Genomic DNA, 144,179 nt, shown 5'->3' on the forward strand with positions numbered 1-144,179 from the left:
GTCCTTCAGCATCGTTTACAAACACACTCTTCTGTGAGAGGCATTACAGTAAGGACTGATGCAGCTGGAGGTTTTATTGGAATTGACGTAGATTTTATTTGAACCTTAGGGGGCACATTCAAGGGAGGTTGTGGGAGGTTCGTCCCTCTGGGAAAGCATCAAACACTTTATTTTCTGCATTTTAGTCAATCTTTGAGTCAGTCTTTCACTTTACTGAATCAGTTTTTAGTGGAAATATCTTCTATTGAATTTAGATTTATATGCAAATTACCCAGATCCTGTTCTGACATCTAGACAAAAATAGAGGTGATCAAGCCTCCTTGGTGGCAGCTCTTTATCTTTGAAATAGTTTTAAACTGAAAACTACTTACTTGCTGCTAAAGACACTGTTCTTATCTTCAACACTCTGACTTCACCTCTTATTGTGTTGTTGTTTTTCTTCACATTATTACTCTGCCAAGGACCATGGCGGAATGATGTGATGATCAGCGTACATTTGTCTGTCTGTCTGTCTGTCTGTTAGCAACATTACTCAAAAACAGACCAATGGATTTCAATGAAATTCTCAGGGAAGGTCAGAAATGACACAAGGACCGAGTGATTAGATTTTGGCAGTGATGCAGCTCACAGTCTGGATCCATGGGTTTGTAAAAGATTTCTATATCACTGAGACAGCAGCACAGTATCACTATAACTATGACATGTGAACACTACGTCAGCTCCTTGCTGATGATCACATGATTGCGTTCCTACTACAAATCAACCGCTGTGGGCCACAAATTTTTTCAAGATTTCATCTATCCAATATCACACAACTGAGCACCCTTGGCAGAGTACTGGGCTCTCTGAGTGCTTTTCTTTCTTTTTTTAATTATGTTTTCATCCAGGTTTACTGGATTGCTATTTTTAATTGTACAGAAATTTGGTTCAGCGCTTACATTTTTAAATGTGCTGGATAAATACTTTTTATTTGAAATAAATTCAGCTTGTCTATGTAAAGAAAAACACAAACTTCGGGTGCGAGGTGACTATTAAAAAATTTAAATATAACATAGTCAGGGTGTTTTTTGGGGAGGAAATAACATCTTTATGTGTGCATGTGGCGTCTATTTACTTCAGTGATGAAGAGAAGATTAGTTTGTTTCAGTTAATTTAATAACCTCTGGACTTTAATAGCTTATATGTGTATCAGCAAAAAATCTGCTTATGACAAAACTTTGTGTTCATTCAGAGCATCCTACCAAAATCTATGTCTGATACACTGACAAGAAAAGAAAAACCTGTATGAGGCATTGTTGCATCCATGAGGAGGGAAACAAATGCAAATGTTCCAAATACTGAGGAGGACTAATCCCCTGAAGGCCCTCTGAAATCTACATGTCTCCTATGATACAATTGTGCCGTAACATGTTATGCTTGCTATGCTCACCTAGTGTTGTGTTAAAATATTCTCTTTATTCAATAAGTGAATTTTCAGCCATAAACCTGAACAAAACTTGATAAAATGCTACCAATTGCACCTCAGCAGTGGTGCATAATGAAGTAGGTGGAAAATTGTGTTATGAGGTTGCAGAGCCACATAAAAATCACAAGACTGGCTCATATTTACACTGTGGCAGAGTCCAAACACTGGCTTTAGTCAGTCCAATGAGTCCTGGTGGTTGATGATTGGTGAAAAAAAATGCTTAATATGTTTTCCCACCCAAACGATGCCCCTTAGCACATGAGAATTCCTCCAATTTTGTGCTTCATAATTCAACACTGCTGACATGAAATACTCACCTTCGAAAATATTATCTTTTCGAAGTTTTACAAGCTTAAGTGAGATTATGGTGGTCTTTATTAGTGGAAAGTTTTATTCTGTTTGTTTGACTCCATCCGTGCCATCGTCACGTTGTGTTTTCCATATGGCTGACAGATGGACGTGTGGGTGCTGCTGCTGCAACACAAATGAACAAGATGTGGCAGGGCAGGGAAACACTGGGACCTGAAATGGGCCACAACCCACACTGGTCCTAAATAAGCAACATGTGGATATCCTTCACCACGGCCTGTGACAAAGTTGTCGCAATACCTTCAAGATGCATTCACAAGCATTCCTGAAGAAAATAACTTTAAAACCTACTTTCCCAAGGCTGCCTGTGTGCTGCCGAGGCCCCAGTGAGCTGGTGATGATGGTCCTCTAAGCTTGAGGACATCTGATCAGAAGGCAGTTTTAGATTTCAGACTTGGCTGATTGGGGCAGGCAGCTGTTGATATTAAACAGTTTGAGGTTTATGCTGTTGCAAGCTTACTGTATGTTTACTCACCCTCACAGGAAGAAAATTACAGCACATCCACCTGCACATTTCTTCCCAGGCGAGGCGTCGGTGTAGTTCCCCACTCAGCTCAACTGCTTTCATTTACATCCTCTCTGCCTCGCCTCTGTCCCTCTGATTTCCTGTTGCACCACATTGTTTCCTCCAGCAGAACTGGATGTGGCACACAGACCAAAACGTGTTTGTGAACTCGTGAGATACATCCCTGCATCCCAGGGCTTTTTTTTCTTGGCAGGTTTTCTTCTTAAACAGCCTCTTTAGAGGGTGGTTCACATTACACTGCCTGCACAATTACTAGTTATTTGACTGTTTCTAATCCTATTATTATTTCGAGGCACAGTTTCCAGCTCCAAGCCAAACAAGCTTGAATGCTTAATGGATTTATTAATATGCAGGTGACGTGTGTTTGACGACAATATTATAGGCTCTCGACCTTAATGTTTCAATTAGTTCAGTAAATTTGTAACATTGAATTTATTTCTCTTTAGGACAGCATTGTGGGTCAGTCTCTGTGTCAAATATGTAAGACAATCTATCAACAACAACATTAAAACCACTGACAGATGAAATGAAGAGCACTCATCATCTTGTTACAATGCAATATTCTGATGGGAAACTTTGAGTCATGTCATTCATGTAGATGTTACTTCAACACTCACCATTTACTCAAATATTGTTGCAGGCCGAGCATGTTGAATCCACCACATCTCAAAAACTGCTCAGGAACGGCTCAAGGAAGATGACAAAGAGCTCATGGAGTTAACTCGGCCTCCAAATTCCCAACATTCAAATTAGCATCCACAGATTTCGATAGAACTCATCCGATCCCTACAGACCCCACTCTACAACCCACAGCATTCAGAGAATCTGTGTCTCAGTGCCAGACACTGCAGAGCACCCAGAGGTCCTGCGTTCATATCCCAAAGGTTCAGGTCTGATTTTGACAGCTCATGGGGAACCAATATTAGGCAGGTGGTTGTAATGTTGTGGCTGGTCAGTGTAAGTAATGGTACTTGACCTGGATAACGAGGGAGGGTTTCATCCTTAAGTAACACCATCCATCCATCCATTACCTACACATCCATTATCTATACACCGCTTAGTCCTCATTAGGGTTTTGGGGGAGCTGGAGTCTATCCCAACTGACTTAGGGTGAAGGCAGGGGACACCCTGGACAGGTCACCAGTCTATCACAGGGCTACATATACAGCTAAACAATCACACTCACATTCACACCTACAACGCAGAACAATCAATTAACCTCAGCATGACAAGGCCTGCACAGTGGCTTGGTGTTTAATAGTTTGGCTTTACAGCTGGAAGATCCCTGTTTCACGTCCTGACCTTCCTGGCATCTCTCTGCATGAAGATTGCATGTCCATGCCTTGGTTTTCAAGAGGTGGTCCAGCTTCCTTCCACAGTCCAAAAACAAGCTCAGGTTAACTGGTGACTAAATTGTCCACAGGTGTAAATGTGAGTATGCTTGTTTGTTTCTATGTGTCGTCCTGTGATAGGTCTGGTGAGCTGTCCAGGGTGTCTCCTGCCTTCACCATAAGTCAGCTGGGATAGACTTCAGCCCCCCGCGACCTTAATGAGGATTAAGAGGTGTATAGATAATGGATGGATGGATGTTTTTGGACTATGGGAGGAAGCCAGAGAACCCAGAGAAACCCACGGATGCACAGGGAGAACATGGAAACTCCACATAGAAAGAGCCCAGGCCCAGGCTGGGACGCGAACCGATAATCTTCTAACTGCGAGGCAACAGTGAGCCAGGCTACCACATCAAAACAAAGTTCACTTTTACTTTGGCAAACATTCAGCTTTTGGGTGAAATAAAATTTTTGATTGACGGAGAGTATTGTACATGTTAAACAATAAAAATATTCCTGGTTCCAGATGATCAAAGAGTTTAATCTGGATCAGAAGGATGGATTTGATAATCCCATGTTTTGCTGACCAGGATCAGATGATTCCAAGGAATGTGGCGGAGTGATGTGACGATCGCTGTATGCTTGTCTGTTTGTCTGTCTGTTTGTCTGTCTGTCTGTTAGCAATATTGCTCAAAAATGGACAAACGGATTTGGATGAAATTTTCAGGAAGGTTCAAGTGATTAGATTTTGGCAGTGTTGTGGCTTATGGTCTGGATCCACGAATTTGTTAAAGTGTTCCGTATCATTACGAGATAGCGGCACAACATCACTGTAACTATGACAACAAGTGAACACTATGTCAGCTGCCTGCTGACATTCACAAGATTGTGATCCTACTACAAACTGACCACTGCAGACTTATCTGGACTTATCTGTTAGAAATCATATAACGACTGAGCAGCCTTGGTGGAGTACAGTGCTCTCTGAGTGCTTTTCTTGTTTATTTTGTGGAGGCTTTTCAAAGCAACACTGAACTGGATCACCTTGATCCAGAAACAGGCTTGTCAAGATGCTTTAAATTACTAAATTATTGTGTTGAAGTCTGGGGTAATTGTTATAAAACCAATTTACTTCCTCTAATTGCATTACAAAAGAGGGCAATAAGAGTTGTGCATGGTGTACAGTATTATGACCACACTAATCCTCTTTTTCTAAAATCATCTGATCTGAAAGTATATGATTTGGTCGATTTTAAAACAGCACAAATAACATTTAAGGCATCAAGAAACTCTCTTCCTGCAAATATACAAAGTCTTTTTCGTGATAGAAATATCCATCATTCTTATTATTTGAGAGGAACTAATATGCTTTATCAACCAAAAGTGAGAAGTACTTTAAAATCAATGTGTATTTCTGTTCGTGGAGTTCAATTATGGAATAAACTTACAGAAGATGATAGAGCTTGCAAAAATATTAATCAGTTTAAAAAAGCATTTAAAAGGAATGTTATGTTGAAATATTTGCAACAGAGAGACTGATGCCTTCGGCTGTGTGGATGTGTGCGGGCACTGGAAAAGTGCTTACACACACTCAATGGTGATGATGAGGATGATGATGGTGATGATGATGTTGATGATGAGTTGGGTGGGGGTTAGAGTCAGAGAAGGTGGGCCCGTCTGTCTTTGAATGTTGTCTCTGTAGTTTGTTTTTTTTCTTGTATTGTTATATTGTAATGTTTTTGTGATGGTGAGTGGGGGGTTGGAAATTTAAAAGCTTTTGCTTCATCCATCCCCTTTTCAAACCAAGATATATTTTTATGTCTGTTGTCAAAAGAGCTGTGTGCAGGTTTGAAATAAATTTACTGAACTGAACTGAACTAAATATCACAATGTAGCTACTAGTTATAAAAGAAGAACAGAATAAACAATCAGCATGAAGTCACTTTAAGAGTTTTAATTTGATAAAAATATGATAAAAACAGCACAACAAAACAATACAAACTTCTTTCATTTTATATTTCTGCTTTAAATGGTCAGATCTCATCTGTTCCACGACAAATAAATTCACAAACACACGTATGTTTTAAGTCTTAAAAAGGCAAAACATAAATAATAATTATAATAAAGTCCAGTAGTTAACAAAATCAGTGACGGCCCGTGACCAAAATTACCGAGGAAGCCAGTGTGAACAACAAATTAGAGTCGGTGTTTTAACTGTTATTTTCATGAAAACAAATCAGTCTACTGTAACAGTACCTTTATTCTACCGACTTCTCATTCATTTCAGTGAAAAAAAGAGGTTAAAGGTATTCGAGGAGATTTAATTTCCTACGACTATGAACGTAGCATGCGCATGCGCACATACAACCTCTCCCTCACCCCTCTCTAACCTCCCCCCTCTTAAAATTTACGAAGAAACGCCCCCCTCCAGAAGCTTGCGTAGGACTCGTGAAGTTGTCTTTTACGGCTGGGTCCCCCTGGATCTTTATCTGCCATTATGTAAAAAAAGATGAGCAAAACAAGTCACCAGCTAACTACGAAGCTATACCAAAGCAACACATAAAGAAAACACGTAAGTCCAAGGCGTACGTAATCTACGTAACTAGGCCTGAGCCGGAAGATTTTTGATTGACAGGAAAGGGAGCAAACCAAACGCCTCGGTCTGAGCGCTTTGATTGGCTGATGTTTTTCAGGTCCTGCCATGTCCACAGTTATTTTTTTTAATTTTTGATTTTTTTAGAAACCATACATACAAGTCCACTAAAGGTCAGTATATTCATTTTATGTGAATCAGACAAATTAAACAAAAAAAAACCATCCTCCATAATGCCTTTAAGTGCTCCAGGGGTTGTTCAGGGAGCCGGTAGACCGGTCAAATAGGAGACATGGCCAGCAGAAAAGCTGGTTAAGCTTGGCACTTCCCGTTAGCCACTCGTTTCTGGCATAGTTAGCTTCACAAAAAGAGCGAGCTTTTCCATTAGCTCTACACTTCGTTAGATTGAGCTTTGGAGTTGGCCTACCGTCCCTTTTGACTTGTAGTTGAACTTCAAAAGGAAGTTTTGTGAAGTCATTTTTTTACAAGAAACTCAAGGTCCCTGTCACTATCCATTCTCTGGCTAGCTTGATGGCTATACTTGCTGTGTGGGCTTGCTGGCGCCTGGCGGGACAGCTGCATTAGTGTGGGTATTGTTCATCACAGTTTGTGATTGGTTGGAAGCCAGATTTGATCTGGCCTCTCTTATGTTTTTTTTTAATGATGCATCGACCATTAAGCGATGAGCCTTGCTTCAGTCTGATTGGCTAATACGGGCTGTTTTTTTCTCTAAGGGAGGCAAGGTGAAGCTGGCCTCTGAACAGACAGACAGCGCAGAGGGCATGAGAGACGTAGTGTAATGCACAAAAAGAGCTTGACAAGAGGGGCGCTGTTTTGCTCCTCACAAAGCAGAAATGCGTGATGTAGTGTTTTGACAACAAGGAATGACAAAAAACATAAAATACATAGTGGTGAAGATTATTTATATTTTTTCTTTCTTGCATATTTTTTGGGGAAGCCAGGCTTCCACTGGCCTCCGTGAAAAACCGCCACTGAACAAAATAAAGAAAGTTCAAAGTTTTTAATTTATGCAGAGACCAGCTTTCGGAAATTGTGATTTTAGTAAACACAACCCTGGAGATTACAATTTTTAGGACCTTTATCTAAGTATGTGTATTTCTCCATTTCTCAAATAGAGTTAGTGTTTCTTCTGATATGTAAAAGCAAAACAGGACAAATCAGAAATTCAATAAAAAGCCTCTTCAACCAGAATAAAAATTGAATGGCATATGCAAGTTTTAGGCAAAAAAAAGCCTAGCTGATAAAATCACTGTAGAAAGCTGTTCTGTGTTTTCCTTGTGTTTTTTCTTCAGGGTTAATTATCTCATGAGATACTACTCACTGTAACTCTGTGGGTCATAAAGCATAACTGTGTAGAGATTGTTTAGTCATGATGAAATTCAGAGGGCACACATCAAGATACTGAAAATAAATCGTCAAGCTTTTTGCATCCAAGTTACTCGGAAGTGTGTTGGGTAGTTGGTCACACGTTTAATAAAAACGTGTTCTAAATTATTATCTTGTAACCTTTTATCTTTGTGCATATTATCTGTAATTAAAAACAAATCAGATGTAGTTTTATGGCACCTAGTAACTATAACAGGTTTTCCTTCCTTATGAGCCATGGGGCTGCTGCATGCTGTTTCTGCTAAGCTAATCATTAAGGATAATAAAAAGGAAGGTTATATCACCCAGAGTCATTTAAATGCCAGTCAAACTGTCCACGGAGTTTGGGTCTGGACGGACAGCGATGGGGACACAGGGAGCTGACATGGATGAGGCGCCCAACAGACCAACATGGAGCAGGCAGATAGAGTTCACGCTGGCCGGGATCGGCTGTGCTGTGGGTCTCGGCAACGTTTGGAGGTTCCCTTATCTGTGCTACAGGAGTGGAGGAGGTGAGAAACCAAGCTGACACTTCATGCTCAGGCAGACTTATGAACCTAGACCGACCACCCTCTGATCTAACACTGCATATACACAGGCCTCCACACTGGGTGCAAAGGTTAACAAAGTATGTTTGTGAGAGTTAATCTGTTTGCTCTGCAGTGACACCGGTTGTGCTGAAAAATGTTGGAATCGTTACCAAATTCCTTCAAATGCATTCCATGTGCTGCAGACTCAAACTGCACTCTCAGCTCTGCATAGCATTGAAAGAATCTTTGGCTTACAGTAATAAAAGGTGAACATTTTTTATTTAAGGATACCACACATGAACAATGTAAGGGGGAATTTAAGATGTAATTAAAATGTTGCACAGCAGTTTAAGATTAGAGGAGGCCATAAAACTAGCGCAGTCATAACCTCATTTGTCAGCAATATGACTGTTGACTCATTATAACTTTCTGCCAGGTGCCTTTCTGGTGCCGTACCTGTTGATGCTGTTTGTGTTGGGCATCCCTCTGCTCTACATGGAGCTGGCTGTTGGGCAGTACACAAGGAGAGGACCTGTTCATGCTCTGGCTAGTGTGTGTCCGCTGCTGAAAGGTACTAAAATTGTCCATTCAGTAAAAGCACACTAACAAATGGACATTTGTCGGACAGTGAAGCAAGAAAACCTCTGACATTATTGTTGTCTGATCTCAGGAGTGGGCATAGCGTCAGTGGCCATCTCCTTCATCATGTGCATCTACTACAATGTGGTCATCACCTGGGCCCTCTATTATCTATTCAGCTCCTTCCAGTCACCGCTGCCATGGCAAAACTGCAACAACACCTGGAACACACCAAACTGCACCACTCACGCCATCAACGGCAGCAACTTCTCCTCCACAGCTAGCCAGGAGTTCTTCAAGTATGTTTACTGTGTGGGACAAACCAGTGCTGCTTGTGAAAACTTTAAACCGAAATTAAGTCAGGACATAAAATGCGACTGAAAACACAACCTATCAGAGGCACGTGAGGGATATCAGGCAAAGGGAAGGTCAGAGATAACAGGTTAGCAGATAAAAGACCTCAATGAAGTGTAGGAAAGTCAGTTTCAACTTTAACTTTGAAATGCTGATTTATAGATATTGCTTTGTAGTTGCTATAAAAACATACAGTGGTTTATTGGACTTTAATGCTGATAGTATAGGATTTTCAGTTCTTACAGATATCTTCCTTTTTTGTAGGGGAAAGCTGAGTGTTTATACAGTAGAGTGAAGTGTCACATTTACACAGTTACTCATTAACTTGTGTAACCAGTGGGTAAATGTAGGACCTCAGTGTGAGTTAAAGAACTCTGTGGCTTGTGGCGAACAGGTTATTCAAGCAGTTTGTTAAAAAATGTTGAATCATGTGGTGGCAAATGCCAAAACCAAATGGTAAACATAATTCAGGGAGGACGGCTCTTTTGTCTGGCTGCTACCAGGCAACAGGCGCGTTCAGGTTCCTGCTCACACCTGACTTAAAGTAGAAAAAGTCATGCCTAGAAATGCAAAATCTTTTTTGCTGCAAAAACATTAGTGGTGACCAGATCAGCCAGAGGATGCAGCTCAACACTTCAAGAGATAAAAGTTCAGTTACAAAATGAGTCTAATCGTGGAATAACGGTTTCTGACAACATGTATTAAAAAGGTGAGCTGTATATGTTAGTGATGCATTTCCAAACTAAATATTCCATCCGATAGTTGTGGAGACATTTCTGTAAAAGGTGAATATCATTTTTATGGTGGCATTGGAGGAGAAATCTTTGAGTGTTTTGAAAAGCCCTATGTAAGTATTACATATAAGTAGTAGTATAATTAAATCAACATTCACATTGACGGCATTTGTATTCGTTATCTGAGGACACTGACTGTCCATACAGACTTTCATAGTAATCCATGTAGATGATAAGGACCTGAGGACAAAGTATTGGAGAAGCCTGAACCCTTCACCTCTACAGTGAGGGGATGCGGTGACTGTTGTGCTGCAGGGGCATTTTGTTCACATATTTGGGTCCACTTGTCTGCTTAGAGGGAAGAGATACTGCAAAGAAATACAAAGATGTTCTGAATGATCATTTTTATCCTGTAATGAAACACATCTATCCTCCTGGGAGTCAATGAGTGGTGTTCTTGCTAGCACGTGGCGGCTCGACATTTTACTAAGAGATTTTATGTTGGCTTTTCCTTTCATTTCTCAGCCATCTGTCTTTCAGTAAATATTCACATCCATAAAATCAAATCCATATTCAGACCCTTGTTTTATCTTTGAGAATTTCCAATATGAAGCTACAATATCATGCTGTGGTGGAGAGACTACCGGCCACCAGATCTGAATGGGCATATTGTGGTAGATAAATGCTGAACAGAGACTAAAATAGGAGTCGCTTGGGTGAATGGTCAATAAATTTTAAACATTAAAAGGCCTGAACAGTGAGGAATACCACTTAGTAATGATTTCCTGCCATGTGATTGCAATGATTAATTTATTAAAACAGGAAACATGATCTGTTTGCTGACGGCTGCACTGAGCTCAGCTTTGAAGGAAGATTTCTCTAATAACGTCAAATCTCAGAGCATTCATAATCTTCCACCTGCCTCCCCTTTTATTTCCCATATTTGAAGCTATAGGATGCTGGAGCAGACTGATGGAGTACATGAAGCAGGAACGCTTCGATGGCAGCTTTTCCTGATCCTCATCCTGGCTTGGATCCTCATTTACCTTTGCATCTTTAAGGGGGTGAAATCAACAGGCAAGGTGAGTGAAAAGAGAGAAAAACTGAGGCAAAGACATGGAAATGGAATGATGGAAAGACAATAAATACTTTTCCTTTCATGTGTGTGTGTTTGTGTGTGTTTGTGTGTAGGTGGTGTACTTCACTGCCCTGTTCCCGTATGTTATTCTGATTGCGCTGCTGATCAATAACGTGCAGCTTCCTGGAGCAACAAAAGGGATAACCTACTTCATCGTGCCAGTATGGGAGAAGCTGCTCTCGGTGGACGTAAGAAAGAAGCAATAGGATGAGGGCACAGAGAGAGAAAATATTATTTAAAAATGCAAAAAGCTGTGAAAACCTTGCAGTAAAGGTGCCTGAAAAAATAGGTTTAAAAATCGCTGGAATACTGTAACATTTAAAAACTATTAAAATGATTTTTAAAAAGAAGAAATAGTGTAAAATATCATAATATGTGATATATGAAATAAGGTGCTGATTTAAGTACAGCAAAACAGTGTACTGTTATGGTGATGAATTCTTAAACAATTAATTATTATTTGTAAAAATACAGACTTTTGACGTAGACATTATTTACAGTTTTATGCCATTTTAAAAGCCAATATAGACTGTTAGATTAAGTGTAATCTAACAGAGATCTAACAGAGAAAATCTGTAAAATTACATTTAAAAACAGATGCACCATTTTTCTTAACCTTTAATATGCATTGTATATGCAATTTTTTTTTATCAAGTAATGGCAAATATGTTTATTATGTACAGTTCTGGCCTGTTTTTTTAGGACTGTCAATTGAAATTTTTATATAATTAAGTTAATATTTTTTTCTGGGATTTTACTACATGTAATTGAACAACACAGAGAAAATCTGTAAAATAACATTTAAGATGACAAAACATTTGAATTAATGATTATGCATTATTTTCCTTTAAGATACCAGAAAAAATATCTACATTATGCAGTTTTTTTATGGTTGACATGTAAATGAATACTCTTTACTGTGATTTTGCTAGATATTATGTGTAATTTAACGAAACAGGGAAAATCTGTAAAAGAACTTTCAGGATGATGTAGCATTTTAATTCTAGCCTAGCCGTGCTAGACAACCCACAATTCTCTGCCAGGGTGGGTCTAGTTACCCTCCATAAGGCTCGAGGTTGGATGCTCCTAAAACCGGCGTGTTTTAGGAGGAGAAAAAAATCACCATGAAGTGTAGAGTCAGAAGGCGGGCGTAACTAAGTGACGACAGAGGCGCGACGATTCTGACAGAAACAACCGGAAACAACTAGCATAGCCGTGCTAGACAACCCACGGCAACGAATTTAATTCTCTGCCAGGGTCGACAACAAAAACGACAACAGTCGTTGAGCTCCATTAGCACCGACTCTGAATAATCTTTCTGTTAACATGTCTGTAATATACTTGAGCTTCACCCATTGACTGTATAAATAAGGCTTCACTGAACTCCCGCATCCTCTGATTTCCGGCGCTCTAGGAGCCTATTCGTTGCGCTGATTGGTTGTATACCTACCCAATTGCTGCAGAGTGATTTGATAGACAACCTTTTAGCCCGCCTCCCTCCCTGTCGAGCGTGCCTAGACCCTTGCGTCTTCAGAGCATGGGTCTAGCGTGGCTAGGCTATTTTAATTCATGATTTTGCATTATTTTTCCTTAAAATACCTTCATTATTAACATCTTTATTCTTCACAGTTTTTTCCTGGTTTTCTGTGGTTGACATGTAAATTAATACTCTCCACTGTGATTTTACTAGATATTATCTGCAAAAGAGGGACAATCTGTAAAATAATACTGAATTGTTTTTACAGTGCATGTCTGATATTTCATCTGTACTGATGATATTGATGAGATCCTCGGTGTTGCAGGTGTGGGTCAACGCTGCCGCTCAGATATTTAACTCCATCGGGATTGGTTTTGGCTCCCTCCTGGCCATGTCCAGCTACAACTCCTTCAACAACAACATCCTGAAGTAATCAGCTCTAAAATCATTTTTGCATTTCTTGTCTCCATCTGTGCTGACAATAATGATCTCTGAGTAGTGAGGAAGTGATCTAAAGCAGATCTTTTTGCCCCCAGGGACACACTCACCATATCCATCATCAACTCCCTCACCAGCATTCTGGCAGGCTTCGTCATTTTCTCTGCCTTCGGCTACATGTCTTATCTGCAGGGCATTGAAATCGATGACCTGGCTGTGGATGGTAAGTAAACAAACCAAGCGATAACAACGAGGTAATTACTGTGCTTTTGGTGTTTTAAGTTATTTTATTGTAATAAAAGAAAATAGGTTATTTGACCTGTGCGAGGATTTGTAAGTTTATAAATCAGTATTCTAGCAAGACACTGCCTCTGGCTGTGACACGTTTCAGATAATTTTATGAATTCATTCAATAATTCTGACTATGTGTAAGTGGAATCAAGATATAATGCAATAAAATATGAGTCATGATAGTGACGTAAAGGCATGGTAAATGTGAAACTCAAGCTATAAATATCAGAGGAAAGCCTCCAGCCTTTAATAATTACATTGGCTCTGTCTGAAATCACCCTCCTGTCCACTGATTCACCAACCCTGACCAGTTCACTCTTAGTCCAGATGATAGGAGAAAACAATGTTCACTTTTTCATGAACACATGGAACTTGGTATACGATCATGCCCATTTTCAGAGCTGAAGCATCACAAAAATGCTTTGTGGTGGTAATGGTAGTCTTTTTCCATCAAAACCATACTGTGTATTTTGCACACAGACAGAATAATGTCCACTCAGGGGTTGGGAATAAAATGCTGCCAAATGCAACATCATAAACTGTTCAGGGCAAAAGTAAATGGGGAATTCAGAGACATTGTGATAAAGAAATGACATTTTCTGGGTCTCTAGGCTTCACCTCATAACATCATGTCTATTGCATGCATGCAGAGTTTTTAAAGCTTAATCCTGGAAATGTGTAGTCTGAGAGTCAACACTCAGTTCACAGTAAAAATAAAATGCAGAGATGAATGTATGAATGTAGGCCTAATGTACAACATCGTAAACATGAAATTATTCTGGACATACCACAGCTGACAAATTTATCTGTTGCTATTACAGAGACAGTTCTGACTTACTGAAGTGCAGGTTATGCAGCTAATGTTCATAGAAAGGAGCAATCTACATTATCTGCTTAACCTAGCATGAAAAGTTCAACAATTATAGTAAATGGACAACAAACAAGTGAAATATTTAATAAATCATTAAGTGACATTGTTGCATAAATAGTTAAAACTGACAGTAATAATTTATTGGTATCCTGAAGATACCCAGCACCAGCACCTTCAGCTAAAGCTAGCTTCAAGGTAGCTAAGCTAATGCAGTACACTAAAGGAAAGTATGTTCTGGCAAATCTTGCAACTCTGCAGACATTTTGGTAACAACCCAAGGAAGTTAGAGCCATCCATTTCTTTCTCCTTACCCGGGGTCGAGTCATGGTGGCAACAGGATCAGCAGGTCACTCCAGATGTTCCTCTCTTCAGCAGCACTTTCGAGTTCCTTCTGGAGGATTCCATCATCGCAGGCCAGATGAGATATGTAGTGCCCTCAATGAGTGCTCTACTCTGGGGTCTCCTTCCAGCTGCCTGAAAAACATGCAGGTGTTCTAATCAGATGCTGAGCACCTTAACCAAATCCTTTAAACACAAAGGTGGCTTTACTCCGAGTTCCCTCTAGACTTCCATTCTCCTCACCCTGTCTCTACGGCTCAGCCCACGCACCCTACAGAGGAAACTCATTCTGACAGCTTGTGTTCAGGATCTCATTCCTTCAGTCACTACCCATAGTTACCCATAGGTGAGGGCTGGAACACAGATCTAACTGGTAAATCCAAAGGTTTGTCTTCCACCTCAGCTCTGTCTTCACCATGATAGTCCAGTGTAACATTATTACTACATCATTGCTGTCCATATCATGGTTGATTTTCCCACCACTTGTGATAGAGATCCTTCACTTGGAGCAGTGGCTCACAAGTCAGAGGGTTTAGACAGTTATTTTGGGTCAACCAGGCAAGATCCTAAGAATGTGGAGACAGCCATAACTGCGATATCAAACTGTCATTAGTACATAGTAAACTGTATGCACAGACTCATCAGCCAGTTATGGTAAAAACAAACAAACAAACAAACAATATTGAGTGACAAAATAAGCTATATAAAGTATTTGTCCCCAAAAGTTAAACACAGCATCTGAGTCAGTGTCAGCTGTTATAAAGCTGGCTATTGGCTTTTTCAGGGAAGGTAAAGGATACAACCGCCAACTTTGATGTTAAGGAATTCTCCCTCAGATTTCTATCCAGGAGTTTGTAAGAGGTAATTCTTCTACTTACAACACCTCTGAACAGTGAGTGTAATGTTAATTATCCAGTTGGTATTTATACACTTCAAACCCTTAAACAGTAGTTAAAATATTTTAGCCAACTAGGTAAATAAAGAATTGTTAAGTGGTTAAAAAAAAAACTTCATCACAATATCTTCATCTGCAAAAGCATGTTTTTGTAATTAAGGAGCAAATCGATGGGGAAAAACTGTGTTTGGATTTCGTGTGTCATCGTTGGCATTTTGTAGATATGTGTCTCTTTTCAAGTCAAGTAAACTAGACTAACACTTTTGTTAAGTTTTGCATTTCCACAAAAAGGGCTTCACATACCTGCAGTGCAAAAATATATGTTTAAAACAGCGCGAGACTTAAAATGTTTCAGTCTTTCATGCATCCTCTTTCCCATTACTACTCTAACATGTCGAGTTCTACACACACAACTCACATTTCAAAGATACCTGTTGATTTTGACCTTTACACGTGTGCAGTCATGTCTCAGTGTGCTTCAGAAGACCCTTGCATTGCTTGTTCAGTCATGTCATGCTCATACTTTGTGCGTTTGTGTTTTTAGGTCCAGGACTGGTTTATATTGTTTACCCACAAGCCTTTGCCAACATGCCAGTAGCTCAGCTCTGGGCTGTGTTGTTCTTCTTCATGCTGCTTTGCCTCGGACTGGACAGTGAGGTAGTTAACTGGGAACTTCAGTGACAATCCACTGTGGGGAAAACACTCAATATTAGCACTGTGTTTCTGTATAATTCAGGAATTCTTAGTTTCTCTCTTCATTTTTTACCAGTTTGCAATGGTTGAAGTGATGGTGACCAGCCTCATGGACGAATTCCATCGAGATCTGATGAAGATTTTCAGGCGGAAGGAGTTCTTCGTTCTTGCAATTTGTGGGGTGGCGTGCCTTTTAGGAATCCCTTGTGTCATGCAGGTACAGACTGTAACACACTGTAGAAACTTTCACCAATTTAGAACGAAACTGTAACATCCTCAGCTGCCGTCCTAAAGGGTGTGTTTCTATCCAGGTGGGAATCTATGTCTTCCAGCTGATGGATCATTACACTGCCATTGTGTCCATCATGTTCCTTGCATTCTTTGAGGTCATTGCCATCTGTTGGAGTTATGGTGAGAAAAAGCACATCTAGTCCGTGACCCACTTAATTTGATGAAGATGTATTGTACTGCAGAACATCGTAACACATTTACAGTTGTGTGCAGCGTCATTGTAATTGCCACAATGCTGCAAAAGTGTGTCAGAATCCATTGAAAATGTGAGCAGCTGTTCATTGACAGGCAAAGGTTGACCTAAAGTACTTTTCACATTCAGGTGTGACTCGACTTTCAGCCAACGTTAAAGAGATGAACGGCTCAAGACCCAACATCTTCTTCAGAGTGTGCTGGCTAATAGTCGCTCCTGTGCTGATCACTGCAAGTCAACAGGCTTTTTTTGGTTTAATAAATAAATATTTAGATGACATTTCAATATGATTCACATTTTATTTTTTTAACCTGACAAAAAATTGAGATTCATCCAAAGATGTCTTGACTGAATGTAACATTTTTTGTGGCAGGTCATCCTGGTTTTCTCCATCGTCCAGTTCAAACCAGCCCGCTATGAGGAATATGTCTTCCCTCCCTGGGCTCAAGGAGTCGGTTGGTGCATTGCCTTGGCCTCCATCATATGGATTCCTTTGGGTGCCATTCACACACTGTGGCTGCTGCCTGGTACATTACTGCAGGTAGCGTGTATTTACCATTTGCTCCTGAGAACCGAGGGGGAAAAAAGTATCTTTCAATCTAACTTTTTTTGTAATTTCCTGCCTATTTGGAGCTAAAACAACAACTCACAATTTAGAATTTTATCAAAAATATTTTAATTTTAGAGACAACAGAACAATTTTACCATAAAAAAACAAAACAAAACAGCTACACTTTAAAATCAACATAGGCCGACAAGAAAACGAGAATGCCAATCCATTTTCTAACGAAACTTTAAGAAACTAAATTAAATAACAATAGTGTAAAAAAAATTAAGGGGTTGAATGAAACAGTGATAAACAACTATTTATTACATTAATTGCTTTACATTCAATGCGTTTTTAGCCCACAAAGAAATGTGTTTTGGGGCAAAAATTTGAATGTAAACAAATAACTAGCCAGCTAGTTAGCTATTAGTTCTCTGTTAAGCACATCAGGATTTAGTGGAGTCTATCCCAGCTGATTAAAGGTGAAGACAAGAAGACAGGGGACAGCCTGGACAGGTCACCAGTCTATCACAGGGCTACATATAGAGACAAACAATCACACTCACATTCACACCTACAGACAACTTAGAATCTAGGATCTAGAATCTAACCTCAGCATGTTTTTAGACTGTAGGAGGAAGCTGGAGTACTTGGAGAAAATCCACACTTGCACAGGCGGAACGTGCAAACTCCATGCAGAAAGATCCCCCCTAAAAAATGAAAAAGAAAAACAAAAAAACGAAAGGCAAGCGTTTCAGATTTGTCACATGAGCTTGTGTGACAGCTCAGACAGTGAAAAGGACATTGCATAATGTCAGCCCTTGCTTTCTGTTGGGAACATAACAGCTGGTCAGATGAGACCAAGATTAATCTGTACAGCTCAGATGAGTTCCAGCATGTTGACCAGGGCTACCACAGTGAATGCACAGTCCTGAGAGTGAAGCACGAGGTCAGAATGTGATGATAGGTGGCTCGGTGGTGAGTTTTGTTGCCTCACAGCTAGAAAATCCCCAGTTTGCATCCCCGTCTGGCCCTGACATCGATCCTAACGAGGATTAAGCATTGTATAGATAATAAAAAAGTGTTCTATGAGGTGACATTTATAGATGCACCGTAGATGTTGGTGGATATACCATAATACTAGCTGACGGGATGACTCCTAGTGTGCAGAGCCTTGACAGTAGAAGAATGCTTCAGTATGATAACGATCCAATGCACTGCTAGAATCAGCCAAGAATGTCTGAAAAAGAACATCGTGAAACTTTGACCTGAATCCAAAAGAACACCTTGTAAGTACTTGAAGCGCTAAAAAAGAGTGAAAGATTTTAATCTATATTGTTAAAACAGTAACTCTAAATTGTTAGTTTAAATTTTAAATACGAGCAAATACCGTATGGCTCAACTTAACAGTGATTATTGAGGTAATACAGCTTTGAATAACTTGACTTTTAAGTATTATTTCACAGTTGTGTTCCTGCTTCTGCTTAGTAGTGTACAATCAAAGTTTGTGTTTTATTATCTGTACATTTCTCCCACAGAAACTGAAGCTGTCCATCACGCCATTCGCACTGAATGGAAAATCAAAGATGCCATATTATGAGAGGGGAGGACCAGACGGACAACCAGGGATCGCTGTCATCAGCAGCAACACAGAGCTACCTGAAAAACCTCTAAGTCAGACAAAGCTCTGACACCTCAACGTTTTGCACAATGCCAGCCTCGCCAACAACAATGGCAGGTCATTACTATGCTAAAATTAATCGAAAGTAAAGCTTGCAATCAGACTTTAATCTTACGTAAACTTCTGGTCAGAAGATTAAACAGAAGCTTGTTACAGAAATTATTTTCCTGATTGTGAAAGTGTTGCTGTGTACGTGCCATTCAGATAAACTAAGATGGCCGTTTTTGCAAATCTGTGAATTTAATTGGTAAGATTTTTTTTGAACTTCTGCTACCTTTTTTGCTCGTGTCTAGTAAAACAAGATGTATTGGAGGACAGAGTTTTAAGCGTTCCACTGCTCTCCTTTACTTTGCCAAGAGTGCCATCTTTTGGTCATGTCTGTTTAAACATCAGGTAGCATACTTACATTTAATATGAAAATATCAAAGCAATGCCACTGTTTAAGATTTACAGTTCACAGCTGTACTTTTGTATTTAACCACTCCTCTTAAAAACACAAAGAACTGTCCATTTATTGTTGCTGACTCATTTATTAGGTCAAAGGCAACAGAGCACTGTCGATAAAAATGAAAAAGCTAATAGTCAACAGATCCTGGGTCATGCAAACTGTATGTAATGTCAAGGCGTAATAAAAAGCTGCAAAGTCCACTGTGTCTTCTTTCTGCAGTGACAAGCTGACCAAAAACATGCTGTTACACATAACACAAACACAACTCACTTCTGGGCAAGTTTTTATTTACTCATTTAATAAGAAATCTCCAACAGAAGGGTACATGTCTTCAGGGTATACATGTGCATGTCGAGTTAGTTTGATCCCCTACATAAGTTGCCAGCGTTTCCTTCTTGTAACTCCTCACGAAAGAATCCAAAGTGCAGAACAACGGAAATTACACAGGCAAGGAGGTGGGTTGTGGAAACCCATGTGCTTAACAGACGAGGGATGTCTCTGTACTTTCCCTGACCCCTCATAGGGGGTTTATACGTAGATCCAAACAAGGCTAGCTGAATATGCTTGTGAAATGATAGTGAGTAAAGGCAGCAGGATGGACAGACTGCTAATGGTTACTTACAGTTGGTGTTGTCTAGGGTTAGTTAATATGAGACCACATCTATCTATAATCAAAAGCTAAAATCTTTATTTAAAAAATTTAAACAAAAAAAGTTGTCATTCTTATAAACAGCAATTACTCTTTCAATTTAATTTCAAAAAGATATGTCATATGACCTACAAAAACAAAACAAAAGAAAAAACATGTGCAATCAATGGCATACTCTTCCCTCTGAAGTGACGGCCGTGCAGATGACCACACAGCACAGCAGCAGCTCTCGCTTTATTTGATCCTACTGTGGTTTAGAGTCGGCTCAGCACAGGACTGAGCCCAACGATTCACAAAATGCCAGCTCGCTGCATTCAGTAGTATGTTTGTAGTGGTTTACAAAGTCCACGCCCTTCATTTCCTCACACAGCCTCCTTAAGGCTCCAGCCCTCCTTGGCTACGTCCAGCAGACCCAACACAGCTGTAGTCGATTTGTTTTACCCCCCCACCCCCTTTGCCCAGCAGAGGTCGCCAAGGAGCCACCATGGCTGCTGCCTGTCTGCTCCTCCTGCAGCTTCACCTTCCACTGCTATGACACCTGCTCCACTGGCCTCATCTGCACGTCTCCAATCTGACCACAGGAGAAAGGCAGATCGGTACAGAAAGCAACCACTATTAAATTCCTGATGCACTTGAAAGCAACAGAGGCACAGAAAGAGAGACATACCTGGACATGAGGAGGTGCACTGAGGACAAATGTGACTGCACTGGCTATGTCTTCTGCTTTCAAACACTGAAAGATGGAGGAAAGAGGTTTAATTGATGCTGGAGCACAGTGTGAAACACATTTACAGACTCAGTCAAATGCACAGGCTTACTTTGATACTCTCGTACACTGCAGCTGCTTTCTCTGGATCACTGTTGTGGTGCCGGAAGGCGAACTCAGTCTCCACTATTCCAGGAGATATACACTGCAGGGTGGGACAATGCACGAGACGTTCACTGCTTAGTGTTTACACACACTGAGATGTGCATACATAAAACACTTTCCTCTGGGCTTTTTCCTCTATGAGCTGAAACATATTTCCTCAAATAATGACTGGGCGTATATTTAGATTAACTGCAGAGGGTGACAGGCCATTTTTGGATGGAAACTTATAATGAATCCTTTTATATAGTGAGCAGAATTTATCATAGTTTAATCATAAAACCTGTTTTAATTTGCTCCTGGTTGCTTTATTAAAATTATTCCAATACACTATTCATGTTATACATGCAAAAAACTATGACTTTTAAGAGACCAGTGGATAAATTTAGGTTTCTCAGTACAAGTCTTTAACTTTATATACACCTGTGTCTGCTATCAAGAAGATCCTGATCAACCCACTGCAGTCATGGTGTCACAGCTGCTAATCTAACAGGAACATAAATAAAACACAGCGAGACAGAACAACATCCAAAAGCGTTGCTACTGCAAACACAGAACTTCCCCAACACGCCCCTTCAGGACACTACAGTCTCTGGGATGCAACTGTTCCAGAATCGAAGTCCCAACATTTCAGTGGACAAAAGCCTCTTTTCTTAACATGACTTTTATTGTTGCATAGATGCTCATTTCATTTCACTCATTTCAGCGTCCTCGTCTCCTCTGTTCTCCGTCCTCCTGCTGTGACGTGGAAATCAATGCTGTGTGCCATAACAAAGGATGTCTAAGTTTCTAAAAAGCATCTGGAGGAGAGAGGATTGAGAAAGCTCTGCATGAGGACGCACGCGTATAACCTCACTGTAGTCTTTTTGCATCCGCGACAAAAAAGAAGTGTGGCTCTTAGCTGGGATGTGCTACGTATGCAAAGTTCATGACCGGCAACACTGTGTACATAGTATATATTAGTCAGTCATTATATATGGCGCTCTTTATTACTCCACCAAGGAACGTGGTGGAATTATGTGACGATCAGTGTATGATTGTCTGTCTTTTTGCAACATTACTCAGAAACGTACGAACGGATTTGGATGAAATTTTCAGGACACCAGGACCAGTTGATTAGATTTTAGCAGTGATACGGCTTTTAGTCTTAATCCACAGATTTGTTTAAGATTTCTGGATCATTGCAAGATAGCGGCACAGCATCACTGTAACTATGACAACAAATGACTGCTGTGGACTTATTGGGACTTGTCTGTTGGAAATCATACAAGGAACAATTAAATTGTGGAGGTGTTTCAGAGTCCCACCAGTTTCCACCGCCTGCTACATATTTAGGTCACGTGATTCGGTTATCCGTACATAACGTACACATGCATAACACTCGCCTGTGTTCAGTGCAAGCTCATTTTCTTATTAAAGATTTCATCCATAGGAAATTATACAACTGAGCAGTTTTGGTGTAGTACTGCGCTCTCTGAATGTTTTTCTTGTTTGTGTAGAACTCTTGTGTGTTATGGCTCTTTTATACTTCACCAAACACTTTAAATAAAAAATAAAAATGTGGGACTTTCACTAAATCTTGTCATATTGCGAGTTGAATTTTCAGTAAATAAAAACTGCATGTTCTCATGAATGTTGTTCTGGTCATCTGATAGAGATCATAAAATACAGTTGTTGGCTTTACCAAAGCAATGTTCAGGTGTTACAGCTGAGCTACATGCTGTGTTTAATTGACGTTGCTTTAATGTATCAGTGCTAAGGCGTGGATGTGTCGTTCTGTTAAATGGCTGTGGCCTTTTAACCTGGCAATAGCCAGATTAATAATTGTGTAGTACTTGATAGTACTCCACAATATCAATCTGGGACCGTTCCATGTAAATCCGTTCGGAGGAAAGAGGCACGGATTGGACAATGCAACAGTATGTCCCGCCTCTGACAGGTTTGTTTTTAGCCAATCGCCGGATCTTCACAACGAGCGGAGCCAATTGGTAGATTAAATTCTTACCAAAACCTGTAGGTAAAAAAGCACAAACATCTTTACCATCCAGAAATGCGCAAAGCGCCTCTCGTTGTTCTTCCTTCAAAGAAGCGATACGAGATTCAGCTAAAACTGACTTAATAGCAGCATCTACACGATCATTGTCCTCCGTTGCCGTGTTTGTTTTGATCTACTGGCGCTTGGTGTCGTCTTCACACCCGGATATCCCGCCCCACACACGAATACTGCTGCGTGATTGGCCCGTGCCAACTTGGCTCTGTACGAACAGTGAATGCGGGAGCGGAGCAAGATGGTTTGTTGAGAGATTTGTGAACTCACAAATATCGCGAGAAATCAACTTGCTGGCAAGGTTAGTGGCCTTTCCTCCTTTGCCAACATCTCCAAGGACAAGGACATGTGGAGAGAAGTCGAGGAAAAGAATTGAGGATGTACAAACTGGAAAACGAGATCCAGAGAGTTGGGATGGAGGGGGAAGTGTGTTCCTGGAACTTTCTGTACAAACAGAACTGCTGAAAAGTGTCGCCATTTTTTTGTCCCCAGGCTGTGTGTTTGTGTCAGCTATCCCCCCTACCATTATCAAAATCTGGCTTTTAATTGACTCCAGCTTTTTCATTTGAGGAAATATGGTAAATGTTCTGCTAACTGAAGGACTTCATGTGATCTCATTTGCTACCAACGCCACAAACCAAAGAAGGACGTTGACAGCTCACTCACTGTGGCTCTGATGTGGGTGTTTGCTTCTCGAAGCTCCTGCCGTATCCCCTCAGTCAGAGCAGTTACAGCGTATTTAGTGGCACAGTAGAAATGCTCATCAGCACTAGGAACCATTCGGTGTCCTCCCATACTGTAACAAACAAGACAAAGACGTTCGAGATAAGTGAACTGGTATTTTTTTTTTTTTTTTAGCTCAACATTGGTTCAAGTCCAAATTAGTCCGATAAATTACTAATTCTTATATTCTCTAATTTACCTCTTGTGCTGTTTTGAACGCCTCAATCTGCTTACTATTAAAGCATATTTATCATAAAACAAGTCTATTTGTATTGTGTAATATCATACTTGGGCTAACTTAGGCTAACACAAGCAAAAGCTGACATTTATATCAAATGAATGAATGAATATCTTATGGTAATGTCTGCTCATTTACTTTAAAAAAAACAAACATTCAAGCATGTTAACCATCATCATCTAACCACAGCATCATCCAGACAGGAGCTAAATGTACATACAGTCCTCTAAACCCAAGATATAATACGCAAATCAAGACAAGACCAATACTACATTTGTAGCCATACATTTGATGCAGGGCATAATCAAAAGTCAATAATCCATCTTGACAACATCTATCTATCATATGCTACCTTTGTCCTCCTTTCCTGTGCTTTAGAAAGATATTCAGAAAATGTAAAAACACAGCCAAAATGATAATGACGATGGTTACGATTTCACTTTTAAATCAATGTAGCACTGCTTTTACTTTCATGTTATGCTACATTCCTGTTAATACTCAAATCCCTGCATTTTAACAAGACTTAAAACAAGGTTCTTAATCTGAATATAGCGCATCTTACAAGCAAAAAATAAATTAAACCGTATCCAAAACAGGGCTGCACAGTGAGTCGGTGGTTAGCAGTGTTGCCTCACAGCTAGAAGATTCCTGGTTCATGTCCTGGCCTTCCTGGGATCTTTCTGCATGGAGTTTGCATGTTCTCCCTGTACATGTGTGAACTGTCTCTGGGTACTCTAGTTTCCCCAGACAGTCCAAGAACATGCTCAGGTTAACTGGTGATTCTAAATTGTCTGTAGGTGTGAATGTGATTGTTTGTCTTCATGTGTAGCCCTGTGATAGACTGGTGATCTGTCCAGGGCGTCCTCGGTCTTCTCTCTGTGACATCTGGGACAGACTCCAGGCCCCCTATGACCCTAATGAGGATTAAGTGGTTCATAGATGATCGATGGATATATCCAAAACTCCTCAGCTGTTAAACATCAAATATAAAATTTACCAGTGTTCCCTAAACACCTCACATGCAGCTACAGTAGACGCTAGCAATGCATGTGCACAGAGAAGCCTCAGTTACTGCAGTACAGCATCTCAGACAGGTGTGTGAGCAGAAACTACTTTGAAATCGCATTCTAAAGTCATATTTACATAACTTGAAAATGAGCAACTGAACCCACGCTGGCTGTTTTCTATCAATGGAGCTTCATAAATGCACATATAACAGCCGATAATGTTCATTGAATTGTGGCAGACCAGATCATGATTGATATCACTGGTCAACAACAAAAAAATTGTCTGAGGTTTTAAAGCTGTTTTAAGATGATTTTGGGGTGCAGAATTCAAATATAACATTAGTTTTGCTCTATCAGGTCAACTTTTTTAACTATGACCATTTGTTGTTTTTCACCTTTTCTTTACATATATGCGTATGATTGCTTTATTGTTTACGCATCTACAACTTACAATCACTATATTTTTGGTGTATATCTCTATCGTATATTGTTTTGGATGATACCCAGTTTTTGTTTCTTGAAATATCTTCAGTAAATTACTTATTTTTATTCTGTGCACATAGGTGAATACCATGGCTTCTCGCAGAAGAGCTTGCAAAAATCAACCTGATGTATTCTGCTACATCTGTGGTGAATACACATTGGCACCTAACAGGAACTCTGTTACAAGCTTCATAAAGTGTGCCTATAATGCCTATTTTGGTATAAAGCTTGGTGACCAGGATAAAGCCTGGGCCCCACATACGGTGTGCAAAACATGTACTGAGTATCTGCGTCAATGGACAAAGGGCAAGAAGAGTTGTCTAAAGTTTGGAGTTCCCATGGTTTGGAGAGAACCAGCAAACCATGTCACTGACTGCTACTTCTGTGCTGTAGATGTAACTGGGATTAACAGAAAGAACAGGGGCAGCCTTACATATCCTGATCTTCAATCAGCACGTCATCCTGTAGCTCACTGTGATGAAATCCCAGTACCTGTCTTTGGAGAGCTTCCAGATATTAGTGAGGGAGATTCCTCTAGTGACCATGAAGATCAAGAGGATCAGATGTTTCTTGATGATGATGCTCCACATCCTTTCACACAAATAGAGCTAAATGATCTAGTTCGTGATCTAAGCTTGTCCAAGTCCTCTGCTGAGCTTTTGGCTTCCCGACTGAAGGAAAAGAACCTTCTTTGCAGACAGTACTCGCATAACATTTTACAGAAACAGACACCAGGAATACCTCTGTTTTTTCTCTGAGGAGAATGATTTGGCGCATTGTTCAGACATTGCGGGTCTCCTGCACAAGCTAGGGGTGCCAAAGTACGACCCCACAGATTGGAGACTGTTCATTGATAGCAGTAAGCGATCCCTCAAATGTGTATTTTGTAATAATAAAGCATTCTTAGATAAGAAGCATTGGCATAACTCAGCCGTTAATTCCACAGAGGTGTATTTGATTTGGGCAAAACATTTGATTTTCAACCAATCTGTAAAGCTTCAAAACCTGACCTGATAGAGTAAAACGGATGTCATTTTCGGATTAAGCGCTGCTTAATCCCCCTAAATCAGTTAAAAAACTCTAGACAATTTTTCAAAAACTTTTTTTGTTACCCAGTGTATTCGATTGATACCTTAATCAAGCGGATTTCATTCCCACCTTATTTAGCACATCATATTCAGAGGTTATTTCTTCTTCAGTCACCCCTCTGTATCTTCCTGCTTCAATATGCAGCAGTAATACAATGCTCTCTTGTGTGCAGTGATCTCTGACTTTTAACCCTAACCCTAACATACTTTTCACATTTAAATTATCTATTATATTTTAAGTTCTCACTTTAGATAATTTACCGGCCCAATATTCAACATTCTGTATTTAATAGGTTCTAAGATGATCAATAAAAAACAAAGAAATAAGTCTACACAGCTTTTAGTTTATTATCTGTTCTTTGCATTGTTCCACATCCAGCAGGAGTTAGGGGGGGCTCACAAATGGCTTTATGTAAAGCCTGCAGGATTAAAATCAGCTTGAACAAAGATGACACTTAGATCTGTAAATCTGAGTACCGTATTTTCACAACTATAAGGCGCACATAAAAGTCTTAGATTTTCTTCAAATTGTGCGGCGCGCCCTATGGTGCAGTGCGTCCTGTGTGTGTTGTTGTTGTTGTAAGGCGGACGTAGACCAGGTGGTTTTTTCCACGCATCACCATCGCTGTTGATCTGTGACTCTATGCGTGCCCATCTCACAGCCGATGTGAAAAAACAAGTGAAGCAAATGAACTCTGAGCTTGCTGTCATTCCGGGAGGCCTGACAAAGGAACTCCAACCGCTGGACATCGGTGTGAACCGGACGTTCAAAGTAAGGCTGCGAGCGGCGTGGGAGCGATGGATGACCGATGGAGACCACAGTTTCACTAAGAGTGGAAGGCAGCGCCGGGCGAGTTACGCCACAATTTGCCAATGGATTGTAGATGCTTGGGCTAACGTGTCTGCTGGCACTGTTGTTCGAGCTTTCGCAAAAGCCGGCATCATTTCCGAGGCGCCGCACGGCACGGAAAGCGACTCTGACAGTGAAGAAAGTGAACCTGGCATGTTTGATGGAGGTTTAGCGCAGCTGTTCAATTCAGAAACGGAGGATGAGGACTTCCATGGGTTTGATTGATGACGATTACCGGTAAAAAAAAATGTAAATACCAAACTCAGTTTTGCTCCCGCTCTATTTTTAAATACGCACACTTGTGTGCTTGTTTAATCCGTGTGTTTTACCATGCCCGCGACTATTGATGATTAAAAAAATGTTAGTACTTTGTAATCAATACTTCAATAAAGCACAACCAAACTCAGTTTTGCTCCCGCTCTATTTTTAAATACGCACACTTGTATGCTTGTGTGTGTGTTGTTGTTGTAAGGCCGACGTAGTAGAGGACACCATGAGAACGTGAAAGGGGGAAGTGTGGGCATGGATTGTATATAAAACCCTCGCCTTATAATCAGGTGCGCCTTATGTGTGTATTAAATACAGTAATGGCACACATAACTGAGACTGCGCCTTTTGGTACAGTGCGCCTTTTGGTCGTGAAAATACGGTACTAACAATACTTAGATGCTGTAAGTTGCCTGTATAACGTACCTGTTAATATTGATGATGTGGCCATCATCCACGTCCCTCTCCTTCATGGATTTGTAAGCCTCACGGGTGCAGATAGACAAGGCTAAGACATTCACCTGGAGAGGAGGTAAAGACAGCAACCTTCTTTAACTGTTTATCAGTTATAAGTTTGAATAAAGCAGCCAAAGCCAAATAGTGGGGGGAAAAAAACTAATGGGTAAGTTTATATCTTTGTGTAGGACCAGCTTCTATTTTACTGCTGAGTCACATTTAGGAATGCCTGTGATGAAACAGTGTCATTTCAGCTGACTGATGTTCACCAGGTCAATGTGCCAAACCATCTGAACCTTCTGCTCCTGTCCAGCTTGTGGCCTCTAAGCTGCTCCTGTAGTGACACTGATAGACAGCAGGTTAACGCCAGCATGGTAGCAAGACAGGGGGAGGTGACCAAACAAGGTCAGCGCACAGATTAAACACTGGCTAAAAATACTCTGCTGTACACATTCATGTGGGCTGCCATGACAACAGATGGGCGAGCGTTACGAATGCTGGACCCTGGAGACAGAGACTTTGGAGCAGGGGGGTCTTCAGTGGTCAAGAGCTCAATGAATCAGAATGTAAAGTCCCAACAAGAGAAATAGTACTGGCTTTCATTAGCAGGCCTCGGCTGTGCCAGAGCTTCTCCTCAGAGCCAATGAAGCAGCCTCTGTGAGGGGAGGGAAGCAGTGAGTGTGTGTGCAGAGACATGTTTCTGCTTTAACTCTGATTCCTTGAATAACAGAAGCTCCACAAACACAAGACAACCACTCACACTAGGCAACCATTTAAGTTCCTCCCTTCTGCTGTTCTGTTTGAGGAGAGTAATCATAAAATCAATACAACATAAGGGAGGTATCACTGGCATTCCCTTTTATAAATAAACGCCAAACGTCCCTCCAGATTGTGTCAGCTTTAGCATTTGTATTTGTGCATCTGTGATCCGCTCACATCGATCATGTTCCTCCAGCCTTCTGTCTTTCCGCTGAGCAGAGGTTCATTGTGGGCCAGGCCAGCGTTGTTGATGCAGACGTCCACGCCCTTATGCAGCGTCTTGATGGCTGAGAACATGGACAGGATCTCCTCCTCGTTGGACAGGTCACATTTATATGGGATCAGGGTACCGCTGTAGCCCGCACTCTGACATTCTGCTGCCAGTTTCTGAAAAACACAAATCATGTCCAATTTAAAAACAGACAGAGGACATAAACACGGACATTTAACCCTCCTGTTGTCCTCATTTACGGGCACCGAAAAATATTGTTTCTTTGTCTGAAAAAAATCTAAAAATTCTGCCAAAAAAAAAAAAAAAAATCCTACATTTCTGAAAATTTGCAAAATCTTCAGGAAGAAAATTCCAATAATTCCTTTAAAATTTCCCTTAAAAGTTTTATTTAAAAAAAAAGAAAGAAAAGAAAATGTTTGTAAATATTTTCAAAAAATGAGTAAAAATCTTCCCAAAAAATGCTAAAAAAATATATAAAACATTCACCAAAAAAATCAACCAAAATCCAGCGAAATTCGCTGGATTTTGGTTGATTTTTTGGTGAATGTTCTTAAGAAAGATTTTTAACATGTATTTTTTTTCCACCAAAAAAATGTTCAAAGTTTTCTCAAAAATGTTTAAAATGTGGACATCAGAAGTTTCACTGTGGAAATATTTTTTTTCTCCACATTTTTAAACTTTAAAAGGAGGTTAATTTTGACCGGTAGGACAACACGAGGGTTAAACACTATAAATGTCCATGCATCAATCCTTAGGACTGAGACGGTGTTGGATAAGAGCTAGAAATTATTAACTTTCATTTCCATAATTAAGATGGAGTCAAATGATAAACACCCTACCCACTCAGGCAGTGAGAACCTGCAGCCATAAAATCAACCCCACATCAGTAGATGGCCAAGTGCAACCTGCCAGCACCAGTACGGACAAAACCACTCCACTGACTATGACATTATTTTCCCTGATAACAACAATAATTAAATGGAATTTTCCATTCTGTCAAAATGTACAACATCCTGAGCCCGTATGTGAATCTCCGCAGGGATGTGATGCCTCTGATGGATACAGCTGAGCTCTGGGTCGAGCCGGCTGCTCTCCAACCAGGTCAGCCGGCTTCCACCACTGTGGGGTCTGATACAAACTGACACAGATGCCCCTGCCAGGCACAGCTGCACCAGTCACCTGATGTCTCGCTCTGGGTGCCGTCAGAGAGGAGGCAGCGTGGGTGATGAGGGCGGGGCTGCTGGAGCACAGAGATGGTGCACAGCGCTGTAACGGTGTCAGTGTGAGCGTCTGTGCTGCCAAAAGGATTAAAAGTGCAGCAAATTGACCACGGACACACATGAAAGCAAAAACCGACTATTGAATGTTTCCAGCAGAGGGACATGGGAGCCTGATTGCATTTTTTCAGTGATCTGAACCACCAGTTTCCAGCTTTCTTGCTTCTGATGGACGCCCAAAGTCTAAACTTGGAGTGGAAGAAATAGGACAATTTAGACCCAATATTTTATTCATTAGTTTTAGCAGTTCTTCTTCTTTTTTGCCTTTTTTTATAGCTATTTAGTAATTTACAGTTGTGCTCATGAGTTTACATACCCTGGCAGAATTTGTAAAATGTGCTCCATTCTTTAATGAAAACATGAATGATCAGAACACATACAACTGCATGACAATAAATGGCTTTGTCTGAACACCAGCCCTAAATGAAAGAAAAATGTTTCCATTAACAAACATGTTTGCTAAAAAAAACATAAAGGACAATATTTCACAAATTTGGCCAGGGTATGTAAACTTATGAGCACAACTGTATCTGTTACTTTTAACTACCCATTTTAAATATTTATTAATTACTTTCACAGTCTTAACTGCTCATTCATTACTTTTTCCTATTTCTCCACTTATTTAATATTTTTAGCCATTTCAGCTGTTTACATGCCACGTAAACTATGCTAATCATTTCACTTAACTACTTTATTTGTTCCATTATTACTTCAAGTTAATTTAACTGTTCTTTAACTACATTAGCTAAATAATTCAGTTTATTCGCTACTTTTAGCTAGCTGTTTATTTTGGATTGCTTTGACATAATTTAAATCTTTATTTACAACTACTAGCTATCTAAAATATTTCTACTCTTTATTCATTACTTTAAATTACCTAGTGATACATATTTCAGGACTGTAACCTCATTTAACAGTTTAAAACTTTAAGAAAAGCATTTGTTTTATCTATTTATTATTTCATGACTGTAACCGAATTTAACTGTTTATTACTTTTAGCTATTTATTTTCCATATTCTTTTTTACTATTTTATTCATTGCTTTTAGCTCTTTTTTCATTACTACTATCTAATTTAACTATTTTATGTATTACTTTTAGCTAACTATCTGCATATTTATTACTTTTATCTGATTTAAGGGTTTATTGATAAGCTAAGTATTTATTTCTCATTATGTTTATCTAATTATCATTAGCGATAATTATAAGTGGTAGCTACTTAGTTATGTATGCCTACTGTCTAGTTTGTAATCTACTTGTTAGTTTATTTTCCTCATTAACACAAAGAGGTGGATCTGTTTTTTTGTCTTTTTGTCTTTTTTAAACTAATTATGAAAAACACTAGTTATAAATAAAAGCTGAGTTTTGTTGAGTTGATTAGTTGAGCTAGCTGAGCAACCACCTTTCAATCATTATCTAAAATATAAATAATAAATATTAATTTTTGGTCTTAATCCCACATAAAGAAAACAAAAGGTTTATTTCCAGATCAATCTCTTTGTGCTGTTGTCCAACCATGCAAGAAGAAACAAAGGACAGACAGAGCAACTTCTGCACCAGATCAACGACAACAGATTACAATTTCCAACATGCTGAGGGCGTGGCCGGGAATATTTTCAAATCACAACCATAACTCTTGTGCCCACAGTACACGTGGATGAAAGCAACAACACCTTTCCCAAAAAGCACAATGAGTAATGAAGGAAATCACAACCTGAGAAAAATAGAGCTTTGAGAGAATTGCAATTCACCCTTAGTCATCATTTGTCCAAAACACGATAAAGACATAATCACAGCTCCGTTTAGTTCATCTCATTTTGACCCTTGCTTTACAGGCGCAGTGAGTCATGCTGTAAAGATAGGAGGCCTGTATTTATGGTTCACAATGTCAACAGCACTTTTTGTGATACAATTAATGACAAAGAAGAGGAAGTATGGTCGGATGCTCCACGGACACCTGAACGTTTATAACAGCTATCAGGAAGATTGTAAATAATAAAAGCAGCAGCTTGTGTAACAGGGTGGGTAAATGTGACAATGTTGTCAGGTTTTCTGTTAAATGTTTGACACCTGGACACAAAAACGACAGCACAAACATGACATCTACTGCAGCCGCTCCCAAAGGAAACTCAGTATACTCGTGAAGCCTTCCTTTTATAATCAGGACAAAATAGGATTGAAGGATCATTTTGGCTTTTTTTTCTAACAAAACACACAATAGAGGGACTGCACCCTATCTCACACTTGGAGTGAGCAGATTTTGCTGCTCTTCCTCTAAGCTGTTTAACTGGGATTATCCAGAGAGAGGAGGCATTACCCGAACAAAGCTGTGAAAATGCTAAAACACTGAAAACACTTGTCTCCTCTGTAAAGATGACACCAAACTCTTTGCTTGTGTTGTAGACAGGTGAGCCATTAGCTTCAGTCCATTAGCTAAGATGTGAAGCTGTGGTCACTGGTCTGCCCAGCTGCAATAATTCCTCTCAAGTTTTTGAACAGCCTTTTGACCAACACTATTTACTTCCCACTAGCCTGAATCCCTGTAGGGACCAGCTCTCAGGCTGACAGCTTGGTGGAGAGCCTCTTCTTTATTCAGAAAGGAGGTTAATGTAAAGGGGAAGCCGGGCCAGTCTTTTGTTCGAGAGGAGGAATTTGCTGCATTGCCGAGGTTGAAGTGGGAGCAGCAGAGCAAACCGGCTGTGATCTCGGTCCAGCTACAGGAAGTCTCAGGCTGTGAATCTGTGTGCGTTTGTGTATGTGGGTGTGTTCTGGCATTGGCCACAGTGCCGTGGTCAGTACCAGCCCTCATACAGACCACACCCACAGCCAGAGCTCTACAGCATGCCGGCCCACAGATAAGCAACCTGGCCTGGAAATATGACAGCAGCAGAGTTGGCAAATGCATGATTCATTCATCACAATCCAAAATAAAAGTGGATATTTGGCATCAGAATTAATTTAAAACATCCACAAAACATATCTCAGACAGACAGAAGTGATGTTGAATAGGGCAGCAACTAAAGACTATTTTTCACTGTTGCTACATTTTTTGAACATGAGCATATTCTCGATTAGGGCTGCACACTGACTCCGTGGTTAGCACTGTCGCCTTACAGCTAGAAGATCCCCGGTTCACGTCCCGGCATTCCTGGGATCTTTCTGCATGGAGTTTGCATGTTCTCCCTGTGCATGCGTGGGTTTTCTCCGGGCATCCAGCTTCCTCCCACAGTTCAAAAACATGCTGAGGTTAACTCGTCACTCTAAACTGTCTGTGGGTGTGAATGTTAGTCTGTATATGTAGCCCTGCGATAGACTAGTGGCCTGTCCAGGGTGTCGCGTCTCTTCACCCTAAATCAGCTGGGACAGATCCTAATGAGGATTAAGCGGTGTATAGATAATGGACGGATGGATGTTGTCGACAAATCAATCGGTCATATGGTCGAGAAAATGTCAGAAAAAGCTCGAAAATGTTGACCAGAGCTTCTCAAGCTCTGAGATGACATCATCAAATATCTTGCTTTGCCCTCAAACCAAACATATTTACTGTCATAGAGGGGAAAAGATAAATCTTCAGTTTTAGAAAGCTGATTTAGAGAATGAATATTCTGGTTTGATGGCAGGGTGTCCTAGTGATGACCAGAGATGTGCCCACAAATCAAACAAATGCAGTGAGACTCAACAACTTATTGTCCTTACTGAGAAGTGGTTCACTTACCTATAAGGCTGTAGCTAACAGGCGTGCTTTCACGCCTGTGGCTAACGCTAGCTAACTGGCTCAGTCTTTTCGATTACTGATAATCAGCATCAGAGCATTGGTCCACCCCAACATACAGCAAATGAATCCAATAAATCCTTATTGTCTATAAATGCAGCATTCAAGCTGCATGGAGTACTAGCTGTATTTCTCCATCTTGTTTGCTTTGTCTTTGGACAATATTGACATTTTTAAAAATGCTTTACATGAACAAACTAGGGCTGAGCAATTAATTGATTTTAAATGAAAATCATGATTTACAGTGCCACAATTGGGATAATAAAGACTGCAATTTAGACACCCAGGTTTGAACTGTCATGTCAATAGTTTTACAAATGTTTGCTGCCCTCCATGTGCGAGTTGTGTTTTTGATGGTTTATCATGTGCTTGTGTTCAGTCGAATGTTTTACATATTTTACACAGCTAAACTAAAGCTTGACTTAATTATATCCTGAATCAAATCGCAATATCCGTCTTTCCTGAATTGTTCGGCCCAAGAACAAAGTTATTTTTATATCACCTGTACTATCAGCCACTTTCATATTGTTTTGTTCCTGGGTGGTTATGGAAGACTACAGATTGCACATACAAGTTCAAATAAATGAATGCTTGCATTTACCCAGACAGCCTAGATAAGAGTAATGTTAAAAGATTAAATTCTTGGAATTCAAAAGATAAATAATGTTAAAACAGATCATAAAGTCTTTACAGGTTACAGTAATGGGTGTACAAAGACCTTTGCAGTACTCCCAGATACATGTCTTCATGCCCACATAGTCACATTCATGGCCTGGAACCCTGCAGGGGGCTGTTATATAACGTTCACAATGCGAGGGACATTATTGTTCCGCGCCACGTTTATCAATCATTCACATATCATCATGTAAAGCGCTTTGGATAAAAGCGCTATATAAATACAACCATTTACCATTTATTTACCATTCACCCGCTCACGTGGATCTGTTGTAAATGGACCAGCAAAACAACTCACTAGAGAAGGGAAAAGAGATAAAAATAAAGATGCCGAAGCGCTGAAGGCAGACAAGCTTTAAGTGGTGAGCCCGATCAATAGCACAAGGCAGCAGCCATGAGCAGAGAGGGCTCAGAAATTAGATTTGTCTCACATTGACTCAGGAGTTCTCCCATACAAAAGGGGGATTGTGTTATAAGGCCTCCTCTTATTCTCAGGACTGAGACTGGTAGGTGGTTAAAAAAAAATCAGAAGATGTAATGCAGCCATAGTTTAGCCAGTAAAGCCTTCCCCTCTTCATCCTTCCTGTCCCAAGTACCTGTGACACACAAAACAATTTAGCCTGTCATAATGCATTTTCATCCTCATTACTGAGACTGCTGTCCAGTGATCACAAAAAGTGTGCAGAGGGAGGGAGGACGGAGGAGGGCTGGCAGCCAAAGAGTAAAACAGAAGGAGAGCGAGAGAAACACAAAGCACATCCTGAAGCGGACTAAATAAAAGCTTATCAAAGCACATTCAGGTTTCAGTATGCTTTATTTATACAAAAGCAGCAGAACAGTAGCAAAACTGTACGAGCACAGCTTCAAAGAAATTAAAAAAACAAACAAACACCCCATCACTAAAATTTCTTCTCACTTCACCCACAAAGCAAAGAGCCAAAACAGTGTTTGGATACGTCATAAAATTTCACTTGCAGCCACACCTTAAAAAATGTGTGAAGTTCATCCTTCATACACACATCCAGTTGAGACAGCTAATTCCACTAAGCCCTATCACTCATTATCCAGCTCAACTGCCATTTCATGACGTAAAAATAGTCTCTTTCAAGTTTAGGTGGCTGCTGTCGTTCAGGCAGTGGGATCAAAGGTGACAGCCGGCTGTATAATAGGATTGCAGCAGAGTAGAAGGGATGGTTGGGCGATTATCTCTTGTTCACAGTAAAACATGCCACTAAAAGGTCTAAAGGTTGAACCGGCTGGTTTTATAGTGCTTCCTTTAGGACAGTCTAATCAAGACAAGGAGATAAGAGAAATAATTACACCCTTTGTTAGTAACTACATTCACTAAAAGACTGGGGAGTTCCCAGTAATGAATGGCCATGGGGCAATTTAAGGAGCCGCATAGTTTTAAAATATCACAGTGAGCAGAGATAACTTTCAATTCAAACGTACTACAGTGCTGGGTGATGAGTAAATGAAAGAAAACATTGCATTGCATGACATCTAATGTTTGGTATGTGAATCTGGCTCAAATGAAAAGGCTTTTATAACCCTGACATGCTAAAGACAGAGCAGGCAGCCGGGTGTTGTGTAACAAGACTGGTGCAACCTGTGTGGTTGGATTTTATTTTCCCAAACAAAGTGACCAAAACCCCATTTCAACGCAAATGATGAACTTCATTCCAAACAAGAGAAAACAGTGCAAAGATGGAGCTTCCGTCAGCATTGCTTCGATAGTAGAAAGCTACAAACTGCAGCCTTTATTCATATGTTCACATGGGTATCATATGATCAAAAAAATGTTCTCCGGTCTCTTTGTTTGTAGTTGAAACATGCTGAGGGGCTTTTTCTAGTGAACCAGCATGAACCACCTTCCTCCTGCATCTCGTGATGGGCTGTTTGTGCACCTGATTTAACCCATCGTTACGACAACTCGGCTCTCACCACTGCCCTGATATCAGCCAGGAGCCACATCATTATGTACGCTAGATTTACGAAGGTTTGTGCCCAGAGAAGACAACAAAAGCCCAGAGAGGACAACAAACGCAGGCAGAGGAGAGTCTCATGGAGACGGTGTTGATCCGACGCAGTCCAAAACCAAAACCGTTCAAAGTGGGCCAGCCTGATCCGTCTGTTCAATGTGTGAGCTCTGAGCAGCCATAAAATGCTTCCAATATAGACAAACGAAGTTACGAAGTTGGCTTATGAAGCAAAAACAATCCAGTTTGCATCTTGTCAACCCCCTGTGAACTTCAGTGTTTTTGTTACAGATACATAAAACTCCTTTTCATCTCAGTGCATTCTTTCTCATTAGCCTCTCTCTGCTACAAATATACGTTCAGTTACAAGTGCCGACCTGCTGCTGCAACCACACGAAAACATTCACGCCATTTTCCTCCCTTTTACATCAGGTCTCCTCATGCAAATGCATACACAGTCTCACACTTTCTACAGCAAGTCTTCAACAAGACAGGACAGGACAGGATAGGAAGCGCTCCACCTATCATAGCAGGAGGCCCGCGGAGGGAATGTCAATGCCAGTCAAGCTTACACCTCGAAAACTGATAAGCAGAGAGAGGACAGCGCAGTGGTGGTGCAGGGAGAACAGCTCACAGGGCTCACTGAGCTGTCTAGGTCAATCACACCGTTAACTAGACAAGACACAGGTGATCCACAATAACAAGCAGTTAAATCACTCCAGATAAGATCATTCAATAATTTAAGCACAACTGTGAGTAGAAATGAAACTTATAAATGTTTTTGTTTTGCTTTAATTGCTATTAATCGCATTGTTCTGCAGAAAATTAAAAAAAGAATTCAAAAGTAGTGTATTCTGCACTTATTTTAAAAGTACTGCTCTATGAACAACAATGCAATCACATCTGGTTTGCAAACACTTTAAACAAAAAAAGTGCTTTTTCACAGCAGTATTCTCTGCATATGCTAGCAGTGAAAAGATTTCTTGTAAATCTCAACCTAAACATGAATGTAATCAAATCAAACCAGTTTGCTGCTGTCACATTTTTACTGCAGTGTAGCCATAAATCCTAAAGATTAAAAAACCTGAGATTAACATTTTTAACACTTTTCAAGTGCCGAAAAAAAAAAAAAAAAATCAACCTACGATGGATAAGCTACTTCTATTAATTCTGTTTTTAATTAGTTTCCATGTATACACAGCCTGCAGTTCAGTCTAACTCAGCAGAAGTCCCTAAATTTTTGCTACAACTATCTTCTTGGATACAAGGAGCATGGAATTTTTCCTTTTTTTTTTTTTTACAGAATTGTTATTACTCTGTCAAGGAACACAACGGACTTATGTGACGATCGGCGTACATGTGTCAGTCTGATTGTTAGCAACACTACTCAAAAATGGACTAACGGGTTTGGAGGAAATATTCAGTGAAGGTCAGAAATGACTGAAGAACCAGGTGATTAGATTTTGGCAGTGATGCAGCTAATAGTCTTGATCCACGGATTTGTTAAAGATTTCTGTGCCACTGAACTAGTGGCACGGCATCACTGTAACCATGACAACAAGTGAACACTACATCAGCTGCCTGCTGATGACCACATGATTGCGATCCTACTACAAATTGACTGCTGCAGACTTATTTGTCTGAAATGATACAAGGAACAATTGATTTAATGGTGGGGGTGTTTCCAGTCCCATCAATTGTCGTCGCCCGCTACACATTTAGGTGTAACCCACACCCTGTGCTCAGCGGAACGTCATTTTGTTTGTGGGTACATCTATATTAAATGGCCACATTCTATATTATTGTAATTGGCGATTGTCAACTAATAAACAAATGCTGCATTTCTGACTATGCCATATGGGGCTATGAAGCCTTGGAGGAGTGCTGTGCTCCAAGTGGTTTTCTAGTTTGTCATTGCAAATGGTATATTTTGTCAAACTTTCACTGACACATGTAGAATAAAGTGATTTTGATGACATATCTCTGTTTTAAGCTTAGATGCAGTTGTGTAACATCACAGAAACTGAAAGATACACAATTTCCAGCTGCCAGCATGTTTTAGGGTTCAGATGGTTAATGGCGTATTTTTTCCGACAGTCGGAACTTCATTTTGAATGTATCCACTGTAATCACGGTTTTTATCAGGGTACATGGGCACATAATACTTTTAATGTTAACACAACAACATAAAGCACGTAAACAAGTCAAATAAAAATGAAAAAGATAAAAGAGTGATCTCACCTTAATGCATGTTAAATAAATTGAGTGAAGTTAGCTTTGACTTGTGACACATCAATGTGATGCAATAAATAAACAAATGCTAAAGAAGTTCCTGAACCGAAATAACACTAAGGAAATGTCACAAAATGTTTGCAATGTAAAAGTTACACACAGGGCACACAGGGTCGTCCAACTGAGGCCCAGACCGGGGAGTGTTTTTGACCACAAGGTCCTCTCACAATTGCAGGGTCTGGCGGCCTAAGCAGGAATAGTGGTTGTACTACAGTATTGCAGTAAAAATGTACTGCAGAAATATAGGTCTGGCAGAACCTTTAAAAAAACAAAACAAAAAAAGAGTACTATTATGCTGGCTATTTCTGTTATGCATAATCTTCTCAGGCGCATATTCCTTGCACGCACTTCAAAAAAGTCTGTCGATATGGAAAAAGTAAGAGCAGTTTGAAAACTAATTTCAAGTTAGACGGAGTTCAGTAGAGGTAGTACACTTGGGACCACTACAAAGATGAAACAGACTGATTTCTTATCTGCTTCAGAAGAACTGATCTAGGAGGAAATGCTGTTCTTTATTGTTTTGGTGCAAATGGTGCTTCTCTTGGGGATTGAATCAATTGAAACTTGAAGGATTATTTGTAAGGTACACTGAATACAGAAAGTTTTCAGACACTTAACTTTTCCACTTAATATGCTTCACAATCATCGACACATACAACACTCTACAGTGGCAAAGCAAAGAGATTTTTATATATATATATAATGTTTTGTTAATCTTTTAAATACAAAAGACTGAAATATTCAATTTACTAAAGTATTCAGGCCTTTTCTTTTGAGATTGTCAGTTGAGCTCTGGAGGATCCTATTTCTATCAATGGTCCATGAGATGCTTCTGCAACTTCACTTGAGTCCATCTGTGCCTCAATGGCATTCAGTTGACATGATTATAAAACACACACGCCTATTTCTACAAGTTTGTCCATACATTTCTGAGACAGGATTGTGTCAAGGCAAGGATCTTTGGAATTACACAAGAACATTTCTGCAGCACTGAAACCACCAAAGAGGTCGTCAGCCTCCATAATTTTCAAACAGAAGATTTGAATGACCAAAAGCATTGTTTTTTTGGATCTAGCTGCCAAGAAAGACGGAGTACTTGGACGTAGAGTCTCAGTCATGTAACCATGAATCCAATGGTCACTGTGATTGAGATCCTTTGTTGATATGAAGAATCTTCCTAAAGGACAACCGTCACCGCACCAGTACTAACGGTGTGTGGAGAAAACCAGGTGCTGAACATCACCTCAGTAATACAATCTCTAGTGCTGTGGCAGCAGCATCATTCTGTGAAGATGTAACACCCCTAAAATGTTAAATGATTTCAGGCCTGTATCTTTGCGAGTCTTTAGTTATGAAGTCATTTGAGAAGCATGTCAAGAATGAGGTCTTAATGCATGTCAAGTAACAACTAGATCCTTTATGTTTTCCTGACAGGCCTGGTGGAAGTGTGGAGGATGCTGTCCTCATGACTCATATCAGAACTTTATTTATTGATTTCTCTTTGGCATTTAATAGTATCCAGCCATTCCTTCTCGCAGAGAAGCTCATTTGCCATTTTAAACTAGATCCTAATCTCATTTGTGGCATAATGGACTTTAAACTGATAGATCGCAATGTGTGAGAGTTAATGGTGTTCTGTCAGGCAAGCTCTACTCATCCACTGGTTCGACTCAAAGATACTGTCTCTTTCTGCTTCTGTACATCGAACACACTATATGTGTAACGTGAACTCTTCCTGCAGAACAAATTTCCCTATAAAGACAATTTTGAATCTCATTCTCCTGCAACAGAGACTGAGATACAAGCCCTGATAGAGGGAAAGATGGATGGAGTAAAACATAATGCAATATTGAGAGAAAACCCTCTCTAGAATTTTCTGGATCTTAGTCTGAAGGGAAGGTTTACATTTCAAAACAACAACCCGACACAAACCACCAAGAAAACTTGGGAGGAACCTCTGAAAATCCTGGGAGTGGCAGAGCCACAATGAAGCATCTCTAGAGGAACCTAGAAACGGCTGTGCAATGATGCTCTTCATACATTCTGGTTAAGGAATGGAAGAAAATTCTGAAAGAAAGGTGTGCCAAGCTTGCAGGACCTTACAAGATCTAACCATGTACTAATTCCCATATCTGTGTTTCATGCAGCACAGGATCAGCAAAGTCTGCATTTTACTCAAACGTGCCGACATTATTCCCTGATATGATATTATTAGGCTGTCACATAAAAACTGTTGAGCTTGCTGACAGACAGCAAAATATCCCTGACTGGATGCTGCCATGTCATCCATCTCATCATCCTTCAGAAATTTAGATTTTCTGATATATTCAAGTTTATGCTTTCTCTGAATGTGCTTCTATCATGTAAACATTGTCTAAAAGATATCAAAGAAAGGTAAAGAGAAAACAGATCACCTTAAAAAAACAGAAAGATCACAACACCAACTTGCACATGCTATTACCATCACAGGACCTCTTTGATTGGTGAAAGTAGCAGATAATCTGCGGCAGAATTTTCACGTTGCGAATTACAGACAGAGCAGATTTGCATGGATTTAGATCACAGATAACCTCCACACTTATTACAAATTACTAGAGGTGAGGTGCCCTCATAATACTAGCCCCGCACCAACAGGGTTCAAGAGGAGCTTAGAATATAACAAAATGTGGAGATCCTGAAGGGAAAAGTCTGAAAACTTTCCATATGCACCGTGTATGCCTTTGTCAGCTCACAGCTCAAGTTGAAAGCGTGCAGTCAGTGGAAAAGCTTTCTGCATGAGTAAGACAAAAGCTTGTGAGCCGAAGAAGCTGTGAAGTAACTCGATGAGCTCAGGAGAAAATTGACACGGGAAATACTGTGGAGGTGAAGACAGCAGAGCAGTAATTTTTCATACAGCTGATGACAAGTGACACAATGCTAAAAAATATTAGACTATTTATAGTCAAATGATACAGGGGACTTGGGAAAAGGCTTGAGCAGCCATCTAACTACATTACTCACACATCAGCATTGCTAAGATTTGAAGAACAAGAAATAAATATACAAAGAAGAATCAGGACAAAGAATAAAAGAGAGAGAGGAATCTAAAGTGAGGCAGAGGGTACGAGACAAAGGGAGTAAAGCTGTCTGACCTGACCCACTTCAAATCCTTTCTGGAGTGAAATCTATTCACTGTTAAACAACAGGACAGACTGTCCAGACAAAGCGTACAGGAGGTGGCTGAGAAAGCTTCAGATGTGCAGACAGACTGACACTGACAGGCCTTTGCTGTGCCACCTCAGCTTTAGAAGCATGACTGAGCACCTTTTACCACTTTTAGAATCAGCATCAAGTCGAAGCAGGTCAGCCAAGGTCTGAAATCAACCTTCTGTCTCACCTGCCAAGAGCTTTAAGACTGATTTCACGATTTACTCACGCAAATAAAAGATGCTCAGGCTAGTTAAAGAAGCAATGGACAAAAAGTCTGCAGAAACGTAGAGACAACTGTTTTGTACAGAGCTGCAGAACAGCCCACTGGAATAAAGTGTTGGTTTGTACTGACACAGCATTAAAACAGGCAAGGACCAGAAGCATAAAGAATGTAACCAATGTAATGAAATGTATATCAGTGAGGACACTCCAGAAACTGAATTTCACATATCTGCCTGTCCCTTACACTCCTCTTAGTCTCAGTATTTTGATCCAACATTGTTTTTCTTTATTGCTGAGCTCAATAATTTCATACAGATTATCTTCTTTAGGCCTACTTCATGCACAATCTCTTCCCAATCTCCTTGCTGACACAGACGGTCCACAAATCTGTTTAGACACAAATTATATTTTCTAAAATTATCCGATCCAAAATTGCAACAGCCAAAGCTTTGAATTTTGACATATGCCTCTATTGTTCAGAGCTTCAAAAGCACCTCAGATATGTCAGTTACAAATGGACTTAAAATAAATAGATGTATTTCTCATGCAGACGGTGACGCTCTTTCTGACTCTTGACTCCGAGAACAAAGAATTCTCCCACGTAACAAAAAGGGGCACATTTTAAATACACATCAGTGTAAAACACTGCATCCTATTGTGAAGAGATATGTTATATAAAAACCGTATTCCGACCCCACCCTGTCTCTCCTCCCCCCGAGCAACTGTAGCACCCTTACTAATCTCCTCTACAGTAAACTATAAGAGACCAGCTGATAGGGCTGCAACTAACCATTACGTTCATTGTCAATTAACCTGTCGAGGGCTTTCTCAACTAATCGGTTAGTCGTCTGGGTGTTTAAAATGATGCTGAAGTTAATGTACTTAAATGTTCTATTTTGCCCACATCCCAATGATATTCAGTTTATTGCCATAAGCCATGTTTTCATATAACTGCCAAGCAAAACTGCAGTGAAATTTTAAAATGTCGCAATTTTAAAAAAAAAACAACAAAAAAAATGTGAATTTGGCTTTTTTCCAAAGAACTGCTCTGGTGCAAATAAACTAAACTGCATAGTATTGACATAAAGTGGCGATATAGGCCACGTTACATTAAGTCAGAGAAAAAAAATGTTGCTTGCCAACCAGGAAGAAATAAATTTTGTCCATTTATGTGAGAAAATTTGTGAAACATTTTCAGGAATGGCTGTCAATCAGGAAAACTGTATTTGCTCTTTTATGTCTGCTGGAAGTGGAGAAAGCTGATACGTTACGAGCGTTAAGTATTCACTACATTTTTTTTTTCCAAAAAGTCAAAAACTTCTGATTGCACCTTAGAACATGATAAGGAAACATGGCTATAGAAGAGTGAATATTTAATTTTAAGAAAAGGGAAATAAGTTGCATTGGCTTTGTTTTCTTAAAGAAACTAGTCAATTGATTATTATTTGTTGATGTTAAATCACATAACAGTTGAACAGTAATCAATCAACTGATTATTCCTTGTAGCTCTGCCTGCATATAATGCAAAAACTTAAAAATGTAACTGGCTATCGTAGATTCAAAAGGTATAGACACAGCCTTAAAGGACACTCCTCATAGCAAATAGGAATAAAACTGTAAATACATTTCCATATGTGACAACTCGGTCACTCGGTTTATTTCTGCATCAAATTTAGCGAATAAAAATTAAGTCGCTTCAATATGAAAACTTATCACAGGATTATTATGATGAGTCGCTGCCAAATGTGGGTGAAAGAAAATAACTGAATATTAGAGCTAAATCTTATGCATGATCTGCAGCAGAGTTCAACCTCCCATAACTGTGTTTTTATCAGCGCTTCACAATGTGCAAGGCAAGCAGATAAAACACAGACATATGGGCTATGTGGGTGAGAGTTCTAAGAAAAAATGCCTATTCAATCAGTGACTAGCTGTCCTCTTCTTCTGCTGCTGCAGATATGAGCTCATCTAATACGGCAGAACACATTTGTTTTTTGCTGCTTCTGTTTGATTATGCCCCTCCTCACCGCTGAGCTCAGATGCTGCAGTGCTCGACAGTAATGAGAACGTGCATACACACTGTGTGGCTCTCATTGACACGCTTTTGGACCGCACCGAGGCCACTTGTAACACTTCGCAACTTCAAAGAACACGTTGTGGGCACCGTGCACAGGTTTCTTCTTCCAGCGAAATAAAACCTTGATGCGTTGGTCTTAAAGGGTTTCGCTGGAGTTAATGAGAAGCTGTGTTTCTGCTGCTTGGATGCGGCCCTGGCGTCTCCATTCCTGCACAGAGCCCATGGTGACCACACGTCTTCCTCCAGCTCACTGCTCCCCCACTGCCTACTCTATAGTCTCGCAGACAACAAAACAATACCGCTGCCAGAACTCTCCACTCCACTTTCTCAGAGTTTTGTTTACACAGAAAACAGAAGCCTATAATGTTCCAATGCGTTTCCTCATTCTTTCAATCAGGTCTACTGTGTGGGAGAATATTGCTGGTGGAAAAGAATGACTAAAAGAGCTTTATTTTCCCAAGCAAAACAATAAAAAAACAGAAGGGAAGTCAAGAACAATTGCCTGGTGATGCATCGACACTTGGATTCCCAACTAGCAGCATGTCAGGTTTGGCACAACAACAGCAAGAACCCAGTTTACATAGCAGGGAGGGTACAATGCTGGCTTTGTCCCGCAACTCACAGAGACATCTCTCTAAGGTCTTGTACAAATGATGAAATCCAACATGGAGCGAGAGACGGAAACTATTCCCTCTGCACAACCAATTACTTGTCACTTGTTAGCTGAATCTGAATAAGTTTTGTCTCCGTGTATTGTAACCCATAATAAAAAACCTGTAATGCAGTCAGCTCTTTAACACTAACTGATGTCCATATCTAAAACACCATATAGATTTGAAATGTTGTGACCTTGTTTTGGTCTTGCAGAAGTCACAAACACGGGCTCAAACCAGCTGCTGCAGTTAACTATTGACAGGAGGAGACATGTGACCAGAGTATGAATGGAGGGAGGCTATCTGTTGCACAATTCTCCCTCACTGCATGCTGCTGGGTGTGTGTGTGTGGTCAAGGTGTGGGGGGGGGGGGGGAAATGCCTGCATGTCATAAAACTAACTAACCTAACTTAAAATAACCACACAAAAAAAAAATAGCCTACATATCTGCTTGCAATCATTCCTTTTACAGAGTGCTGCCACAATGGCTGGACAGAGAAGAGTGAGGAAAAAGGAAAGAAAACATTTTAAAGCACTAAGGGACATTTAACTTTAATTTGGCTTTATTGAAGGACTTATCTGGAATCCCTCTCTAGACATTATTTAAACTCCTAAAAATTAATCTCTGTGTATTAAAATTACACATTAAGAAGTTTTATCCCTTAAAACGGCTTAGATGTAACTACTCCCGCTCCACCACTCGTTGCTGCTTGAGCACACCAGCTCACCTACGCTTCTGCTCAAACACTGTAAAGCTACTCTGGTGACGGGTTTAGTTCAGGCAACTGGACTTATTCTTGTGAATTATTATTATTATTAACAATAATGACATAGAAAGCTCCACCCGACAAGTTGACATGACTGATTGCACACGTTTGTTACTTTACGGTGGAGTTGTATGACAATTGGCATTAGTTTGTCTGTTTGCAACATCACTCAAAAACGGATTTGGATGAAATTTCAGGGAAGGCTAGAAATGACACAAGCACCAATCGATTAGATTTTGGCAGTGATGTGGCTTATAGTCTGGATTAACGGATTTATTAATGATTTCTGTAGCACTGCGAGAGCAGCACGACGTCACTGTAACTATGACAACAAGTGAAAGCTTCGTCAGCTGCCTGCTGACGATCACATGATTGCGATTCTACTACAAATCGACTGCTGCAGATCACAAATTGTTTTAAAGATTTCATCCATCAGATATACAACAACTGAGCAGCCTCAGTGGAGTACTGCCTCTGAAAGTCTGAATCAGTGTATTTACAACTGTTATCAGTACACTGCAGTTTCTCAATGGAAAGCTCAGCCATGGCTATTATTGATCATTTAGGTTACATAAGAAACCCCATATGGACATGTTAACAAGTAACAAACTTGATTTTCATTGCAGGGAATCTTGAAATTCATGTTCTGTTTAACTGGTTGAGTATTTACACTACCGTTCAAAAGTTTGGGGTCACTTAGAAATGTCCTTGTTTTTGAAAGAAAAGCATTTTTTTTCAGTGAAGATAACATTAATCAGAAATACAGTCTGGACATTGTTAACGTGGTAAATGACTGTTGCGGCTGATTTTTAATGGAATATCTACATGGGGTACAGAGGAACATTTCCAGCAACCATCACTCCTGTGTTCTAATGCTACATTGTGTTAGCTAATGGTGTTGAAAGGCTAATTGATGATTAGAAAACCTTTGTGCAATTATGTTAGCACATGAATAAAAGTGTGAGTTTTCATGGAAAACGTGAAATTGTCTGGCTGACCATAAACTTCTGATTGGCAGTGCATGTAGATTTGCCTCATACCATGCAGGCCTACTTCTACATCACCGCTATCATCAAAGTTCCTGAAACGGATGTTGTTACAGCAGCCCTGCCAAGGTTTGCCAAACCGCATTATTGCAAACCGTGACAGCTGGTGTAACAGCCACGGTGTTGTGCGGCACACTGCTGGACCGGTGGGTGAAAAAGGATAAATGATGCTGGGTGAAGAACTAATCAACAACAACAGGCCACATGCTTGCGTATCTTGCTTGACAATGGGATATCACAGGTCATCATGTGTAATGTCACATGATACTGCAAGGATGATCTGTTGTTGAGAGCTGTAGGTTGAAGTGGAAGGCAGCTGCTTCATTAACAGCGTATGGTAAGATGAACATTGTGCATCTCTTCTGTCAAGCACTCTGAACTTGTTAAAAAAAAAGCATTTTGCTTAATCGTGATTTCATGATCTAACATAGAGTGTTACATAAAAGCATGAGAATTTATGAATAATGGCTTTCTACATTAAGCGTTGAGAATACACATCTTGGCATATTTAGGTGACATCCTACAGTAAAACACCTATAATATTCCAACATAACAGAGTTAACAACAACAACACATTAGCTGTCTAAAAGGCGTAGGCGTTCTGCTGCACAGTGCTGGAGTCTGTGGGCCGAAGAGACTCAGGCTTAATTACTGGCTGACAAGATAAGCAAGGTGCAGTGCGTTTGGCCTATGGTGAGGCTGGAGTTAGTGGGGCAGGGCCACTAAAACCTGCCCCGAGGAGGTGTCTGCCCTCCAGCTGATTCCTCCAACTGTCTGCCAGAATGTGTGTCACGCAACTGAACTTAAAATTATTTTTGCCTCACACATTCACTCTAATAATTATTTAATTTTCTAGTCATAGTCAAAAGTTCACTGGTTCAGCATGACAAATTCAGCTCAAGCATAATCACCACTGGCACTAATTACTTTCACGCTGATGATGGGAGTGGGATTTAAATAATAGTAAGACTAGTCTTTTACTGCCATAGTGGAAGCGATTTAAGCTCCCTGTGATACAGATAAAAAAGAAACCTCAAATGCGATATCAGTAATGCCCATTTCTGTAAAACGTCTTCATGGAAAAATAAATCAATGGACAAATTGAGATTTGTATCTTTTTCATAAACCCAGATCTAAATCTTTTTTTCCAAGGAAAACATTGTTGGGAATTGACTTTTATAAAATAAAATAAAAAAACATTCATGGTTATATAAGGTAGAAATTTGGGTCACTTTTTTAAAATCAGGATCTTTTTTTATTGTTGTTAATCCTGTTGATGGAGCTACAGTAGAGGCTGAAACCTGCGATGAGGAGAGATGCTTTTACACTCTTTATTCACACCAGTTACTTTCCCACGCCATGGTTAGGTTGCAGGTATCTCCCTTACTTTAAATGCCATTAGGTAAGCAGACCTCTGACCTCAGGAGAAGATCAACCAAGAGAAAGTGAAATGTCCAACCTGGATTAATAATTTAGAATATTATAGATCAGGGGTGTGGTAGGATATGCAGAGGGATGCTGGTACAGGAGCATCAGTATTGACTGGTTTAATGGATGCTGGTGTGTGACATCAAGTACTTTGTGTGGAAGTCCAACAGGAATGTCTCTGTGATACCATGGCTACACGAGCTAGTCAGCTTTAGCGCTTGTCTCTACTGTTAGTTTTACATTAATATTAGCAAAAATATAATGAAACTGTGAGCAGCAATGGGGCATTTATTGTCTTAAATGAGCAGGATAACCTCGGTAACATCATACCTGACTTGTTAATTCCAACAAACAAAGCCACAGCGGCTGTTTCTCTCTCACTGATGATCCCTGACTCGCTGTGAGGCTAAAGGTTTCTAGCTCCAACTGTAAAGCTAATGTTAGCTAGCGGTGGACGTTAGTTAGCTAGTTTGTTCCAACACAGCTAGCTTTTCCTCTCGCCGACTTATTTCACAGCACTAATTGATGAGGTTTTAATTAAATGGCCCACCTCTATTTTGTCGACATTCCTGGCACAGCCGACAACCCTCATGCCTTGCTGGACCAGTGCCCGGGCTACAGCCGCTCCAATTCCCACCGAGGCTCCGGTCACCAGGGCCACTCTGCCTTTCCACCGCTCCATCTCCACCGCACTGTTTACAGGAAACAACAGCTCCCGTGCTGAACCTCTGTCTGCTCAGTTGAAGCTCTCCCTCAGTCGCAGCTTTTCTGAACGACCTGTTTCAAAATGTGGGATGCAGCAGCTCCTGTCCAGTGTGCGAGTCTGATCAGCATCCAGGACAGCAGCAGCCAGTGCGCGTAAACCCGGATCCATGCGCTCCTCTGGTCGAAATATGAAGAGTCCTGGAGAGAGTAAATGTTTGGTTCACATCACCTCCCACTTTCTTTTTGAGCCCTGGGTCCTGGAGGGCTTTAACTGTGGTTACAAAGCGCCACCTACTGGAAAGGCCCAGGAATAACACTGGAACTGTTGCTGCTTAGATGTATTCAAAAATTTTTGCATCAAGGATTTGAATTTTTTTTTTAAATCTCGGGCTTACTTCCTTTGGCCCGTGTTGGTAGCGTTTCATTGACAAAGTAGTTTGCAACTTGACACGTACAACGTCAATAAATAACACAAATGCATAGTGCATATTAATAAATATTCTTTATTTAGTAAATTTTGCACATTGCGCTCTTAACATCACACCCAAATCCTTATTACAAATGGATGTTTATTCTCTGTAAAATCTTTATATTTAGAATTTCTGTACACATTTAATCGTACGACCTTTTTTACTACACTGAAGTGTCACCAAAGAGAAACAAAATAGAAACCAAAAATTAAAAAATAAACAAAAAACAAACACAAAATAAGACTCCTAAAATGTATCCCTAACGTCACAGCTTGCAAAGCTTGATTATTGATTCCACTGTGCTCTTACCCAAAAACCCTACAGAAGACCAACAACAAATAGCTAGGCTTGGTCAAAGAGAACAACTACAGATAAGTGGCCAAGAAATGAGATGGGAAAGTGTGTTGGTTGTACAAGTGCAAAAGAGAGAGAAATTACAAAGAGAAAGTAAGAATCACATTTACTTCAAAGGAGAAATGACTGAACAAGACACCAAAGGTACTCCAGAGATGCATCTTCTCTTAATGTTGCAGCAGTGGTCATGAGTGTTTGTCCCAGGAGAAGATGTCACTAGTGCAGTTAATTGACACTGGTTGTGGCGAACCACTTCCCACAGACCGGCTTACTCCGCTCAGTGGCACGGCAGTAGTTGGTGAATTTCTCTTTCAGGAGCTGTCGGTACTGGTGGCGGTTGTTGTAGAAGGACTGGTTTCTTTCTAAAAATGCCTGGATTTCATCCTGTGTCAGACAATTCTCTTCATCAGAAGTCACTTCTGAATCATCCTGTGATAGGAACACAACCGAAGTGGAAGAAGTTACATGGAGGAGGTTGTAGTGGATGTAACGGCTGCATTCATTAGTTGTTTTTAAGAAACAGTACAAGGTATAGTTCAAAGAATACACGTTTTTGTTTCCTTTTCAACTCCGTAAAAACCTTTTGAGGAAGTTTCACAGCCTTTACTTTTAAGCTTCAGGGCTTCTCATAGACATTCTATGTTGGTAACCACGCCCGACGGGTGCGTCGGCGGGGTGACTGCATTCGGTGCGGTATCTGGCTGGGTAAGTATGTATGTATGTATGTGGCTATGTCCGGTCCGATATCTCTGCAACCGCTGAAGTCAGGATAATCACACTTGGCACTGAAGATCAGTCTAAGGTCCCCTGCTCAGTTGTGGAGTTACAGGTCAGCAGATCAAGTAGGAAGGGAGATACGTACGATGATCAAAATTGATACATATTGCATCATTTGTATAGGGAGGACAGGGTTTTCGCCAGTAGAGGGCGTGGTTCTGCCCTCTACTGAGGGCTCATCTAGTTTACTGAGGCGTTCACAGTAGCCTACCAGGCAAGGGGCCCACAAAAGCCACTTTGACTCCGGCCCTCAAAGAGTTGACAATCACCACTACCCTCTTGCATACTGGTGAACTGCATTCGTTCTTGGATCACAACTTTTGAATAATGCATAATTTTGTGTTTAACACAGAGTGGGATGTAATGTTAGACCTGTGTTGGAGAAAGCAGAATCGTTTCAACTTCTCTTGTCGCAGAGTAACGACCAGTATAATCTGAACTCCATGACCTCATGAAATGAGTACAAATGTTGTTTTATAGAAGCTTAATCTGCCCTCATAGCTTTACTTTAGTATGTACAAATATTTAACAACCTACTTACAAAGTTCTGGTTCCACCTGTGATGGTGGGAACTTAGCATTATGTTAATATCAATGCAATGTTTGCACTACATAGATGCTAACATATCAGTTTCTTTGATATGTGTAATTATTAGTTACATTATTAATTATTAGTTACTACTTTTCCTGTCTGACTGTGAAAGGGCAGACAATCCAACTTGAGAAAGGTCAACCTTTAAACCCAGTTATGGCTTACCAGGAGTTCCACAAGACTAATGCTTGTCTCAGGAGGCCTCACATCAAGGCTGAGGTTCTTCTGATGTACTGTCCATGGTAACCGTAGTGCAATGCTGGCAAATTTATCACCACATAGGGAGGAAAAGATTTCTTTGGTTCGACAAGTGTGTGTTGATGGTGGACTATGGCCTGTTGTGTTCCCATCCGACATACAGCCTTCACTTTTTTGTCCCTGCAGAAATGCACACACACGTTAGCTTGTGAACATTGTTGAATATTCTCCACACACACTACGTCAGTTATCCTGTTTTTTTTGTCACCTGATCGTGGCAGAAACTCTTGCCCTTCCTTTTCTTCTTTTTACTCTTGCACTGAGTGTTGTCCTCAGAGTGTGGCCAGCAGTCCACGCAACTGTCTGTTCCATCCTCCTCCTTGTCTTCAGTACAGTGATGGACATTTGGGTCATCACCTGCAGAGGGTAAATAAAAGCAGACAGTAAGGGGAAACAGAGTAAGACATCACATTGTATATTTCAAACGTACAAACACTACAGTAAGTAGGAAAGGTGACAAGATGCTTAGGCCGTTAGAGGGATGTTCTCCCATTTTAATACAGAAATGAAGCATTTGGAATGTTCTGAGATTAGAATGTAGTGAGAAAACATAAATACATGTTTTACTGAATTCTGATTATTTTAACCACACTGCATAACTAATTTAATATATCAGGGTTTCTGCAGAAATCAGCCAGTCAAATTTAATGCTTTTTAATGTCATTTTAATGCTATACTGTAAAAATTTTAATGCCATGACTGTGAACTTAAGAAGTTACATGGGTTTGTTTTTCTGTAAAAGATGATTTTTATATAAAAACTGTCCCTACATTTCACCATTTCTGAATCCAGAAACCACCCCTGACCACCCACAGGCTGTAGTCATTCTCTGAATTCCACGTTTTCTAACGGAATTTGCATTTCCTCATTTCCCAGCTCTCCTCCACCTGGTCCAGCCTGCTGGCCACTTTTAAAACATACAGTCTTTGGCAACTGTAACCGACTGGCTGGAACAAGTATCACAATGCTTTGGTATGTTTACGCAGACATACATATATGATGAATCACAGTCTATAATATTATTATTGCCAAATATTTTTCTTGAAAACTGCAGGAAGAATTTTTAATGCCACTAACAATCAAATTTAATTATTTTAAGGCCATTTAAGGCCTTGACTTTCACAAAATCAACTTAATGACTATTTATGCTTTTCAATGCCCTGCAGAAACCCTGTATATATTTATTTTTTTTCTTCTTTATATTTATTTCTTTACAAGTATAATTCAACTGACATAATTATGAGTCAGTTATAACCCTATTCGGACACCTAACTCCCCCTAAAAATGGTGGCTATCGTTGAAAGGCGACTAGTTTGCAGGTATAGTGTTTTAAAATACGCTGAAGTCTCAGGGCTGCTCAAACCTGACCTGCTTCGTCGTGGTTGCAGATTCCCTCGGAGCAGGCGACATCAGAGCCTTCTCGTGATCCCATCTCGCTGCCCTCTATACTTGAGGAGTAGCCACAGTCGCTACCGTTGCTGTGGGGGGTCAAATCTGGAGGAACAAATGAGAAATGTGATTACCAGTCAGCTCCATATTTGTGTTTACATTAAAGTACTGGAAGGACTTGTCTTACTAATGCATTACCATAATGAATAGACAAGTTTAACAGCTTGTGGTCAAGTCTTTGTGCTTTTTTTTTTTTTTTTTTTACCTTGTTTGCTGCTGTCTGGGCAACTACAGGAAGGATTCCCATTGGTGGTGACATTCTCTTCACAGCCGGCCTCCTCCTCCTCATCGTGGCTACCACAGGCCTTGCAGCTGCCCTCCACAGACTCAAGAGAACCCTGAAACACACCAAAATGACCACAGTGACATTCAGGCAAACATATCTAGCAGCAGAGCAACACACACATCCTAATCAAAGCACAAGGGCAGTCTCATGTCCCAGACTCTCATCATTGGCAGAGGATTACCTCATCCAGAGTTTTCTCCTTGTCCTCTGCCTCCTGTTCTGACATCTCAAAGCCACACTTGTTCTTGCGGCGATTTTTTCGCTTTTGCCTCTTTTTCTCCTGCTTCAGCTCTTTGGCTCTCTCCTCCTCAGACAGCTCTTCGACAAACTGCTCCAGTCGACTGATCCCTTGCATCTTCTCCACTGCCATCTAGAGGCAGGGTGATAAATACATTATCACAAAGCTACAATGCATAAATCATCTAATAAATGTGCTGTATGTGGCTGTACATGCCTCAAAGCTTTTGCGTAGTGCATCAATTCCCATATGGAACAAAATCTGCCAGGTCTGCTCCTCTGCTCGTAGTTTCTGCCAGATCCTGTGCAGCCGCTCATAGAGGTGAATACCCAGACAGGTCAGGACTTCCTCTTGTGCAATGTCAATGGTCTTTGCATGTCTCTCTCTGCGCCTTTAAAAAGAAACAAATGGAGAAAGCAATCATGAACTGAACACATTAAAAAAGAACACACAATGGCAATACAGTATTGTACTAAATTCATAATTGGCAAATGTTTGTGGTCGTAATCACAGTTGAATTTGACTTACTCATAGCCTCCTGCAAACTCAGGCTCTGCCCTGCCAAGGAGGTGAGCGATGAAGTCTGTTTCACAGCACACATGGATGTGGCGTTCATGGGGGCAACAGCAAAGTCCCTCATACAGGGCAGCACAGTACCCCTTCTCTTTACTGCAGTCCACCTCCCCAACCAGGATGTTATACGCCCTCAGCACTTTATTTTTACAGTCTGTGCAAAACCTGGGAACAGAAAGTTTCCTTTTAACCTCGTAACACAAAGTTGAAGACAGAAAACCAAGTGGAAATCTAGAAATTTGAGCTATGATAGTATGAGATTACCTGTGTTTACGCAAGTATGTCTCCAGTGTCTCAAGCAGACCTGCACTATCAATGAGGACCACCTCATCCCTGCACTCCTGAGACATCAGCTCCCACACATCCATCCAGCTTCCCCTGTAACACACAGTTATTAGACTGATGCAGTCACAAAGCGCAATTATCAACTCTTAAACTTGCACAAAGACTATGACCGCTTTGGAACAGCAGAACTAAGCGAAATGTGCAACACTGACATTCCTTTAAAACTGACATGTTAAAGTTGTTTTAAAACAGCTGGTATTTTGACACACTGCTGACACAAAGAAACATTTAATTCATTAGGAGCTGTGTTTTTTTGGCTACCTGGAGAATCTCATTTCAGCATTCAGTCTTTTTTCCGTTCCGTTTAGGTCTCTATCAACATAAAGGGAATTATTGGGCTCTTAAGTGGCTAAATGCTCCACAGTTATGTCTAAACACCACTTTGTCTGACTGAGGCTGTCTATTCCCAGTAATCACACTCTGGCAAATGCTTCTGTGTACTGTATGTTCCCAAGCATTGTGTAATCACTTCTGTGAGAAAGAAGTATCAAATTATTGTGTATGCCAGGAGATGGATATGTGATAACACCCCGGTTCACATCACAGTATAATTATCAGCCTTAGACGGACTGACATAACTCTGTCTGCTTTGTTCCACATAGTTAGATCCAAACTAAACAGCCATCAACTGAAAGCTCTTTAATATTTACATAAATGCAGGATGAGCATTGATACACAACATTAGTCTAAGTGTGTTTTTCCTGTTTAATATAAACAAAAAAAAGCAACTGGTGTATAGAATAGGTTTGATGAATGAATGTCTTAACTGCAGAACTGTGTTCATAGTCCAATTCAAAAAAGGCAATGGCCACATAAAAAAAGACCCAAATAAAATTAGTTTCACTTTGATTTGGCCACAAATTAAAGTGATTTCCTTCACTATGAGACAGTGCCAGAACCTAAATGCACTTCAGTACAATATCATGTTTAACTATATGGAGTTTGATAGTTGTATTGTGCAGCTGTCTGTTATCAATTATCAGCTGCATTGATTGGTGAAATAAATATATTATGCACGTTTAACCAGCATTCCTGTTTCGCATTGTTTCCTGTCGCAGCATTTGTTACCGTCATAGATTTTTATATTCTTCACTGTTCTCCATTAAAAGAACCTGTTCACGATCTGCCCATTTGTGCAGAAATGATGCGTTAAACGCTGCTGTTTGCGTTGATGAGTTTGAAGCGGAAAGTCTGAGCTAACAAAAGTTGATAACCACCTTCATACCTGTTCACACTGACTGAGGCGGCTCACACAAAAAAAAACTGACTATGTTGAATTGCCTTTGTAGTTCATTCCTTTGATCTGATAAATATCATACACACTAGGAAAGCTGTGTTGGTTAAAACAAAAGCGCCCCATCAAATTTAAAATCCTCTTATAATTTACTGATTATAGATCAGGGTCTCTGTGGGATGAAGTCTGGGTCCGGACTCAGAGCACCAGTTAGTGATCTGGGGTCTAGTATGTAGTGGATTAAACGAAGCCACGATTCAGAGAATTTTGCCTTGAGGAATTTTAGTAATCGAATTACTTTAATAGCTCGAGGAATCGTTTCAGTTCTACTGAATTAAAAGGCTTGTTTAATCTTTGTTTAATGCTAAACAGGGTTAACAGTGTATCTGAGTTCTACAAAATGTTACATTCACCACAGGACATTATGGCCAAAGCTGTACTCAATACCAAGCTTTAATAAGCCCAATGAGACAACTAAACCCTATACTGGTGTCTGCTAACCAACTGTGCAAATTTAAGTTCATGTTTATGTATACAACTGCCCAGACATAAAACAATAATACACTGTCTTGCCTAGAAAGCGGTTGTTATGTTTAAAGCCAATTTACAACATACACACGTGGACAAAATTGTTGGTACCCCTCAGTTAAAGAAGGAAAAACCCACAATTCTCACTGAAATCACTTGAAACTCACAAAAGTAACAATAAATAAAAATTTAATGAAAATTAAATAATCAAAATCAGCCATCACTTTTGAATTGTTGATTAACATAATTATTTAAAAAAAACAAACTAATGAAATAGGGCTGGACAAAAATGATGGTACCCATAACTTAATATTTTGTTGCACAACCTTTTGAGGCAATCACTGCAATTAAACGATTTCTGTATTTGTCAATGAGCGTTCTGCAGCTGTCAACAGGTATTTTGGCCCACTCCTCATGAGCAAACAGCTCCAGTTGTCTCAGGTTTGATGGGTGTCTTCTCCAAATGGCATGTTTCAGCTCCTTCCACATATGTTCAATGGGATTCAGATCTGGGCTCATAGAAGGCCACTTTAGAATAGTCCAACGCTTTTCTCTCAGCCATTCTTGGGTGTTTTTGGCTGTGTGTTTTGGATCGTTGTCCTGTTGGAAGACCCATGACCTGCGACTGAGACCAAGCTTTCTGACACTAGGCAGCACATTTCTCTCCAGAATGCCTTGATAGTCTTCAGATTTCATCGTACCTTGCACACTTTCAAGACACCCTGTGCCAGATGCAGCAAAGCAGCCCCAAAACATTACTGAGCCTCCTCCATGTTTCACCGTAGGGACAGTGTTCTTTTCTTCGTATGCTTGGTTTTTGAGTCTATGAACATAGAGTTGATGTGTCTTACCAAAAAGCTCCAGTTTGGTCTCATCTGTCCAAAGGACATTCTCCCAGAAGCTTTGTGGCTTGTCAACATGCATTTTTGCAAATTCCAGTCTGGCTTTTTTATGAGTTTTTTTCAGCAGTGGTGTCCTCCTTGGTCGTCTCCCGTGAAGTCCACTTTGGCTCAAACAACGACGAATGGTGCGATCTGACACTGATGTACCTTGGCCTTGGAGTTCACCTTTAATTTCTTTGGAGGTTGCTCTGGGCTCTTTGGATACAATTCCAACGATCCGTCTCTTCAATTTGTCATCAATTTTCCTCTTGCGGCCACGTCCAGGGAGGTTGGCTACTGTCCCGTGGGTCTTGAACTTCTGAATAATATGAGCCACTGTTGTCACAGGAACTTCAAGCTGTTTAGAGATGGTCTTACAGCCTTTACCTTTAAGATGTTTGTCTATAATTTTTTTTCGGATGTCCTGGGACAATTCTCTCCTTCGCTTTCTGTTGTCCATGTTCAGTGTGGTACACACCTTTTCACCAAACAGCAGGGTGACTACTTGTCTCCCTTTAAATAGGCAGACTGACTGATTATGAGTTTGGAAACACCTGTGATGTCAATTAAATGACACACCTGAGTTAATCATGTCACTCTGGTCAAATAGTTTTCAATCTTTTATAGAGGTACCATCATTTTTGTCCAGGCCTGTTTCATTAGTTTTTTTTTTTAAATAATTATGTTAATCAACAATTCAAAAGTAATGGCTGTTTTCGATTATTTAATTTTCAATAAATTTTTATTTATTGTTACTTTTGTGAGTTTCAAGTGATTTCAGTGAGAATTGTGGGTTTTTCCTTCTTTAACTGAGGGGTACCAACAATTTTGTCCACGTGTGTATGTCATCTCATAGCACTTTACACGGTAACGTGAAGACCTGGCAAATTTTAAACAGAGAATTTTGACAAATCCAAAATTTCGTTTGTAGTCCCTTCAAGCCAAGCACTTGCTTGCAGTGGAAAGGAACAAAAACCTCTGTGCCGTGTGTGAATCCCTCTGCTCCTGCATTAATGGACCATAGAGGAAGATTTGCTCACAGACTCATGCTTATAGCTCACCCAGGCTAAGTCAAGCAGAGGCAGCTTAAAAAAAGACACCAAAGCACACCACATAGCAGGTAATGACATAATTTTAGGTATGTGCTGCTGTTCACAAAGCCAACAATGTAAGGGGGGGGCAAACGGTCAAACAGATGCCCAAGCTATTGTCTTCTATACGTCTTTCAGTTTAATTCTTACAGCCTCCACTACATGGGCTGATAGAGGACAACTTTAACACACTGGTCCTGCTTACAGGAAAAAACATACTATTCTACTTCTCAAAGCTTGTCTCTAACCACTACTTTCATACGAACTAAATGCTGATGTAGAAACAACTGATGCAGTCTGATGAATAAATAGACGAAAACATGAATATTACTCACCCCAAAGGCTTCGGTTTGTGTATGTCTAAGGAGTGTAACTGGCAGCGTTTGTTCTTTTTACTTTTTGGAATTGCATCAATCATGTCATTCAACTTTGACCTGTAAATCAATAATAAATTCACAATTAAACTGTGCAAAAATCCAGTATTGCTTTCAAGAATTGACATAAATACTCCAGTATTATCTACTAATAAAGTGCTGATGTAAGGAATAATGCATTTTCCAGTCAGAACAAATAGAAACATGTTTCTCTGTATCTTACCCATGGATGTAGAAGAGGGTGTAGAGCTTCTTCACATCTGCCAAACAGGCCTTGGTGACAGAAAGCATGCCTGTGGGCTTCACTGTAAGTGGCTCGAGGGCTGGGTTCCCAGATTCCACTAAATGTGAGAAGAGGCGCTCTACACTTCGTCTGCAGCCCACACACGGCACCAACTGAGATAATGCACTGTACACCTCTCTGGATGTCACCATCAGGGCAATATTCAAGTCCTGCTGCTTCAACTTGGAGTGATACTGAGGGCAAGGGAATCACACATCTGTCACCACTTCGTTAACAAGTCACATGCAGACAAAAAAAAACTACACACTTTATGGCTACACTTGTGTATATAGTAGCATGGCAAGAGCAAAAATTCACAGGTGCACCAAGATCAAAAAGTAGCCGATGGTCTGCACTCCTGGTTCAGTATCATATGCCGACTCTACAGGAAATGCTGCTGTAGGTATTTTATAGACACGTAAGACTTGCATGTGTACATTTAATAGCAATGACTTATCATAAGTAAGTATACATTCATGATTACCTTCACTGAGAATGTGATGCGCAAAATGTGCTTTCATGAAACATCCTGGTCCTTTCTGTTGCAGTGTTTTTGAAATATCTTATAGTAAAGAAATTTCATACGTGTTTGTCGACGCAGCAGGTGCTTCTATTTGAACTAGCTTTAGAAACAGTGCACCACTAAGATATAGAGAAATGGCACAAATCAGTGTAAGATAGTGATGATGGACAGCATGTTGCAACACCTAGAGTGACATATGTCAATGAAAAATATAATGTGACTGACTGGAGCTTCACTGGAAGGATTCCTGGTAAATAATGGTGGTTAAAATCTTCTATCTATACGACTGAATGTACTATAGCGTTCTAAAAAAAAATCAAATACATGTGCAAACAATTAAGTTGAAGGGCCTGTCCTCTATTGGTTTTTGATTTAACAGTAATGCTAGGTTCACTATGGCTACTTAAATAAAAGCACCTGCTGCATCGACAAGCATATCTAAAATCGCTTTCAATTAGGCGTTTCAAAGGCATGTAATTAAATTTCATGTTTAATGACTTAAAGCACCTTTTCTTGCACCATGCTCTCTGTTAATGTAGAGACAAAAGGAAACATTAACAACAGCACTTTTCATAAAGTTAGGTTACTGAAATCAAATATACATGTCACGTGTTGGGCAGTCCTACTCTGACCGATCACCAGCCAAGAGTGGCAAACCAAAATCAAATTAGTCTTGTGTCGCACTCCATTGTCATGCGGCTATAGAAAAAAAAAAGTGCTCTAGCTTCTTTGTATTTCTTTAGAGGTGAGCTAGTGAGCAGAGAATGCAGTGACAGCATTTCTGCAAAACGATGTTGGGGTAATTATTGTGGGGGAATATTTGCAGGCATGGAGGCAACTTATAGGCTCCCTTCCAGTGTCTGTGTCCATAAAAACTTGCGTGGTGATTTTTTTTTTTAATTTTACATTTTAAGAGGGACCGTGTTTAAAATAAAATTACTCACCTCAGAAAATTGTTTCCAATGAGACGTGTTTATTTCATGATTGTCAACATCCATTACACTGTCTGAAAATTCCATCACCATCTGACAGCAAGAGAAAACAGTCAACAGTTGTTGCACAATATTAATCTTCTCAGACACTCATTTATTCTGCAATGATAGTCACAAGGAATAAATAAGCTCCTGAGACTCTACTGTGTCACATTTTAGGCACATGTGGAATGCAGGAACATAACCAGAGTTGACAGGTTAAGTTGGTATCTCAACAGTACTCACATCCCTACTGTGATCTTCACTGACATTCTCCTTGTGCTCACACATACGTTGAAAAGCTTACTAACCGTGAGTGTGTCATCGATGTACAGGGGAATCTGTCTTGCGAGAAAAGGGTAGTCCTCTTCCCCTTCCCTGCAAACTGCTACAAGACGTGCCATCACTTCTTGCAGATGGGGCTGTGGTGCAGCTCGCCTGCAGGTTACACACAAGAGACCGACTGACCAAATGTGACTAGCACCGGCTACACCGAGCTAATGCTAATCTACTACAGGTCATTGCGGGCTAACTACAACACCATCTTGTCATTACAACAAAAGCTATTTAACTGATTGCCCGATACTTCAACACGGTGCAAAACATCGAGCACTTACTGAAATTAACAACGTCTGATAACAGATTACAAACACTGTTAGAGGAACTTAAAGACAGATTTGTCTTGACCCAGATTTAACCAGCTAAGTTAGCAAAACAACCTGAGAAACAAAGGCTTTCATGGGGAAAGGTTATTATGTTATAATTCATAAAATTCGTTTGCAGGCGTTTTCGCCAGAATTGTTTAAGTTATGAAGACAAGTTTAATCACCCTCGCGTCTGTCCGCGTAGCTCGACAAACCAAATACCGGCGACTAGCTAGTTAACATTAGCCTGCTAGCTAATTTCATTTGCCATTTTAGACACTGAAGAAGCCGGTCGGTGTGTTCAGGGCTTAATATCCTCACGCTAATACTATACGTTGGAGTTTATAATACCTTAACTAATGACAGATGTGTTGCAACCTTGACACAATTTGTCTACGCCCTGTCGATGCCAGGAAACTTGGCTGTCCTATAAGGCTAACGTTAGCAAGCTAATATACGGCTAATATAAAGTTAAACTGGGTGACTGGCTACTTAGCGAGTGTCACTTTCGTCAGCTTTGACTACTGACGGTTGAAAGACTGTCTGGAATCTGCAACCTTGGTATAATAAAGATACATATGAATAAAACCAGGTACTGTTTTCACTTACCCTCTTGTGAAAGTTCCCCTTTAAAAATAATCAAGTGCGACAGTGAGCCAAGCTGCTGCGGTGGCGGACTCTACATTACTGATTTGACCTTTGCCCTACGTACGTCAGCTGACGTCGTAAAGCGCGCGGCCACTAGGGGGCGCAGCATAGGGTTATTATGTTGAGAGGAGAGACTTTCATCCACAAATAAAACGGAGGATTCCTTATTCATTCTCGATGGTGGTAGATTTTCAACGTGTGGGCCTTATTTCTGATTGAGGGTATATAAAACTGACCGGAAGATTTGTTAAAATCTTTAAACACTGGGGCCTTAATCCCCCCCATAAACCTATATAATTTAACCTTATAATTGCAAAAACAAAGGCAAGGGTTAAAATCTGTTGGATGTGAATTCTTTAAACTTGCCCATTTCCATCTGGAGCCTAATTCAGCTGAAACAAGGCAAAAGGTGGAATACACAGAGCCACACACAGAGAGAAAGACAATCATGGACACTTACATTCACACTATTATCATCAATAATAAACCTACCATGCATGTTTTTGGACTATGGGAGGAAGCCGAAGCACTTGGAGAAAACCCATGCTTGGAGAACATACAAACTCCACAGATAAAGGCTCTAGGATTTTTGTAGGATTTTACCCATTCTATGTAACCAGTTTTTGGAATACATTTATGACACTTACGTTTCTGTGTGTTATTAAAAGCTCTGACTTGGTGGAATGATGTTTTCTTACTCAAACCTTCCTATACTATGTGTTGTATGTTGATCTGGTTTGGTAGTATGATGTCTGAAACTTTTGGACATGTTCATTTTTGCCCCATGCACCTGTCTCACAAAATGGATGTACAGAGAATTCTTTAATGATTTTCAAGTTACTTCAGAGTAAACAGAATATAAAATGTGACACAGTGTGCCCCTTGTTGTTTCTATTCTAAGTCCTTGGTCCACATTATTATCACACAGAGTGCAGTCAGCTAGAATAGTGGTTATCAAAATGTGTACCTTGGCATTGGTCTTATTTATGATTTACAACTCTATCTATATGTAAAGTCGCAACAAAAAAATGCTTGCATTCCACTGAGTTACACCAGGGTTGCCAGCTGAATTGTAGTTGGAGTGACATTTTTATAGGTTATTAATACTTTGCAATCTGGGTGACTGACCCTTTAAATAGCCCTAGAAAAGAGATGCATGCGCTGATGAGGTGAAAAAGTTCACCCATAAAGTTCAATAACGCAATAAACCAAAGTTTCTGTCTGAGCTGCTGACAAAAAAAGCAGTGAAAGTTCTGTCCATGTTTATCCTAGTGACCCCACTATAGTAACAGGAACTAACTCTTCCTCCACCTTCTCTTGCCTTTCCTGCAGCTTGTCTTTATCCTTTTTCTATTTGAAAAAGCTTCTTACATTCAAATCCTTGAATTCTTACCTTAGTGAATAAGTTAACAAACTACCAGCAGATGCTGACGATGATAAGTCCTGTAACTGCACTCTCTTGCATACAAAATGCACAAGTGCCAAGCAGCGTGGAGTAAATTTGATGGCGCAAAAACACACAGAGGACTCAAAATGTAGGCTACAATATCCTCTTATTTTTGAGGGGTTCAATGCATCATCTGAATGACAGATGAATAGATTCAGGGCTCTTTAGTAAACATTCAGTGCTAAAGAGTCTCTAAATCTAGTTTTACAATATTTGTCACTTACTTGAAAGTACTTGAACTACTAAGTTTTCTTGGTTGATTAATATTGTAGTCTGATCAAATATAAGTAAAGTGCATTAATTATGAACAAGACAAACAAGAGTTGTTCAGACACCCAATATGTAATACAGGTATTTATTTACATAAATAAACAAATGTTTAAGAGTATGAACAGCATTACAGATCGTTTACAACATGTACTTGTTCCAGATTTCACATTCTGTCACTCCACTCCCCCAAAAAGTCCTTTCAAAATACACAAATGAAACTTGTGATTTCATGAATGCAATTTTCTTGTTTTACCAGAATTTGACTGTAATTCCACAGAGATGTAAAACATATATTACAAAGCAATTTATGAACATGTATAAGAGCAAAACACACACTGAAAATGAGCTGCTGCAGCTGAGTGTGTCCACTACTGAGTTGGTCAGTCCCGTCATGACGTTAGCAAGCAAGAAAAACAACAATTGATTCCTGCTGACAGCCTGAACGAGGCACAGCTTTTCTACTTCTCCTCTCTTTTTGTCAGAGACTTTGTCAGAGTCTGCTTTTGCTTTATGCAAATTCCATGATGAGAGTACCAACTGGCAACCGGCTGTTTGTTTGGAAAAAAGTAAAACAGTATCAGCTAAACCAAGGCAGGACAGAAAAAACAAAGACTGAGCAACACTCCAGAGGCAGAACGGTAAATTGGCTAAGCGGCGAGACACTGGCTCCAAGAGGGTCTGACATGTGCACACAAGAGCATAGAGGATAAAACTTCCCAATAAGAGGGTAAAAAGTGCTCTGAGCCACTCTCTAACGCGGGATCTTGGTTGCGTCACATAGAGTCCGATCTGAACTCCTGTCAGGTAGATGGCTACGTAGCCGACTATGGAGAATATTCCCTCCTTGTTTGCGTGCAGAAAGTCCCTCTCTCTGTCATTGTTGTGGATTATGAAAGCCTTCAGCTGAGATGTCTCCAGAGCAAACTGATAGAATCCGCTCATCAACAGGGCAAAGACCCATGACTGCTTGGCTGGTAAAACAGTCAAAAGTATAGAAGCCACAACTCTGACGATGGCCAGCGTGAAGAAGAAATTCCAGTGGACGCCATATTCTGTCACATGCTCGTGGTAGTTGGACATTTTGACGCTTACTAGTCTTCCCATACCAAGAGCCACCAGAGGCCACACAGACACGAGCTGCTTTGCGATATGACTTATCTTGGATCCTGAGATGTTCTTCCTCCGGGCCTCAGGACAGACGAGAGCATTTGCAAAGACATATGCTCCAACTCCAAAGTCCATCACCCCCGTGCCATAGGTCTCCGTCTTAGCGTATCGCCTTGGAAAGACAGGAAAGTCTACGGCGAGAATGCTGATGACTGTTTTCACATTTACAAACACTCTAAAGAGAGTCACAAAGGGAACCTGGTCAAACTGAACATGGCTCTGAAGGAAGCTGCTGACAGCGTTCTGTGTGTGCTGAGCAGAAGAATAACTGCTGGTTCGGTGGATGTAGCAAAACATAGAAGCTGCAACAAAGATGAGGCTTACGGTGACCTGGAGAAGAACGCTGCTCAGAACAGTGCATGACACAACGAGGGGAAGAATAAGCACAGAGAGATCGAGGAGCAGGTGAGAAATCAGTGGAAGTGGCAGCGGTAGAATCCCTTTGGCCTGGTAGTAGAGGATCAAAATGAGGCCTCTGTTGACAAGACACACTGGTGAGAGAAATGAGCCCAGTGCCACCTCCGCCAGGCTGGTCCCATTGAGATTGCTGACAAACGCTTCCTTCAGCTCCCTCTGAGCCATGACCTGCAAACATTACAATTCATTATTTATCAAATAAAGAGAAACATGACTGTACTTAGAGACAAATGAGTCTGAATATGACTGACACCGAAGCATTATGGGAGCAGACATTAAATTCAGAAGCATAAGAACTTCATGAAGCGTTGCACAGAGTTTACATCCAGACCTATCAGAGCTGAGCTCCATCTTCCAACGTTGAAATCAGACCCTGCTGGAGTTTAGCTCCACACAATATCACCAACTTACATACAGCTCCTCAAATACACTTTTAGGCAGAATGCTGTCTTCATTCTCTTGACTATCAAAGAGCTGTGACTTCACACAGCAGCAAGTTTACAGATACTATTTCAAACCGAGAGAAGGGCTGACAACAATTTATGGACATGGTATGCTGCCTTTATCCATTATTTTAATCTGCTGGTGTGTTATTGTGAGTCTACGTAGTCTTAATAACCCAAATGTTTTTCTACGAGCAAAAAGCTTACCTGCTGCTCAGGTCAGTGAAATCCTTGGGTTGATTTGAACAACTGGGTTGAACTTTGAACTGGGTAACTCTAAGTTACCGTAGATGGGTTATTTGCATTAAAGCAGAAATATGTTTTTTTTTAATGGATGACAGGAATGTCAGTGCTCCCTGTATCATCCATCCATTATCTATACATCGCTTAATCCTCATTTGGGACACTGGGGGCTGGAGTCTATCCCAGCTGACTTAGGGTGAAAGCAGGGGACACCCTGGACAGGTCACCAGTCTATCACAGGGCCTTGAACCATCAATTAAATGCCAGTGATACTAACAATAAATAAATCTATTAAATGGTTTACCACTGCAGCATATCTAGGTACAGATCTATACAACAGAGTAGTTGCACTAGTGCCCTTAAGTATTTTACAGTGCTTCAGGAACATTTTTTTCTTCAAAATTAGTAAAGAGATTACAGAAAAAAAGAAGAATGCTTTAGCTTCTCACCAGTGAAATCTGCTAGTTCAGATAGGTGGATTTAATTTGAGATCTGACTCTGATGAGCCATCAATACAATGGAGGTCAATGGAATTTGTGGTACAACATTCAAAACTTCAGCTGCAACACGCCTTTCCACAAACTTTATAAATCTTTGTTGGCTTTTACTACAACTATTTTCTACTTAACATATCGTCCCTGTCTCTATTGTCTGTCTGATCTATCTGTAGGTCTCTTCCTCCTCACAATCCCATTTTAAGCTTGTTTACATCCATTATTCAAATCTGATTTACTGATTTTACATTAAAACGGTCGTTGATGGTTAGCCCTAGCTTGACTGTACAAAAGCACATGAAAATAAAACGTTCAGTTGCTCCCCGGGATAGAGTTCTACTTTTCTTTTTAATTTTCTAACTTTCTCAAGTAGTATTTCTTGCTACTCACCAAGAGCAGAGTCAATGGATTTCTCTAACCTTAGTGAGTCGTTTGCTAACGTTAGCAGGCAAGTTGCGTTATTGTCAGTACTCACCACAGGTCTGTGTGTTGGGCGTGAGAAATGCAGGTTCACAAGAAGACCTGTTTCACAACATTGTTCTTTACACTTATTTGGAGAACCAAGTCTAATCCTACCATGATGCCTGCAACTACACGGGAGCTGCTGGGCTTACTTCCGTGTTGGGTCATATGACGCATTCAATACAACTCGGATTCTTGGACACTTCCAACATAACGAAGACTTAAGTTTCTTGCTTCGTTAATAAACTATTGTCACAATGGTGTGAGCATCAGTAACATTTGCAAAATTACAGATAAAACGTAAGAAAGGTTTGACAAAAGCAACAGATATAACAAAAAAAACGATTTACTGTATGGGCAATAACGTGAACGTTAGGAAGACTAAATATACACTGGCAATTCTAGAAGTATAAGTTTAGTTGAAATGAAGACGCAATGAAAATGGTGAATTTTCACTGAGCTATCAAAATAACAAAGACTTTTAATCGCAATGTTAAGTCGAATTTTAACCGTGTAACTGTGAACAGAGGTGTTACAAAGGTACAGCTGGGTCCATGAAGTATCAGGAAGAGGGCGGGAATAAACGTGCAGTTTGGGAGTCGGGGACACAGTCAGTCGGACAGTGAGCAACACAGGGAGTCGTCCTTGAGGAATTTCTGACGCAACTGGAAATTTTGAGTTTCGGGTCTCCAGAATAGAATAGTGACACTTTTGAATTATAGTTCAGGCACAGCTGTTCCTAAAGTGTTTCTGCTGACATTTAAGAAAACTCAGAGGTAACGGTGAAATCAATGAGTTCTGCGGACAACCGCCGTAACGTCAGAGCTGGATACAGAAATGGAGGGACAACGGTAAGTTAGGACGAGGGAAAGACCCGTCCATAGTGTCTTAACCGGTGTTTTACATATTTTTCTTTTGCTTTAAAAGTACAAGACAAGTTATCCTGACTTGTAAACCCTTTATTTTGTTGTACCTGCTCTCAGTTTTGATTGTCTGGCTCGTATACAAACGTTATTTTAAGAAAAACGTACCTGTTACCGAATAACAGCATCGTGAAGTGATGATTCTTGCGCCAGAATAAAATAGTCCTTACAGTGAGAGGAGTAAATGCTGCAAAGTTAATAGAAAAATCACACTGTGTTCTTTCTTCAGATAAGATAACGGTAACAGACATGCGGGATGTCACTGGGGTTTGTTATATTGTTGTGTGTTGCACCACTGCTAAATGTGTCCTTAGCAGCATTTCAGAGAATTACACGATGTAATGTTTTGTGATTGTCAGTGGCTCATAATGTTTGTTTATCAATATCATATACATATATACACACACGCTACCGTTGAAAAATGTGTCGTCACACAGACAATTTCATGTTTTCCATGAAGACTCACACTTTTATTCATGTTCTAACATAATTGCACAAGGGTTTTCTAATCATCAATGAGCCTTTCAACACAAGCTAACACAGTGTAGCATCAGAACACAGGAGTGATGGTTGCTGGATCTCTGTACTCCTGTGTAGACACTCCATTAAAAATCAGCCATTTCCAGCTACAATAGTCATTTACCACATAAGCAATGCCTAGACTGTATTTCTGATTAATTGATTGTTATCTTCATTGGAAAAAAATGCTTTTCTTTCAAAAATAAGGACAGTGACCCCAAACTTTTGAACGGTAGTGTATAGTGCGTAGTATAGTATATATGCTAAATTGCCATCTTTTTAATGGAATTTTGTTTGGTATGAGAACAGCAGGCACAGACAAGGGTTACTCAAACAGGTGACAAGTTGTCCATCTGTGTATATAGATGTGATGTTGTGTTGTTTATACTTACTACTCTCTGAGGTCAGAATGCTCTGCTTTAACAGGGACTTCATGTACTAGCATGATGTGTGTCCTCAGGGTATTAGACCTGTAGGTATTAAATTAATGACATTAGGATTGTTTACATGGTGTTAAAGTGGCCTTACAGAATGATGGGATGTAGGTTACCAGCTGCTGGATTAAATCTGCCTGCACACAATTAGTACCTCAGACTGCTGACAGACCTCAGGCGGACTGCAGGTCGAGGCCACGTGATGCTGGCAGGATAAAGAGGAGGTCTGTTTGTCAGGCTGCAGTGATTGTGACTGAATAAATGAATGGAGTACACTAACGCTTAACTTAAATATTGTAACAATAACACATACATACCAACTATCCATATATGAATATGGGCTTTTTAGGTCTTTAGGTCCATGTCTATGAAAATAGTGATCTGTATTATGTCATAATAATAAATTTTATAGGGAGGTACTTTACAGTTCAGGAAAGTTTGAGAGATTTTATGAAGCTATGCTGTAAATATACCTGCTGAAATTTGTAGCAATCTCACTTGATGTCATGATGACGTCTGTGGTTTGGATACAACTGTCTGGTTTTTCATTTCTGCAAAGGGGTGTTTGTGTTTTAAGTATTTGCCATAGGTTATGGAAATAACAAGACACTTCTCTCATCTACCTGACTTTAACCATCTTGTTGTATTTTTCTCCAATCTAAAAAATAAATAAATAAATAAATAAATAAACCTTACATTTTCCCAAATCGCCACAGGTGGAGGGATTAATCCAGAATGTCGACTCCTCTCACCCGTCTCTAAATGATTCACTGGAGGGAGACATTAAGGCCTTCCTCATTAATGAAGACCAGCTCCACACTTACGATGACCTCACCAAAGTCAACCCGGTGACCCCAGCAACAGGTATCAGATAGTACCGTAATGTCACTGCAGCCCCTGCACTTGATGATGAAAACATGATGTGTCCTGGGACTTGGTTGTGCCTGCTGTTTCAAGTGTGATTTCCATAATTTCAGTCATTTAGAGCAGTTTAGATTAGTTGTGCTATGTTTTCCAACTTCTGTCACCTTGGACTGCACTGCTTATTGTGCATTATTTGCCCACATCAAGATAAAAATCTACAGGGATGATAAAATATCTTATTGCATGAAAAGCTGCTGTGCTGTTAAAGTACTGCAGTAAGCACAAGGATACTGAGCAATTTTCACTTAAGGGACAGAACCAAAGGCACGAGTTACTCTACGGGCCCGTCAGAGAGCCAATAAAATTCACCCTTATTTTCTTGTATTCATTTATACATTTACAGTACAAATATGACACAGGCAGGTGTTCATTCTCCATTGCTTGAGAATATTTTTGGACATAATAGAAGAGGTATACTGATACTGTATAGACTGGTGTTTGTTATTTAGTCATGTTTCAAAGTGTTGGTAGTTTCCGCCCAAAGGGAAATAACAACAATGCAGTTTACTACTAACATTGCTGCAGGATTGCTACTAAAGTATGCGTAGTATTAAAGAAAGAGTGAATATGTTGAGTCAGACCTGCAGTTAAGCTGTTTGGGCTTTAGTTACACTCTTTAAAGTTATCTGCAACACTGGTTTTATTGGTCTGAGATATGGGGAACCTGTAGGTTTTTGCTAGCACCAACACGACTGACCGAATACTTTTCTCTGAATCTGATTCTGTGGTGTTCTCTTGTTCTTTCTTCTGGTGGTTACCGTATCTAAAATTTTGGCTTGCCTTTTTTTTTCCCCGTTAATTCCTAATGATGTTTAATGTTTCTTTCCTGGCAGTGCTGAAATGCTTGCAGGCCAGGTACAGTGTGAAGGTGTTTTACACCCATGCTGGATGCACCTTGGTGGCTCTGAACCCCTTCCAGCCCGTTCCAGATCTCTACTCTCTGGATGTGATGAAGGAGTATCACTATGCTTCTCAGCCCCAGGTATTTACAACGTCACACCAGTCTCTCAGTTATTCACATTATCTGTGTACACTACCGTTCAAAAGTTTGAGGTTACTTAAAAATGTCCTTATTTTTGAAAGAAAAACAGTTTTTTTTCAGTGAAGATAACATCAAATGAATCATAAATACAATCTAGACATTGTTAATGTGGTAAATGACTATTCTAGCTGGACACAGCTGATTTTAAATGGAATAATGGAAACATGAAAGTGCCTGCTTGACCCCAAACTTTTGAATGGTAGTGTGTATTTCTTTGAAGGTTTTTTATGATGTTAGGAAAAGGTAGATAGTGGTTCAAGTGTGTGTGAATTAGGGATGCACTATATTGAACTTTTGCTGCTGATATCAGAACTGTCAGTATTTTCCAAATCATTTTGTGTGATTGTTACAGATACAGTATATGCACATATTTTGTTTACATAATTGCAGAGAACATCAGGTCTCTGTGAAAGTGGAATTAATATATTATTTTGCCTGCTCTTATTGTGATGACTCACTGACAGATGCAGACATGAAATACAATGCTTCTCAAATATACACAGTTACTGAGCAGAATAAGAGAAGCTTTTAAACTTGCATGTAAAACATACTGTAGTTATTTATGTGTAACATGAGCAAAAATGTAAACTTATGTCTTTGCAGGTGTTATCTGCAGTCAGTGTTAATTTTGGGCTGATACAGAAAGTTCATTTTTAAGCCTTTATTGGCCTGTGTTGTTGATGTGCAGATATCATAGTTCGTCCTTAACATGCATGGGATTTTTACATAGATGTTTCCTGCTATGATGCAGACCTTCACACTCAACAGTGCTGCACCCATTAAAGTCTGTAACCTCCTTAAGGCAGTGGAAACTCTGCCTGTGGTCAGGAATGACTCTCCTTAATGAGTCTGGATATTTTTGTCAACAGGAGTTCAAGCCACACATCTTTATAGTGGCAGAAGAAGCCTACAGGAATGTTCAGGGTCAGCTGGAGCCGGTAAACCAGTCCTTGGTGGTCAGCGGAGAGAGTGGTGCAGGAAAGGTAAACGAGCACAGAGTGTTGTGCTTAAAGAATAAAACAGATAGAGGTTCAGCGTGTGACTTTAGATGTTTCTTTTTACTGACTTAAAGAGCCACAAATTCAAATGTTGAAGTGGTGACAGTGGTAAGTTTACAGTATATGAGCTAAGCTGATTAGGCACGCAGTAAGCGGGCTTGTTTCAAGAATTTTAATTCTTTGTGATTCATGTCCTGAAAACTATAGTATTTGTTGTTTATTTCAATCCAATACGTCATAACCTACCAACCTACAGTAACTGATGCGTGTTTGTTTTTACAATTCTAGCAGCAACAGTAGTTTGTTTGATATAAAGAGACACTTCTGTTTTTGCTTCTATTTTCTTTGACATCACTGTTTTATTTTTTCAACTGTTCTGGTATTTGGTACTTCCACTTTGTCGAATATGAGAATAGGCTGCTTTTCCTTTACGTATATTCTTGTAAACTGGTGGTAATTTTTGTTTTATTAGCTCTTGAAATGTAGATCTTCTCTTCATACTGTCGCCAAGTGCTGGGTCAAAGGGAGTCAATGGATTTGTTTGATTTCGCTTTAAAATATAATTGCCTGGTTTTGGTCTTTCTATGTGATGAAATGATATATGTTGTGAAGCGGTACTACATCATTCTAAATGAATTCAACTGAATTGGTAAAACTATATTTTTATGAGAATTTCAAGGCAAAGCAATAACTATTCATTAAGAACAATCAATTAGGAAGTTAACATGAACGGAGATTGTTTCAAAATGTTGACTGTCTGCAGAATTTTTGCAGATTTAAAAAAATAACAATTTCTTAATGTTGTTTCTTTGCAGACATGGACATCTCGCTGCCTGATGAAATACTACGCCACAGTAGCTGCTTCCTCCTCAGTGATGAAGAGTCAGGACACAGTGGAGAGGATAGAGAGGAGGGTGCTGGACTCTAATCCTATAATGGAAGCTTTCGGTAAGACATGCAATCAGTGTTGTTTTGTTAATGGTGAATTACTTCTATAAACAGTCACTGACCAATAGTTTACCTTCCATGTAGGCAATGCCTGCACGCTGCGTAACAACAACAGTAGCCGCTTTGGAAAGTACATCCAGTTGCAGCTGGACAGGTACCTGCAGCTCTTCATTTATGGTTACATGTGATGGCATCAGCCACATAGTATCACCTCACTTTTCCTTGCTGTTGGTGAGTTTATTCTCAGTTTCACATGTTGTTTTTACATGTAGGTGTCAGCGGTTAGTCGGTGCGTCTGTGCAAACATATCTGCTGGAGAAGACCAGGGTGACCTGCCAACCAGCCAATGAAAGAAACTTCCATATCTTTTACCAAGTGAGTCAACAGACCTACACTACAGCTCATATGTTCCTTTCTTTTTTGACATAAACACAGAGCTAAGTGGTGCACAACTGTTTTTCAGATGATGAAAGGTGCCACAGATCAGCAGAGGAAAGAGTGGATGATGCCACAGGACCAGTGTTTTGCTTGGCTGCCAAATTCAGAAAAAACAGTTGAGGGTTGGTATTCAGTTTCTGTGTATTAAGGTCATTTTTCTTATTTATTTGTGTATTTTTAGTTATATTTTTGGACTCATTTAGATTTTTTTTATGCTTGGATTTTATTGTTTTTTTGATAAAACAGCACAGACAACAAAACAAACATACAGTACAACAAACAAAATTGCTCACTTTGATTTTTATTGGTAACATCTTATTAATGTTTTCTAGAGGATTGTTTTGATGAGACTGTGGAAGCAATGGTTCATCTGGGCATCCACGCAGAGAGACAACAGCAAATATTTAAGGTAAGGTAATCCTCTTTCCCTCTAGTTAAAGTAACATAACACTAAATCAACAACTGGCAGCAAATTATGTGCATTGTTTTTTCCTGTGTAAACCCAGATTTTAATTTCTCTGTTTGTTGTGATGTGTTACAGATATTAGCTGGGATTCTGCAGTTGGGGAATGTGAGTTTTTCCTCTTCAACAGATGAATCACAGACTTGTCACCTCGGTGAACAGTCACAAGGTACTCTCCCAGTGACTTTCACTCAATGAGTGCTTAGAAATTTACCAAAGCATTACATTTAGAATACTATGAATGACATAGAAACACTAAAAATAGTGATAATGAGTATCTTTTATGCTGTATTGAACAGTAAATTCCATCACAAAACTTTGCTATTTGACAACATGAATCAACAAACATAAAACACGTCTATCCTGTGTTTTAGACTTCCTGCAGAGGGCTGCTGAGCTGCTGTGTGTCTCTGCTGAGGAGCTTCAGACATGTTTAAGAGTGAGAACTCTAAAGGCAGGAAAGCAAAGCGTGCTGAAGCCCTGTTCACAGGCAGAGTGCAGTGTGAGGAGAGACTGCCTGGCCAAGCTCATCTACGCTCAGTAAGAATGACAACGTGATTTTCAAATATCACAACAGTTTGTCCGACTGTGATAACAGTTTTGTTTTTGTCCTGTCACACATTCCTTTCCACCAAAAACCATCATGTCTTTTTGTTTATAGTAAACAGTGAGGATGATATGTCTGTTAATCTTCATTAAAGGCTCTCTATGTTTTATAATAAGTGTATTACTTTATTCCACCAGATTGTTTGAGTGGATGGTTGCATTCATCAACAACAGCATATGTGCAGACAAATCCTCGTGGTGCAACTTCATAGGTAAAAGCATTGTTTTCTTTACAGCACATTAAAACTTCCACCTTCTTTGTACAAGCTGACACTGTCGTCTCATCTGTAATTTGCAGGAGTCCTGGATGTGTACGGCTTTGAGTGTTTCCAGATCAATAACCTGGAGCAGCTGTGCATCAACTACGCCAACGAGAAACTCCAGCAGCACTTTGTGGCTCATTATCTCAGAGCTCAGCAGGTAGCTTCCATCAGCTTTCAGTTTCCATGCAGAGATCTCAGCAGAGTTTCAACTTCTCTGATATAAATCTGCCTATTAAATCTGTTTCCAGACCTCGAACCTTCAAGAGGCTTCCTTAGTTTTCATGAAATCGATGATGATTGAAAACACAACAACTTGTCTCAATTTCTGGATGTTGTATTTGAATATTCACGCTTGTGTCTACTTCTCCCAGGAGGAATATGTGTCAGAGGGGCTGCAGTGGTCATTTGTAAAATACCAAGACAACCAGAGCTGTTTGGATCTTATAGAGGGAAGCCTGATCAGTGTGTTTTCTCTTCTTAATGAGGTATGATGGCCAGTTTCTTTTGTTATTATTATTTTTAATTACTTTGGTCAAACATTATTTTTTTTAAGCTAACAGAACACTACAATTTGCTTTTGCATCTCAAAGTAATATGTTAGCATAGTTTTTAGCATATAAGCAAGGCAAAGCTAACTATGGACAAATTACAAGAAAAGCCCTCACCTTTAAATTTAGTGAGATGATCTGATGGCTCTGTTATGCTTTGGGGGGCATTTTCCTTTCATGGTTTGGTTCCACTTGTCCCCTTCGAGGAAAGTCACAGAAAATCAATACAGTGTTGTTCTGACTCACCTTCGTCCTATCATGAAACATTTCTGTCATGATGGGAGCGGTCTCTTCCAGGATGACAATGCCTCCGTCCATAGGGCACGAGGTCGCACTAAATATCTTGATGAAATAAGATGTGGATCTTATGCTATGACCTTCACACTCATGAAATCTCAGTTCAGTTCAACTCCCATTGCAGATTTTAGATGAAGGAACATCTTTTAGAACAATAGCGTTCATCCTTCCAATTAAGTTTAGAGACTGGGACAATCGGTGATAAGAAGAATTAAAGATGTGGTAATCTAACATGTCTTCCCATTGAAGAATTTTTCAATAGAGGGATGGCATATGAACAATTTCCCCCTCATCTTTCTGAACCTTTTGTTTGTGTAGAAGGAACTGCAGTGATTTTCTTGATTAATATGTGCATGAATTTAAAGTTTAATATGTGTGTTTTACCAAATGGATGTTACAGTGCTTTTTCCATATATGTTCCCTAGGAGAGTCGTCTCAATCGAGCCTCAGACGCAAAAATGTTCAGGGTTCGTTTGGAGAAAGAGCTCTCTGATAATGCCAACATCAGCTGGGACAAGTTCAGTAAGGTGGCACATTTCTCTGTGGCACATTACGCTGGCAAAGTGAACTACCAGATAGAGGGCATGGTGGAGAAAAACAAGGTAGGAAAAACTTTCCCATCCATCCATCCATCCATCCATCCATCCATCCATCCATCCATCCATCCATCCATCCATCCATCCATCCATCCATCCATCCATCCATCCATCCATCCATCCATCCATCCATCCATCCATCCATCCATCACTCCTCTTCTACTGGATTTTTTATTTTTAGGACCCGGTACCAGCAGAGCTCATTAACCTGTTTGAGAAGTCAGACAACCCCCTTCTTCAGGAGATCTTCACTGACAAGAAAACTGAGAACCCGACTAACAGGGGGCTCAGTAAAGTCACCGTGGTCTCCAAGTTCAAGGTAGGAGATGAAGACTTTATCACTGGCGTTATATTAGCTTGTCTCATGGCAGAGTTTAGTCGTGGCACTGATGATGTGATGATCTGATTATAGAACTCACTGGAGAGCCTCATGAAGATCCTTCACACCACAACTCCTCACTACACTCGCTGCATCAAACCCAATCCCGACTGCAAACCTCTGACCTTCAAAAAGGAGGAGGTAGATGTTCTACTCACACATTTATTCCTCTCGGTTTTTCAGCAGTGAAAATAAAGTGAATTTTAATGGTCGCCTAATGTGTGCTGTTAGGTTATCATGCAGTTGGAGGCCTGTGGGATTGTGGAGACGATTCATATTAGTGCTGCTGGCTTTCCAATTAGGTGAAACATTTGTCTGTTTTTTTTTTAAATCAAATTTTAATCTTAATTTCGTGTTTATTTTTGTTTGGTCTCAACTGACGTCTTGTCTTTGTTGCGCAGAATTCCTTTCCAAAGCTTCATGCAGCGTTACGGACTGATTGCAAAATATTCCAAATTAAGGAGTCATTGTGTTGGTAAGTACAAGCTTGTTGCTGAATCCACTTACAGTGAAATTTGGCATGTTAACTGTGGACACAAAGTGATTTTCTTTCCTCTCTTTAGGTCTGCTGGTTTATTCCTCTTTTCCTACATTAGTCCTCTTAATAAATGTGATCCTCAGTTCTCTACTCTCCTTGGGACTTTTCAATTTGGTGTCTAAATACTGGACTTTCTAACAAAATTTGCACCTTCTTATGAACTTTCCAGGTAAATGCATGCATGTCTGACTGTCAGAGCTTGCTTTGCATGTTTATCTGCTCATTCTTGATTATGACATGCTTACAATATGTTCACCTTAACCCCACTTTTTAACAGTTTTTTAGTCATGCTAGCAGCATAGCTCCATGACAGGGTTGGGCTGTCTGTCCATCATCCCAGCCTTTCCTCCAGAGCAAGTTGACATTTTAGGATTTTAGTCAAGTAAATGTCTCAAACACTATTGGATAGTTTACCGTGAAATCTGATGCAGACAATCGTATTCCCCCTCGGGATGGACTTTGATAACTTCTCCAGTAGCACCACCATGTTATTTGTTCAATATTTAGTTTTATTACCAAATACATGCAAACTAATGACATCAGCCTCAGCCTTCATTTGTGTTTAATGCCAGTTAACGTAGCCAGACTGATGCCCATATGGATATTTGAGCAGTTTAATAAAATCCAATTATTGTATATTATTGGCCTTCATTGTTTTCAGACAGTTATTAATGTGAATAGATATTTTTAATAAGGTTCCTGTTAATGTGTTTATTTAACGAGTGCGACCACGACCTGTGTAAAACTTTCCCCCCTTTTAGTCAGTGTAGTAAAGAGAGAATAATGCAAATGTAAGACAGCACAAACATGGACTGTGGTGTTGTGACACAGGAGATGACAAATTCACATAATAATCAGAAATGACCAACAATAAATAAAACAAACAAAAACATCCAGAGAAAGAGGACAAGTGTAATTTGACTCTCCTTAGGATAGAATGGTGACATTCACAGCATTTATCTCAGGCGTAGCCTCACAGAGCTGCTTTAATGTCTGTAGACTCTTTGTCTTGGTGTGTTGTAGTTCAAAGCACCTGCTCACTAACACTGAATGCTTCCACGTCTAACTCTTCACATTTCCTCTTTGTTTGCATGTGTATGTTATCAGGTCTCAGTAATGCTTTGATTTCACAGCGATTATGTCAGTGATTGTGGAAGCTGCACTGTTCATCCCGATCAGTTTGTCCTTGCTGTCATCACTTTATTTGTGCCCTTCCAACCTCATTGTGTTTCATGTTTCCAGTGATTCTCCTAATCTGAGCTCAGTTACTTTTCTGTTTTAGATTTGGAGGCTGACAACAATGATGCTGTTCAACAGGAGGTGAAGAAACTCCTCGGTGTGGCGTTACACCACCTTTCCAGTGACAGACACAGCTCACTGGTGCACTGTGGAAAGACTAAAGTTTTTCTCACCCAGGCAATGGTTAGGCACTTTGACACTTCATTTAAAATGAAAATCGTTTGCAAAATTACTACAAGAACTTCTTTTTTGCCGTTTGATCTTGTTGTCCTTGCTTGGTGTTGTACATGTTTCATTACTGTGAAGCACCTGAGGATCTTTTTTTGGGAGTACTGACCTGCCTGCCTGTCTCACAGCTAGATTTGCTGGAGGATCAGAGGAAGAAGATCCTATCTCAGTGCGCCTTCTCCATTCAGTGCTGTTGGCTGCGGTACCAACGCCGCAGACGCCACACCCGCCGGCAGTCCGCTACTCTGATCCAAGCAGGTATCCTCTTAATGCTCTGGCCAGGTGCTGCTGAGTGGAATCAGCAGAGCTCTGTGGCTTGGCTCCCAATGGGTCAGTCTGCTGGCTTTGGCCTGATTTTCTGGCCGACAGGAACCAGCTGGTGGAGTCTGAAAACTGTACTGTATGCTACTGATCCCTGCAAAAACAGAACCTGTCACATATCCAGATCAGTTGATTGACTGAGCTGGATATGTGATGGGCTCAGTCATGACAGGTGTTGTTTTGATGCTACTTTGAATAGGATTGTAGCAACATGTCTTTGTACAGGACAAGCTGTGCACTGATTTAACCTGTAGAATTGTTGTTGACCTTGCAGCGGTGCGGTCCTGGCTGGTCAGAAAACGAGTCAGGAGATGGAACAGAGCAGCTGGAGTCATCCAGAACAAATGGAAGAAATGGAGGGTGAGATACTGAAAGCATTTTCTTGCTCATTCTTACTGTGGATTTGGAAATATATTTAAAAACTGTTTAATTTTTGTGGCAGACAATGTTGAAATCCTTGGCTGAGGCAGAACTTGATGATGCAAAGGATGTTGTGGAAGAGGACGTGCCAGTATTGAACCCTGTCGTCAGGGAACGGGGCTCGGTGCAGCTCTCCACCATCCCAGAGCCTGTCCCAGTGAGAGGGTGGCCCATGGGCCTGGCTCTGGCCTCTGCCCCATCCATCACCGTCTCTTTGACAGCCACAGGCTTCCAGAAGATGATGTCTGCGATGGCTTCCCTCAACCTGCCATCCAGGAGAGGGCAGTACAAAGTTAACACCAACCAGTACACAGAGGAGCTGGCCTCCATACGGGCCCAGCCCAAGGTGAGGGCACACTCACATACTATTAAATCTCTGATAACGTTTTTGTCTGCTGGTATTTTTTCTATTTAAGCGTTTGTATTCTTTCTTCACAGGGATCTGTAAAGCTGCACTGTCAGCGATCTCCACTTCTCTATGCTGACAGACACCCAGACCTAAAGAGTGACGTGAGAGGGTTCAATGAGATCCTGCTCGAGAAAACTCTGTAAGGGTGCTGTCTTTGCAGAACACTAAATTCACGGACACAGTGAAAAGATAATCTGGCACACGGGTACTTTTGCAGTTGAGCAGCTGTTTTATTTTTTGTCTGACACAGAGGGAACAAATCAGGTATTTTATGCTGCCACTTCACTCTTTTGGAACTGATCTGAGACACTAATGATTTCTTTTTCTGAATATCAAAGTTTTATCTTGCCCCACACGTGTGTGTGGATAGATCTGCAAAAGCCTCCACCATTGGATAATAATGTTTTAACAGATGGTCAAGGAAGATGATTCTACTCAAATATCCTTAGTTTTGAGCTGTGGGCCCCAGAGACTCAGTGTCCACAGACAGTGGGCAGATAGACTGTACTCTGCTCTGTTTCAGTCAGAGAAGGTCCATTTTTGGAATATGTGCCATGTTTCCCTGATACAGAAAACGGTGAGAGTTATGGTTGTAATGATGGAACTGCAGGGCAAGACAAACATTGTTGTCATTTTTTAGCAATCCTTTGTTATCGTGTTGAATTAAAAAATACATGGCACAATCTTAGCACCTTATAGAGGACTGCAGGTTTCTATCTCATTCATGTCTCTTTGGAACGTCTCATAGTTGAGTATTTTAGGATTTGTGGCAAGTGCCTTTCATGAAATCACAATCAAATACGTGATGTTAGTTGTACATGTATTTATTAAGGGGATTATGTCTGATTTCATAGGCTAATTTTGGGTGTAAAAATACATTGATTTAGATTTTAACATCCAGCATTTACTAGTGTGGTTTATGCTTGAGAAAATGAAGCAAGTATTGCACATGTAAAGCACTTATTGCACATTAAACACTCACACCTGCTCACAGCAAGAGGCAGACAAAAAGACATAACATCAGATACTTCAGGAATGTGAAACAGGGAAAGGATGAAGCCAGGTTGTTATTTTTTTTTAAATTGCTGCTTTGTTTAAAAAAGGGTCTTTTGTATTACGCACATCAGCAAATTATGACTAAACCACTTTGTGTGGATTTTTATCCAAAGCACTGCCAGTACTGTACAACTTACCAAAGTCTTTTTACACTACAGTGTTTGTGTGGGAGAACAGACTTGATTGTCTTTAAACTGACATTATAGCTGTCAAGTTTTAACAAAAACTGTGCATGTAACACTCACATTTATTCTCCAAGTTTTAAATTGTTCATGTTACTTTCAGGACAGCTCTGTCAATTCCTAACAGAGTTCCTTTGTTGCTTTTTCCTGCTGTAGATTCATGTTAGTATGTCAGGACATTACAACAGTTACACTTTGGAATCTATACACTTTAAACAGATGTTCTGTTTCATTTACCAAGGGATCCGTGTGTATAAACTTGATATTAATATTTAAATGACTGTTTTGTTTAAATAAAAGTCTGTACAAAATATTACAGATTTTCCTTGCAATTTGTTTGTGACTGACCATTGCATAAGTCTGTCAAGTCCTCAGTGTTACTCAGGAGCTGAATATTAGATAGAATATTAAATAATATTATTAATATTAAATAATTGAAATAAATGAATGTCAATTTATTTAAACATGATAAATATTCTGTAGCATGACAAGGCACAAGAAAAACCGCAGCAGCTATACAATATTCATGGCATGTGTGGCTTAACCCAAGACATGTTATAGATATTAAAAAAAAAAGGTAATTCAACCCCCCTACAAAAACACCAAACACTGCTGCAGGTACAGTTTTACAAATAACCATCCTCACTGTATGTTAATGATTTCTCCTTATTTTCTACAATTTTCAAACACTGATCGGAAAATTCAACAAACAGAGGCTCCTGCATGGCGGCCTTCATCGCGTCTCCTTTGCTGTCTGCGCTGTCGATTGAGCGCAGCAACTCTCTCAGATGGGGGTTACAAAGAAGGTCTCTAAGCTCTTTTGACTGACCTGTGGAGAACAAAAAAACTTCAATTACCCACGCATGCCTTAAAGTTAAGCAACAAACAAAAGGTGGTGATAGATGAATACCTAACAACTGGAGCCTCTGCAGAGGTACTTTGTCAATGATGTCATCTTCATGCAGAAGATCATCAACACTCCACGACTCTGCAAAGACAGGGGGGAAAAAAGTGCTTTTTACACAAATTAGCAAAAAATGCTGGCGGTTAAACTGGTATTTTACTGTTTGTGCCTTCAAGTGGTACTCTCACTATTTATTGCTGTGACTAAATCTACTGAAGTAACAACTAAACTAACAGAATTCTGTCAACTTTCTTCAATAAAATGCATCAACATTTGTTTACAAGTCTGATGACTAAATGAATAAGCTCTGACATCTAAAACAGAAGGGGGTAAGATCTCAAGAAAACGTCTATTTTACCCTTTAAACTGTAGATTTACTGTAATAGCACAACTATATGATTCTCTTTATGTTTTTATTACACTTTATCCATGCTGTTCACATGTTGTAGTTTATTTACAAAGTTGTGCTCTTACTGGCTGACTCTGACATACTAAGACTAAAATGACATGTATTATTAGACAAAAACGACCATACCAGTGCTCACAGCATCCTTAGCTTCAGGGCTAAGAGATGGAGGCTTCTCAGCAGGAAGACAAGTGTCTGTAGACAGAAAGACACATTATGGATGGATCATTATTTGATGGTGAGACGAACAAAATTTCCTGAGATTAGTCACAGCTTGTATAAAAATCAGAATGATAAAATAGTGAGATCAGGCTCCGTTACCTTTATGCCTCTTGTAACAGCCAAGTGAACAACTGTAAAAGTAAAAAAAACAACAACACAGTAATGAACAACCAATTTATCTGGTAGGTCATCATAATCTCTGTAGGGCAGACTCAAGATAACCCAGTGACACGTTTTACATGTGAACAACATGATTATTCAAACGTACCTAATCACTGATTTACTTGCTTGCAGTGTTGTAGTATTTTCAACTTCTGGGAATCTGTTATATTCACACTATCGTTATAAAGTATAATTCAGCTTTCGGTCTCTTGACGGATAAAACTGCTATGTTTGTTCTTATTTAAAGTTATCTACTATAACCGCAGGAAACCGTTTGTCAAGATACAGACTTTCTGGTCCAAAGCAATTTCGAGCTAACGTCGTAGCTAAACAGACTGGATGCTAACTGCAGCTAGCTCGCAAACGGTGAGCTAAGGTTGACTTACTATCGTATTTTGCAGGCTGGACATCTGTATTTTGGTGTCTGTTTGCTGCACACGTTGCAAACCTGCATGATTCCAGCGGGTACAACGAATAAATAAGGAAAAATCTTGTTGATTCGCTAGGTAATGGTGCCTACATGTGCGAGGATCAAAAATTAAGAGAGTTCTTCTTCTTCTTATGAATTTCCGGCAGACTGGATGCCTTGCGGCACATTGCTGCCTCTCGCAGGTCAGGGTGAGAATGCAGAATTTAGACCATTCCTGCTTCCAAAGATGTAATCCTGTGGAGTTGATAAAGTGAAGGACTGCATTCACCGTCCTTGCCTGGTTCTCTCTGGGATTAAGGAGACTCTTCATTGCGATTGATTTCATTCCCTCATGTGACAACTTGGCATATAACTGTGTTCTTTGTTCCTCAAACAGGCTGCACTCCATAAGCAGATGTTTTACAGTTTGCTGTTTCCTGCAGGCTCCACATAATCCGTCCTTATGTTTGCCGATTTTAGCTAAATCCCATGCCAGTCCACAGTGCCCAAGTCTTAGTCTTGTCATTAACACAGAGTGTTTTCGCTCATGTCCAAGGCAGCACTGGTCTGCCTTTACACTATTTTGTATTGAGAAGCAATGCCGTCCTTTTTCCCCATTCTCCCACTGCTTCTGCCACTGAGCTGTGATGATGGAGCAACATTCAGATATCCCGATTACCACAGTCAATTCCACCTCCCTCCTTAATGCCCTTTTAGCTGCCATATCTGTCATCTCATTACCCTCTACCCCAATATGGGCGGGCACCCAGAGAAACCCTACCATGCCTCCGGCCTGCTCAGTTCTATACAACAGAGTGAGGAGCTCAACCACCAAGTCTGGTTGGGCCCCTGGATTGTTATCTCTCAAAGTCATTCGGACTGAGGCTGAGTCTGAGCATATGACTACCCTCCTCAGCTTGACCTCCTGCACCCACTGTAGAGCCCATATTATGGCAACTAACTCTGTTGTATACACCGACACCTCCTCAGCCAGTCGCTTGAGCTTAACAATTTTAAAATCCGGGATGAAATAGCAAACCCTGATTTCTTGTTTTGGGATCTTGGGCCCCATCCATATAAATCTGTAGATAATGCCCCCAGTTACTTTTTAGTCTTTCCATTACCAAGTCTGAGTCTACAGCACTTCCCTGTTTTTTTTTAATGGTTTCCAGTATGCTAAAGTCTATTTCTGGAGTTGGTAGGAGCCATGGAGGCATAGCTGGCCAGAGAACTTGAGGGGTCACCCCTATTTTTTCCAACTCCAGCTTCTCCACACGTTTACACATATTAAAAATGAAACATTTTTAGACTTTTCTCCCACTCCCCAGTCCCAGGCATCATCAAGTAGACTTTGCTGGGTGCTCTCCTTGATGTGCCTGCAGCTTAACAATATATTGCATTGCCAGTTTAGCTTACCAAATTGCCAGAGGAGTTTCACCCATTTCAACAAGCAAAGCTGGGATTGGTGTAGTTCGGAGGGCCCCACAACATATTCTGAGGGCCTTTGCCTGAATTAAATCCAACCGTTTTAGATTTGACTCTGCTGCTGATCCAAAGCACATACAACCATAGTCAAGTCTTGACCCTATCATTGCCCTGTAAATCATGAATTGAGTGCCCCTTCTAGCACCCCAAGAGCTTCCTGACAGAATGCATTACATTCATCACTTTCTCACATTTGTTCAAAACATTATCAATATGTTTTCCAATGTCAACTTTTCATCAAAATAAACACCCAAAAACTTGAATTCTCTTACACTCTCAATTGCTTGCCCATACTCAGAGACAACTAGCCTGACAACTGCACGATGACTGGGAAGTGTAGGACGGAAAATGCGGACCGGATTTTCACAAACCTTCCGTTCTCTGGAGTAAAAACGCGAACTGGATTTCCTCAAAGATTACATACTCCCATAACAGCAAAGTGAAACTTTTTTTTTTGTCCGTGTGATATTTTCTGGAACCTGATTGTTTTACTGAATACATCAACTTCTGTAGAGACACAGTCATACCTGCAAAGACTGTTCACCGTTTCCCCAATAACAAACCATGGATCACAAGCAACATAAAGTCAATCCTCAACCAGAAAAAACAAGCTTTTAGAGATGGTGACAAAGACCGGCTCAAAGAAGTGCAACATGAGTTGAAGAGGAGACTGAAAGTGGCAAAGATGGAATACAAAAAGAAGATAGAGAGGAATTTTCAACAGGTGGAGGCAAAGGAGGGGGCCCTGATAATGATGCATTTAAGAACTATCAGTGTTCGATTGTTCAGCTGTTTGAGTCTGTATTAGTTTCTCTTATACATCAAGGATGTGCAGATAATAAAGAACACATCCGTTGACACTGATGCTTTTATATGATTTTATTATAAAAAGACAGGATCTGTTCAGGCGCCATGGAGACTTCAGAGCCAATACGAAGATCCCACAGAACAATGGATCTCTGGTCACTTTTTAGGTTTGATGACGTAGGAGGTCACCACATCTGGTTTCTGTTGGAAGTCAAAGTACAAGATACCTCCTCCAAACAGGGCCCTGGGTTCTGTGGGTCTCAAAGACCCCCACTAGTTGAGCTTCTTCACTCTGTTCCATACCATATAAGGAAACAAGGACCATCTTCAACCAACTCTATAGCTCCTAAAGAGCTGCATCCATCACTATCTTAAACATAAGAACCCCTATAAGGTTTCCGCCAACAGGAGCACACATTCCATTGTGGTAAGCCACACATCCCAAGTTCCATATGATGAACAAAACATCAGATCAGATACTACAAGTCCACAATTCATCATCTCTACAGCCTTTAAGAGTCTGTACAAGAACTTTAACTAATCCATAGTTAAATCATTAATCTTACGCACCTTAATTGATAAAAACAAGCACAAACACATTTGTTATTTACAGAGGAAAACTGATTTATCTGATTGTATGTGGTTGAATAGGGGTTTTTATGCTGTTAAAATGCATCTGTGTAGGAGTGTCTGTATAGAAATGGTTCTACAAAAAAGTTCTACCAGAAAAACAGTAATTACTCCACCAAGGAAATGGCGGAGTTATGTGATGGTCCACATGTGAATCTGTGCATCTATTAATCTGTCTGTGTGAAACATTACGGAAAAACAGACCAATGGATTTGGATGAAATTTTCAGGGAAGGTCAGAAAGGACACAAGGACCAAGTGATTAAATTTTGGCATCAATGCAGGCGGCTTATAATGTGGATTCACGGCTTTGTTAAAGATTTCCCATTGCCAGATACAGCAGCCTGCACATGGTAGCTGTAACCATGACATGAACACTGTGTTTGCTACCCGCTGACGATCACATGATTGCGATCCTCTTACAAATTGACGATTTATCAGTTGGAAATCATAAAAGGAAGAAATGATTAAATTGTAGAGTGTTTCTCATAAATTTCTGCCAAGCGCTACATATTTAGGTCAGGTATGTAGCAAACCCCAGCCAGACACGTTAAGTTCAGCCATCAGCCTTATGTGAACACAGATTCACCTTTCTGTCCTTCACTCATTTCTTCACCGTAACACCTTGTCCCCACCAGGTGCGTATAAGTTTAAACCTTTGCTAGACAGCAACAGCGTGGAACCGTTTTCTGTCATCTTTATGTGAATTTTCGGACCATTTGGCAGCGTCTTCGCCATGTCAATACCCGCTTCTTAGACAACACTTCCTGTGCCGCTGGAATGGTTACAAAATAAAAGCCCGAAACATTAAAAATTTGCCTTCAAAATAAAAACATGGAGGGAACTGTTATTTTAACACTAGCAAAACAAAGGCTTGCCAAAAGTGATGAACTGATCAGCACACCTTCATGAGTGTAATTTACACGCAATTTGGTATCCATACATAACATGCACATGCATAACACATGCCTGTACTCAGCACAAGGTCATTTTTTATTAAACATTTCATCCATTGGAAATAATACGTCAACTGAGCAGCCTTGGTGGAGTACTGCGCTCTGAGTGCTTTTCTAATTACTAGATGTAACTGTCTCTATGACTACGTCTGTAGCCTTGTAGCAGACGTCACCACTGGTTGAGTGGGGTGGCCAAACTGTGGTTTTTATGGAAACTGCTCGGCTTCTGCACTTATATTGAAGTACCCGTAACCTTTTCATGTATTCATTATTTATTTATGCAACTTTTCCATCATTACCGTTCACTTCCCACTTTTTTAATCATCACTGCTGTCCAGTCTGTTCACTTTCAACTCTTCTAAGAGCCTTGCATAGATGTGACTGGAGATTAATGTGGTCAAATTAAATTTATTATAACACTAAAAATAATCAGGAAATTTAACCAAAAAACTGCAACGTTGCACAAAACTAATCTTAATAGGTGGTTGGTCATGTCGTTGAGCAAGACCTGCAACTTACCCATGTGTCTCTGTGTACATAGCACTTCACCAGACAGAAAGTAAACAGAGAACCTCATTCCCTCAGAGTCATTTGACACAGATGCGAAGGACAACTTCACACACAGTCTTTGGGAAAAATCCTTCTTTTACAGGAACAACTAAAACACAAACTATGTTTTCATTATCCGTCACAAGCACTAGCAATAAAATAAAACACCCAAGCTGTTTTAATTATCATCACTTTATTGAATTAAAATACAATATATTATCTTCTCCACCCACAGACCACATACGTGATACAGTCTATATATATATTTATCAAGCTCACACCACTGACCTATATAGCTCAACACAAACTATTCCTGCACGACTGTAACTAGAGAGGAGCAGATCTCATTACTGGGTAGAGTTTGGAATGGAAGGCTGTCTCGTGACAGAGTTCTCGGCATGTTCCCGGTGTCACTGCCCTCCATTCGCTGGATCAGGAAAGGCAGAGACCCTTGGCCATGGTCAACATCGGAAATCCAACTTGGGTACCAAAAATCTGTGTGGAAACAGGAATGAAATGATCGTTAAAAGCATGTCATCAGTGGGGATCCACCTGTGTAACATGGTTATATATTTTGAATGATGATACAGCTGAAACAACAAATATACATGATATTATCTTATGTATTCATCTGCAGTTTATCAAGTACCTGTATGACTTAGTCTATAAAATGTCAAAAAAAGAACAGATTCAACCCCAAATTATGTCTAATTTAAAATATGTGAAAAGGAAATCCTTGCATTGCAGAAGCTTGAACCTGATTGATGTTCTTATATGGACTAGTCCAGTTTAAGTTATCAAAACCCCACTGTAGTTATTCCAGCTGTGTGGAAAATAGTGCCTGGTTTGTTTTTATCGCGATGCAAACAGAACAAGTGGAATAAAAAACATGTTAGATGAGAAATACACGATCCACTGGTCCCTCCCATCAGATTAACCTCCTAGCTAAGGTAAGGCATGAACGTACAAGCCCAGATCACAATGTTCTGACTGCAACCACAAAGCAGGTGTTGTTCACTTCACATTTCTGGGTGTGAGCTTCCTATTGAGGCTGCAGGATTTGCTTCTCTATGGAAACATGCAAGCAGGAGCTGTTTTTATTAAAAATAAATAAATCACAAAAGCTGACACTAAAGCAGACTCCAAACTTAGACTGGCACCTTGTAAACATCGAACAGAGACATCAACACGACGAGCTCTTGGTTCTCCTGCGCTTCATCTCGCTGTTGTGGTATTTCTCCGCGATCTTCCTCTCGTGTCCCGCGGGGCAATGGCGGTTTGTGTTCAGCTCGATCTCCCTCTTGGATCTGCCTTTGCCTCCGGCGTGACACGAATATTCCATCAAGTTGTAATAATCGTACTGGTCGTAATAAGCCTCCTCGAAAGAGACGAATCTTTCCATATCTGTCGACATTTGGACACAGAAGGTAGCGTCTGTTTTCAGACGGAGCTCAGAGCGAGTAAACAGATGATGTCACCCCGTGTTTATATCCACGCAGTCACGTGACCAGAGCTGTCAGCTTTAAGTTTATGGTTTATCTACTCTGCTTACAGTTGTGCGCCCCCGTGTGTATACACACACACACGGCCTGTGTGTGATATTCATTTTCCTCATTTCTAGCCACTTTTTCCCCACTATATTGGGTAAAGTAGGCATGAGGCTTTTATTTTGTAAGATGTGGTAGGGATGTGGATATTGGTTTAAATTACACACTGACTCTTTTAGGCACTGTGTGTATTCATTTATAGAAAGCAATGCAAAAATCACAGTTAATACACACCACATACAATTTTATTGGTTATTCACCGTTATTACTTGCTAATGCTGACAGTACTGTCATGTAGAAGTAAATGAGCCTCATATACAGCGTAATGGGTCATTTCAGAACTGGAGGACATTTGGGCTTCAAAATCTTTGGAAAAATTTACATTTGAAAATCTTCTGCTACATGCTCACCAATAATAGGAATAAACTATGAAAGGCTTGTCTGGCTCAGCTTACACATCAGGGGTGCCATTTTTTATTTGTGGTTTGCGGACTATACTCTAATCACAGTAACAGGGTTCCTAATCCATGCTAATGTTAGCTTTTTCTCAGGAGTAGAAGCTAGATATTTAGCGAATTTACTGATGGAAGAGAGTACAGAAAAATTAAAAATAATTTTTCTTATCCTCATATTATGCAGGGTTGCATGAGGTAGAGTGAGAGATTCAATCAAGGCTGACAAAGTTATTAAAATATGAAAAATAGAAGAGGACATAGCTTTGCTCTACCCATTCTTCCGGAAAACAGTTTGATGATGCTTCTTCTACCAGTGAAAAGGTTATGCCAACAGGGTTGTTGTGGGACACATGTTCCATGCATAATAATTATTAAAAAAATTTTGTTTAAAAAAAATTGTTTGCACAATTACAAGCAACATCAATGAAAAGATTTAACTTTCATATTAGCTGTTTTATTTGAGATTCAATTTAGTCATCAGATGGCATTTTAGGGGCAACGCCAGACTTACTTGGTATTTTAAAAAAAAAAAAAAAAACAAAAAAACTTTTAAACATTATTTTGTCCCATTTGTTTATTATTTGGCTTTAGGACAAGTACATTTATATAACAATTGCATTTTTTTTAGTATTTTATACACTGATTATTTGAAATTTGAGTGGGACATAAAATGTCTGTTACGTGAAGGAGTCTGAAAACCCAGATGCAGGCACAGAAGCAGACAAACTGGTTTTTAGCAGAAATAAGGCACTTCATTTAGGAAGAACAAAACCCTAGGGATACAAACTAAGGAGGAACTAGGAACAGGCAGGGGTGATGGGCTGAAAGCTGACAAACAAAACCTAATTTCAAAAATAGGCTAGGCTACCAAAACCTTTAAAAACTCTAAACTAACAGCAGGGAAATTTAAGTAAACCACAAACAAATAAACTAAACCAATCCAACAAAACTGGATACTTACAATGGGAAGGAACTAAACTGAAGGGGCTGGTAAGCAGGTTCAGGGAATCTGGAAAATGGTGGAACACAAAACAGAGTTTCAGCAGGTTGGAGACAGAATAGGAACTAGTGGGGATCCAAACAGAGAAGATAAGTCCAGGTGGGGAAACAAACAGGAACCAGCAGGAGTACAGGGGCAGAGTTGTGTCCATGAAGCATGGTGGTTGGAAGATACCACAGAATATAAGAGTCTATGGTCCAGCAGGGAGTGAGTGACTGAGCTGGGTTTATATCGTGGAGTTGTAATTGAAGACAGGTGAGGTAAATATGCTGATCAGTGCAGCTGATTCATATATGTGTAATCAGAGGAGTGCAGGCAGGTGAGTGAGAGTGAGACAGGCAGAAAGACAGAGAACAGATGCAGTAGAGGGAGCCAGAGGTACAAAAGAAGGAGAGAGAGAAGACACGGGACGAGTGAGGGAGAGAGACCAGATGACAGACAGGAAAAAGGAGGGAGAAAGAAGGGTGAAGGATGGAGAAGAATAGAGACAGGAGCAGGAATCATAACAATGTCCTCCAATTCTGGAATGACCCATATACAGTTTTTATGTAGTCCATAATTCCTCAAAGACTTGGAATAATTGATAAAGCCATGTTTTGTAAATAGGTGACAGAACTCATAAAATAATTACATTTGAAACTAGAAAAGCACCCAGAGAACGCAGTTCTCCGTTCACTTGTCATAGTTACAGTAATACTGTTCCGCTATCTCACAATGATACAGAAATCTTAAAAAAAAAAAATTCTGTGGATTTAGATCATAAGCTGCATCAGTGCGAAAATCTAATCAGTTGGTCCTTGTGTCATTTCTGACCTTCCCTGAAAATTTCATCCAAATCCAGTAACGCTGCACACAGACAGACGGACCAACGCCGATCGTCACATAACTCTGCCGCGATACTTGGCGGAGTAATGACATGAGAAAAGTCATATGAAAAAATATTCTGCTCTGGACATCCACCTAGTTGAGATGTCTCATTATGTCCATCCAGACTTTTCTTTTAGCTGCAGGTTGTGGGTCAGTTTTACATTGTTCAACACTTTGTGACCAGCAATCTTTAAAGAAGGTTTCATCCTTACTCTCTGTAGAAGCCTGTACATGAAATCCACAGGGTAAACCATGCGGACTTCATCCAGTCTACACACTTTCCAATAGCAAGAAATCTTTACATTGCAACCAAATCAGTGTAAACACTTTGTGGTTGGTCAGAACTTGGTTGTATGTGTTTGAATGGGTGAGGATTCACCATTGGTTGTATGGTGTGGCCCCTGGATCATTGGTCTCTGCTCAAATTAAGTACATTTAATTGATGCAACAGTTATTTATTTGGTCATGTAAATTACTTTTTCATCCTTGCAGTAAATTTTCCACAACCTCCAGGTGCAGGTATTTTAAATTGTGACTGTTGTTCAGTCCATTTATTGTTCGTGTCTTAGTGTTTCCATGCGAATTCACAGTCACAAAGCAGATGTGACTGGAGGTGAATGTGGTATAACTAAATCAGATGACTGAAAAAATATCCTAACAAAAAATGTATTAAAAAAACAAACATCAGTGCTGCACAAAAAATACCTTTTACAGGCAGTTGGTCATATTGTGCATTTTTGAAAGACATTGATTGCAGGGCAGTTGTGCTGTTTAAATCCACCTGTATGAGAACAACAGCTCAAAAGAAATGGTTCTGCAAAAACGTTCTGCCAGAACAATGGTGGTTATTGGACATAAACTCCAGTTTCATTATTGTTTGTGTGGGGTTCTCAGACTTTAGGATACATTAAGTGAGTGTTCTTGGGTACCACTTTGCAAATATATTAGCATCAAACACTTCATTTTCTGCATCCTAGTTAATTTTTATGCACCAGTTGTTTACTTTAATGCATCATTTTGTAGTTGAAGCATCTTTCGTTATGCAAAGGAAAACAACAAAATTCTGGCACCAAGTGACAATCCTACGCATAAAGGAAAATAATCCAGTAAGGTTCTCAGTTATTCATTTTTCCTGTGTATCAGCTTTTTAAAAAAATTTAATGTTGCTTCTGATAAGTACACATATAGACACAATGTTCTGTCCTTTTTTGTGCCTTTTGTTTGGGGCAGTGCTCTCTTTAACCCTTTTCTCTTTTAGTGTTGTCCTCCAGGTGAAAACTGACCTGGTTTAGTTTAAAAATGTGGGGGGAAAAAAATTCACAGTAAAAAATTATGATGTCCACATTTTCTACATTTTTGGGAAATCTTTCAACATTTTTTGGTGGAAAAAATGTTTAAAATGAAAGTATTACAAGTTTTACTGATATGTATGTAATCACTTTAAATATTTTTTCAAAATTCTTTGGAAGATTTTTACTCATTTTTTGAAAATATTAACAAGAATTTCTTGCCAAATTTGGGGGATTTTTTTTTTAAATTAAGGGAAACTTTTAAGGAATTATTAGAATTTTCTTCCTGAAGGTTTTGCAAATTTTCAGAAATTTGGGAATTTTTTTTGCTGAATTTTTAGATTTTTTTCACGGAAACAATATTTTTTGGTGCCAATACATGAGGAAAACAGGAGGGTTAATAGTGCATGTGGCACCTGTTCACATCACTGTTAATTAAATTCATTTTCATTTACAACCCGGTGGACTTCAACAGCTCACATATGTTTCTGGAAGATTTCTGCTCAAAATTTAGAAAATATGGCACACTTTTGTGTTGGAGATGAAAGCTGCTCATATTCCTCATATTTAGGTGAAGTCTCCCCTGAAATCCACGCCTGTGTTCACTTCATGTTGGGTGTTTCCGCACAGAGAGTGGTGCTCGGTGTGGATTGTGTTGTTCCTGGGCTCGGCGGCCCGCCCCTCGCGGTGAAACACGTCCTGACGCTTTTCCACGTCGCAGCTCTGCCTCACAGGCGAACTGGCTGCGTGTGTATGCGTGTCTCCAGCTAGGCCAGAGAGTGATGGCGGCGCCCGTCCTGAGAGTGTCCACCCCTCGGTGGGAGAGAATAGCGAGGCTCCTCGTCTGCCTGCTGGGCATACTGCTGTCTCTATATGCTTTTCACGTCGAGAGGGAAAAGGCGCGGGACCCAAGTTATAAGGCTATGTGCGATGTCAGCAGCTCCATCAGCTGTTCAAAAGTGTTCAGCTCAAGGTAATTTGAATTCAGCAAAGAGCGCCGACAGTGGCGCTCAATGAAGCCGCTGCTATTGTGGCAGTCTGGGAAGGGCTGCGCGCTCTAAACTGTCAGCTCCGTAACGTCTGGCTGCTAAAGTTAACCGCAGACTACTACTGCTGGCAGCCGGCGAGATACTTGTTAGTTCCACAACCTGCCTCGATAAGTTAACTGTTAGCTTGTCAGGGAATAAGTACATCATTGGCTAACTAGCTCGATGAAGCTAACTTTGCTAATCGGTAGCTAACGAGCCTATTGGGTCAACACTAAAGCTAACTTACTTCTTAGCCTGCGTGCTACCAACAGTCTGTCTTAAGCGTTGTTTAATTATCAGTTGCTAATGTTAACTTATCCCACCGGCGGTACTCTGTGTTTGTGAGGCTAACACATCTGTAACACCAACTTTAGCACAGGAGTGGACGGTAGCTTGTGCTTTATTGTTGTCAATGTATGAATGCTGGGTTAAGCCGTTTGTCCCTTTAAACTAAACTACTATTGTTGTGGTTAGTTGACTTAGTGTTGATGAATTTGAGTGAAGGAAACTGTTTAACCTACCGGCTCGTGCTCACGTTAGCTGTCATGCATCTGTCATTAGCTGTCGTGCTAATGTCACCAGCGAGGTGTCAGCCCAAGGGGTTAAACCGTGGCTCCCTAAAGGGACAGTGCACAGAGCTGTCCAGAGGTCAGAGGAGAGGACTGGACACTATTCCTGCCCCTGTTACCCATCACACGTTGTTCCCAGTTAGATAAGGAGCCTAGATTCTACAGATAAAGCTTCTGCTAAACTGACTGTAATTTATTTCTAATGGGGAAAGTAGCTGGAGCTGGTTTACTCAAAAGGTACATCCATTCAAAATAAGATCCCACTACATTCTTAAGGTCACAGTTCTTCTATAAAAATAAATGAACCGTAGCTGCCATACCAGCTTCACAGTGGGCATGCAACTAACAATGAATCAAGCTAACCCCACCTTGAGAGTCTGACTGAATGAGAGTCTTTGCAGGCAATGAACAAACTCTCAGCTCTGCTGGAATGCAGCCTGACGTCTGACTTATTTGTTTGATGACTGAGTGAATTCCCTGTCTGACAGTCTCGCCATTCTCATGTGAAGGGAGCTCCAAACAATCAGTTGCAAGTACATTATTTATTTTATATTTCCACCCAATAAATGAAAAATAGTTGCAGTTTGCCATTATGTTTCACAGAATGGGCTGGCGGTGAGTGAGACTAGCTTTAAACAAACTTGTTTTCCTGCATTCTTGTCTCTCATGTCATCAGCGGATATCGATAAAGTGAATACCTTAAATTTGGTGATTCAACGTAATGTTGATTTGCCTTTTTTGTCAATACTTCCTAAAATGCAGTTAAAGGTAAAGTACTAGTTAGAATGCTTGCCATAGTTGAAGCATGACGTGTTGTAATGTTGAAAAATGCACTCAGACAAGGTGAATAAGCTCTAATACCACAGTGGAGGAAATGAGATGACTAAAACATAGTGCATGCTAAGAGTTATGTGCTATTCTAAATAGAATTTTTTCAATGGTTACATACTTCCAATCATGTATTGTCCCCTAATTTAACAGCATATTCTGGATAATTAGTCTGAGGAACAGTGAACCATGTTATTGTAAGAAATGAGCAGATGTAGAACAAAGGTCTGAGGTATTGGAGCAGAATTATATCTCCTTGCTGCTGCTGCTGTAGAGCTTTAAAGTGGACATAAGAGTACAGAAGAAAATAACTGGTGTATTATAAATAGTGATGCATTATATGTGTATAGAAGTAGATAAACTGTTGTACAAATACATCACTCTGAATTGAGGCTTTTTGAATTTGTCTACAGACCTTCAAGGCTGGAAATCTGCAGCTTACTGATTAATTAATCTGCTCTTGAAATCGTTCGAAAGGAATGCATGAGCAAACCAGTTTGCACATTCAACTTGTTATATTGTGCAGGAAATGTAACACAGACGTACACACGTGGACAAAATTGTTGGTACCCCTCAGTTAAAGAAGGAAAAACCCACAATTCTCACTGAAATCACTTGAAACTCACAAAAGTAACAATAAATAAAAATTTATTGAAAATTAAATAATCAAAAACAGCCATTACTTTTGAATTGTTGATTAACATAATTATTTAAAAAAAACAAACTAATGAAACAGGCCTGGACAAAAATGATGGTACCTCTATAAAAGATTGAAAACTATTTGACCAGAGTGACATGATTAACTCAGGTGTGTCATTTAATTGACATCACAGGTGTTTCCAAACTCATAATCAGTCAGTCTGCCTATTTAAAGGGAGACAAGTAGTCACCCTGCTGTTTGGTGAAAAGGTGTGTACCACACTGAACATGGACAACAGAAAGCGAAGGAGAGAATTGTCCCAGGACATCCGAAAAAAAAATTATAGACAAACATCTTAAAGGTAAAGGCTATAAGACCATCTCTAAACAGCTTGAAGTTCCTGTGACAACAGTGGCTCATATTATTCAGAAGTTCAAGACCCACGGGACAGTAGCCAACCTCCCTGGACGTGGCCGCAAGAGGAAAATTGATGACAAATTGAAGAGACGGATCGTTGGAATTGTATCCAAAGAGCCCAGAGCAACCTCCAAAGAAATTAAAGGTGAACTCCAAGGCCAAGGTACATCAGTGTCAGATGGCACCATTCGTCGTTGTTTGAGCCAAAGTGGACTTCATGGGAGACGACCAAGGAGGACACCACTGCTGAAAAAAACTCATAAAAAAGCCAGACTGGAATTTGCAAAAATGTATGTTGACAAGCCACAAAGCTTCTGGGAGAATGTCCTTTGGACAGATGAGACCAAACTGGAGCTTTTTGGTAAGGCACATCAACTCTATGTTCATAGACTCAAAAACCAAGCATACGAAGAAAAGAACACTGTCCCTACGGTGAAACATGGAGGAGGCTCAGTAATGTTTTGGGGCTGCTTTGCTGCATCTGGCACAGGGTGTCTTGAAAGTGTGCAAGGTAGGATGAAATCTGAAGACTATCAAGGCATTCTGGAGAGAAATGTGCTGCCTAGTGTCAGAAAGCTTGGTCTCAGTCGCAGGTCATGGGTCTTCCAACAGGACAACGATCCAAAACACACAGCCAAAAACACCCAAGAATGGCTGAGAGAAAAGCGTTGGACTATTCTAAAGTGGCCTTCTATGAGCCCAGATCTGAATCCCATTGAACATATGTGGAAGGAGCTGAAACATGCCATTTGGAGAAGACACCCATCAAACCTGAGACAACTGGAGCTGTTTGCTCATGAGGAGTGGGCCAAAATACCTGTTGACAGCTGCAGAACGCTCATTGACAAATACAGAAATCGTTTAATTGCAGTGATTGCCTCAAAAGGTTGTGCAACAAAATATTAAGTTATGGGTACCATCATTTTTGTCCAGCCCTATTTCATTAGTTTGTTTTTTTAAATAATTATGTTAATCAACAATTCAAAAGTGATGGCTGATTTTGATTATTTAATTTTCAATAAATTTTTATTTATTGTTACTTTTGTGAGTTTCAAGTGATTTCAGTGAGAATTGTGGGTTTTTCCTTCTTTAACTGAGGGGTACCAACAATTTTGTCCACGTGTGTATGTAGCGTTGTATAACAGGACTACTGTGTTCACACTACATGATACATTATAATATGTTTACTGTTTACCTCAATGAGTGAAGCTGAAATATTTTCTTTTGCTGGTACAAAAAGAAATGTTGAAATTTGCCTGGAATCTGCTTTGAAGACAAACTTCTTTACAGCAGAGCTAAAACTTCTTTTTTCCTGAGGCACACACAGACATGAGACCGAATTCTTCCCCGAGGTTGGAGATAATGGTGGTGAATGGTATTAAGCTGTGGACACAACTACTAACTGTGCCACAGAAACTCCAATTCAATCCCACCATGATTGCGGTGCTCAAGTGACTGAGGACAGTTCGTTGTAAACTACTTTTATAATCAATTGTTTGACATTTTTAAAGTAAAATTGCCATACTTGGTCTGCATTGTCTTCTTCAGATTGTGGTCAGGAGAAGAGAAGACACTGAGGACTGGAAGATTGCGATGTACAGTTTTTACTGTTTTATGACATTTTGTGGACGAAGCATTTATCAGTTCATTGTACAATGAAGTTAATTTGATATTCTTATATTAAAATGACATAAAAACTGAAAACTAACAAGTAGGGCTGGCCTGAATAGTGGTTTCTGGCCTCCGAATATTCGGGCCCTATTAAAGACGAATATCCGGATATTCGTTCCGCCCCGGATCACATCGACATATGTGCATATGTTTATGTGATCACGGGACGAGATGAGCCGATGTGGGCCGAAAGTGGAGGGAAGACAGTAACTCTTTCCGCCAGGTGACGTCCGGGGGTGGGGGGCAAATATTCGGATACCAAAATTAATGTCCGGATAGTGCCGTAGCAAACGAATATTCGGATATTCGGGATATTCGGGTCCAGCCCTACTAACAAGCCATAAAACCAACAAACACAAAACATGTAGTTTAAGAAAAATAGTTAAAAACTAAATCTGTGTTTGCTTTTAGCAGCCACAACGGTGAAGTGCAAGGTTTTACAGTGCAAACAGTTCAGTTCAGTGGTTAGGGGCTGGACGATGAGTGTGATGGAGGTCACAGCTCTGCGAAGAAGCTGTTCCTCAGTCTGTTAGTCTGAGTCTGAATGGCCCTGAGTCTCCGTCCTGAAGGCAGGGGGACAAACAGTTTATGACCTGGGTGGGTGGGGTCAGTGGCAATGCTGCTGGCCCTCTTCTGAAGGCGACCAGAATATACAGTGTCCAGGACTTACAGAGGATTTCCCACAATCCTTTGCGCTGTTTTTACCACCCAGGTCAAGTCCTTCCTATCTTGTGCGGTGCAGCTGGTGTGCCACACAGAGACAGAGAATGCTTACAATGGTGCTTCTGTAAAAGTTAACTAGTAGCTGAGAGGAGAGTCCAGCCTGCCTGAGCTTCCTCAGAAGAAGAGCCTTTGCTGAACCTTCCTCACCAGCTGGGAGGAGTTCATGGCCCAGGTGAGGTCGCTCCAAGAATGAATAGTGGAGCGTGTGGTGTCCTTCAGGTGCTCCGGTCGTCCATGATGACCTGTGTTTAGGAGCAGATTGTTGCCTGAACACCAGTGGACCAGGTGATGGATCTCCTCTCTGTAGTGAGTCTCATCATCATCATCATTGACCGACGTGAACCCATCACAGTGGTGTCATCGTTGAACTTCACAATGGTGATGGAAGTGTGGATGGGGGTGCAGTCATGTGTGAGGAGAGTGAAAAGAACTTGTGAGGGAGCTGGGAAGCATCCCCTCACTACAGTGGAAAAGGAACACACGTGTATTGACAGTAAAGATTGACAACACAGACTGATACAGGAAGTATATTTGTTATTTGGTGTTGGTCCACTTCAGGGTGTGTTTTCTTGGAGTGCACACATGAGGGTGTGACTACAGGCCTCCAGTAGTTACTAGTCATCTGGTTGGGCAGAGTGAAGGATCAGAGGAGAGGAAGGGTATCTGGATTTTTGCAAAATTTCGTCTCTGTTTTGTGTTTCTTCAGTTTATTGTGTGGTTTCTCAAATCTTTATCAGGCTGTAGTCAGCTGCATTGTGTATATTTAGTATTTAATTATGTGTTTTAAATGAGAGTGTGGGCAGGTCACAGTATTTTTTTTAAAGGCCAGGTGAGAGATTAGTGTGTGATGTAAGGAGGAGGGGTCAGGTTGAGGCTCTCTCTGCTACAATCCACTGACCCTTGGTGACTCCTTTGTCCTGCTGGTTTGATGAGATGTGTTTTTTTTTGTATGAGGACATAACTAAAATCTAAAACTCTAGAACAAAAATCTCAATGCTGGCCTGCTGCCCTTTATTGTTTCATCATGCTTTGCCCTTTGATGGCGTTGGGTTCATTTGGTTTGTAGAGGCTTATCAACCTTGAGCTGTCCAGACCCCGATTCTTGCCACTTGGTGCTTCTTTGTGGGAAAATCACAAATTTATGAACACAGTGAGGTGGACAGTCAGGAGTTGTGAAGTTTGAGTACCAGTTTATGATGGATTATTGTGCTGAAGGCAGAGCTGAAATCAACAGAAAGCATCCTGGTGTATGTGTTCGGATGCTCCAGGTGAGACAGGGCTCTGTGCTGTAGAGACTGCATCATCTGTGGATCGTTTCCCACCGTAGGCAAACTGGATGTTGTCCAGGTCAGAGGAATACTGTCCATGATGTGCCTCAGGATGAGCCTTTCAAAACATTTCATAATGACAGGCGTCAGAAAGAGACATTTAAAGATGTTCAATCCATTATTCACGTAGAAGAGAAGTGAAACCAGAAAATATTAAAATTTAAGAAGTTGTCAGCAGAGATTATTTTTTATTAATTGAAAAATTGCTGGAACCAATTTATTGCAAATCAGAATTGATGGGGATGCAGTTCGAATGAAAAATAATTCTAAGTCACAATCTAAGTGTCACTGTTACTATCAAATACCACTGTACTTACTGAAAAACATCACACATGCTGTAGAAGTTTTCCCTGCACTTGTCTGTAAATACCACTATTCTTTTGCATTTGTGGTTCGATGCTGGCTGCATTTCATTGGTTGTGTACTTGCACAATGACAGCAAAGTCAGATCTAAGCAAGATGTAATCTTTAGTTCACTGAACACTGAAATCTTATTGTGCGAGTTGCATTTTTTTCGATACTGAAACAGAGTTTTGCTAAAAAAGAAACTCTCATACGCCTGGTGAGTCACCTTCTTGAAAGCAAACCCAAGAAATAATCTCCAGGAAATAGTTCCAGTTATATGACCGGAGCCTGATTGTTGTATTCTGTCTTTCTAATCTTATCTGCATCCTTTTGTGTGACTCATAAAGTTCTGATATTACTCACCTTTGTATAAAGTTGTAACTATCTTCTTTGATGCTATTTTTATGGTTTTAGGTGGGGTCGAGGATTTGGACTCTTGGGCTCAATCTTTGGAAATGACAGTGCACTGAACCAACCCAACAGTGTCTATGGGATCGTCTTTTATGCCTTTCAGCTCCTACTAGGTAAGGTGGCATTTTTTTTTATAGCGTAATCTGTTAGCATTGCAAATTGAGGTCACACATTTTCCTAGCCTGTGCATGAGCAACAAGTGCTGACTCACTCTTTGACTTGTGGTGTCACAGCTATATTTGACTGACTCACATGACACTGATGTTATGTTAAGAGATGCACTTAAAGGGAAAGCTCATATTTGTCGGACAGTCATAAAAAATTTATTTCAATGCAGAGCTAGAATATTAACCTAATAAGAATGCAAATACTTACTATTCTACAGATAGTGGCTTCATTCTTTTAGGGTTAACTCCTATTTGTGTTTTTCGCTGGCTAATATTGACTTTTCAGTGTGATCATGAATATTTCCCCTCATGTGCGACTTGTTTTAACTTGAACAACTTTTTTCCTACCTTTGTTACGTGAACGTTCTCCTCCCCTCAGTATGGGGACGGTGCTGCTGGCTCAGTCATGCTGGTTTGACATGTTTGCCTGCCGAGTGGCCTGTACACTTGCTTGGCCACCTGGCGCTGGCACAGAACAAGAGGTCTTTATAGGCTCAGCATTTACCACTCATTTGACCAACACAATAGCATCCCAGTTAACTCAAACTGCTACAGCGGGTCAAGATTTCCATACTAAAGGCCAGGCCAGTTGGTCTCAGAACCTTGATTATCCTCACGGCGGCAAACATTCGTTTGCAGGCACGACTCCAAAATGTGCATAAGCAGGGCTTTAGTCTCTGATCTATGCCAGTGTACAGCTTGGAACTGTTGTTGCAAAACATGAAATTAATGCTATGGTAGGGACACATTCTGTGGAACTTAAAAGATCTGTAATCACTTTTATTAGCGTTTTTCTCAACTGTAAATAAGCATTATGAAAAGAATTGTTATGCACTGCAATGTACAGCGCCCTCCATAATTATTGGCACTCCTGGTTAAGATGTGTTCATCAAACATCAAATCTTTTTTTTTTCTAAACAATATAGGACCACAATGGAAAAAAGAGGAAAATCCAACCTTTAATTCAAGTGCATTTATTCAGTGGGGAAAAAATCACACATTAAGAAATAATTCTTTTACATCAAATCAATTATTAGCACCCCTGATGTTAATACTTTGTACAACCCCCTTTTGCCAACAAAACAGCACTTAATCTTCTCCTATAATACATTTTTCTACAATTTTCCATGTGAGAGCATGCTTCTGCAATAAAACTTGAATTTATTTTAAGGCTTTCAACACATCTTAACCAGGGGTGTCAATAATTATGGAGGGCGCTGTAGATATATGTCAAGATACTGTTAGTTTTTTGGAAAATTAGTGGTGAGCCTGTTAAAAGAAAAAAAATACAATGACTGTTTTTTATTCTTCCAGAAAATAATCAGAAATTTCTTTCAAATATACTAATGGTATAATCAAGTGAACATTAACATCCATCTGCATCTGACAGTGAAACTTCACATTTCCACTTTATTCGTGCCTTCAGAGTCGCCTGTTCATGTGATTCAAGCATGTTCAGACGTTAGGCCTTGATGGTGTTCATCACCGTTACAGATTATTATTGATCAAGGAGACCAATGACTGATATTTGGAATTCATATTCATTAGAGTAAAAATGTAGATTTGGCGTCAGCACTTTGAAAAACACAAACTTCACCACAAAACTTCTTTTAAATTCCTTTATGTTATATGTTTAGTTATAAGGCGTTTTGTTTTCTTTCCGTGTTGATCGGTGACACGCCACGAGGAATAGCCTGTCAGATAGTGCTGGTCGAGGCCACACAGTGACTACAGACAGAGACGGGCAGTTAGGCAACAGGCATTTATTTTATCAGGAGTTCTTTAAAAAAAACAATACAGATAATTGGAAAAATGTAGCTGTTAATCAGCCAGGCCAATAATCTGTCCACTTCTTGGAGATATAGATATAGTACGTCGCTAGTTGGAGATAATTTATGAAATCATCATTTATCTGGTGAATAATGGCAAGAAACAATTTTGGTAGCAACAACAGAAACCTCCTTTGTTGTTTGGGAGTGATTACTACAAACCAAAGCTGCCACACCTCATTTTTGTCAGCTGATAAATTATCAGCAACAAGTGTCAGTTTGAATTATTACAGTAGAAAATAATTAGCTTGTTAAATCTGAATATACCGACTGGTTTCTTTACTCCTCTGTGACAGTTAAGTGAATATCTTCAGGTTGTGGATGAGTAAAGAATAACGTCACCATTTTCTGAACAATTAATTGTCAGACTGAGAAGATAGTCGACAGCGAAAATATTCTTTAGCTGCTGCCTCGTTATAAACCTGATGAAAAACAAACCAACCAGTGAAGAGACTGAGCCTTATAAGTATGACTGAGCCTCATGTGACAGAGTAGTATGACGGTCCGCTCAGTGCTTCAGCTGAAAGTCATCACAAGGATGCTGATAATAAAAATAGAGAAGATTGGGAGGCTGAAAACGGAGCACTCATCGGCTTGCTTGTGTGTTGCAAAATTGTGTCTTCTTCTTCTTTTTTCTTTCATTATTTTACTTGCCTAAGCCTTAGTTTGTGTTTCTTGCCGTAGGAATGACTGTCAGTGCAATGGCCGCCCTAATTCTCATGACGACATCCATCTTGTCGGTGGTGGGTTCGCTCTACCTGGGCTACATCCTCTACTTTGTCCTGAAGGACTTCTGCATCATCTGTGTCACCACATATGCGCTGAACTTCATTCTCTTTATTCTCAACTACAAGCGACTGGTTTACTTGAACGAGGCCTGGAAGCAGCAGCTCCAGGCCAAGCAGGACTAAGCTGCCGAGAGCGGCGAGAAAAATGCGACAAACGGGGAAAAAAAAGAGAAATGTGACCTCTGAACATTTGACTTGCCACCAGGAGACCTTGCTTCCAAACAATGTTTATTCTGCTGTGTGTTTAAAAAAAAAAAAAATGAAGAAATTTAACTTAAATGTTGGGCCTGACATCTCAATGTTGATTGCAAACACGGAAGGATTTGTAAGTAAAAGGTGATTTTTATTTTATTTTTTTTTCTTTTTGATTTCTTTGTGTGTTTTTTTTTTAACATTCTACTCACTTAAGGAAGGGAGTTGGGTGTGTGTGAGGGAAACGCAACAACCCAAGCAAGCAGAGACGGAAGGCCACAAAACACAACGATGGAGGACAACTCTCATTTGAACAAAAAGGATCGCAGAACGGAGGAAAACGCAGGACATTGGAAGAGGTTCACGGGCAATGGTTAGAGAGCTCCTATCACTGCACAGCGCATCTGCACTAAAACACGGAGCCGAATAAAGGGTCCCAAAATTAGAAGAAAGAAACACTCATTAGGTTATCTCACGGTTCTCGGATAAGGTTTTATAGCAGGGGTGAGAAGGGGGCAACAAAACGATTAACATTTCTACAGGATAGTTTTTTTTTTCTCCATGTTTACACTTTGTAGTATGTTTCTTTTTAAAGAGGACCACTAAAAAACACAGACGGGACAGTGTGAGATATTGTGTGTAGATCAGTCAGATTGTTTGTTTTTGCAATTCTGTAAATAGCTGCTGAGCAATATTCCAGGCTAGATTGTGATTTTTAGTGTTGACACCAACCTTTAAGGAAAAATTTCAAAACAACCGACAAGAAAACGGGCGTAAATCTGGAACAAAAAATGATGGAGGTCACAGCTTAGGTGGATGCTCTCGGGACTTCTGGAGTCCTGTAATTCTGGTCAGGCATGCAGTTCAGACGTGTGTGGATTTCTTTCTTCTAAGTGGTTATTGTTTCATCCGAAGCCACAGACACAAGTCCTTCAAAGAGAACTGCGGGTTCTTTTCACCAAGTTCACATAAAGTCACCCTCACGCTTTTATTTTTTTTGTTATTGTGTGAAAAGCATTCCTGACCACCACACGAGTGGGATCCATAAAGACTTATGTGCCTAAAGGAGTGTTAAGGTGAATTATCTTTTTTTTTTTTTCTTTTTTGGGGTGTGGGTGGGTAATGTCATGTTAACACCACTTTTTTTTTTTCTCATTGTTTTATTGTCACAGGTCCAAGGCTTTATTTTATGATCATAATTTTGTAAATTAAATTACCAGTGAAGTGTTTCTCCCTCCCTAATAGTCTCATGAGGTAGCAAAAGGCTGCTACACTGTGATTGTCTGCTCAAGGGTAGAGCGGCCTGGTGGCAGAAGCGTCTCTTATCTTGCTGTTTCGGTTCGTGTTCATCTGGCTTTTGTATACGTTCGATGTCAACTGAACAGTAACGGTGATCTTGCCAAGCTGAGTTACAGTTCATTTGCAGGTTGCGAACAAAACGTGAAACATGCAAAATGCTTTGTCAAACGACAAATGGAACAAGGCTTAAGATTCTGTAAGAAAACTAAACGGTGTGTGAAGCCATATGTGGAGTCTGGGTGGGGTTTTTGCTCCAACAGGTTGCTATTTACACTGAGTGGCTGATCTAACATAGCGAGGTTTGACTGAGATAGATCACTGTTTGGATAAAAGGATCCGCAGCTTGTAAAGAAGTGACAGTAGGACTGTAGTCTCTTTTTCATCCATTAAAGTATCCTACTTGTCACACTCATGGTACACTATCTCCTGGCTTTAAGCGTAATGTTGGCCATCGGACAATCTTCCACACATTGTCAAAGATCTGTCACAGTATTAACTGTAATGAAGTGATTCATCCGTGGTGATAAACCAGCTTGTTAATAGTTTCTATCACTGCTAGTCTCCGTGTTCCTTTCGTAGATTTTCCTTCACGGCTGTTTCATTGGATGAGAAGTGTTCAAGTCGTGATGGTAGCCACTGTCAGGAAAGTGATTTCAGTAATGTGCTTCTGACTTTCACTTCTGAAATCACTGGTTTTTTAAAATCATTTCTGGTCTTTCACACTGTGACCCATTTGTTACATGTCATCCAGACACCAGTCAGCCACAACGTTACAACCACCAGCCTCATATTGTGTAGGTTTCCTCGTCCTGTCGAAGCACCTCTGAGTTCTAGAGTCATGGACATGGACCTGTACGGGTGTCTGTGGTATCTGGAACAGGGATGTTGGCAGCAGATCCTTTGGGTGCTGGGTGCTGGGTGCAGAGTGAGGCCTCTCTGGATCAAGCTTGTGGAGAATTTGAAGGCCAGGCCAACACTGGGCTCTTTGTCATGCTCCCTGAGCATTTTTTACGGTACGGCGGGGCTCTGTCCTCTGCTGTTGCCACGGTGTACTTGGTCTGCAACCATGTTTAGGTTTGTGGTATTTATCAAAATAACATCCACATGAATTTCAGAAGCCAAGGTTTCCAACAGAACATTGCATTTTAACAAGATGATCAATGTCAGTGGTTAGAATGCTGTGGCTGATCAGTGTGCAGGCTGTTTACGGTTGACCGTTTTCCAAATTATACCTTGTGTAATAGTGATGATCAGTGAATCCTTCACAGTAAAGATCTAAAATACTGCTCATTGTGTCAGTATTTACCCTTTGGGTTGAAGTAAATAATGTCAGCTACTAGTTAAATATAGACTGCAGTGTCACTCTAACATAACTTTAGAGTACTTCACCAATAAATCACAACTTGTGCCTGATTGTGTAAATTAAAGTCACATATCAGAATTTATTCATTTCCTAAGATGCAACTTGGCTTGATTGACAGATTTATACAGATTTGAGGGTGTTCGACTAATAATGGCAACTTGTGAGTGTATGTGCATTTCAAGTTTTTGTAACTTGATGTCTGTGCTGTAAACACAATAATAGGAGCCAATTGCTGCCTGGAACAGAAGAACTCATCCAGGGTGTTACCTTCTCGGGGAGACGATACCCAATAGTAAACGTGATCGATTCACGTACAGTAAAGGCAGTCGTACTTGACAGACACCCATGCATTTGCTCGTTATTACTGACAGTTTGTTCAGCAAAAATGTCTGTTAGGCTCAAGTCAGATGAAACCTCAATCAGCAAAACTGCAAATTAAAATAACGTTTTTTATTAAAACCTCTTTGGGGGCGGCCAAAAAGACCCTTGCATTTAAACACTGGTTTGCTTTGGAAAACTGTCAAAAACATCCAAGAACCTGTAGCGGTCTTCATCAAACTGTTTTCCTCAATAGAATCATTCACCTGCTTCCATTCCATCTCAGCAGGCCTTCTTTCACGACTCCCTCGTGTACAGTATTGTCTTGTCCGGCTTACATCAGGTTCTTTTTCATCTCAGCTCGTAATGAGATTACCAACCACACTGTTTTGTCTTTGTCCTTTTTCTGGAAAAGCCTGTGCACTGTTACTTATGACAAGTCTCCTATGGATTCTTGCCCAAGTCTTTTATTTTTCTTTAGAGAAGTCAAACTGATGTAACTTGCTATTTTTTGGCAACAAGTATGAGTCCTGTGAGTACTGACATAGAACTGACAAGCGTACCGTAGGTAGCCTATCATTATGCTCACGATTCCACTCATATGCAAATCTATTACACTAGTTGTGTGAAGTTACTTTAAATAAATGGGCAAGGAATTTGGATGTTAGGTCAAAAGTTTGACATCTTTGGCTGGTATAAGGATCACCGTGTTGTGTGAAGATCTAATGTCAAAAAAAGAAGGTGAAAATGATCAATACTACATCCTCATGAATATTCATTTAGGCCCTGAGGTATAACTGCCATGTTAGTTGCATCACCAATGCCAACAAAAGTGCCTTCTGTTTGATCACTAGGCCTTGAGCCAAAGACAAGCAACAGTAATAGCCTTGTAAAATGAAGAATGGTAACTGCAACAGGCACTTCTGCTTGCCTTCCTTAACATGTAATCTGATAAATTCGTAAAATAAAAAAACCCAAAGATTTGATGTCCAGTATCAGTGCAAAAATCCATTCAGAAATTCCCAAATAAAATGCCCTGTCAAATCAATGGCCGTTCCTTTTTTCCTTCCTGAACTCCACTATTGATCATCGTCTTTATTTTGTCTAGTTTGTTAGCTACACTCTGTGCAAATGATAAGATTGTAATGTTCTTTTTTCATCATTAATTATGTCCTTTAGCTGTATAGACTGTTAACATTCTGGGTTATTTTAGTAAAAAAAAAAAAAGAAAAAAGTTGAGGGGTTGGAGGGCTAGGAATCCATGTGTCAGCATAAAATGTTTATTAAATTTCTTTGTGGAGGAAAACTTACTGGGTTTGCTTCTATATTGCCAAATATGTTTTAAAATGCTGTATTTTCTTACATGGAAAAGTGTTACATGAATGGTAGGAGGGCGTAGAGGAAATAATCTGTTTAAATCCAGCTTACCTTAAGGGAAAACTGTGGAAAAGGTTGACATGAGAACATTTTTAATTGTGTCATTGTCATGTGGAAATGATCTACCATTAAAACATTCCCTCTGAAACCTTCTGTCACTTTAAGTTATTTTAAATTAAGTAGTATTAAACAGTAAAAAGGAGCTAGACTTAAAAAGGGATGAACTCTTATTTATTGATGTTATTATTACGTAATTTGTAATAAGTAATAAGCCGACTGTTTTTTTTTTTAAAACCTCAAAAGAAGTCGGACACTTTTACGTAAAATGTGAGCAGTATATGTTAGACAAGTTGAATAAGGATATTCTGTTCAAAGTTGTAGTCTTTCTAGCACTATCTCTGTCTCTGCTATTATTGCTCAGTCAGGAACAGTGTTAGGAAACAAGGAGGGAATTTGATTGATTGTGACTTTAACTCAGACTGGTGAAGCCTCATCTTAGCTACACATTAACTTTGGACTATGTTTTTCCACAGTTGAGGGTTGCAGATTTTTCCCTCTTCATTTGTATTTGAGGTATGTTCGAGGTACTTCTCTTAAAAATTGAGTGTTCATTAAAGGACCTTTATGTTGTTGGAAGAAAAATTAACAACCAATCCTTTAAGGTTTAGGCTCAGTTTTAGATGTGGTTCTACTTTGATAAAATAACTATTTGTAAAGGGAGTAAACCCATATATAGTGTATATGTGACCATCAGCCTTGGTTTGTCCGTCTGTCTGTTAGCAACATTACTCAAAAACGGAATAACGAATTTGGATGAAATTTTCAGATGAGGTCAGACATGACATGAGGACCAAGTGGTTAGATTTCCGTATCATTGTGAGGTAGTGATATGGCGACCCTGTAACTATGACTACAAGTAAACACTATGTCAGCTGCCTGCTGACGATCACATGATTGTGATCCGACTACAAATCAACTGCTGCGGACTTATCCATTGGAAATGGTAAAAGGAACAATTGATTAAATTGTGGGGGAGTTTCAATTCCTGCCACCCACTACATATTTAGGTAACACAATTCGGTATCTGTCCATAACGTACACATGCATAACACACCTCTTCCCGTTCTATGTTGTCGTGATTTCTGATCATCAACAACTAATAAAACAAATGCAGCATTTCTAAAACGAAAAAAAATGCTGCATTTCTGACAGGGTCATATGGGGAATGAACAGCCTTTGTGGAGTACTGCTCTCTGAGTGCTTTTCTTCTTTAGTATTATACTTCCATAAAGTTGAGGTACTCACAAGAGACAAATTGAAAACAGTTGATAGTACAATATCCATAATGCAGCATGATCTTCATATGACATCATGCATAGACTGGGCTAACAGGTGGGCATAGCCACTGTGATGTCACCCTTTGATTGATGGATTATTGTTTTGAAGCCTAAACTTTGGAATTTGACTCACCAGACATAACAGGCGACGAGACCATAAATTTGAAAATTAACATCATGCTGGATTCAAGAACTCTTAAAACTAGTGATTTATTGTGGTAACAAATTGAGTGAGAAGTGGGGTCCTAGTGTCACTGACTACTATACAAGACGACTTCTTTATGTAATCAGAGTAGTCGCCCCCTGCTGGTCATTAGAAATTAACTTCATAAAGTTATGACAGTAAAATGAATTATTTTTTACAGTTAGAATGCTCAGGTTCTGGGAAAACTGAGGTGAATGTAAATGAAAAATTCTAAGCAAGTCTTTTATCCCTATCAAGAAAGAACAATGTACAAATGTCTTGGCAATAATTTTCCTAAGTAGCTTATATCCAATCTGCCGGTGGATAAATTTTAAGTCTTAGATTGTAACTCTGTATGTTACATATGTGATGCTGGTTCTCTGGCTTCCTCCCACAGTGGAAAAACATGCTGAGGTTAACTGTTTCTAAATGGTCTGTAGGTGTGAATGTGAGTGATTGTCCGTCTCTACATTTAGCCCTGTGATTGGCCGGCGACCTGTCCAGGGGGAACCTAAATATACAGTATCTAGCCAACAGTCTTATGAACCATGTGTGTTAACCTTAAAGACAGTGTATCTACTGCAGATCAGACATGCCCAGCTGCCAATCCTGAAATTGAATAAGGGTATAACAGGTGCTGATATATTTTAATGATGCATGAAAGTGTTGAAGGAGCACTCAGCATAATGACACATCAACATCCAGTTATGAAACTCTGCTACTGTGTAAATAACAAGTACAGCTGGACCGAATCCAGAAGTCTTGAAAACACTGGGGAAAATAATGTGTACAAATACTGTTTTGATTGCTTTTCATGTTTTCTCACAAGTCAGATATTTGTTACAACACTGCTTACACTGCTAGCTACGAGATAAACAAAGAAATCAGAAGGTGAGTGTCAACATTCAGTATCTGTCCTGCTCGAACACAAAGGTCAACCGTGTGATGAGGGTGACGTCACTGATAATGTATGGTCTGATCGAGGTCACGCCACCATTCACACAACCGACACGTCACTTAGCCGTTTATTAATGTGGAGTTACTGAAGACATTCAGTCACAGTAGTTTGATCCAAAGTACTAAAGTACACATTAGAACTGCACTGTGAGTAAAATGTGGGTGATAATGTGAAAATAATACAGCTTGACTATTGAGTATATTGTCTTTAATACCTTGATGCAAATGACATGTCAGAAATGATATATTTTCAGTTGTTTAAAAAAATAAAGCATTTTGATTCAGCATTGAAAATCACATTACCATCATGTCTTGCTAAAAGCTAAAACATACATTCTGATTGGTTGCACAGAAATGACAGGTTACATTTTTGTGAACTTCCAACATAGGCTGCAAACACAGTTTATTTTATAAATTCTCTCCTCAGACACACTTTGTAAAATAAATGAGAGGGGACAGTGTCTTTGTATTGTCGGTGCTTCTCTGCCAGCTGTATTCGTATCACACTAGAGCAAAGGGCAGCTATTACTGGTGAAGAAAGATTTTATTGGTCCTGACCTGCCTTTTAATGCCAACGATTGAATGCTCCACTTCATCTATTTGTGTCAGAATATCCTGTAAACACTAAATTCATTCTCCTGGTCTCCACTCAGGCACTGGTCTCACAAAGATGGGCACTGGCTAATAGTCAGACTTTAGAGAAACATGTAAACTTAGCTGCTTAAGATTGTTCAGCCCGTCACTAAATCAGGACTAGTTTGCTATGAACTCTGGGTAAATTAAAACTTGGCTTACCAATTGTACAGCTCCAGCAGAAATATAATATCTCCCTGAGGTATTTTAAGACATTTTACCCAGAAAATTTAGCAAACAACATAACAATACCAAAAGCTTCTAATATTGAAAAAAATGCAGCCACCACCACTTTCCAGCTCCACAATATTACCAATTATCAAATGATGGGTATCCCTTTTTTGTCAGTTTATGCTAGTCAGTGTTACCATGGTTACACAGACAGACAGGCTTAGATCTACATGAGTCTGGGGTCTTTTTTTTTTTTTTTTAAATTGTCAAACCTGCATTAAACTCATCTAAGAGAAAAATTTAGAAACAAAATTAAATGTGAAATCATGCCCAGCAAATGTGTCCTTAAAGAAGCCTGACCACAACTGGGCCCAAAGTCATTACAGATTTTAGAGAAAAATAATTGTGGTATCAATGTAGCGACGGATATTCTTTTTATACGATTATCAACCAATCAATCAAACCTTTACTGTCATTGCACACTTTCATATACAATGAAATTTCATTTGAGCTGCCCTACCAATGGTCGCGTTACATGGAATATAACAAAGGCCAATAATGTCTGCTTATTCATATCAATCAGGCTCTAGTTCTGAGGACATCATATCACAACTGATCAACTTCCATGAGGCACTAGAGTTTTTTGGTGCATAAAAATGTCATGTGTTCGCAAAATGCTCCACACTCCCGGAAAAAGTTATTATAGTGTTAATGTTTTAGTTCTTAAAAAGCCAGTAAATCTTAGAACCCCCCTTTTTTTCACAACATGTCATGTTACGTCACATGAGGGAGTGGTCTCTGGACACTGTGTGATAGTCGGTGGTAGCCAGTCTGTCAGTCTTTTTTTTCCCGGTTGTTTTCATATCACAATTTGTCATCATGGTACTTTACTGTGTTTTTGCATGTTCCCCAAACTTCAGCTTGTCAGGACATCAAGTCCGCACTTTTTGTTCTTTTACCAGAAGCTGCTCTCGTGCCTCGACCAGTTTTGATCAGATGAAGAGATGTGAATCTGATGTGAAACACAGACACAAGCAGCGCTCAGTTTAGACGGGAGATTACGTTTCAAGAGATATGATGGAGTTCAGTATGGGATGTCTAAGCTAGGGCAACTGATAGCGGGTGAGGTTCCTTCAGTTCACACAGCCACCTCAGTTTCACCATCAACAGAAGCTTGTGGTGTTGGGGGGCAGGAGCAGTGCTTACGGATCCATCAAACAACAGCTGAACGCAAACTGTAAATCTTTAGCGTGTGAACACAAATTTTTTCAGCGATCTCTCACCACCATAAAACTGTGTGTTTATACTAGTCCAGGGGTCGGCAACCTTTAACACTCAAAGAGCCATTTCGACCCGTTTCCCACAGAAAAGAAAACACCAGGAGCCGCAAAATCCTTTTGGCATTTAAAATGAAGACGACACTGCATATATCGCTGTTTTACCTCTATGCCCTTGTTAATAAGTCGTAATTAATTAATTACAAAGCCTCTACTTAGATAGATTCATTTTTTAATCGTGTCCTACCACTAATATTTATCTTACTTGATTAATGTCATTTTTGCTCCTGGACCTCATATGTTATGTAATGTTAGATGGAAATCAATATTTTGCGAATGTCTATTTAACTTGTAAAATCTATTTATCTATTTATCTTAAGCTAATAACTTTTCTCCGGTAAGTCGCTGCCCTGTTTTCCAAAACGCACTCCTCTGACCCTCTGACCTGGTGGATGCTGGAGGTGACATCTAGCCGTGCTCTCGCGAGTAACGTCGTTTTAACCCGACATATCAAAGAGTAGATACTGAGCAAGATGATTATCCATAGTTTACCTTAGTACTCACAATTACCCGACACAATGGAGGACTCTGCTGTGAAGGCGGAGACGTGGAGCGGTGCTGTATTTGCGACAATAAAAAAGAAAGAAATTTGAAGGAGCGACAGTTAGGATTTAGGAAAGGTGGCCCGCTGCTGCTGAATGAACGTAGAGCAAACACTGGGATCCGAAGATTAACAGGACTCCAGATGAATACACGCAGGCCAGCGAGTGTCAGAGATTGATGGTTGGGAGGCATATTTTGACAAAAATTTAAAATGTTTTATTTTGATGTTACAAGATCACCATAATCTTCAAATTTAGAATAATATTTTTAAAAATTAACAATCAAAAATAAAAGAAATTTTAATTAAATAGTCTGCTGATTATTTTCCAAAGTTACAGGGAGCCACAACAGAGGGATGAAAGAGCCGCGGGTTGCCGACCCCTGTACTAGACAGATAAAATATAACCATCTGATCATGATACATTAATTTCTGTCATAGATCAAAGCAAACTTATTGTCAAACTATGTTAGTTCAGTTATCCAGTGTTGGTGACTCACCAAGACACCATAACATCTGACCTGCTCTGTCCTCACACCACAGATTTTCACCTATGGCCCTTTATCTCTGCTCATCCTTGTCTGTTCTGGTCTCTTCTATGCCTGGCAAGCTCACAACTACAGGATTAATTGTGTGGACTCGTATATATTTCTGAATATACATTTTTGACCTCTTCAGTGTCAAAACTGCTGCTGGGGTCCATGTTTCTTATTATCAAACCTAACGTCGCTCAGCTGCGCTCCCTTTTGTGACGTCATGAACAAGTTGCGTTTTTGAATCTCTGTTACAAAAACTACTCTTAATGTTATTTTCGTGCAATTTTTTCCACACATTAAATCATAGAGGGTTCTTTAAATGCACACAGTAGAATATTGTGGCTTTTTGTGATTCACGATGGTCTGACCTTATGTGTTCACAGTGAAATGTTTTAGGGCCAGCACTGTAACCAACTTTACTCCAGAAGGCATACTGTTTACATGGGATCAAGCCTCTCGTCATCTGGGTGCCTCAACACTGGAGCACGTCAGAGTGGGCAGGGGTACTTGGTCCAAGGAGGAAGTCTGCCGGTTTCATTTGCCAGTCTCCAGTACCTCTCCTTCAGAATGAATGCTCCGGCTTTGGGTTGTCTTTGCCTGGTGAAAATACCCTTTTTATTGCCCACCACACGAGTGATCCCTGCAGACACAAGACAGATGGCAAAGAACCTTGTCATTAACATACCAGTAAAAACACCTTTAATCAGTAATAATGATGTACAGATTTACTGAGGTATGAAGATACTGTTCTTACTGAAGTTAAACATTTGAGTACAAGTAGTTGGGAGTGAGCATAAACAGTTGTAGCCACACTGTTCTGATTTGTCAGTGATCTCTCTTGTTTTTTTCAGTGCTAACGTGATGCCAAATACTAACCATATCTCCCTGGGTCCATGAACATAGTCTCATTATAACAATCACAGTGTAAGTCGGAAATTGTACGTATGAAGCAACTCTCACACAGCAGAGTTATCTTCTTTTTAAAACGAAAATAAGTAGCAAAAATTGTCTCCGTACGTTAAAAGGAGGAGCATATAAACAGGCCAATGGCAGCCTTTCTGGAGGCAGCAGCGGTACCTTGTGCAGTCATGAAGTCGGCAAAGTTCCAGATGAGTTCACCAACGACATACTGCTTCCTCTTCTGGTCAAATATGTCATGGTAGCTCCGAAGGACTGCATTCTGGTACTCCTCAGTAAACATCATGGGTGGATCCTGACGAGTGAAAATATATCACAAGACACACCAGCGAAACGCTAGTAAGCAATGGTGTTTCTGTGTTTCCTCATGTACTTCAAACAGATCATGTTGGAGTTAAACCGAAGAAATGTTGAACAGTTACTTTAACAAAATTATTGCAACACATAAAAGAGAGAAGACATTGGAGCCGATCCAGTCTATAAACTAACTGTTGGGACAATGAAAGCAAGGAAACAGCATGTGGCTGCATACATCATCATGTTTGCATTACGAGAAAGGCAGCTACAGTTACAGCGTCTACATAGTGTTCTGTTTCACTGAAGCACTTGTGGAAATCAATATGACATGTTTAAACAGCATATTGTTACCAAGTCGACCAATCAGAGTCACTGCGACTTGCATAGTCATGACAAACTGTTAGATGTCTGGCCTGGGGACGTGCAGTTCAGGCTATGTGTATGCTACGCTGGTTCAAAACAGAAATGTAAATCAAACTTAATGTTTTGTAAAATGTGAAAGTCACTTCAACGTTAAGATCCCACAAAAATGTATGTGAAGTTGTAGTGCAGCAGAGTCTGGTAACTAAGTGTGTGTGTGTGTGTGTGTGTGTGTGTGTGTGTGTGTGTGTGTGTGTGTACTTGTTTCTGCTATACCGGTGGGGACTTTGACCTGACTATTTGCTATAAAGGTGGGGACTTGTCTTACAGTGGGGACCTAAAATGAGGTCCCCACGGGTGGCAACACCGTTTTCTTGGCCATGTTGTTGTTAATAAAAAATGTAAAAGTGCGAAAACGTTTGTTTAGGGTTAGGCATTGATTTGGTGATGGTTAAGGTTAGGGATAGGGTAAGGGTTAGGAGTTAGATATGAATGGGAGTCAATGGTAAGTCCCCACCGGTATAGAAAAACGAAAATGTGTGTGTGTGTGTGTGTGTGTGTGTGTGTGTGTGTGTGTGTGTGTGTGTGTGTGTGTGTGTGATTCCTCACGCTGTGAAGCCCTGGCACTGCATCTGCTCCATATTCACTCTGGATGATGGGCTTCTGGTACTTTCCATACCAGTTCTCAAACTGAGCATTCAGCTGGATAGGGATGACCTCCAGGTGACCTGGGTCATGGTACCAGGAAAAGTAGCTGTTCACACAGACCACATCCACATAAGGAGCCTGGAGACAAGACAAACAGCAAAGACAGACTCTCACAGCTGTTTCTTCAACATGCTCGTGACTTTCTTGTCGTTCAACTGGTTTGATCAGTTATTCATGATAACGGCTGCGACAATAACTTCAACTTTTTGTGGGTTAACTTATTCTCTGACATACAAGCATGACACCTTTGAAGGCAAAGGCCATCTTTTACAACTTTATCAGTACAATAATATCAAAGTATGTAAAGTAGCTGTCACTGGTGTTAGTTGCTCTTCTGTAAATGAACAGTGAATTCAGACGTGTTCATCCCTCCACTGGTACAGAGCTGTGGCTGCTGAAGAGTCAGTTCCTTGAAGCTACTAAAGAATGTGAAAAAAAAATCTCTGGCATGTCAACAACTTAGTTAAACATCGGGTGAACAAGGGAATCAGAATTCAAACAGATAAACCTCTAAAGATACCTGTACAATTTGACTTGAACTGGCACTATCTGGTTCACTGGAGGCCACTGTCTTAATGAGAATGTTCTGTCAAGTGACATGATCTGACATGCAGCTCTGACAGGCACAAAGATATACTTTGCTGTTTTTTTCAGCATATGCTTCTTGCATGAGTAGTTTTCACTCTATGCTGAATGCAGATAACTTTATATCTTAGTATATTATCAGTATCTATCCATCAGTGTGCGTTTGTTGTTTCATCTCATGCAATTTAGACAAGTCAGCAACATCAAAATGAGCGCTGTCACACATTCTGCACTGTATGATGCATGAGATGATCATTTACAAGAAGAAAAAGTTGCAGATTCTGTAAATATTACTTATAAGTACCCTGCACAGTCTACAAGTTGGTAGTGTGTCTTTTAAAAAAATACTCTAAATACAGAGTTGCTGGTTTGTTCAGTGTGTTTTCTTGTTGTCTCTGTTCATCCCCACCAGTGATGTCACCGTGTCCTGACACAACCTGGAACCTTTTACTTTAAAGGGGAACTTCGGTGTTTTTCAACCTGGGGTCTGTTTTCATATGTCATTTCATACATGTGAGTGATGGAGAAATGAATTTTCAACATAGCTCCAGTATTTAGCCAGGCAGGCAGCTTAGCAGCTCAGCTAGCAGCTCAGCTAGCGAAAAGTATGGGGCAAGAGGCTCTTTGTTGTGGTCTGTATCCAAAGCTCAGGGGCCTCATTTATAAAACATTGCGTAGGATCCATACTAAAGTTTGCGTACACCGAAAATCCGAAATGGGCGTATGCCCTTCGCCCCTGATTTATAAAACTTTGAGTAAGCACAGCTGCATGCAATTTCTTGATAAATCACACACCAGCTGGAAGATTGCACAGGTGGATCCACCTCACATTCCGCCCACAACACACCCACATTTTACCATGAATGGTCAATGCAAAGTAACTCATGAATGTATCTGTATATAAATAAGCTGCTGATCCACGGCATTTCACGCAGCGCCGGCCGGCAGTCTTTTCACTGCTGTGCGTCAGGATGAATGAATCATGTGTTGACCCAGGCCACCCTGCCACGAAATTTGTTATGATCATGTCCGATGTACAAATAATTTGTACACTGATTGAATGTACATGTACATCTTGCCCCATACTTTTCTCTAGCTGAGCTGCTAGCTGAGCTGCTAGCTGAGCTGCTAAGCTGCCTGCCTGGTTAAATACTGGAGCTATGTCGAAAATTCATTTCTCCATCACTGACATGTATGAAATGACATATGAAAACAGACCCCAGGTTGAAAAAAAACCGAAGTTCCCCTTTAATGTAGCATTAATGTAGAAGGCTGCCAACACTCACCCCTTTGTCCCTGGCATAGTTACTGTCTGTGATATAGGTGACGGGCCTGGTAGGGTCCAGAGCTTTAGTATGTGTTATCAAAGTCCTGGAAGAAAAACAAAATGTAGGTGACTATATTGTCAGCACAGTGCAGAGTGAGAGGGGTCATCCAAGTATCAGACAGATAATCACTGACAGGCTGTTACTACTGGAATGTCATTTAAAGGAATCTGCTTCAGTCTGTTAAAACTTTGGTGTGACTAAGCAGATGTTTGTGCAGGCCACGGTTACATGAAGTTTTTTAATTCGGAATTATTAATTCAGAATTAAAGTTTTGTGCTTCGCGTTTACAAGGAAATATTAATTCCAAATTAAGGTTTACATGGACCACACGCCCTTAATTCCGCTTTGGCGTTGGAAAGGATTCTGATTGGACAGGGAGTGGACATGACGTATCGCTGTTTACCGGAAGAAACCAAACTCCATTTGCCACTGCATTTCTTTTCCCCAACAACACGGAGGAACAACTAATAGGCACACATTTGCTTTGCTTTTCATTGTCGCTTTGAAACAGTAACTCGACAATGGCGTGCTACTTCTGTTGAAGTTACAAGAATGTGCTCGCGCCAGTAAGGTCGCAGAACGTGTACGTCGCTACGTCATCGCTACGTGAGGAGCCAAGCATGCGCAGAATGACCGGAATTAACTAAAGCTGAAATAACTGTATACGTGAATAGAACGTACACTGGAATTAGTTTATTCGGAATTAATTTTTTAATTCGGAATAAAGTGTTTAAAAGAAGATTTTAAAGCAGAATTAATTTAAATTCTGAATTAAAGACTCATTTTATTTTTTTCTGTTTTATTTTATGTTACCTTCACTTTGTACCTGACCCTAATGTTCTGTGTTGTCGTGTTTACGTCCTTGTTGAATATCAAGTTCCTGCAACAACAGAATTTCCCTCTGCGGATTAATAACGTCTGTTTAAGTCTAATATGTGTTCATTCATAGTTTTAATCTACAATGTAAATAGTCATGAAAATAAAGAAAAAACATTAAATGTGAAGGTGTGACATCTAAGAAGAAAATCACTTGTACTCACTTGAAATACAACGCAGCAGGTTGCATCTCTGCAGCAGGCTCATTGGCTACGGACCACATGACCACAGAGGGATGGTTCTTGTCCCGCCGTACAAGCTCGTTCATGACATCCAGGTGGTGGTCCAGAGAGGCGTTTCCAAAACTGCGACTACATCAGCAAGGCACAAGACATCTCACACCGAGCTGGCAAACTAACAAACCAAATCCATCCATCATTTCTAGTTACTCACCAACTCACAAGACAAAGCTGACAGACTCATCTACCAAATGTTTGGCTTATCAGAAACATTCAATGCGTCCTTTACTTTTTCACAAAAGAAAATACTTAACATATTTATGTCCTTTGATTTCCTGCCTTACATTTCGATTCACTCATAACTAAGCTGAAATGTTGTTGTAATAACTAATTTAGTCTGTACTAATATCGCTTTACCAGCCTATTCTGTAGTACATCGTGGTCCGTCTGCACCACACTATCATTCTGCTATAATGGGCAGAAAGGCTCTGCACTGTTTGTATTTGCTTTGAACCAATCACAGCCATCGTGGGCGAGGCTAAGCCCAGGATGCAGCTTGATGTTCCCTCAAAACAGTGACGAGTCAAATTGTTTTGATGGAACACTTGCATATGAGCACCACGATTAAAATAGAAAAACCCACGAAAATATTATATGTTGTTCAGGTTGTAATGCAATAAAAAGCTCAGCTGAAGCTAACCTGAGCCTTCAGCAGCCTGAGATCTGAGGAGTTTGTGTTCCGTATAGATAAACATTTGAAAGATGTGAACCTGTTCAGCTCTTCAAAACTGGCCCCAGAGTCAAACTAACAGATAATGAGGCTTTACTTTTACTGTACAGCAGGGTTAGGAGTACAATGCTAATGTCAGAATGTTAACATGCTAAGAATTGCATGACTATGACTGCATTCCAAATCACACTCTTCCTTTTCACTTTAAGAACGCACTACAGCAGCCCTCACAAAGTGTGTATTATTTCATGCAGTATAAATGCAATTGGATATACTACTTTGTCGTAACACTGCGCATTAAACCTTGACCATCGCAGTTTGTAATGTAGATTTAGCTATCATCTGTCTGTGCATTCTCAGCAGCTTAAGCTTGTTTATACTGATGCGAGACCCTGCCAAAAAATGTGACATAACTGCAGAGAGGATTATAGGTCAGGTTGACCAGAAACTGCAAAAACTCTGACCAGATGTAGTAGGACATCCTGGTATTTCTGGAGTACTCCAGTTACGTTCCTACGTATTGGGACATACTAAATCTTTTTTTCTGGCAAACTATATAGTATTGCAGTATGGGTATTGGAACACATCACATAACACACGGATGAACAGCATGTACACTGTCATGCATAGAGCCACACTGCTGGGTAAAACTTTAGCAAACAATGATCAGATATTAATGTTTACCTCTTTTCTTACTCTTCTTTTAAAGTACCATTTTATTATTTCTTTACTGGATTAACTTCTGTTAACTTTGGGTAGAAAGTATTTTGTTCATTTTAACTCAACTTAAAAAAATCCGTTAATAGCAAATTCTACACATGCATTTTCAATAACCTGCTGCCTTTTTTTCAAAATAAAGACTCCCTTTAAGCCTGTGTTTTGCAGACTCATGCTTGGTGTCTGCTAGGGCTGCAGCTATTGATTATTTTAGTAATTGAGTATTCTATTGATTAATCTGATGGTTAATCGAGTAATCGTATTGTCAGATACCGATATGCATTTAGTTGGTGATGCAGAAATCACATAAATATGGTTTTATGTTTGACCCATTTAAACTGCTGATACTGCAGCTGATAGAACACAAATAAGAAAACTGATCAGTTTATTAGTAATTTTTACAGATAATATTCAATTACATTAGTTTCCCTTTGATTTGGACACAAATTAAAGTGATTTCCTTCATTATGAGACAGTGTCAGACCTAAATGCACTTCAATACAATATCATGTTTAAATGTATGAAGTTTGATAGTTTTATTGTGCAGCTGTCAGAAATAATCAGCTGCATTGGAAAAAAATAAATACATTCACACACATTTAACAGTTTTCTACCAGCATTCCTGTCTTAAATAATTTCCAGTCGCAGCAGTCGCAGTGAAATGAAACTTTAAACGCTGCTGTTTGCGTGACGAGTTTGAAGCGGAAAGTCTGAGTGAACAAAGAAAGTTGAAAACCACCTTCATACCTGTTCACTCTGACTGAGGTTCTAGTTTTGTCGAGCTGACACACAAAGAAAGTCTGACTATGTCAAACTGCCTCTGTTCGGCTAAATAAAAACACTAGAAAAGCTTCGCCACTTAAAATAGAAGCGTCCTGTCCAATTTAAAATCCCCTTATAATTTACTGACTATAGGTCCAGACTCAGACCTCAGCCCACCAGTTAATGATCTGGGGTCTACAATGTAGTGGATTAAATGAAGTCCCAAATCAGGGAATTTTGTCTCGAGGAATCTCAGTAATTGAACTGCTCAAATAACTCGAGGAATCATTTCTGTCCTACTTTCTGCTAGTCCATTCTTCTACTCAGCCAGGACGTTTCAACACATTCCACTTTAGATAACATTTATTTCAGTAAGGTTTTCAGCATCACTGCTGATAAACTTCAAATATAAGTCTGTCCTTTGTACTCCTATACAGTTACAATTACATGTTTACACTCGACCAATCCTGAAGCCTCAGACACACTCAAAGGTCACAGAGATGTGTGCGGTGGCACTTACATGTCTTTGATGCCCACCCCCGGACACTCATCTATCACCACGATGCCATGGCGGTCACACATCTGCAGGATCTCCTCAGCATAGGGGTAGTGGCTGGTACGGAATGAGTTGGCCCCCAACCACTTTATTAAGTTAAAGTCCTTCACAATCAGAGGCCAGTCCAGGCCTTTACCTCGAATCTACAGAAGAGTGAAGTGAAACCAAAAAAATGGGGATTAGGTTTCTGAATGGGATATTTTTTGGCTTCATTTTTTCATCCTTAATCTGAGGAAATATTTCATCAGACATGGTGTCACAAAGCTCAGTTAGACTGAATCTTCTGTAAAGCTTTTACCTCCCTCTAGTGGTACTCACATCAGAGTCCTCATGTTTATTGACCCCATGGAAATAAAAAGGCTTGTTGTTGATGAGGAACTGAGTGTTGGTAACTTTGACTGAGCGGATGCCCACTGGTAGAGCATATACATCCTCGTATGTTGATCTCTCATCAGCTGCCATTAGGCGAACCTAGATGTTAAAGCATAAATGGTAGAAAGGGTTTTCGTTGCATCTCTTCAACAAACATTGTGACAAAGATTGTGCTAGATACCCAACAACTACAGCTGCCTAGAATAACAAAACAAACTCCAAGTCATGCAGACAAGTGAAAATCACAGCAAAAAAAAAAACGGCCATTTTTGATAGCTAACAGGAGTGTAGCAGCAGTGACCAACAGTACTCTGATTCATCATGGATCATGGTTTACCGACATATTTAAGTTTAATGTAATACATTCCTGGAGCAGACAACTGCCCAAAAAGTACAGTCTCACAGGGAATTACTTCACTGAACAGTCAGAGCGCTGTAAAAGTGGAGACCAGGACCTCAACTTCAGACTGCATATAGTTTAAATTTAGGGAAGAAAAAGTAAAAAAAAACACATTACATTTGTCAGCTGAGTGTTGAAGAGACCATGCCCTGGTAAAGTAAGATGAAATAACTTTCAATTACAACCCAGTAATAACAGTGGACGTTAACCTTACATTTTCATTAACCTGTACAGACAATTCAAACTAAAGTTAACATGAGGTGGAGGATGAGGTACTGCGATCCTCCCAGAAGTAAATATGTAGTTGATCTCATGTTGTCTTACCTCCATTGAGTAAAGATAGCCAGGATTCTTGTGCATCAAGTACGGCCACCACAACTTGACATCGACCACTTTGAGCAACCCAGAAGCCTCGCTGGAGGAGGCCACACAATGGCCATCCTTGTCCATCAACGTAACCTTCAGGGTGGCTGTGGCAGCGCCTTTGACAGACACTTGGTATCTAACAAGACCTAAAATGAGGACACAGTAATGTCTAATAAACTGACAGAAATCACAAGTTTAGGCAGTTGCTAGATGTGATATAGATCATGAACTCACTCTGTGACAGTAAAATAGTGATTTATTGTATTCATGTGCTTTTTTTCTTACCTGTGTTATCCAGGAAGTCAGTCACCACTGTGATGTCATCCACATACACCTTAGGAGTAGTATATAGCAGTACAGGACGATGTATCCCAGCATAGTTGAAGAAGTCAAAGTATATATTTTGCACAAAATACCCTTCAGGATACCTGTAGAACAATTATAGTTTCCTCATTATAAAAACACTCTCACATGTATCAGTGTGGAAACCCCTAAAGAGCACGTTCAAGTGACAGTAAATAAAGGATTTGCAAATATCACGTAGTTTTAGGTGTAAATGATGAAAGGAGCTGAAATGTCATTTAATGCGTCACTGTGATAGCAGCTGAAGCATCACATGCATTTAAAGCTTAATCATGAGTAGAGCTAAAGCATCACTTCACGTGAAATGCATTCAGAAAGTTTTCAAACCCTTTCAAGATTTCTTCATTTTGCTATGTTTCAAACTCGTATTAGGACTGACTGATTAATTCTCTCTCGGATCATACGAAGCAAAATCATGTTGTCTGATGAAGTAAAGATTTTACTATTTGGCCAAGAAAGCAGGCACTGAACATCACCTCATTAACACCATCCCTAAAGCCAAACATGGTGGTGGCAGCATCAAGCTGTGGGGGTGTTTGTCTGGAACAGGAATTGGCAGAATAGTCAGTATAGAGAGACGGATGGATGCAGAAAAAGAGCAATCCCAAGTGAAAATCTTTTCCAGAGTTCTCAGGATCTCAGGCTTAAGTTTACATTTTAACAAGATAGAGACCTGAAGCATACAACCAAGAAAACACAGGAGATGCTTCAGAAAAACTGACAAACGGCTGTGCAATGACATTCCCCATCCAACCTGCCTCAGACTGAAAGATTCTATGAAGAAGAATGGAAGAAAATCCCAAAACAAAGTTGTGTTAAGCTCGTAGGATCATTTCCAAGGAAACCTGAGGCTTTCACTGCTGCCAGAGATGCATGGATGTGAATACTTGAGTAGATGAGATATTGCAGTTTTTATTTATCATGAATTTACAACATAGCCTAAAAACTGTTTTAATTGTGGTTTTGTGGAGTACTATGTGTAGATTGATGAAAAAATTATTTGAAGTCAAGACTGGTCTGAAACATAAAATTTTACAAAAATGTTGAACTGACAGTGTGTCAAGTCCTCAACATGTGATGCTTTTCTGTGATACTGATTTGAGAAAATACGGTGAGTTTTTTCACCATTTCTTGACGTATAATCACTCCGCCAAGGAACATCGAGGACTTATGTGACCATCGGCGTTAGTTTGTCCATCTGTCTGTTTGTTTGTTCGCAACATCACTCAAAAACAGACTAACAGCGCCCCCAGATAGCTCAGCCGGTTGAGCAAATGACCGTGTACGCAGTGGCCTGGGTTTGATTCCAGCTCACGGCCTTTACTTTATGTCTTCTCCCTGCTTTCCTGTCTGCCTCTCGACTGTCAAATAAGAAAAAAAAAAAATGACAACGGACGAACACATCTGGATGAAATTTTCAGGGAAGGTCAGAGATGGCACAAGGACCGAGTGATTAGACTTTGGCAGTGACGCGACTTATAGTCTGGATCCACGGATTTGTTAAAGATTTCTGTATCAATGCAAGTTAGTGGCACAGTGTCTCTGTAACTATGACTACAAGTGAACACTTCATCAGCTGCCTGCTGACAATCATATGATTGTGATCCTACTACAAATCCATCACTGCTGACTTCCATCGCAAATGATACAAGGAACAGTTGATAAATCACTTGATGCCTGAATTTACTTAGAATTAAATTTTTTTTAAAATGTGTGTGTTTTTGCTTTCAAGCTAATGCTAACGTAAGAGGAGATTGTTAATGTATCTATTACACATAGAACAGATAGATAATAATAATCACAGATATATAATAATTAGATCCCACTCCGATCGGTCCTACAAGAAACCAGTGCTTGCAAAAGGTTCCGAGGTACATATTGAATAAGCACAAACCAGCATTGAGGGAATGGATACACTATTTCAGTTGCAGTCTGAATGAAAGTGGAATGTTCCGAATTCGCGGCAATAAGCGTCAAGGGGTTAAATTGTGGGGGTGTTTCTGAGTCCCGTCAATTCGCGCCGCCAGCTACATATTTAGGTCACGCAATTCGCTATCCATACATAATGTACACATAAATGACACACACATGTGTTCAGCGCAAGGTCATTTTGTTTGTGGGTATGTCTATATTAAACGTCCACATTCTATGTCGCCGTGATTTCTGATTATCAATAACTAAAAAACAAATGCTGCACTTCCTAACAAAATGGTACGTTTCTGACCATGCCATATGGGGGAATGAACAGCCTTGGTGGAGTACTGGAGTACTGTGTGTTGCACCTTCATGCTACTGTTAAATCTCTGCAAATATCTGCATAAAGCTAAGTTTACCAATAAATCAGCGTTGAAATTGAAACTAAAGAGAATGAGACTACCTGACGGGGTCGTTCATGTGTTGGATGCTTCCCGGAGGAAGAGTCTCCAGAGTCAGGGTGTTGTTGACAGCGATGGTGATCCTGCATGGCCGAGCCGGGTCCTTCCGGATTAAACTGCCTATCTCTGCCTCAAAAGGAAGATGGCCACCTGCGTGCTCCGTCACTTTCTCCCCATTCACCCACTGCAAGTGTTAAACACAGTGATCCCCTTATTACAGGACATGGATACAAACAAAGGGATGAGCAGCAAATGTCCGAACTGCAGCATGTGATGCAGATGGCTCTCAGTTCCTTCTTTATCTGACTGTATGGGTCAGAGAAATGGGAAAATACATGTTATACTCACTACGACTGAATAATAGTGAGCACTTCCCACTCTGAGAACCACTCTGGTTCCCTCATCTGTGATCCAGCGGGTAGGCACCACCACCTCTCGCTCATACCACACCCAGCCAATAAAATCTCTCAGTGTGCTGTCCTGTGTGATGTCGTTGTAGCTGGCTGGAACTGGCATGTCAATCACTGGACCAGTCTGAGGAACACAAAACGCCAATGAGAAGAAGGTAGTTTGACATTTGTAGTTGCTACTAATAATATTAGCACTGATAATAATCCTTCGCTGTAAACATGCACTACTGTTCAAAAGTTTGGGACCACCCAGACAATTTCATGTTTTTCAAGAAAATTCATTAACTAACATAATTGCACAAGGTTTGTTTCTTCCTTTCAACACCATTAGCTAACAATGTAGCATTAGAACACAGGAGTGATGGTTGCTGGAAATGTTCCTCTGTACCCCCATGTAGATAGTCCATTAAAAATCAGTCATTTCCAGCTAGAATAGTCATTTACCACATTAACAATGTCTAGACTGTATTTTTAATTAATTTAATATTATCTTCATTGCAAAAAAACGTGTTTCTTTCAAAAGTAAGGACATTTCTAAGTGACCCCAAACCTTAAAGCAGTAGTGTAATTAGCTATATTTCACTTGATCTATTCTAAATAGTTCTGCTCCAGTGGCAATCCTAAAAGTGTCAGTAGAAAGCAATTGAACTTCTCTTTTTGGTTCTTGCACCATCACTAACCCAGAAGGCAAAGCATTTTCACCAAAAAAGAGAAGTTCAGTTGTCATCTACTGAATCTTTTAGGATTGCCAGGGCCTGAATGACTGAGATTCTATACAGACATGCTGTGCTGCCCTTTGCAACTAGTAACCTTTGAATGGTGCAGGAGTTAAAGTGCTTTTGATCAGAGGTAAAAAGGTCTGGCAAACACAAGTTTTCTATAAGATAACATTTTATTGTGTCTCTTTTTTTGTTTCTCTTCTTTTGGAACATTGGATATGATGATTTGTAAATGCACCCTAACCTCTGACACGATTTGACAAGAATCTACAAATGTCATTTTAAGGGATAATAGACCAAAAGGTTTAGGAACCACTGTCCAATAATGGGATGATTATGTGCGACTAGGATTCTGTTAAGAACGTGCAATAAGCAGTACGTTTCTCTAAATGTGTGTACATGCTGAGGCACAGTATACTATGACATGTTTCCGGCCAATATATTATCTGCATGATGTTTATGGGTCATTTTATTTTTAAATTTACATTTAAACAAAGCGACCTGCTGTGTCTGGTCAGAACTGCTGCTTGCTACAGTCCTGCTCACCTCTGCCAGGCGACTTTTGTACCAAGCTCTCTCGAAGCCCTGGTTCCTGTTTGGGGACTTGTCAGCCCTGAACACCCACAGTCCACTCAGCTCCTTCAGCTCTCTGGAAGAGGACTCTCGGGGGAACAGCATGCCGGAGTCCAGCAGGAGCACCGCGTCCAGCACGGCAAACAGCCACAACAGTCGGAGCATTCTGAGTTTTTGAGGTATGGACAGCCTAAGATAGCCCTCTGCTCCCCTCTCGGGAAGTCACTCCGCGCTTCTGGTTGCCAATTCAGTCACGTGAGTTATCTTGTGGTCACGTGAACGCGCAACTTCTCGCGTTGTTTTCGGGAACTATCGGACTGAGTTTCAGACTATACGTGGTTTTCAGAGAGACACACATTTACATTGCACACTGTTACATTTAAATTAGGTGCAATAAAAGGACTCATATAGCCAATGTATGGTTTGTATGCAGCCTCATGGTTCAGACAGCATTTTACATTAATTCATAAGTAAATAACCACCGTATCAGCTCGTATAAATCAACTGAGCAGGGCTGCCCCTCTTAAACTACAAAAATAAACAGAAAAACATATAATAATAATCATAAATAACAAATTATAAATAACCAAATAGATCACAATACGTGATCTGTCACATATTTTGGTTGTCCCGACTGAACAGTCTATATCACAGAGATTGTAAAATAAAACGTTTTAGGATTTATTATACAGTCTATGGTAGGAAAGAAAGGACAATTTAACTTAAATTGTATTAAACGTCTGCCTGCTGACTGTCCAACTCTCAAAATGCAGATGACAGAAGTACTTTCAAATATGAGAAACAAATGACTAACCTGTAAAAACACTCTACGCCATTGTACGTTGAACAGCTGACTTTCGTAATTATTTCCCTCTCGGTTTCCACCCACTAATTAAAAGGGCAAAGAAGGTGCTATCATCTCTTGTGCTATTTTATTTTTATTTTTATTCAAAGTCCCTGCAGTACAGCACAGAGTGCCTTGCAATTAAGTTGGATATACAATCTGAACAACTGGATGTCGAGGAAACTATGCAGATTTGTACACTAGCAAATGAAAGCAATTTTAATTTGTGCTTAATTTTGTTTGTTTGATGGTTGTTTTTTATTGAAGAACATCTGACTTCATTGTCACTATCTACTGGAATTGTCTGAAGTTCTGCAGTTGAGTTTAAGAGATTCATTCTGTATATTTAGAAATATAACAACGGACCAGTTTTAATCACAAATCAAAGTGCAATATTTGCAACATGCACAATTGTACACAGTTGGAACATTTCAGGAATCATCAATGGAATTTTAAGAATACATTTTGAGAGTTACACACAATTACAACAGGTACTTGTACAAATGAAATTGAACAAACAAGTTTATTTCTACCACACTGTAAAAAATCTTTGCAGAGTGTGTGAAGTACATATTTAAGCAGAATAGACCTATCAGATGTTTATTAATAAGACTACTTCTCTAATATGTAGCAATATTAATAAATGTAACATTTATTCCAATTATTATGTCGTGTACCTTAAAATACCTTTCAATTAATTTCAAGAAAACATTAAAAGCTTTATGTTTAATACTGAGCATTTAGCTCATTTAATAATTAAGTCAAAGGAATTACCTTGAATTTTATACACTAGAGTTTTTTTTCATTGTCTCAAGTTATATTTTTAATGAAGTGTTCCTATATTTCAGCTTCTAAACAGGAACTGTGACTTTTGCCAGAAAATCATACACTATTACAATGTACTGTAAGACTCATTATTTATCCTGTACCCTGCAATGAAAGCTGTATAGCTGAGGTATTGACTTAAGTTATGAGTGTCCCCTCTATGGGGTTTAAGCTGCATGACAAATAATCACATGCAGGCTGAGGCTTGGCCTTCCATGTGGTTAAAACACAAAGCACAGAACAACATATAAAAAAAAATCCTGCTTTACTTCTACACTAATGCACATTGTACAGACCTGGTAATAGTCAGCTAAATCAATACTTTTTTCTCCTGTAAAATGACTACATGCACAAACATCACGTTGCATCTGTTCTTCACTCTTACGCCTTAGCGTTGTGAGCTGTGGAGGAGTTTCTGCAGTGAGCTGGGTTCAGGCACTCAGTTGAATGCTGGATTGCGGACTCCAGACAGGACGCTAACAGGAGCACTCTTCCCTTTGAGGAGGGTGACAGAGAAGATGAAGAAGCAAACGCTCATGACGCCCAGAATGATCACGCCTGAGATGAGCGCGCTTGTCACTGTGTTCATCTGAAACACTGGAGTTTTCAGACTTGCTAAAGCAGCACAAACACAAAGAAACAACCGTTCAAAACCGTTCTTATTCTTGCCATTCAATGCCTGCTCCTAAAGTCATGCAAGGTAAAGACAAAATCCACCACACAGGAACCACTATTGGTGATGCACCAAGAATTTTTCCTAGTGCAATGTTTTGTTTTGTTTTTCATTTCTGAGTAAGATTACACAGGTTTTAATGTGATGCAGAGATATTTCCAGCTCAGTTACAGTTGCATTTAATATCATAAAATGATTTTGCCAACCACAACCGCAAGAATGAAACAGCATCTATGATCAGCAGTCTGAGGAAAGTAGAGCTCCATTTTAACAGCACATATAGCAGTTTCTTTTCACTGTCATTAGTCAGATAGACGAGGATATAACAAATCAACAACATGTGCTGCTTTTGGAACACATAATCGCTATCTTTATCTCAGCTGAAATAACTATTTAATTCAGTTCAATTTAGTTTTTTTTATACAGTACCAATTCACAATACAAGTCATCTCAGGGCACGTCACATAATAACGTCCGCACCTTACAGTGTTATTGAGAGGAACCCAACAAATTCAGTGTTTTTCTTTGAGTGAGTACCGTTTATGCTCCGACTATATAAGATGAAATCATTTTCTTTTGCTTTCTTCAGCAGCAGTCATTTTTTGGGGACTTTTTAGTCATATTCTGTATTGTGTAGTTCAATAAGAGATTTAACTGCAACTTTAAAAGGCAGACTGAGAAAAGAGGCGTAGTTAACTTATATCAGAGCATAAGGAGATGTGACACTGTAGAAGAGAATGTGATATATTTTCTTTCCTGAATTTGACAGATTGTGTTTTTTTAATGATTGAAAAGGAATAGAACATTTAAAAGTGTCATTCCACACAACAGACTGTGTGGAGGCTTACCCAGCTGAGAGTTGTTGGTTGATGTTTCATCTGTGAAAAAACAAGAAAGGGCACTTAAGGATAACAACAATACATAAAAATAACTACAGTAAATGTAACTGTCTAATGTCTTCATTTACAGTCAACAGTATACTTCCAGGTGCTATTTGACTATTTATGTTGCCCAGGTAATTTGTCACTGTCAATCAACATACCAGGGTCAAGAGAAGAAAAAAAATCAAACCATACCGCTCCGAGTGATGATAGGCCCAGCAGTCAGGACAGCATTTCCAGATGCAGCATTTGATTCCTTTTCTTCTGCGACATCTCTCTTTTTCCTGCTGCCACAGATCTATGTAAAAAAAGGAGAGCTACAATGACCTGCAATGATCTGCACTGATAAGATAAGAACTGATATTTTCCCACAATTTGTACTTTGAATGCTTTTACATTTTCACCACCCTGGAGTGTGAATGTGTAAGAATGTATGCTAGTTCGAAATATTCAACATCTCAAGATAGCACATAGAACCAGACACTATGTAAGAGTTAATCAGTACTTCAGTAATTTCATCTCTCATTGATTGTTTTTATAATAAATTTCATCTATATTCAAATAGATTTTAAAATTTCTGATTTGGGGAATTAGAAACCTATTACTTGTGCTTATGGAATACACATTATTTATGTATTTTAAATATAAAATATAAAATACTTCATTGCAACTTAAAGTCCTGCATGCCAATCCCTACTGCAGAAACATTAACAGAACAAAACAACCTTGCAGAATGACCTCACATCTCATAAGGTCATCTTAGATACATATAAACAATGTAGCAAATATTCATTTATGTATTATTCCACCTACTCATACTGCCCCTACATAAAGTGCAACAAATAAATAAATTACTCGATGGACACCCACTAGTGTTTCAGTGTTTGGCTGTGGTGAAATACAAAGATGTAATTTAATAGTAAAAAGACGGTTTTGAGAGGTAACCACTTGATTAGATTAACAGAGACTGCTGAAGTCTCAAATTGGCTTCAGCTACAAAGTGGATTCGATTTGTTTCATGAAAATTTAGTGATTTTAGTCCCACCCATGTAAACTGAAAATACTTTTTAGGGCCAGTATGAAGAGTAGGAGTGATTACAGCAAGCAGATTTTGTTCAGTCTTAGTATGAGTATGTGACATGGATTTTAAATAGACTAAAGGCTGTGCTCAGTGCATGAGAAGATTTTACCGTAGCTCACTGAGATGGAGCTTATCTCAGTTCACGTTAATAAACACTACCGTTCAAAAGTTTGGGGTCACCCAGACAATTTAATGTTTTCCATAAATGCTCACATTTTTATTCATGTGCTGACATAACTGCACAAGGATTTTCTAATCATCAGTTAGCCTTTCAACACCATTAGCTAACACAATGTATCATTAGAACACAGGAGTGATGGTTGCTGGAAATGTTCCTCTGTACCTCTATGTAGATATTCCATTAAACATCAGTCATTTCCAGCTAGAATAGTCATTTACCACATTAACAATGTCTAGACTGTATTTCTGATTATTTAATCTTATCTTCATTGAAAAAAAAAAATGCTTTTCTTTCAAAAATAAGAACATTTCTAAGTGACCCCAAACCTTAGAGCAGTAGTGTAATTAGCTATATTTCACTTGATCTATTCTAAATTATTCTGCTCCAGTGGGAAGCCCAAGCTTTCGAATGGTTCATATAGTGTATATGTAGTAAATCCAACTGAAATATGCAGTGTGTTCAGCAAATGTTTCCCTCATGAAATGAAGCTGTGGATGGGTTTAAAACAGATACTGACTATTACATTTTGAGTTTGCCATGTGTGTCATGTGTGTTTTTTAGTCTCACTGGCATGAGCATTGGACAGTCATCAGATCGACACAGCTTGGTGACACAATGCAGGAACACAGTGGACATCTTCTGGTTCTTGTGCTTTACAAAGCGGAATACTTCAAAGGCAAAGCGGCCCATTTGGCTCTTTCCATTTTCAAAGACAGTGGTCTGAGGGTCTTTTTCACAGCTGGCTCAGGGAAGTAAATTTGCACAGAATGTACAGAATTATTAATCAGGAGAGTGAAAGAAATAAATATTTTTAAAAAATCAGTGATTAGATTTCAGATTGGACTTACCTAAAGAAAAGATCGTAGCGGAGGTCATCATTAGGGTTTCCAGATGGCGTGGTGTAACAGTAGTCCATTAGAACGTTCCATCTATTCAACATTGAAAATGATTGAATCCAGAGCTCTGGGATTTAAATGCAAATGGTTTATGTAGATGTGGAGGACTGCTATGGCACTGTTACTCATCACTCCTTCGATAGGTGCTTTCAGTAGATAGAAATAAGATGTGACAGCACAAATGTAACCTCAAGCATTAGGAAGCATTACAAATGCAGCATCCATACATCGACGAGCCACAGCATTGAAACCACCAGCAGGTGAGGTGAATAACATTGACAATTGTGTTGTATTATAATATTTTGCTGAGAAACCTGTGGTTCTGGCATCTTTGTGGATGTTACTTTGACATATTTGACCCACTTAAACTCAGACCAACGTTCCCCCTAATGACAGAACTGCCCAAAACCAGGGTCCTCCACCTGCAGGACAATTGACCCTGCCACACCATAAAAACTGCACAGGAGCAGCTCACGGAATATGACAAAAAGCCCAAAGTGTTGACTGAGCATTCAAACTATGAGGACCAAGTAATTGAGCATCCCATAGGATGCGTCAGAACAAGCCTGGTCCACGGAGGCCCCACCCAGCAGCCCATCCATCCATCCATTCGCTATACACCACTTTATCCTCACTAGGGTCACGGAGGGTGCTGGAGCCTATCCCAGCTGACTCGGGTGAAGGCAGGGGACACCCTGGACAGGTCACCAGTCTGTCGCAGTGCTACATATACAGACGAACACTCACACGCACATTCACACCTACGGACAATTTAGAGTAACCAATTAACCTCAGCATATTTTTGGACTGTGGGAGGAAGCCGGAGTGCCCGGAGAAAACCCACGCATGCACAGGGAGAACATGCAAACTCCATGCAGAAAGATCCCAGGTCCAGGCCAGGATTTGAACCGGGGATCTTCTGGCTGCAAGGTGAAAGTGCTAACCACTACTCTACTGACCCAGCAACCCACAGAACCCAAATGATCTTCTGCCAACACCAGGGAACCTGCCCAAAGTCCAGTGCTCCCAGGTCAGAGCTGTGTTGGCAGTATAAGGGGAACCAACACAATGCAGGTGTTTTAAATATTGAGGTTACTGCACCAAAGTCATAGGGAGATGGTTGGGGTAGATGGTGGTTCAGGTAAGGTTAGCGCTGTTTTGTGTATACATCGTATCTCTAAAATACCTTTAACTCATTTCTGTATTTAACCTTCTAAGACGTGGCGTACATGTGTTATTGTATTTATTGGTTACTCCTTATCCCAAATAACTAGAAGAAATCCAACATGCAAGCCCAACCAAGGCTCAGGTTTTAGGAGGCTAAAGGTGCTTGGTGGGCAACAATGTTCAAGTGCAGGTACAGGTAAAAAAAGTGACAGGACCCAAAGTTTCCCAGTCGAACATTGCATTGTGCCAAGATGATCCAAGTTATTCAGTTCAGGTGGCAGTGGCTTTAATGGCTGAGGTGTGCAGGCACAGTTTTGACACAATAGCTTGTTTTCAAGATTCTCAACTGAAATCTCACTGACTGTCTTCAGACAACCGTTAATATCTGAATGGGCGGACTTATCGCAAGGTTTGGCATGCAGCTAACAGTTAGTTTATCTGGGATGGAAAGGCATGAAAGAGTCAAGGGGTTCTGCATCCCTCTAACTCACAATGTGTTTTAATCTAAGAAAAGTAGAACCAGCAGTAGCCATGTCGTTTGCTAGGATTGGAAGGGTTTTTAGAAGTATTCATATGAGTAAATAGAAAAAAAAAGAGTCCAAAGTCAAGGGTGGGTTCATCTTAGACCAGGCGTTCCCATGGTACAGCCCTACTCTCTATATTTCCTCAGGAGGAGCTGCTGGCTGCAAACAAAAAGGTCCTTCTCCAGTGAACAACATGGCACAGTTATCATCCTAATCCCTTCAAAGTCCCATGAGTATTTAAAGATCCCACAGATTTCAAAGCTCTTTCTCATTTTTTGGTAACTTTTTCGTTAATTTGTTTTAGCAATTAAGATTTTTTAAAATGTCTTAAAAGTCTCACATAGGAGGTGAATAATGCATTTTCTTCTTTTAATGTGATCTGGCAGCAGTTAAATATCAGTCAGTGATGTGCTCCTTCACATTGTGTTGCTGCAAATGTCTGTTTAAAACCCTGTTTATTGTCCTACATAGTCAGTATCAGTGTGGGTTCTCCACATTTATTCTGTAATAACCACATTATTTCTTTTAAAATGCTCACACAGCTAGGCAGACAGCAAACAATTAAGATGCTAATGATGTTCTTTGTTGAAATTTTTTAAAAATGTCATTCATTGTATCCTTCTTTTAATTTTTCTCAGAACTGATAACTTAGTGCTGCTAACTTTCAGACAGAATTTATGAATCGCTGGGTCTTGTAGGAAGTGTAGCTGTTAAATGTGGGAATAATGCAAATAATATGTGTGGACGTCAGGAGGAGTAGCAACAGTTAAATACGGTAGTCAATGGGGATCAAAAGAGACAACTAAATACAGTACACAACAGCAGTGATTGCACTCTTGTGTAATATCATTTAAAAGTCAAATGCTTCCAAATCATTTACAACATGTGACAGTTAGAGTATTTTGTCTGATGAGCAATCAAAAACAAATATTTCGGAAATAGTATACTGAAAATGAAGAGCCCAAGAAGAAAATGAATGTAATAAAAGTAAATACATCTGTAGTCACTGGTACACAAGTTAGAAAAACTGTGATCACTGAAACATAACTGAGGACACATGGTGATTTCCAGTTAGTCTACTGACATGAACATGGTTTTAAGTAACCTGTGAGAATCAGAGCTCTCTCAGTTTTGAACTGGCTGTGTCTATCTGCATGTCTGCATCATGGCCTCACCTCAAGAAGAATTACCAGAGGAACTGAAACAGCTGATTGTGCAAAGATGGTAAAGGGCACAAGAGGTTTAGTGCTTCTATTGTGCTTCAACTTGAAATTAGCTTTATAAACAGCTGCAGCAGTAATCAGGAGGTACAGAACGAACCATAATACCACTAATCAGAGCTGCTGCAGCCATCCTCTGAAAATTACGCTGCCGAGAGCGAGGTGGTTGCACAACCTTGTTTAATACACATGGGCAAGTGCCTCTGGCATGACCCAGGGGTTCCCAGTGGAAATCTGAGTTTCTGTAACAACTCAGACGTGTGAAGAGCAGTGTATAATGGAGTCTATGGATGGCGTCTAAGAAAAAAACCTTGCTTGCTCTTGCGGAAAAAAATGCAACATGACCCTTTACTAAAGAACTTGATAAGAAGCCTGTTAACAAAGATACATTTGTTCTGCTCAGTTGTAGCCTAAACCTCACCAGGACTACCACAGTGAATGCATAGTTCAGATAGTGAAGCACAGAGGTGGAAGCATGGGGCTGCATGAGTGAAAAAGGTTTTAGGGAGACGATGACAGATATAGATGACAGCATAAATGCCTGTGGACACACCAAAATACTGGCTGACAAGATGACTCCAAGTCTGCAGTAGCTTGGCAGAAGAGGACTATTCAAGCAACATAACTATGCAAAGCACACTGCCAAAATCACACAAGAGTTTTTACAAAAGAGAATGTGACAACTATGATCAAGTATGTCACCTGACAAAAATCTGATTTTGATATTTTAAAAATAAGAGTTGAGAAGCACCACCCCTCTAGCAAAATACAGCTCGTAAACATAGTCTGAAGAACAGAAGAGCATCTCTACAGGTATTTGTGTGAAACCGGTACCCTCTATTTTTAGGAGGACTTAATTTGTCATTAAAAATAAAGTTGAAATAATTAGGAAATAAAATATTTGAACCTCAGTTATAAAGGATGTACTGACCTTTGATGCATTGGGTTTAGACTGTGAGGCCTGTACTTTTACTAAATCTAAAGTAGTAAATCTAAACTGCCATCAACTGTAAACTATTTTTGATTTACAGAGAAGTAAATATCCTACTGTTCAACTACTAATGTAACAAGTGCTAAAAATATTAGGAGGGGATGTGGTGTTGAATCATTTGATATTAAAGTAATGTTGTACAGGGGTGTACCAAAAATTCTGTTCCAGACAGAAATGGTGCACAACATAACACAAACAATAACAGATTTTTGTAAAAAGCAAACAAAATCTGCAATTCAGACTGAGTGGTCAGATGTTGAATAAATACCTTTTATCCAGGTTGCTGGCTCTTACAGCTGCAAAAACTCGTGTCTTCAAGGTCAGTCCTGCCATGGGGATGGACAGCTGCTGAATGTAGGATGAGTCCTGTACATAAACCATAATGACATTTAAGGCTCTTGTATCATCTTGCATGCGTCGGCTTTCACAGAAATTGTTACAATTACAGATGTAAAAAGTGGAGGTTAAGTTTATATAGTTGATTGCTTTTTATGGTTTTGATGCTTGCATATGAGAAAGGTTTATCAGAGCCAGGTCACTTGTAAAGCAAAGAAACAGACTTTTAGATTTGACTGTTGTGAACTTACGTTGTAAAGCAGCAGATTCAGTGTGCTGATGAAAGTACCATTGCTTTCCTTCACTGAGATTGCAGCAGATGACCTTCAATCAAGATTTTTAAAAAATAAGATCAAAGTGCTTAAAACATTTTGAAAGGTGATTCCAGTATTTTTGATGACACTTCAGTCTTTTGTTAGTCATAGAGTACTTCTGTAAGCAGAGGTTTTCTTTGGCTTGCTTATCACATTGTTAATACTGAAGCGCAAATCTTAAATCTGTCATTTTATTTCAGTCAGCTACAGCATATGATTACCATACATAGACTTACACAGTGTCTACAGTGTGATCTTAGCCATAAAATGTATAGCCCATAGACAACCTTTTGCAATGTAGAACAATTTAACTTAAGAATCTCTTAAAATCGCTAACAAATATCAACAATGTATGTAATTCTGAAACTAGCTTTGAAACTACCTCCATACATCAGTTTTGAGGAATTATTTTCCCACCAGAAACAGTGATATTACAAAAAAAAAAAAAAACACAAAAAATACCAAAAACAACAACAAAAGCAGGATAATAAAGCATTGGACGTATGAAACATGACGGCACTAAAACCAACAGTCCTAGAACTTCTGTGAGGCTGAGAATCATTTTGACTCTGCGTCAGTGACATCCTGATTGAACTCTGTGTTTATTTTTTACTCTGCATTTTCTAGTGGTATTGTCTCTACATGGCTTATACTTAGACCACATGTTTTGTACATTTTAGGGAAAAAAAAACAAATTCATCACTAAAATTTGGTATTGTATTAATTCTTCATTCTCTGTGTTTTTATATTGTTCACCTAGCTGGCATTGTAATTACTCTGTCAAGTAACACGGGGGAGTTATGTGGCCATCGGTGTTGATTTGTCTGTTTGTCTGTCTGTTCGCAACATTAGTCAAAAACAGACAAATGGATTTGGATGAAATTTTCAGGGAAGGTCAGAAATGACACAAGGATGACGTGATTAGATTTTGACAGTGATGCACCTATAGTCTGGTTCCACAGATTTGTTAAAAATTTCTGTGTCACTCTGTGATAGCGGCATGGCGTCACTGTAACTATGACAAGTGAACACTACGTTAGCTGTCTGCTGACATCCACATAATTCCAATCCTATTAAAAATCCACCACTGCGGACCATAAATGTTTTAAAGATTTAATCCATAAAAAATCATACAATGACTGAGCAGTCTTGATGGAGTACTGCGCTCTCTGAGTGCTTTTCTTGTGATAATTTGCCACTATCAAAAACTACAACCTCAGAAATGACCGTGAAGATGAATTAGCTCTTAACCATGTCAACAAATATAGAACATTTCAAATTTTATAAATTCTCTCAGGCCTATAGCAGTGAATTGCAGTGTCTAATAATAATGAAAATAATAATAAGACAAGAATCTACAGTTAGTCATTGTAGTTTTTCCATTGCAAATATTTCAGCTGCTGAACTGTTCCTTGCTGCAGACCAGATAAGAGTTGAAAATCCATGACCACCAACAGTTAGTTTTACCTATTTTATTTCATGGTTTGCTGGCCTTCTGTAACACCACAGTTTTTCAAACAAGTTTAAAAGTGGAAGCAATCATGCGAGTGGAACTCACGAGGCCAGCTGTGTGTTGTTGACCAAGTATTCCAGGGGGTAACTGCAGCTGAACTTGTACAGCAGACCTGGCAGATAGCTGATGATAGTTGGGGGGTCTGGTGTGTCGATATACCCCGATATGTTTCCAATTTGTACCCGGGACAGGTTCCCATAAGCATTGGGTCCTTGAGCCGTGGTCACCTGCAGCAAACAATGTCAGCGTGAGTAGCACTCCCTCTCCTGGCTCGGTAACAGACCTCTATCTTACTATGGCCACACTAGACAGGATTGATAGCCCTGAACATACTAATGCACCTCACTAATCCCCAACTCTTTACTGGAGAACAGGTCCTTCAGAGACTGCTTTCAGCAAGAAGTGTCTGTAATGTGTGGAATCTCAGCACAAGCCTGAAATTATCTGATCTCTAAAGCAAAATAAAAAAAGCAAAATTTTAAGCTTTAATAATACTTTCTGCAAAAAAGTTCAGCTCCACGATCAACAGCGTGCAATCGGAGAGATGATCTCTGAAACAAATATTTTATTCTGTTATTCAGTCTGTTATTCTTACCATCAGAGAATTACCACAGGACTCCAGCGTCGCCAGGCTGATACTAAAGATTACAACGGTGGGAAAGGTGTTGTTATTAATGAATCCTCTGCAGTGGGCGTCTCCATGGCGACCATTGAGGGCCAGGTCCGAGTCAGTGTAGCCAGAGAAGAGTACAGGGCAGAAGTTGATCTTGAGAGTGATTGTCTGAACCCCACAATACACACTGATATCCCTCTCCGCTGCAAGAGAAACATGCACGCACACACACACACACACACACACACACACACACACACACACACACACACACACACACACACACACACACACACACACACACACACACACACAGGAGTAAATACAGGCGCATGGAACGAGTCACAAAGTATTTTTGCTAGGTTGGTGAAATACTTTCAAAATTAAACAGAAATAACTAACTCTGATCTTTCGCGAGGTCCTAAAAGTTGAGATTTCTGTTCAAAATTATGTTTCAGGAAAGAAGTGCAGTTCTGGGATTACAGATGACAATCAACAAGTTCAGTTTTATTCACATTAACTTATGAACTGTTGGGGAACAAAAAGTACCTATTTGGAATTTGTCCCTCGTCTGAAATTAAATTTCCTTCAAAAGCAGTTTCGTACATAATTTTTATCCATTATTTTTGAAACAAAAGTATGAATCTATGTCTCTTTCTTCTGAGTTCCTTACCAGGGAAGCGGCTGTGAAAGTTGGCGTCACAGTTGTATCCATTGAACTGAGCTTCAGCTGAAAAGGTTTTACTAAACAGTAAAAGAATCAATAACATATGTTCCATTTCAGCACCTGGAACAGGACAAGAAGTTAGTGTGAGAAATTCAACCTGTAAACTTCACCTATCACTTCAGAGAACACATCCTTTAAAGGTGGGAAAACAGAAATGTTATGTTTAATTATTTTTCTATGAGAAAAACCCAAGGCATTCTTTTACAAATGTGTTAATGTTAAAGGGAAAGATCTTTGCAAATGTTTTCTTTTGTCTTGCTGACTTGAAAGGCATGTCTTTCATGTCCCTGCCAAACACATTTAGCACTGAAATATCACGTTAAATAAGTTCTGAGCACCTGCAGCTTTCACATCAAAGTGATGCTGTATAATGTATTTCAGACATTTAATAAATTACTAAACCTTATGTATATCTGTGTGCACTACTTATTAACCTGTGAAAACCTTTCATCACATGATCATTGTCAGTCAAAGATGCAGGACTCAGGTCTGAGGAAACTAATATTTAACTAATTAAGTTGCAGCAATTTCGTAGCAGATTGTGTTGTTCTTGACAGCTGGAGATAAAAAGGCAGACTGTCGGACTATGAAAAGCAGAACCACTCACCCTGGTACCTGGAAGCCAGCGAGTCAGCGGTTCTCCATAAGCTTGGGACAGACGATGGAATGGTCCGCACAGCATCCCTACCTGACTACTAGAAACAGGAGTCGGGCGCAGGGGGGAAAAAGGGATCCTACACATAAGAGATTCATTATTTGAACATGTCAACAAAAAAAGGCTGTCCGGGGTGAACATGGGAAAGTCCATCAAATTTGAATGTGTTATACAAATCCTTTCACGTCTGTAGAAACATGAGCAGGTTTTAAAGTTTCCCACTCATATCCTTTCGGCCCAATCTGGCTCTGTCACCGCTCACAAATGGTTTGACGCCGCATGAGGGTGGGGGGGAGAGAAAATTATCTTTTCATCGCTGCTGTGGACCTGGCCTGCTGACTGAGCCGTTCCTTTCTCCACAGGCCAGTCAGGGAGTGCAGGACCTGCCACACAGGCCCTTGGCCCCTGGAATCCACACTTTTCGTGCTTTGTGTACAGCAGTTCTCAGTCAGCACAGCAGCAGGCAATCTGCTCGGTGGGGCTGCGAGCTGCTGCCGGCCTCCCACCTGATCCCCAAACTTTGATTCCTGGTCACAGGACTCCCACCACATAAAGAGGCCAAAGTAAATGAAAGCAAAGTTCATAGAGTTTCAGGGGATCATCCAGCACAAGTGATGGCTGTGCAGACAGAAGACACCCAGGGATCTTATGAATATGGAATATGAGATAAAAGAAGGCTACCGGTGAAGTTTCGAGCAAACTTCTTGATTGAGGGCCAGTGGAAAAAGACAGTAGCACTTGTTTGGTTTGTGTGTCACGATTATTTGAGCATCCACCCACATTTATTTTTTTACCAAGATAGCTCAAACTAGCTTCAGTAAAGGTTAGTCTCCGTGGCAACTTCTCTGCAATATCATCTTAAAAACAATGTAGAGTATTTCCCATTGCATTTTATATCTTTGTTTAATTCAGCAGAGCACAGTTAATCAGATGTAATCAGCTCTTACCTTGTTTGTCTCCCCTGATTAAGAATATCTTTGGTGTTCCCGTCAGCTCTTCAAAGATTAAGCAGAAAATATGTTTTTATAGCATTTCCATTGTCCAAGGCTGTTGAAGCAACGTACGACATCTTTTAATCCACAGGATCTTTCTTGTTGAAGTCAGTGCAAACCACCACTAGACAGAAGTGACTCTCTGCAGCTCAAGACATCCATGAGCACTGAGAGTTGGGGAATGGTAACTTCCAATTTGTAAGGATTTGCCAATCCAAATAAATTGTCATTATGAGAATCTTGGCCAAAAACTGAGATGGCACTTTGCTTCAATGCAAAAGATAGCCATCTAGAGTGCCCTAGCACCTCAATTATCCAAAACACATTTCGACACTCTATAGGCCTGATATCCAGTGGTCTTATCAGTTGAAGAGCATTTTAGTCAAAAGACCTCGTAGAGACTACAGACACCATTTGGAACCTTTCATCACTTTGCACAAAGAAACAGACTGACACTGTCAGACTCATGTCTCCTTATGGCCGAATCCTGAGAGTGAAAAAGTATTTACACCCCTACAGAAATCTTCTACTGTTGCATATTTCTCACACTCAAGTGTTTCAGATCATGAAATTAATATTTGTATTCAATAAATATTAGACAAAGATAGTCAACAAAACACAAAATGCAGTTTCTAAAACTGATGACTGCTTAATGATTTATTGAAAACCTGGATAAACCCTGTGAAAAAGTAATTGCCCCCCCCCCCCCCCCCCCCCTTAAACCTAGTAACTGGTTGGTCCACTCTTGCCAGCAACAACTGCAGTTACATGTTTGTGATAACTTGCGATCTGACTTTTACATCGCTGTGGAGGAATGCTGACCCCCTCTTTCTTGCAGAACAGCTACAGTTTAAACACATTAGATGTTTTTCATTCATTAACTGCTAACTTTTGCAGTCTTGTCACAGCATCTCAATTGGATGAAGGCCGAACTTTGACATAGCCACTCCAAAACCTTCATTTTGTTCTTTTTGAGCCACTCAGAGGTGTAATATTGTAATGTTGTAATATGTAAGCAATATTGTGCTTTTGATTTTATTGATCATTATATTTTTTGGAACAAGTCAGTCTTTGTGGGTTTGATGATTTTTATTACAGCTGGTTAAGATCTCCCAGATACAGTTCAAATTGTCAGATTGACAAATGACTGATAATAGTTTTCCTAATGGATCAATATTAGGACATCTGCTGTCTAATCTATACATATAAATTATATTTATTTTTCAACTCAACATTGCATTGTGCATTACGATGACAACAATATCATCTTATAATTGTTGTCAATATTACTATTATTATTATTCATTTAACACTGTATTACTTGAAACAGACAAACTGCATTCAATTTTCTTTCTCTGCATGTGATTTGCTGATAAGATTTCCTGAATAAATAAAGCTAACTAATCATCATGTGTAATGTAGATGGTGGTAACTTTAGATGAATTCAAAATGTGTAACTTTTTAAGAGTCTTTGCTATTAGTTTGTGTTAGAACTTTTTGTTAACGCTAAATCCCTTACATGGTTACTTTGTTTAATCCAGGTTTAGGTTATAGTAAGCTGTTTGAAAGCTCTAAAATGAATGTTCTTGCTCTCAGTTGGAGACATTTATCCCACTCAACACTTTCACACATGTTATGATAATGTAGTACTTACACACTGAGGAAATAAGTGGATTGATTTCTCTGCAACTGTGATTTCTGTTTGTGTTTTAAATAGGCCTTTTTTTTTTTAGTTTATTACTAAATATTGCAGCATTTCATAGCTGCTACTCCATCTTCCTACCTCAAGGAGAATTAAAATTAAATCCACATCTAACTTAGTCGTAGTAAGTGTTTGTAGTTTCTGTATTGCATGTGTTTAGCTAGCATAGACAACGAACATATTGAACTGAATGCTCCTTTCTCCTCTGATCTTATGACACTCAGGAAAATGAGAGTGGGATGTCAGTAAACATGACTTTGATGTGATTTCATGCCCTTGCAGCTGTCTGTCTTGCATTGCTGTGAGAATCACTGTGCCTTAAGCAGCCTTCGTACAGGTAATATCGGTATCAGCTGAGAGGTACAAGTTTGCTGTGTTTGACAAATATTCTGTATATAAGATGATACTGTCAGTAGGTCAAATATATCATTGACTTTAGTTTTGGTGAAAAAAATACACCACTTGAAAAAGGCCACAAAAGAATTATCCTAAAACTCGTGTTGATCTCTCTGGCAGAGAAAGATCTGACGATCCTTTATCAGGAGTGAAATCAATCTAGTCTGAGTGCCGTCATACTGTGCTCGCTTCAGCACTTTGAGTGGCACACAAATAATTTTGAGTCTTTGACAAAATGAAAGGGCGAGTCTTTTGGCTTTTGTTGGCTAAAATATCATCACTTGGCATGCATACAAGTGACCAAGTCTTTGCATCATTCTCAGTGTCCCTCAGAGAGTATCCCTGTATAAGCTTGTCTCCCTGGTGACATAGCCATTATATACATGACAAATACATTCTTCAGAGGAGGATGTATTCTCTGCCTGACCAATATATAGCTGTTACAGGACAGGGAAAAGTCGTTTGGCGATTGTAAAGCCCGTCTTGTGCTTCAAATGCTGAAATTGACTATGACATAGCATATAATATATAACATTGATATTTTTTATTTATTGATATATGACAGCTTTTAACGTATTTCAACAGTAGAGTGAATGGATTTATGAACCGTGAATAGAATGTGGAGAGGATTGAAAGTTGCATGATGATGGTTCATAAGATGATTTGAACAGTGCAAAATGCTGCATGCAAACAAAACCTAATTACTTTGTTTATTGCAAACAAACTTAACATTCTTCATTTTGTTTTCCGTTGTAATGTTAAAGATTCAGGAATTTATTTTTGCTGGAAGGGAAAGTTTGGGGGAGTTTTCATTTTTTCCAGTTTCTGGAATGTATTGTCTAACGAAACGTCTTAATGACAGTGTCATTACCAGTGTCTGCTAAGAGTGATAAGCTCAGATGTCTAATTATCACCATCTTCAACGTATCTGAGATTAACACATTTCCCTCACTTCTTGAATCACTAATTAAATGCAGGGGCTAAATAAGGCTTGGCCTGATGTTAAACAAAAGCAATGCAAGCTTAATTTAGCCAACTGAGATGGAACAATTCTCAACACTTACTGGAAATATAGATTTTGAAATAGAATGGTGACTTGATGAATTATACCCCAGTCCAGAGTTCAGTTTCTTCTAAATACCTAGCTATAAATTGATTGCAAGGAAAGGAAAAAGCTCTAATGCTATATGTCATAAAGAAATGATCTAATTCACAGGATTTGTCATTGTG

At 39.8% G+C, this 144,179-nt stretch overlaps 9 protein-coding genes across 9 annotated transcripts; 3 read left to right on the top strand and 6 right to left on the bottom strand.

Annotated features, from left to right (window-relative positions):
* The first annotated feature begins 10,823 nt into the window (after positions 1-10,823).
* On the top strand, positions 10,824-16,841 carry si:ch211-283g2.1 (sodium- and chloride-dependent GABA transporter ine). Its single transcript, XM_022207107.2, has 9 exons — positions 10,824-10,949; positions 11,059-11,193; positions 12,808-12,911; positions 13,019-13,143; positions 15,861-15,973; positions 16,086-16,226; positions 16,321-16,420; positions 16,623-16,723; positions 16,833-16,841. Exons 1-9 carry the CDS (start codon positions 10,824-10,826, stop codon positions 16,839-16,841), a joined length of 954 nt encoding a protein of 317 aa, XP_022062799.2.
* Positions 16,842-19,439: 2,598 nt separating this feature from the next.
* Positions 19,440-49,135, bottom strand: dhrs11a (dehydrogenase/reductase 11a). Its single transcript, XM_022207096.2, has 7 exons — positions 48,762-49,135; positions 28,782-28,991; positions 27,816-27,910; positions 23,400-23,529; positions 20,637-20,729; positions 20,486-20,551; positions 19,440-20,389 (listed from the first exon to the last, which is right to left on the bottom strand). Exons 1-7 carry the CDS (start codon positions 48,891-48,893, stop codon positions 20,348-20,350), a joined length of 768 nt encoding a protein of 255 aa, XP_022062788.1. The 5' UTR covers positions 48,894-49,135; the 3' UTR covers positions 19,440-20,347.
* A 264-nt stretch (positions 49,136-49,399) lies between these two features.
* On the bottom strand, positions 49,400-61,517 carry ggnbp2 (gametogenetin binding protein 2). The gene is made up of 14 exons (XM_022207095.2): positions 61,396-61,517; positions 60,454-60,580; positions 60,116-60,196; positions 58,589-58,842; positions 58,327-58,425; positions 54,177-54,290; positions 53,868-54,077; positions 53,556-53,730; positions 53,283-53,471; positions 53,021-53,153; positions 52,735-52,860; positions 51,575-51,723; positions 51,274-51,486; positions 49,400-50,169 (listed from the first exon to the last, which is right to left on the bottom strand). The coding sequence occupies exons 2-14, from the start codon at positions 60,544-60,546 to the stop codon at positions 49,966-49,968; spliced, it is 2,040 nt and encodes a 679-aa protein (XP_022062787.1). The 5' UTR covers positions 60,547-60,580; positions 61,396-61,517; the 3' UTR covers positions 49,400-49,965.
* Positions 61,518-63,220: 1,703 nt separating this feature from the next.
* pigw (phosphatidylinositol glycan anchor biosynthesis, class W) lies at positions 63,221-66,540 on the bottom strand. The gene is made up of 2 exons (XM_022207108.2): positions 66,391-66,540; positions 63,221-64,903 (listed from the first exon to the last, which is right to left on the bottom strand). Exon 2 carries the CDS (start codon positions 64,898-64,900, stop codon positions 63,401-63,403), a length of 1,500 nt encoding a protein of 499 aa, XP_022062800.1. The 5' UTR covers positions 64,901-64,903; positions 66,391-66,540; the 3' UTR covers positions 63,221-63,400.
* Positions 66,541-66,973: 433 nt separating this feature from the next.
* LOC110960034 (unconventional myosin-XIX) lies at positions 66,974-80,182 on the top strand. Its single transcript, XM_022207092.2, has 24 exons — positions 66,974-67,228; positions 68,970-69,117; positions 70,011-70,159; positions 71,089-71,202; positions 72,033-72,165; positions 72,250-72,319; positions 72,438-72,540; positions 72,629-72,725; positions 72,936-73,012; positions 73,145-73,235; positions 73,441-73,606; positions 73,811-73,884; positions 73,971-74,092; positions 74,307-74,420; positions 75,206-75,382; positions 75,558-75,695; positions 75,789-75,896; positions 75,987-76,057; positions 76,157-76,230; positions 77,576-77,715; positions 77,889-78,018; positions 78,356-78,441; positions 78,524-78,847; positions 78,940-80,182. Exons 1-24 carry the CDS (start codon positions 67,169-67,171, stop codon positions 79,051-79,053), a joined length of 2,880 nt encoding a protein of 959 aa, XP_022062784.2. The 5' UTR covers positions 66,974-67,168; the 3' UTR covers positions 79,054-80,182.
* A 400-nt stretch (positions 80,183-80,582) lies between these two features.
* On the bottom strand, positions 80,583-82,414 carry znhit3 (zinc finger, HIT-type containing 3). Its single transcript, XM_022207094.2, has 5 exons — positions 82,229-82,414; positions 81,780-81,811; positions 81,588-81,653; positions 81,059-81,136; positions 80,583-80,977 (listed from the first exon to the last, which is right to left on the bottom strand). Exons 1-5 carry the CDS (start codon positions 82,294-82,296, stop codon positions 80,775-80,777), a joined length of 447 nt encoding a protein of 148 aa, XP_022062786.2. The 5' UTR covers positions 82,297-82,414; the 3' UTR covers positions 80,583-80,774.
* Positions 82,415-92,543: 10,129 nt separating this feature from the next.
* vkorc1l1 (vitamin K epoxide reductase complex, subunit 1-like 1) lies at positions 92,544-107,276 on the top strand. Its single transcript, XM_022207091.2, has 3 exons — positions 92,544-92,808; positions 99,799-99,908; positions 102,476-107,276. The coding sequence occupies exons 1-3, from the start codon at positions 92,618-92,620 to the stop codon at positions 102,700-102,702; spliced, it is 528 nt and encodes a 175-aa protein (XP_022062783.1). The 5' UTR covers positions 92,544-92,617; the 3' UTR covers positions 102,703-107,276.
* A 2,521-nt stretch (positions 107,277-109,797) lies between these two features.
* gusb (glucuronidase, beta) lies at positions 109,798-126,680 on the bottom strand. Its single transcript, XM_051937233.1, has 12 exons — positions 126,392-126,680; positions 125,065-125,250; positions 124,719-124,900; positions 122,264-122,406; positions 121,937-122,124; positions 121,159-121,311; positions 120,805-120,983; positions 118,061-118,207; positions 116,979-117,063; positions 115,009-115,185; positions 113,902-114,037; positions 109,798-113,464 (listed from the first exon to the last, which is right to left on the bottom strand). Exons 1-12 carry the CDS (start codon positions 126,581-126,583, stop codon positions 113,313-113,315), a joined length of 1,920 nt encoding a protein of 639 aa, XP_051793193.1. The 5' UTR covers positions 126,584-126,680; the 3' UTR covers positions 109,798-113,312.
* Positions 126,681-127,336: 656 nt separating this feature from the next.
* On the bottom strand, positions 127,337-139,256 carry zpld1a (zona pellucida-like domain containing 1a). The gene is made up of 10 exons (XM_022207081.2): positions 139,151-139,256; positions 138,460-138,680; positions 137,910-138,091; positions 136,289-136,361; positions 135,970-136,067; positions 131,752-131,832; positions 131,471-131,642; positions 129,837-129,939; positions 129,609-129,638; positions 127,337-128,702 (listed from the first exon to the last, which is right to left on the bottom strand). Exons 1-10 carry the CDS (start codon positions 139,254-139,256, stop codon positions 128,527-128,529), a joined length of 1,242 nt encoding a protein of 413 aa, XP_022062773.1. The 3' UTR covers positions 127,337-128,526.
* Positions 139,257-144,179: the final 4,923 nt, after the last annotated feature.

Source organism: Acanthochromis polyacanthus, chromosome 17 (genome assembly GCF_021347895.1).
Source record: "Acanthochromis polyacanthus isolate Apoly-LR-REF ecotype Palm Island chromosome 17, KAUST_Apoly_ChrSc, whole genome shotgun sequence".
In the NCBI taxonomy this organism is placed as follows: domain Eukaryota; kingdom Metazoa; phylum Chordata; class Actinopteri; family Pomacentridae; genus Acanthochromis; species Acanthochromis polyacanthus.

Coding starts and splice junctions, on each gene's coding strand:
- ggnbp2 (XM_022207095.2), bottom strand. CDS start 60,546: ATGGCACGTCTTGTAGCAGTTTGCAGGGAAGGGGAAGAGGACTACCCT. Junction 58,843..60,115: donor ATTGGAAACAATTTTCTGAG/GTGAGTAATTTT, acceptor CCTTGCCCTCAG/TATCACTCCAAGTTGAAGCA. Junction 54,291..58,326: donor CACAAACCGAAGCCTTTGGG/GTGAGTAATATT, acceptor TGTGTGTTACAG/GGGAAGCTGGATGGATGTGT.
- pigw (XM_022207108.2), bottom strand. CDS start 64,900: ATGGCTCAGAGGGAGCTGAAGGAAGCGTTTGTCAGCAATCTCAATGGG.
- znhit3 (XM_022207094.2), bottom strand. CDS start 82,296: ATGCAGGTTTGCAACGTGTGCAGCAAACAGACACCAAAATACAGATGT. Junction 81,812..82,228: donor CCAGCCTGCAAAATACGATA/GTAAGTCAACCT, acceptor TTACTTTTACAG/TTGTTCACTTGGCTGTTACA. Junction 81,654..81,779: donor CTGTTACAAGAGGCATAAAG/GTAACGGAGCCT, acceptor TTCTGTCTACAG/ACACTTGTCTTCCTGCTGAG.
- dhrs11a (XM_022207096.2), bottom strand. CDS start 48,893: ATGGAGCGGTGGAAAGGCAGAGTGGCCCTGGTGACCGGAGCCTCGGTG. Junction 27,911..28,781: donor GCTGGAGGAACATGATCGAT/GTGAGCGGATCA, acceptor CCTCCTCTCCAG/GTGAATGTCTTAGCCTTGTC. Junction 20,552..20,636: donor CAGTGTACGAGAGTATCAAA/GTAAGCCTGTGC, acceptor TCCATCTTTCAG/TGTTTGAAAGCAGAAGACAT.
- gusb (XM_051937233.1), bottom strand. CDS start 126,583: ATGCTCCGACTGTTGTGGCTGTTTGCCGTGCTGGACGCGGTGCTCCTG. Junction 120,984..121,158: donor ATAAACATGAGGACTCTGAT/GTGAGTACCACT, acceptor ACTCTTCTGTAG/ATTCGAGGTAAAGGCCTGGA. Junction 118,208..120,804: donor GGGGTGGGCATCAAAGACAT/GTAAGTGCCACC, acceptor TTGCTGATGTAG/TCGCAGTTTTGGAAACGCCT.
- zpld1a (XM_022207081.2), bottom strand. CDS start 139,256: ATGGAACATATGTTATTGATTCTTTTACTGTTTAGTAAAACCTTTTCA. Junction 138,681..139,150: donor CTTTCACAGCCGCTTCCCTG/GTAAGGAACTCA, acceptor TTTCTCTTGCAG/CGGAGAGGGATATCAGTGTG. Junction 136,068..136,288: donor TGAATCTGCTGCTTTACAAC/GTAAGTTCACAA, acceptor GTTTATGTACAG/GACTCATCCTACATTCAGCA.
- LOC110960034 (XM_022207092.2), top strand. CDS start 67,169: ATGAGTTCTGCGGACAACCGCCGTAACGTCAGAGCTGGATACAGAAAT. Junction 69,118..70,010: donor CCCGGTGACCCCAGCAACAG/GTATCAGATAGT, acceptor CTTTCCTGGCAG/TGCTGAAATGCTTGCAGGCC. Junction 72,541..72,628: donor ACTTCCATATCTTTTACCAA/GTGAGTCAACAG, acceptor ACTGTTTTTCAG/ATGATGAAAGGTGCCACAGA.
- si:ch211-283g2.1 (XM_022207107.2), top strand. CDS start 10,824: ATGCTGGAGCAGACTGATGGAGTACATGAAGCAGGAACGCTTCGATGG. Junction 11,194..12,807: donor AGAAGCTGCTCTCGGTGGAC/GTAAGAAAGAAG, acceptor TCGGTGTTGCAG/GTGTGGGTCAACGCTGCCGC. Junction 15,974..16,085: donor GCCTCGGACTGGACAGTGAG/GTAGTTAACTGG, acceptor ATTTTTTACCAG/TTTGCAATGGTTGAAGTGAT.
- vkorc1l1 (XM_022207091.2), top strand. CDS start 92,618: ATGGCGGCGCCCGTCCTGAGAGTGTCCACCCCTCGGTGGGAGAGAATA. Junction 92,809..99,798: donor TCAAAAGTGTTCAGCTCAAG/GTAATTTGAATT, acceptor TTATGGTTTTAG/GTGGGGTCGAGGATTTGGAC. Junction 99,909..102,475: donor TGCCTTTCAGCTCCTACTAG/GTAAGGTGGCAT, acceptor TTCTTGCCGTAG/GAATGACTGTCAGTGCAATG.